General features: G+C 32.7%; 2 protein-coding genes across 3 annotated transcripts; one reads left to right on the top strand and one right to left on the bottom strand.

The window, feature by feature from the left end:
* The first annotated feature begins 1,516 nt into the window (after positions 1-1,516).
* LOC118193797 (uncharacterized) lies at positions 1,517-56,804 on the top strand. Its single transcript, XM_085825099.1, has 9 exons — positions 1,517-1,654; positions 8,518-8,699; positions 16,414-16,515; positions 22,416-22,535; positions 28,642-28,708; positions 42,686-42,809; positions 43,009-43,187; positions 46,609-46,694; positions 56,793-56,804. The coding sequence occupies exons 2-9, from the start codon at positions 8,571-8,573 to the stop codon at positions 56,802-56,804; spliced, it is 819 nt and encodes a 272-aa protein (XP_085681225.1). The 5' UTR covers positions 1,517-1,654; positions 8,518-8,570.
* Positions 54,656-112,698, bottom strand: LOC118193806 (negative elongation factor A-like). 2 transcript variants are annotated; one of them, XM_035364967.2, is made up of 11 exons: positions 112,403-112,698; positions 101,305-101,476; positions 99,313-99,474; positions 95,555-95,647; positions 90,364-90,503; positions 85,947-86,013; positions 85,660-85,766; positions 81,501-81,615; positions 78,929-79,278; positions 65,794-65,893; positions 54,656-62,385 (listed from the first exon to the last, which is right to left on the bottom strand). In XM_035364967.2, exons 1-11 carry the CDS (start codon positions 112,610-112,612, stop codon positions 62,210-62,212), a joined length of 1,692 nt encoding a protein of 563 aa, XP_035220858.1. In that variant the 5' UTR covers positions 112,613-112,698; the 3' UTR covers positions 54,656-62,209. The 2 variants fall into 2 exon arrangements, with proteins under 2 accessions (XP_035220858.1, XP_085680949.1); XM_085824823.1 differs by having other exon boundaries at positions 112,366-112,497.
* Positions 112,699-118,329: the final 5,631 nt, after the last annotated feature.

The raw sequence follows: 118,329 nt of genomic DNA, 5'->3' as shown, positions 1-118,329 counted from the left end.
TTTACTAGCAAGCTCTTCGAGATTGTAAATTGAAGTTTTCAAATTGAACCCTTTTTTTTAATGTTTTTAAATTATGCTATCTATTGTAGTAACAAAAATGTCGTTTTGCTAACACATTATGTTATTCAAATCAAAGTACTAACCAATGCGTACATACGAACATAAGTTGCATAAATAAAATGAAAACTTTTAATTTTTGAAATGAAATTAATGACAATTTTAATGCATGAATGGTTTTCGTTTACTGTTAAGTAAAATAGCTTAAAATAATTGGGAAAAGAAGTTATATTCATTTCATTCTCATATGCTAATGCGTTTACACAATAAATCAAAGGAGGATCTTGATCCCGCATTGGGAGCAATCGAATCTATCGACAGGTTCCCATTTCTGAAACATACGTTGAAGATAGACAGTCAAGCAAAAAAGAAAAAAAAATTGAGCATGTAACTCCGACTCTTAAAAATCTCTTGCTTAACGGGATAGTTAATAAAAATGTCTGTTTCATTCATATATTAAATCAGAATCTACATACAAAAATCGAAACTGCACTTTTTTATTTTCGCATTTATTAGCCCAAAGGACCCGTAGCCCAGAAGGGCTATTAGTCCCGACGCGGCATTTTGTATTGAAAAGTCTGAATCACTTTTCAAAAATGTTACTACCAAATATTATCTTCTCGTATTATATTTAAAGAAATTAAAAAATGAAGACTCTGCATGAATCTATGTATGTTTTTCGCATTGTGAAAAAAAAATTGAATTGCGTAATCCTCCGCCCGAATATGAGCACCTGGAAGACTGAATTTTGAATTTATTTTATTACCTGTTTTATAAACTGTAAAACTTTAACGAATTTTTGATTAACAGACTCAACGATTTCAAAGCGAACAATGGCAATACTGTACGGGGAAAAAAAAAAGAAACATTTTTATCCTTAGCGCGCGAGACTGTGCATCAGAAATTCTAAAGATATGCTCATGCAATATTTCTGTTGAATCGAATTGTATGGTTTAAGTGCGAAGAACATGATATTTAATAAATAAAGGTAGCACACAAAACGTTAAAAAAACGCCCCTTTGAGTGTAATGTAAAATCTGAAAGCTTCCAGATTTTTGTTTTGTTCTTTTATTATCCTCATTATTTATTATACTATTTTTATTTTAATAAATTTTGAAAATTTATTCGTATATTATAATGATTGTTGGTTCTATTATGAAAAATAAAAACGTAAATATACTAAAAAATTTCCATAAAATACTTCAATGAATACGCTTATTTAAAATTTTTTGCACGTTATTCGCGTATTACGATGGTAAAGTTACAAAATACAGTGATACTATGAAATTCATCACTGCTATAAAAAACTACGTACGTGATATCAGTTTATTGTGAGAACATTTATATTTATTTCATTTATCAAATTCTCTAAACACTTCAACTTCCTTCTTATATATTTTCAGATCATAACTTATTCCTCGTGAACTGAATATTAAAAATGTGCGATTTTTTAATATAATAATGATATAGTCACTTAAAATATTCAATCAGAGTTTAAATCATACAGAAAAGGAATATTTGATGGTGATTTTTTATTGGAACCAAAGGAGAAAATTTGGACATGAACTGAGCTTTTTAGAATATTTACTAATACGTAGTAAGTTTATATTAAAATTACTTTTAATCATCTCTGACTTCCGAATCAAGTATCTAAATTATCATTTTGATTATTTAAATAAATCTATGAACTTGCTGGTTGCTTCTGTTATCTAAGCTGCTAATAGTAGACGGATGCAATCATTAATGCTGTTAGAAATTGCTTAAAAATAGATCCTCTTTTATCAAATGAAATGTTTTGTAATTTTTTTATCTGCATAACTTTAGGATAGTAATTACACTGAAAGCGAAAGTAGGCAAACTATTTATAAGAAAATGGGTACTTTTCTATTATCGGGATCGGATTCAGAAATGTATGTATGTATGTAATAATAAAAGCAAAGGAAATGACGGAACACTGTAGATGCGGGATTAGACCCATATTGAAGAAGATTTTTGATTGCGTAGTATGCTAGTAATGCTAACTTGGTAACATCTAAAGAAATTGGCAGTCGAGGCAGTTTTAATTCCATTTTTATTTCCAATTGATATTTGTGGCCACAATCTCTTGGCACTAGTCGTGCATTTCCACACAAGATTTACATTTTTATATATTGTTAAGATAGAAAGCAAGCCAGCGAAATTACATCTTAGCAGAGTAGAGGGCAAAAGCTGAAGTGCGTAGTTATGAAAGATGGAAGTACGTGAAGAGAAAAGTTTTGGTTTACAAGGCCAGTTTCAGTTCTTAATTATTACGTCATCAGAGTTGCGCGGGCCATAGAGTGATCTAGAAATGACGCAATGCAGAGAAGTTATTACGATTTTAGAATAAAGAGGAAGAATTAATGTTTTTAGTTATTCTGATTCATATAATTTTATCTTACATATTCCCCCCTTCAAAAAGAAAAAGGTGTAGCGACAGAGAAGCCTTTTGAAAGAGAAAGAGTTAAAGCACTAGCAAATGTAAAAAAAAAAAACATAAATCATAAGATTTTTGTCCTGTAAAGTATAATTTATAAATATCAATTTTTTTTAATAAATTTTTAATTTTTAGAGTCCTATTGAATTTTTCAGCATTTCAGTCCAAAAGTCTTTTTGTTTGAGAATTCACATAATCATAATTCTTCAGGGAAGGTTCTTGTTATTACAGAATATCACAAAATAAACTTTTACACAATCATTACTTATAATTAAATGTAATGCACATAAATATTTATGATACTTATTTCTATACTGATACATTATATTTTAATACCATATAATAATAGGAGTAAGCTTCTGAAATTATGGTTTCACCGTTATCATCTTTCATTTACAATTCCTGATTTTACCAAACTGGAAGCCTCGCAATACTTCTAAACAAACATATCCATCAATAGGGCTCTCCTCTTGAGCTAACCAGCGTGTTCTCTGCACTGGTGGCCCAGGGTGCCTAGGCAGTTACTTGAAAAGGCCTCCGTTCCTTGCATTAAGGTAACTGGCCTTTGAGAACTGCACTAATACATTCCATAATAAAAAAATATAATAATAATAATAATAATAATAATATAAAAATTTTACATGCATTCATAAAATGAGAGCCTCCAACATTATCTTGCATGAAGAGGGTAAAAGGAACAACTGTACAGAGGTAATTACAAGCCTCTGTTGAAGGCACCAGTACACCCTCATCATACTATACTTAACATACAATAAACCATAAATTTTAACATGCATTTACCATAATTTCATATTACTTATCTGTACTAATTTCACTTATTTTTTACACCTACTTCATTTTTAGAATAATTATAAAATTCGTATTCAAAATTCTCAACAAAATTTCAAAAACTTATCTTAATATCCTTCCCTATGAATAATTTAAATAGCTGAAAATTCGTTACTTAATTTGCTCACGCATAATTATGAAAAATTAAATTTGCTCACGCATAATTATGAAAAATTAGAAAAATTTATGAACAAGAATTTCAGATTTTCTCAAAACAAATTGCAGAAAATTTTAACCAAAGTTGAGAGGAAAACTATAGAATCCTCAGCATATTAAATAATTTAGTTCCTGAGCTAAATTCACACGAATGTAATACACTTTGAGCTGTTGAAAAAGCAGAAGTGCAAATAATTTTCTGTCGCACATACTTGCAAACACATAACTCAGATCGACCTTGAAAATGCTGTAATGCTGAATTCCTAAACGGTAATTCACTGATGATTTCCTTTTCACTAGGCATTCGAACTTCTCAATTTATCGAGAGATTACTTTCAATCTGTAAACACTACGCGTGATTATTTTTTTGAAGCACTTGCAAAACACCACAGCAGAAGAATGATCTGTTATCTTTTTACACACTGAAAAAACAAACTTGATGATTCACTTCTTTCACATTATCTTGGATTTATCACAAAACGATGATTTGAAGAGCTGAATTAAATTTTCCATTGAGGTTTCAGGCTGCAGGAAACTATCCTTACCGGCTTTATTGTCATAATAAGAGCACAAAGAAAAATGAGACGGAGCAGTGTCGATGCTTGCTTAGATCCATATTGAAGAAGAATTTTGATTGCGTAGTATTTAAAGAACTTGGCAGTTGAGGCAGTTTTAATTCCATTTTTATTTCCAATTGATATTTGTGGCCACAATCACTTGGCACTAGTCGTGCCTTTCCACACAAGATTTACATTTTTATATATTGTTAAGATAGAAAGCAAGCCAGCGAAATTACATCTTAGCAGAGTAAAGAGCAAAGCTGAAGTGCGTAGTTATGCAAGATGGAGGCACGCGAAGAGAAAAGTTTTGGTTTACAAGGACAGTTTCAGTTCCCAATGATTACGTCATCAGAGCTGCGCCGATCATAGAGTGATCTAGAAATGACGCAATGCAGAGAAGTTATTACGATTTTAGAATAGAGAGGAAGAATTTATGTTTATAGTTATATTATAATTTTGATTCATATATTTTTATCTTACATGTATGTATGTATGTATGTGTACAGACACATATACGCATAAATATGTGCGCCTCTGAATCTGGTCTGATAACAAGAAACAGCCTGAAAATGTTATCACATATTTACATCAGCTTGAAAATTACGAAAAATTATCGATAAGCTAGCGAAATAACCTTAGATGAGTTACGTTAAAAGGTAGTTCTCTTATTGGGATCGGATTCAGAAATGTTTCAATGCATGCCCGTGTGTATGTATGTATGTGGATATTGTGTGCATGTAGTATATACATTTGGCTAAAATTTCATAAGCGGGGTAAGTTGGCGCCAAATTATTTTGGCCTTCAAAATTTGGCGAATTTTTTAGGCGGCAATGAAAGCACCAAAATGGGAATTTTAAACGTAAACAGAATAGTAACTTTTAAGTTTTGCAGTAGTGAAACGCCGTTATTTTATGTAAACAGAATAGTAAAATGAGATGATAAAATATTAGATGAGTAAAACAATGTCCAACAACTTTGCAAGTAAAAACATAGTCCTATATATGTAATTCATCATAAAATAGTAGAATAAACAATTCTTGTAAATAATTATTGAGTTAATAAATATATACACTTATCAGATCAGAAGTGAGTTTTAAACGTAAACAGAATAGCAAATTATGCGTATTCAGCATCATAAACTAACTAAAATATTCAAGTTACTATCGTCGTGGAATTCAACATACTAAACAACTTTCGTTCAAAACTTTAAATATTCCACATCTTTCGATTGCCACATACAAGAAACAAAACTTTAAAAAAATAACTAAATAAAATTAAATGAAAACATTCATAAATTATAAACTACACGTCATATGAAATCCAACATTCTCCCACCAACAACAGCTTAACCTTCTGCAAATATTTATATAAATATAATATTAAACATACATATAACAATAATATTAAACAGTAAAACTTTTAAAAACAAACACAGCATTTCAAAATTAAATTTTTAAAAAAATCTTTTGACTACACTAAATTCGCGCTCTTACAGTTACCGAAATAAAGCTCTAGGTTTGCCATAACAAACCATACAGCCGGAAACCACAACCAAATCAAAATCGCGCCCACTAAAAAAACTCTCGCCAAGCTTGGCGCTCACCCTGATTATAGAATTTTAACCATACATACATATACATTTGCTTACATATATACATACCTACATAAATTCGTAGATCCATACATACATGCATGCATACATACATTTCTGGATCTGGTCGTGATAACAGAACAGTACCCGTTAACATTAACATTAGTTTTGTTAAGTTTCAATTGAAGAAGCAAATTTTGTAAGAATAAACACATTACTCGTAATGTACAAATATCAGCAGCAATCACTAAAGCCAATTTCTTCCTTCCAGTTGAACATTAGTCATTACGTAATTGGAAGAGAAATACGCTAGTATGAAATTTAAAGGTAAGCAAAAAAGAAACCTTATATTTCCAAAGATTCTGAAAAAAAAAAAAAAAAAAAAAAAAAAATGATTTCGAGAAATGTCTAGCATAGGTCTCTCTTTTTTATACTGAAGAAGAAAGATCTATATTCGATCCTCTTCCAAATCAACAGAATTCTATTCAAAATCTACGACAGTTTAAGATTTTGTTTATTTGTGCCTTATTGCCTTATTTTAGTGCCTTAGTGCCTTATTTTAGTGCCTTAGTGCCTTATTTTAATTATTTAATAATCGTTAAATTTGAAAGAAAGGTTATATTTCGAAAGAATCTGACACAAATCTTTCTTACAACAGCCAAATTCTGCTAATCTTTGAAATGAGATTACTGGGTCAGATTCTCGCAAAATGCATGCAACGTTTCTCTAAAACTATTCATAATCGAAGATTGAATTTTATTTAATTTTAAAGAACTATATAACTTTAATGTTACAAGCACTTTAATTCCCATTTTAATAAATTGATAATAAATTTCAATATGGGTCTACATCAGCTATACATTTTGCTTAAGAATGTACCAAAATTTCTTGAGAATGTACAAAATAATTTTTTTGGGTACTATTCCGTTTTGAGGACCGTAAAAAATCGCCAAACTATTGGTGATGCCAGTGCTGCCAAAAATAATTCCAGTAACCCTAACGCAAGAAAAGAAGTATAATGGCAAATAAATATCTAAGATTATGGTTTTAATTTAGATGAAAGGTTAATTTCATATAATACTTTTTTATTATTATAATTTATGTAAAAAAAGGCTAAACATAACTGAATGGAAGTATAAGAGCAAATAACTACTTCAGATCATTATTACAATTTATATAAAAAAGGCTAAACATTGTACATCGCTATTACGATACCGAGTTATCGCTAAAAAACATAATTTCATCTTGTTGGTTGTTCAAACATAATCTTCTATAATGAATGATTCCTTTTCTTTGAAAAAAATTCTATTGCAGACTTTATGTCATAGACAATTCTCAAATTGTTAAATCCATAGGATATCTGAAAAGGATTTAAAATCAAAAAAGGATTTAAAAATTAAACTAGTATTTCAATGGAGTCTAAAGAAATAAACTATCTAAATTTACGCAATTTGAAATCATAGCGTGCGCTAGATTTGGCGCTCTGTTAAATGGGCGCGTTTGCTAGATTCGGCGCTTTTGTGCATACATTTTCGTTGTCATTTTTTTATGGTCCTCAAAATGGAATAGTACCATTTTTTGTTCGTATCTCATATTAAATAACTAAGAATAAAACTAACAAATAAAAGACGAATTATGCTACAAAAATATCATGCTACATATTTCATAAAGAAATGGTTTGGCTTTTTTTACGTGGAAATATTTTAGTTAATCAGAGCACAGTAACGAAATATGGGGAAAGTGCAGAATCGCCCACTGCTTGGCGCGTTTTTAAGAATTGCACTAACTCGGTATCCATGTGCCCATCGACCTGTTTTCACTTGAAAAAACATCCCAGAATTGCACAAAAATGGCATTGCGCATTTACTTTACAATCCCTTAACTTTTACATATTCCACATCTTTAACTTTATCCATGTACACATCGACAATTTAGAATTTTACAATCCCTTAACTTTATCCATGTACACATCGACCTATTTTCACTTAAAAAGGTCAAAGAAAATTGACAAAAATCCAATTCGTCTTACTCTTGTGAAAAGCGCCAAACAAAGAAATGGACGATTCTGCACTTTAGCCACGAATATTTCTAAGGAAATGCCGATTACATCATTAACTCTAAGCTGAGCAATAATTTAAAAATTTAAACAACGGAAAATCCTATTAATTATGATAGATTTCTAAAAGTTAATATTTTAAATATGATTTCTCTATCAGTTCTTCTTATTACATCACTTGTGTTTATCAGCTGTTTGCATTATCATTATCATCAATTTTAACACTTTAGACTCTAGAAAATTTTATTTACCTAGAAACTTTGACAGCCAATCAAATGCTTTTAATTTTGTTGAGTTGAAACTAATACTTTCGAGTTTCGAACCGAAATGATTGATTTTTAATTCCAGTTCTGTTACACCTAACGTTAGAGCTCTAATCTCACCATTCTTTTCAACGTTCTCTTTGCTCTTTATTTAACAGATGGCTGTACAATCCTAGTGTCCTTTAATTATTTATTTATTTTTATTTCCTCAAAATAAAGGATACGTTTCTTCAAAATGGCGTCGAATACTTATTCTTTTTGGAAGAAAAGAGACTTGAACTGCACACAGCTTTTCTGCAAAACCAACCCCTCTAAGATTTAAATTTACCTAATTTTATATTTATGTTGCCATGCTTTTCTTTCACTATTAACTGTTAATAAATATTATAGTCTGGTAGTTTATTTTTTTCTACTTCTCATATATAATCATGAGGGAAAATGATTCCTTTTTTAGAAAGAAACAAGCTAATTTTATGTTCGCTTAATACCTACGCCTTTATGACTAACTCATCTACTGCTACCACTTTCAGAGTTTTAAAGCTACTATAAATACCCTAATGTCAACATGGCAGGGGAAAATTAAATGCCAATAAAGAAAGACTTCTGCCAGTCGTCTGTTTCTGACAATATAAAAGAAGAAAGTGATGAACATACTCAAGGATTTTGTCGAAATTGTTGTTCTTCAGTTTCACCGATTATTTCGCAGTCTGTTGTAAGTAAAATCCTTTATATTGAAAATGGAAAATTACTCATAGCTTTTGAAGCAAAGTGAAAAATACTGTAATGATCAATTAATAAATTCGATATCAAGTTAATTTTTTGAGAAAAATTTTTAATTTTCATTTGAACCACTTCAGAGAGGAGAGAAAGTCTTTGTTACGAGACCGTGAATATTCAAAGTACATTGTTGCTATTCAGAAAGAAAAAGGTTATTGAATATTTCCGTAAAACCAATAATTGTACGATACCGCTTTTTAATCGGTAATGAGGACATTTGGCATGAATGAGAACTTTAAAGTTATTAACAAATTAAGGTTTTAAAACACACAAGCATAACAACAATTTAGAGGGGCATTTCGAAGAATGAGATAAATTTATATATTTCGAGTACTGAATTCAATTTCTGCATGCTTTAATACAAAATACACATGTTTTAATACAAAAGTTAATAAAGTTAAATATATTCAAAATATGTTTATATATAAAGATGATTAAAATGCATAGAATACACCAAAAATAAGTGCAAGTTTAAAGAAAATACATTTCTCTGAAACCTTACTTACGCCGAAACGACATAAAAAGAAGATTATTTACACTATAAAGCTTATTAGGGCTACCTGTCTAGATACTTTCGTGGAGGACGTTTAAAGAAGAAACTTTCTGGTATTCACGTTACATTCGAGGGGGGAGATTCGCGGGAGTCTGTCTGTTATATTTGTTCCAAACGGGCGATGGGTTTAGATGTGTAGGATTTCTAGGTTTTTAATTTGTTGCCGACTGGTGTTACGCTTTTCATAAACCTCAAGCTGTCACAAACACAGCAAACATGCCCGAATTCATTATCTTCGAAGTTTCTGACAAAATATTGTGTACGCAACTGATCAATCTTTTTTGTTTGACAACAGACCCCGTTGAAGAAACTCTCTACTATAATTTGGTAAAAGTACACCCAAATTTTAGAATTTATTACTGGCAGGTACAGGTAAAAGCTAGGCCAGCACCTTCGTAGTACCACAGGTTTAGGTATTGTTGAATCTAGCTAACTGTTAAACATTCCATCCCAATTTTGAGGAAGAACATCCCGGGGGGGGGGTCCGAGGATCTCCCATCCCTCTTCCTTTACCTTCAACCCTTTGAGAGGACTTTCTGAGATCTTTGATTTTATTAGTATGGACAAATCATACTGAGAAAAGACTATTCTTGAAAAGTTGAACAACTGATACTTCTAAAAGTTTAAATGTATGTACAAGTGTCCTTTCTAAGGTGGAAGGTGTCATAAGCAAGTCTTTGGAACTCCGGTCCTTCGGCATTGCGTATATAAAAATGAAATTGTTGAGACATTAAATTAAACAAATTAAATAAATATATTTTAGTAATATATGGAGATGCATAAGCATTAGATATGACAAATATCAAGTCCGAGTCTTTGGATATAAGAATGTCTCTGATTTTGCCCTAAGGTGTCTGTTCTTTATTGTGTATTTCTTAAATGGTGTTAGGTTGTTGTTAGGCTTAATCAGATGTTTACCGTCTGTTAGATTACAGTAAAAAATGTAATGATCAAGTCATCCCTTTCGCCATATATGCAGAGATCCATCGAGAACATGCTTCTGTCATGGAAATAGGTGGGGAAAGGACCGTGCTCTGTGATATACTGATACAGAACATGGTCATAGTGCAGTGCCTTGTTGGGAAACAATCGTGGACTCTTCTGCCTTGCAATGCAGAGTCCCATTCTTCTTGCCACTTTGAGTCGACAATTCGACAATTGTATTCAGTGTGAATTTTATATGGGACTTGGGCCACGGGACTTCTGTTGATGTTAGTCGTTGCATCCTTTGCAAGGAGGTCAGCCGCCTCGTTGCCGTTTTCCGTTGTAAGCTTTCACCCAACTGAGGAAAAACTGGATTTCTGGGTGTGTGCTTATTGTGTTTTGAATATCCTGAATCAGTTGGTTCTTATTATTTCTGTCCTTCAGGGCATATAATGCAGATTGACTATCTGAATAGATTGCCATTGTCCTGAAATTATTTTATATGGCTTTATTTACTGCAGACTGAATTGCTGACAGCTCAGCTTGATAAACAGAATTTTCTGGAGTTAATTTTCCTTGCCGTATTATTGAAATAGAGGAAAATGAATAGATTATTGGCGCTGCGCCCACTTCTACATGAATTTTAGAGCCGTCCGTAAATGCTCTCAGACATTCTTGACTACAGATTGCTGATACGTCCGTATTGATTATTAAATTACAATAATTTGCAGAATGGTTAAGTCAGTGGTATGGCTGAAGACTAATATTTTGAGGCATAAAAGGCGGTGCCATATTTTTTATTGGCAACAGTAGAAGAAGTTGAAACACTTTGATTTATCTGGAAACTAACAATTTTATTTCCTTCTTCTTATTTTCATACTATTATTTCATACTATATTTCATATTATTATTGCGCTCTTTCCTTTTTACAACGAAACGTTCTTCAATAAACCTTTGTTTAATTTTCTGCTTGTCTCTTGTGCTGTATTTTTAGTGCATCTTTTTTTTTTTATATTTTTCATATTTATTTATTTATTTATTTATTTATTTTTGAAACAAAATTCGCTTTCACAACCGCTCACCGTCGATCTCAATATAGAAGTGGACGTGTTATGTCCCAAGTTTTGCGGTTACATCTATGACGTCATCAAAATTTTGTATATTTTTGTCTAACTTTGAGAGTACTGTGTTTCAACCACAATGCCAATTTTCAAAATTCTTTTGTGTTTTGTAATGGTCTCCTTTAACTATCAAACAAAATATAAATGAAAACTGCAGTTTTGGGGTTATTAAGATATAAGTGTTCTACTAAGACACATGTTTTGTGTCTTAATTTTTTTCCCCTGGAACCATCATAAAGCAAAGTAGTCCTACTTTAACATAAAAATTTTCATGCGCCAATCCGTTCCTCTGGATTTAAACTCGCTTCGAACTGCAGTGGTCTGTGATCTTATATACTCGACTGCTGATGAGCCATGTGAAGAGGAGAAGCAGTTGCCCTTAATTTATAGGGAAAGAGTTTTAAACGTTCCGAATTCTGCACATAAACGCAAGGGGGATATATTAAATCATATAAAGTAACATTTAATTATAAAAATGGTATTAAAATGATGCATGATTTACAGTCCATAATAAATAGAAATAGCATATGTAGGTACCATTTCACTTTCCAAAGCTAGGAAAACTGCTCACGCTGGAAAAATTGTGACTGTCATGATCATGACTTAAGCTGAGTCGTGAAAGATTTGACAGAGAATTAGAGAGAGTAAGATTTTGCTGAAAGACAATGAACATGTCCTTTATATCTTTCAAGTTTCTTTATACTGTTGTCTATCATCACCTCTGTAGATTCTAGGCTCGCCTTTGTCAGTTTTCAGAGCCAAGATTTGCTGTGTGCATACCGGCAAGGGCATATTTGCTACAGTCAACTCCCGATTTATCGTGGGGAATATATACCAGATTCAGACTTAACCAAACTCTGACATAAAAAAAGTACTTTCTTGTTAAAGTGTTTGCAACATAAACCTTTGGGGATACTAAAAACCTGTAAGTCGTACGATTAAATTTGCCAATATTGGCAACTGTAACAGTTAAGCTATTGATTGCGAAACGCTATTACAAGCCATCAGCGTTAAACGAAACTGTTTTTGGAGAATACTCGTGGGTAGAATAAAACCAGTTATTGCCTCTACTCCGAATCCTGTATTAGGAAGAATTTTTCTCCCTTTTTTCTCCCTGGTCGAACTTGCGCATGTTTGTTTTTACACACTGTCGTGCATAGCTTTCAGTGCGCGTGCTTAGGCACCGCTACACAGAGACAGTGCGCATACGGATAGTCGAAATTACATTATCTTTATTTTGATTTTTAATAAGAGAAAATAAAAAGAATTAAAAAATGATACTAACTATTTAAGAGATATTTTCATCCGAAACAATACGTAATTTAATTGTAAGTATTCCGAAATAGATAACCATTGTACAATTAAAACTAAAATATCTAACTAACCTTTCCAATGGAGTTTAAATTCAGTGACATTGTGCTAACTATCCTGTAAATAGTTTTTAATGCCTTTTAAACTTAGCTCCTTAATTTCTGGTGATATTTGTTCAATAATTGTTTTCTGTTAATTTTAAAATTATTAATTTAATTTAATTTTTCTGTTAATTTTAAAATGAGTCAATTACTTTTTTCTGCGTTTTTGTAATTAATCTCGGATTAATTACAGTTTTAAGTTAGTCATGATCAATGTTCCCAGTATTGCCCTGGCTAATTGGAAGTTGACTGCAGTGCCTGCAATAAGTAAACTGGGTCTCGTACCACTCTCTAGACACCTTTTAGTTGAGGGGAGAACGTACGAAATTTTCGCATTCTTCTGTGCGTTCTCTCGCGATATTTCTTTGAAATTTCTGTAATACCTGATATTAAAGAGAACTTATGATAACCTCTCCTTATGTCGCGTATTTTCTTAAAAGGAGCTGTGAATGATAATTCAGTGTATTGAATGCTCATGCGTAATTACCCGCTACACAGAGAATCCGGACCCGGATAATCGAAAGTATACTGTACTTATTTTGATTTCTAATAAAATAACTATCTATTATTGTTTTCATCTGTACCTTTTATAAATATTTGCACATTTGATTGAATCAATAAATGACACTTCAAAATTTCGTATTTTTAACTGAGCTGCAATATCGTCTACTGTCACTTTGGAAACAATTCCTTTTATGCTTTTAACATTTGATCTTGATGTATGTCATATCTTATATGCATTAAAATTCTGTTACAGATTTTGTACTTAGATAAGTAACTTTAGTAGAATTATAATTAAACTGGTTGTATTTTTCTGCGTAATGTAGTGCGAGACAAATTTTAATAGAATGCTATGCCGCAAAACTAAGAATGCAGGGGCACGGGCATTTAACATTGAATAAATGGGTATATCAATAATTTGTATTGAAACTGAACAAATGTAATTAACTACTATATTAGCTGTAGCCGTAATTCCATCCTCGTATTGCTTTACAGTAATTTCAAGAAGCAGAAAGTACTAGAAATATCTCGCGGCCGGTTGAAAACTATTTAAGTCCGAAGATCTTCGCTCAGTTATTTAGTTAGCTACTATTGTTATTGTTGCGAGTTTAGCGTGAGATTGGATTAGCTTTCTCTTTAGATGCGCTTTGCATTGCATTGTATTTAACGTTCTTAGTAGTTTGAAATGTAACTACTGATTATACTGTGTGGTACTGTGAACACTTGTACGAATATTTCTGTGGAAAATTTCAGAGTTCTGAAATATTTCTTTTGATAAAAATAAATTTATTTAACCTGAATGCATTCCTATTTGCAACTTGTGCATTCAAACTACTACGAGCCGGTACGCACGTAATAATACATTAGTGTGCAAAATTAACAGACTTTGCAAATTATGTCTATTTTTAGGAAATTTATGGAACCAAAGGTATTGTAATATTTTTATTTAATAAATAATTATATTTATTGTCCTTGACATTAGAGTGGTAACGCCATATTTATGTCGCGTAACTGTTGCTGAGCAACGTCAGAGATGGAATCAAATTTATGTTTTACTAAGAAGCTCATCCGTTATTTCGATAAAAACTGCAAAATACGTTACAGTCCTAATTATGCTGCCGGAAAATGATGAAAATATTGAAATTCAAATACTTATGTCTACACGTATGTATCTGTGGAGCTGTAAGTGCTGAAGGGATATAAGCACACGAGAGGTTTTCGGCTATTTGCGTGCCCGTACGCCTTCACGATATTTGTCTTGTTTCTTGCAAGAATTGGATACATTTTATAAGATATGAAATAAAGTGAATAGCCACAAACGAATGACGAAATTGTCAGTAGATTGGAGGTAGACCAATCATAAGTGCAGGTGACTACAGAGCTCAATGTAACGCCCAGTGTTGTCAGCATTTTGTGACTGCTGTTTCAAGTTTGAAACAGTTTCAAGACGCTAAATTTGTAATCGAAAAGACCTGGACAAGGTCAACTAAGGTCCGCAATAGCAAACGAGGATCATTATTTGGCCCTTTCAGTGCAGCGACACAGGACTATTACAGCTTCACATCTCTTATGCGAGCTATATGCTGTCACTGGAGTTTCATGTTTACTATCGTCCAAAGGCTTCACGAAATAAAGTCGTACCCCAGAAGATCCGCTTTTGCGTCTTGCTTATAACAGCACACAATAGAGAACTTTTAGCATTGTGCAGACAACACGCGCCTTGGCTCAGACGTCAGTGCAGTACCGTGCTTTTCATAGATGAATCGAGATTCAACCTAGGCACAGAATTTCGGCGTACCTGTATCTAAAGAGAACGTGGTACGATACGATCCCTCCCTCGCCTGGGAAAAAAGATCATTGCGGTGGTGGAGGCCTAATGATTTGGGCAGTCTTTACTTTGGACTGCCGCACACCCCTGAATTTGTTTGACAAAGGCTCTGTGACTGTTATGAAGTATACAGAGAACCGTATGCTCGATTTTTCAAATCAGTTTTTCCGAGTTCCTGTTAATGGACGCTAAATATCTTGACTTGGCCCTATAGAGCATATCTAGGACACTCCTAAGAGGGCAATTTTTTCTCGTCATTCCCATCCGAGAGCCATCCTGGAATTAAAAACTACCTTGCTGCAGGAATAGGATAGGCTGCCGCAGGAACTTCTTAACTGCTTCCTGTCCAATATGCCATCACACTGCGCGACCTGTCTGGCTATGAGAGTGGATCATACTCCATATTCGACTCATTTCAAAATCATAACGTGGAATTTGGATATTCCTGCATTATGAGCTTTACTGATAATCATGCGTACATAAAATGATTTTTGAATGGCTCATCTCTTTCTTTGTTATAAGTGCGTATTGATGCCAAATTTCACCAAAATCTGTTGATTACTTTCTCAGAAAGTCCACATAAAGTACAAATTCTCTTAATTTTGCAAACGAGTGTAATGTGACGAATTACAATCCTTTTTTCCCCTTCATGAATGCCAGTATGTTCTTTTGTTTACAATTAACAGCGTTGGCTTAAATCATTTTGACTGTGCACGAAGGTACTGAAAACATTTGGTGACTTACTTGTCAACATACTCATACTTGGTAACAAAGCATTTTCTCGCCATTGTATGTGTTGTGTATTTAAAGTATCTTTGCTTTAAACAAATAGCTTTCGTTAATTTTTTCAGTGAGGAACTTTATTCATAAAAATTACTCTCATTATTGTAAATTTTTACTTTTCGCAAGACCATCAGTAGCCGAGCGGTAGACTATAAAGCTCCCGAGAAGTAAAGTCGCAAAATGTTGGTAGTTCGACTTTGATTCAATTCCAGGCGAACGAGCTGTCTGCATATAGATTTCGTGGTTCTCCTCATGTGTAACGGGGATACGAACCAATTTCACTTAGAAAAACATGCACAAAGGCTCAGCTTTCCTTAGGCAGAAAGCCTTCGATTTCTTTGCCACAATCAAATAAATCAAGTCAAACCAACCAATATTTCTCAAGCAAATGGTATTTGCTAAAATTTGGTGAAAGAGATTATAACACTTATGAAAAAGAATTGTAAAAAAAAAAAAAAAAAAAAAAAAAAAAAATTCTTGAATCTGCTAAATTACGAGTAAAGTTTTAATAAAAGAATGATTAATAGGTGACTGTCTATGAAGAAAAAGAATCAATACAAGATGAATTACAAAGTTCCCAGTCATCAGATAGAAAAAACGAAATCAAAAGGAAAGTACAAGATAAAAAGGTCAGTTATTTTGCTTCAAAACTGTAATGTAATTTATTCAACAAATGCTAGGTTTTAGAATTTTTAGTTTAACACTTTTGACATCAGAAACATTCTTAACGGACCTTTTTCCAAGCAATTTGGGGTAATTTAGGTTAAAACAACACTCCGAATAATCATTATTGGAGAAGTTAAACAACAAGAATCAGCGTTATATTTGTAAACTTTCCAGGACTAGTTTCGATGGTTCAACTACCGAAACTAGTCCTAGAAAGTTTACAAATATAACGCTGATTCTTATTATATGACTCCTTCAGTAATTAATTTGGGGTAGTTTCAATATGTTACACTGTTATATTCTTTAACAAAAGATAACCTAATAAATGCTGCCATTACACGGGCCATGAGATCTCTTTAACTTATTTTCCTAGTAAACGCTCATGTTTCAGAATGCTGCGAGTCGACATGCTTAAAGTATTAGTTTATTTCTTAAATTGCATCGTTTTAACAAACTGGACGATTTAAAAGTAACGAGCGCAATTTCGAATTTAAAGAATACTTAAATTTTATTTTACTTTTAATAGCATTTTAAATTGGTATAACTTACAAAGTTAATTTGTAATATGACCAGCTGATAATTATAAGCATCTTTCAAACTGAATCTGCCTGTTGTGGATTGACAAACTAAGCTGTTTGAAAGCAATAGATGAGTTAAGAATATTCGTTTCCTGCTTTTGAATAGGATTGATTTAAATAATAAAAACATATTAAGTTCATAATTTATCCAATTAAAAATTTTCAGTATTTTCATAGAATATTATATATTTTTTATTATTTATCTCATTGCTTTGTAAAATCTTAATGAATTTTTGATTAACAATCTCAACGACTTTAATTCAAGCAGTAGTAACACTGTATGAAATAAAACATTTTTAGCTCAAGCTCAAGAGATTGTCTATTTGAAATTCTAAAAATATGTTGTATTTAAATATTTTCAGATTTTGCTGAATACAACTTAATTTTATGGGGCATAAGTACAAAGAACGTGATATCTTAAAGATATGCTGCTATGTTCCTTTTAAAATTTTTAATAAACGACGCTTTTCATAATAAAACTAAAAAGACAAATAAAAGTGTGGTTAGAAGGAGTGAGTGCAAGAGCAGATTGGTGGACTGTGTGCTCAACAAGAGCTTAAAAAACCTTCCTTTTGGGTAACCATTAAATCTGAAATCTTTCAGATTTTTTATTTTTTGGCACTGTGACAAGTAAGCGGACGTCATCAGCCGGCGGAAGTGACGTCACAGAAAAGGGGCATAGTTTGCGCCATCTGGGATCACCTGACAACCTGAAGTGACGCGGAATGACGACATATATAGTTTCGTTTTTACTGTGTAGCAACGATCCTATGCTTGCTAAGTTTTTATTTTTTGTGGCAACGACCGTATTTTTTCAGTTTTTTTGTGGCAACACCATTTTTTTTATTTTTGTGGTAGCGGTATCTTGAACCACGTATTTGGGATCACATCGTTTTTAATTTATTATTTTCAATTATTTAATATTGATATTAATGCAATAACAATGTTTAATATGCAATTATTTTCCTTTGTTATTTTAATTAATTAATGCGCCTTTATTTTTTATTATTTAATCTATAATTATTTTTAAATAATTTCTATATTTAATTCAACTTAATAGTTTTTAAATGAATAACATTTATGTAATTGCACAATTTTTAAAAGTAGCCGCACAACTTAGATTCGAACCCGCAACCTTTCGCACGGGAGGCAAATGCCCAAATCATTACGCCAGCAAGACCTTTCAAACGAAATCAGATTATTGCAATGAAATAGAAGAACAACCATGACGTCACTAGGCTGGGGGGAATCATGCAAAGGACATCTTTTTTCAAGCCCCTGCTTCCCTAAATCGTTTCACACTTTAAATTTTTCTTTTATTACGATATTTTTAATTGTTTTCTTTCTTCTTCGCGTTTTTACCAAATTTCATTTATTAATTTTTTTCCTATAATTATTGCAATTTGCAATTTTGCTTTTAATTTTCGCAAATTAATGTTTCCACAATTTTATTTCCACAGAAGAAAATTTATTTTTACATTTCTTTTCACTTAATTTATTTTACGAAAGTTTTCTTTCAAATTTATTCCTATTCACATTTTTACTTAATTTTTTTTTTTTTTTTTTTTACTTTTAACTTTATTCTTTGGTTTTACAAAAGTAATATTTATTTTTACAAGTTTAATCTTTTCTTTTCGCCTTTTATTTAAAAAAAAGAACAGTTACTACATTTTTCACTTTATTTATTTTACAGAAGTAATATTTATTACATTCAGAAGTTTAATATTTTCTGTTTTTTTGTTTTCACAACACAGTTTTTGTTTCTTATTTTTTTTTTCCTTCCTATTTTACTTCCAAAAGTAAATTTTTTTCCTTCCTATTTTACTTCCAAAAGTAAATTTTAATTTTTTCTTTTCACTTTTATCGTTTTTTCAGTTTTATAAATGTAAATTCTTTCTATTTCTTAAAAAAATTTTTGTTATATTTTTATTTTACGTTTAACTTTTCCCCTTGTTTTAAATACAACATGATGTTACATCTCCATTTCACCAAAAATAAAATTACATATATTTCTCTGTTTACGAAATTTAAGCTGGAATTTACGTGCATATAACTTCACTCTGCAGGTTTTCATGGATAATATTTTCTGTAACATTAAACCAATACGTACAGGGTTCATTCTATACAGTTTAATTGCAATACTATATTTCTTACTTTTTTACAACTAAATTGGAGATACTCAGAACTTTCTCTTGTAATGTATTGCCGTAATTACTAATGACTGTACGAACGTTATGAAATACTATGCAAAACAATACAAATTCTCTTTTACACATCTTACTTTGATGCAAAGGATTCATCAAACGGCGTCAAAGAAATGTAAATTTTATACTTTCTATTTATACATTTTGCCTTATGTTATGTTACTTTTATCCTGCTTTTAAACATATTCATACCGCGCTTCTGATTCCTTTTTTCAAAAGTGAATACAAAGTTTCTTTATTGCAAGATCTACTGACTTTGAACAAATCTTATAAGGAGTAATACATTTTCATGGTATAAGGTACACGCAAACCAATATATGGGCATTTCTAGCCTGTTTATTTCAAACATTACACATGTTTATTTATTGTCAAACATTACACATGTTTATTTCAAAATATTTATTTTAAAGTGACTCAGCCTAAGAAAGACCGCACTTTCAAAAATAAAAAAAATTTTAATTGAACATTGGAGCCATACAATTCTTCGCACATTATTATTATTATTATAAGAGCGCAGTCCAGATCCTCTTAGCCGGCGCAAGCCGGCCGTATGATTAAAAAAAAAAAAAAAAAAAAAAAAAAAAAAAAAAAGGGGGGGGGGACTGGCCAGGGGGGGAAAAAGTCCAAAATCTGAGTTTCACTGCCGAATTCAGATTCTATCTTTATTCGTATTTATAATATTCATTATTGTTTCTACAACGTCTTTCAAATTTGAATAGTTCCTTTTAAAATCTTCCTTAAAATTCTTTGTACATTTCTTTCTATAGTCTATATTTCTTTCCATATTTCTCTATATATTCTTCACACATATATAACATTTCATTTTTCATAACTATCACACATAATACGTAAATAAACTACATTTCAAAAATTACCAAACACATTTCTCTTTAAACCAGCTGTATTCTTAAGAAGAGATGCAATATGAATATTTAGAACCACTCGGTGCCACTGTTCCTCATTTCCCCACACATTGATCAAAATACGCATGTACTTTAAAATCAATTTTAAAAACTCAAATACAAGTATTCAAACAGAAATACTTCAAAAGATAGGGAGAAAATAGGAACACAATTAACTTAAGTGATAAATATTGAAAAGCATGTAAACGGTCAAGGAAAGAAATGCATTCGTGGAGGGCTTTCTAAGGTACACTTGCTCTATTTTTGCACATGGGCTGCATCTCTTCGCTTCATATAAAGTGAACGTTCAAGATAATTCCTGTGTAACTATTTTATTCACACTAATTGGTAATACAATTTATTAGATCAGCCGCAGACTTAAAGGAGAGGTATGCAATATCCAGGAAAACATTTGCTCTCAAGCCAAACAGTAGTATAATGAAATATAAAATGGAATAAGAAAATATCAGATTTCCAACAAAAATTAGTATCCGAGTATGCAAAACATGAACAAGAAATGAATACTGAAAATGTTCCAAATGTGATGAGTCAGGATTAAGAACCTTAACTAGTTTCACGAACTGGGCATGAAAAATAATGAAGTATTTTAAATTTTATTTTGTCTGCAGTACATTAACGTATACTAAAACCTTCCGTTTTGACAGCTATATTCTATATTTAGGCACAAGTTGATAAATCAGACTGATTTTGTGCTCTGAATCTTCAAATTCATAAATAATACAACTTCAGAAATAATACAACTCAAAAACAAAAGATTAGAATGGCAAGCGAATATACCGTAAGCAAGCGAACGCGTTATTTCACTTTTTCCTCTAATTTTCATGAATTCATAGATAGGTAGAAAAATTATAATGCCCTGTATTTGAACTATGCTTTCAAATATACTACGATCACCGCTTTCCATTTACTTAGATCAATGCGTGGGAAAATGAGGAACAGTGGCACCGAGTGGTTCTAAGTATTCTTACTGCATCTCTTCTTAAGAATACAGCTGTTTGAAAGAGAAATGTGTTTCGTACTTTGTGAAATGTAGCTTATTTACGTATTATGTGTGATAATTATGAAAAATGAAATGTTATATATGTGCGAAAAATATATAGAGAAATATAGAAAGAAATATAGAATATAGAGAGAAATATGGAAAGAATTTTAAGGAAGATTTTAAATAGAACTATTCAAATTTGAAAGATTTTGCAGAAACAATAATGAATATTATAAATACGAGAAAAGATAGAATTGGAATTCGGCAGTGAGACTCGGATTTTGGACTTTATTTTTTTTTATTTTTTTTTTTTCCTGGCCGGTTTATTTTTTTTTATCATACCCTGGCTTGTAATAATGTAAGAGTTCTTTGGGGGAGCGGGCGGTGCATAATGCTTTTGAAATAACCAGGGAAACACTTGATTTTGCCTTTTTGAGTGACATATTTAAATAAAAATTTATTCTTTTGAATCAAATACCTGATGTTAAATGTTTTACTGTAAAACAATTAAAATAGAATTGGAAAAAAAAATAGGTGAGATTCCCTGCCCTGGTTTTTCTAATGTGTTGCTTCGGCTTCGGATTTTAATTTTAATGAACTTAAATTTTTTTATTTTTAAAAGAGATAGTAGGTTATTTCTCTTTCTTTTTCATAATTAGCTTATTTTAACGTAATTATTAAGCTTTATTTTAACGTAATTATCAATTAAAATCTATTTTCTCTATAAATATTTTAGAGTCAAGCATGTTTGTGAGTGAAAGAATGTTTACAAAAATGTGAGAACATATTAAGGAAATCTAATAATAAGCTAAATAACGTTTTAGAATGTCTTGTAGCTGAATAAGTGTTTTCAGCGTTAATTGAAAGGGGAAAAAAGATTTAGTTGTAGATTCATTAGGGTTTTTTTTTTTTTTTTTTTTTTTTTTTTTTTTTTTTAATATATGCTGGAGACATGAAAAATGAGCAATGTCCTCGCCAGAACTCGAACCTGGACCTCTCGAATACGCGCCGAATGTGCTACCGTTACACTACGAAGGCATTCTGGAAGGAAGAAGAAACCTATTACAAGTTTCCCCCCCTCCTTCTCTCAAAATATTTTGGGTGTGGTTGATGCTTGGGTAAAAGGATATATATGCTTATACAGTTAATAAAAATACCATACATTTCTCCTTTCAGATTATCAAGAAAAAGAATGATAGAAAGTTTTATGCGAATATCTTGCCAAAAACAAACCAAATACCAAATGTTTCTCGTCTTAATATGCGAAACGTAGTGGAGAAAAGAAACATAAAAAGCGTATGATTTTTATTATTACTTGTTAAATTCTTGTTTGATAACCCAAATATATATTATGACTAAAATGCTATTCGAATTAATCACGTTCACTAAAGGCACTAAAGTTGGGGTGAATACTCATAAAATTCAAAAATTGTTTATGGCATTATAGTGAGTAATATTTAAATATTCATGAAAATTCTATGATAAGAATTAATCCTCTTTTCAAGGCTACAGACCTACACGTGCATAAAACCCCTGAACATTAATAATTGATCAAAATTAGAAGCCCATTAAATGGCTTAGTTAACATGGGATTTTTCGTCGTTTAGCTCATAACGTAAATATAAGCCAGTTCGCTCAGAACGCCCTTTACGAAAGTAACTCTGTCCTTAAGTGGGCAGCCCTTTTGCGTTTTGCAGTATTTAACCAAGCAAACAACCTTCAAAGCCACAAGCTGCTGAGTAGATAAGACGGCTGAAGGCGAATACGAGCAAATTTCTCTTAGAAGGTCCTTTATAAAGGCATTCCTTGGGCTCTGTTAGGCTACTCCCCTTTCCGGAATCCAAAAGGACTTCTGACGTTTCCCTCTCGGAAGCGTTACAATTCTTTGATTTGGCTTAAATGTCTTGCTAAAATATGCAACCGACTATCCATGTGGCATAAGCACTGCTCCTACCGCAAAATCTGGTGCATTTGCGGAGAATTTTAATTTGGAGTCCGCATCAGGAAATTTCAAGGCAAGAGTCGGAATTAATGCCACTTTATGTTTCTGCCTACAAGGTAACCTTGCCTCTGGCTTTTTTTCTCTTTAAGTTTACTAGTGGATCTGCTGTATGAGCAAATTCTTTTTGGAAAGTCCTATAATAGGAGCAGAAACCCAAATTTGAGACCAATATTTTTCCTCTATTTGGCGGTGGATAATTTTTTATCGTTATGATTTTAGAATCTTCCGTTTCGATTATCCTTTGTGATATCTTATAGCGCATCTAACGAAGTTTCTTGGCCGCAATTTACAATCAAATTTTCATTTTTCGCATTTACTTTTAAACCTCCTTTTTTTAAAAGCGAAAACATTTCGTGCAAATCCTAAATATATCCATCAATTGTCTCGTTAGTATATCATCTGAGTAAATAAACTCGGTGGAGTATCGATATCGTCTGAGTCGGTAGAGTTTCCAAGGGCAGTTTTTAGATTAATATCCATAGTTCTTTGAAACGTGGCGAGTGCTCCGCATAATCCAAATGGCATTCTAAGAAAATCATAACGTCCTGATTTGTTATTAAAAGCTGTTTATAGCACAATCTGTGGTTTCACACATGTCTGAAAGTATCCAGAGATATGATCTAGCTAGCCATGCATTTAGTGGATTTTATTTTTTTAATTATTTCCTCTATTATTGGCAATGGGTAAACTAGGCATTTCATTATGTTATATAGCCTTCTATAGTCGACAGCAAAACGCCATGCTTTACAATCCGTACGTGGGAGATTATTTTTCTTCCGACACAGTAATGTAGGGTACTTATTTGGCTTGGGCTACTTATTTGGTATTATAATTGTATTCTTTAGAATTTTTCCAATATACCGATCTATTATTTCTTCTTTGGCCTGTCATAGAGTATAGAGGTAGGGTTTTGCTCGGCAGAGCGATGCGGGGTAATTTCCAGTTTCTATTGCGTGATTTACTACCTGAGTTCACATTGGGGTCAATCGCTGCTACACGCTCCTCGCAATAGGTGAAAGAGGCTTTGGATGCGTTGTTGGAGAATGGGCGCCCATACTGCCTCCACATGTAACCAAAGTTCATCTGATGTGATAGCAGGTGTGGCAAGCCGGGCTAGGCATTCTCCAGTAGTTGACCAGACATCCTCAACGGGTGATAGATCTGGTCAACAGGCTGGCTACGGTAACACTGCAATATGGTGTGCCAAGAAGAAAGCTTAAACATTGCGTGCAACGTCTCGTTGCGCATTATCCTGTTGAAATGTGGCAGAAAGTAAGCTCTGAAGGTAAGGAAGGAGAACAGGCTGAAAAATATCAGAGATATAGCTTTGGTTGGTAAGTGTACCCCTAATACGCATTAGAGGGCGCTGGAGTGGAATTCAATACTGTCTCATGTCATAGCACCGGTTGAAGTACCAGTATAACAAGGCACAACACAACAATCGAGCAGCTTCTTCCCACGGTATCTTCAAATTCTAATTTGACCATCGTGGTACTGCACGCAGAAGTGTGTTTCACCGATAAGCACAATGTCATGCCATTAGGATGGCCATCTCTGCCGTTCAGTGGACCGTTTCGAACAGTGGTTTAATGTTAAAGGTAAGCAAAGCAACGAGCACTCCAATGTACTGTAAATGAAGTCAACTTGTTCCTGCACATATCGTTTTTTGTGTGATAGACTGCATTAGTTGTGATATGGTTGCGGATGTGGCAGTGCGCTCCATCAGTGCTATGTACACAATATGCCAATTCCCTGGAGTGGTACGACAAGACTGTTGCTATTGCTCCTGTCCATCAGTCGTTTCCTTCTGCATTTACTCACAAGAGAACAATTAAGAGTATTTAGAACGACAATCTTTCCTTCCTTTATATGCGGACTGTAAGAAGCGCTTGCAGTCACCCATGATGTTGCGTATGCACTGAAATCGTAATGATTTGTATATTCCCCATCGCGGTATACACATGATGCAAGTGTCATGCTGTTTGGATGCTTTCCTTCATGGTGTTGCATTTTGGATCAGTTTATTTTCTTTTGTACAAATTTAACCTACTAACTTTAAATTCGCTTGAATCTTTTTGTTAATTTTTCGACTCAACACTGAATAAGAGGAAGTAGCAATCATTTTTAAATTATTTTAATACTGGTGAAAAAAATTTAAGCTTCAATTCGAAGCAGATAGTGTACATTAAATAACAGAGAAGAAGTAGAAAATTACATATTTGAATAGAAAACGGAAATGCAAGTACGAAGCTCAAGAATTCACTTTTCATCAGAAATTGCCCAAACCGATATAAAAACGGCGTCACAATTTGAAAACCATGACATATCGAATTACAAGAATGGTAAACTAACTGACAAAGTTAAAATTGTTATCTATGGAAAATTTTGGATGTCATCAGCCGCATCAGTGTTTCCGAACTTTTCATTTAGCAATGAAAGAGCGAAGGGGAAATATCGATTTAAATTGCTGTGTTAGAATGAATACTCATGCCAAATTTATTCCAAAATTGAAGAGGTAATTTACTTTACTAAATATTATGTAGTTTTTGCCGAGGAATATGCTGGCAAAATCAAACAATTAAATTATTTAAATCAAACAGGGACCATCAGTCAATCACCTCATTTGTTACTGGCGCAAATTGACAGAAAACTTCGTGAGCATCAAGAAAAAATATATTAAGCACATACTTTGCTAACTGCTGACAATTTAAGGAGAACTGTACAAGAGCATAAGTTAACAGAAATAGACATTATTAATACTCCTAAACTTCGGAAGGCAAAAGAAAATAGAAAAAAAAAAAAAAAAAAAAAAAACTTATTATAAAAATTATTTTATTCCTATTATAAAAACAATAATTTTCTGTGGCAGAAATAGATTTCCTTTAAGAGCAAACACAATTTTAAAGCTTTAAAACCCTTAGGTTTAGTATTAAGGTATATAAAAGGTCACGAATATAATGGTGCTGCTGCCATGTTTGAAGCATTCAGCGGTGTACAAGCCAAAATAAGAGAAATATTCCCATCAGTAAGATATGTAGTGATATGTACTGATCAGTAAGACATGTATGATACTGATGTATGTACGCTATTGTATGTTCTGAATTTTGCTATTTCAGACGCATGCCAAATTAAAGATATTCGTAATTGTATCGGAGTTGTTAATGTTATTTCATGTATACTTCTATTGTGTTTCGGAGGATAGTATATTAGAATTGTACCCTTCTTCTAAGATACAAGTATTGAAAAAACTATCTAGAACTGTGCTCATCCTCCAAGAAAGAAGCACTGAAAAACTATCCAGAATTTCTCTCTTCTTCCAAGAAAGAAACATTAAAACTATCTCCTACGGATTGGATACAGCGATATGAATCCGTACGGTGATGTTGCTCCATACTTTGATTCATGCTTTTGAATTATTTGGAAATTGGCATGATAGGGCTTTGCCTGTTGGGACCTACATTCTTTTAAATTCATTGAGAATTTCCAATTTTATCATTACTTTGTTTTCGATGGAAAAAACATTTTCTCTTACTTTACCCTTATCTAGGAACTTGCAATCTAAGGCAGTGGACCTCATTGTTTCACTTTAACTATGCGACGATATTGTAAAAGAACTTGAAATAATTCACAGTCAAATACAGACCAATTCAATTTTCCTAAAATAGGAATCTATTTTACAACAAATAACAGATAAGGAATGTATAAATGTTCTTCAACGACGAGCACAAAACAAATTCATCATTTTAATATTCCAGTAGAATCATCCGAATTAGTTAAGGAGAACAACTTTTAAACAGTTTTTGAATGCTGTAATTTTACATCTTAAATAAAGACAAAAAACAGTTGAGTTCATTAAATATTTTAATCATACCGAAGATTGACCTCATATCCGCAGATGAAAACAAATTAGAAATACTAAAAGAAACGTTGTCTTCGGATCTGTCAGATTGTAGTACTAGTAGTTTTAATGCATAATATCAGCTATGAAAAAAGAAATTACTGGTACAACAGCTCTTTAGATTAGCTGCTAAAGAAGCTTTACAAGAATGCAAAGTAGATATTTTCTCGAATATCCATAAACTTAAAAACTTTTAAGTTATTTTGGCTGTTACAACATTTACTACTGAAAAATAATTTTTCAACTATGAAATACTTAAAAAACTGCTTGAAACAGTACATCTGAAATGCGTTTAAGTGGACTCTGTTATACATATATATAAATATATCTGTAAGTGAAGAAGTCTTCAATATTTTGCAAAAACAAGACTAAAAATAAATATAACTTTTCAAAGCTGATATATATATATAGTATTTTTTCCTTTCCATATACTCGAGCCTTTTAAACCACTTTCAAAATCGTGACAATTTTTTCAGTCATTAAATGATTTTTATCAATTTTTTAATGATGCTAAATCCCACCGATTCTGATAAATAAGAATTTTTGTTTTCGTGGTATCTTTATTATTTTCCTTAAATGTTCTTCTATTTTTATAATTTTTATAACGTGATAAAAATTATATCAATCCTCGAACAGTTTTAATTAGGAGAAATAAGACTAATATATCTTATTTAGTTTTTACCAAATGATATAATTGCTTCTTTCATGGTAATGACTATATGCAACCCCCCAAAATTAATTTCTGGGTATTCCGCTGATTAGAACCTACTCACAGAAAGGACATGATTAGTGAGGCTAGTTAATACTCAACAAGTATTCGATCACGCCAATGCAAGGCCCCACTCATCTGCTCAGAGGAAGTTACAGGGAGACCTTCCGCTGCAGGTCTTGAAATTCACTGGATATTGCTTAAACAGACTATTGTAATTTTCAGGTATGAAGCCACAATTTTCTTTAGGAGTATAAACTGCTCTCTCTCCACCAAAATTTCTCTGGTATGAAAGAAGACGAATAATACAGGAGAGAGATATGAAAATTATCCAGAATGAGGCAGAAGCTTACATAGAATAATTCAGAATATATTGTAGAATAAAAAAAATAAAGAAATATATTTTGCAACGTAAAAGAATTTTTCTGTGAAAAACGAAGTGGTTAAGCCGATATAAATTTCTCCTCCAGGAATAGGATATCTTAAGTGGCGTTATTACAGCTATTCGTAACTACACCAGCGAATCATTTTAAATGATTATGGGAAAGTTAAGCAGTTTTTTCGGTATCTGCCACAGAGTGATAATCTGAGATGATCGAAAAGAATATGCGCTTTCGCATGGTTTCAAAAAGATTTCGTTACCAGAAAAAGTATATTGCCGCAAATTTGTAATATTGAAAGAGAAATGCGTTTTTCATTTTATTCATTTTTATTTCATGTTTGCGTCGGAAATTAAAAGTGTAACCGAAATATACTAATAAATGCTAATTCAGGGTTTGGTTTTGACTTTCAGATTGATGAAAACACTTCAAAGGAAAATGATATTGAGGACGAAAGGATTTGGATTCAGCATTCCAAATGTAAGTTTCACACATTTACTTAAAGGAAAAAAATGTTTCATTTTAATTAAGCTGTAGAAATTAGAATCCTGTAAACGATGAAATCTAAAAGATAAGGCGAGAAGCAGACATTTTCGTAAACAATGAATTCCAAAAGACAGAACAGGCTACAGACATTTTTCTAAACAATGAATTCTGAAAGACAGAACAGGCTATAGACATTTTTCTAAACAATGAATTCTGAAAGGCAAGACAGGAAACACATGTTTCTACGCCCCCGAGAAGAAGGCATTTTAAAAGCACTACAATAATCTCCTGAAAAACGACTTATTTAATTTTGCTCCCTATAATTTACATCTCATTCAATTTAGCGCCCCAAGTGACAACCAAGCTTGTCGTTTAATCCAGTATTACCAAATAAAACCTTAATTTCTTAAACAAACATAGCTGTTTTTGCAAATTATTTCCTGCTAAAAGAAAAATACATAAATTAATTAATAAATACTCTTAATAATAAAACGGAGTATACTAGGAGATAATGTTATAAAAAATTGCAGTTTTGGAGAAGAAAAAATTTGCATGATTAGGCTCTAACCGTTAGTACTTTGCTGACAATTCTCTCATCTTAAGTGTACGTAAAAGAAGTAGCTAAGGTTTGAGATCAGGAAAAGTTCAGATGGTATTTATTTTAGAGAAGTGTTTTATAAATTTTTGCAGATTCGAATAACAGTAACTGTGATGAATTTCTGCAGACATTAATAACAATCTTTTCCCTTAGAGAAACAAAGAAAGCTCTCTCAAAATTCATACAATTTTTCTTAAAAAATTAAAAGTAAGCTAAAGAATGTTTTGCCTAAATTAGATACACATTTACATACATTAAAAATTTCACTCAATTTGCATAGTTTTAAACATATTATTAGCCTAAAGGGCGTAAGCCCAGAAACATATTATTAGCCTAAACATATTATTATTATTTTAAACATATTATTAGCCTAAAGGGCGTAAGCCCAGAAAGGCTATTAATTTCGGTTTGGCATTTTGCGTTGAATACTTTAAATGTCCGTTTCACTTTTCAAACTATTACCACCAAATATTATCGCCCTATGTTATATATAAAGAAATTAAATTATGAAGAACCTGCATAAATGTATGTATGTTTCTCGCATTGCGATAAAACAATGGTACCTAGAGCCATCAAATTTTAAATAACGCAATCCTCCACCGAATATGAATTAGCTTTAATTAGACCAAATGGCATTAACCCAGAAGGGCATAATTTCGTTTTGGCATTTTGCGTCGAAAACTTTAAATATCCGTTTCACTTTTCAAATTGTTGCCACCAACTATTATCGCCCTGTGTTCTTTTTAAAGAAATTATGCAATGAAGAATCTGCATAAATGTATGTATGTTTCTCGTATTGTGATAAAACAACGGTACCTACAGCCATCAAATTTGGAATATCGTAATCCTACCCCGAATATCGGCATCTGAAAGGCCCTAATTTGGAATTTGTTTTATTATCGATTTCATACTTTGTCAAACATTAAAGAATTTTTTATTAACAAGTTCAACGATTTCAAAGCCAGCAATGGCAACACTATACGGAAAAAAAAAAATATTTTTTTAATTTCCAGCGCGCAAGACTGCAGAAATTCTAAATATATGCTCTTTTAAAATTATTTTATGATATTGCTGTTGAATTGAATTTTATGGTTTAAGTGCGAAGAACATGATATTTAATAAATAAAGGTAACAAACAAAACGTTAAAAAAAAAAAGCCCGGTTTTGCAGCTCTGAGGATGGTGGTTCGGTAAAACCATCGAAACTAGTCCTGTGGAAATTTTGTAAATATAACGCTGATTTTTGTTGTTTGTCTTCTGAATCAGTATTTATTCGGCGTGTTATTGTGTCTTAATCCAGTTAGTAATTTGTAAAGTAATAAGTTCAAATAACAAAAATAATTCGAAATAGCGAATAGACTTTAAAAAGACGCCCCTCTTGGGCGTAATGTAAAATTTGAAAGCTTTCAGATTCTTTTTTTTTCTTTTTTTGTAATTTAATTGTTTAATTATCTTATTATTATTACTTCTTTTTGCTTGTTTACTTCCTCAGCACACATTTGTGCTTGTTTATTAAATTCTTTATCATCTAACTTGCTAGTCGTGTAATATTTAAATTTGTTTTCATTTAATTTTAGGATAAACTTTATTTGTAGTAACTGTTCTTCAAAATGCTATTTAAAGTAATAATTTATTTTTAGTAAATTAACTTAATCTGCGATTTTGAATAGAAGATAGAAGAGAGCTAAACCGTCTCGGATCTTTGTTTGTGTTAGCAAAAGAACAAATAAGTGAGTGAGTGAGTGACGGAGGACGTGGGCACCATCCCTCTACCGTTACGGTTAATTGGTATGAGCACCACGCCCGCCCTTATCTAGAATGACATAATTAGGTACTTAGGTTATCGCTACCCATTCAGACTTGCATGGTACATATTGCCATTCTCTGACTTGCACGCCTATTACACATGCCGTACCATATTCGGACTTGCTTATTCATACTTGCATGGTGCATTTACATTCATATTGCATGGTACATATTTCACACATTTCATATTACACATTACATTTACTGGGAAATTGAATATGACTTATGTTTAAGGTTCTTTGCATCCGTAAGGTTCAATATTTACGTTAATTATACATGATTAGATACTTAGGTTAACTCTATGCATTCATTATTATTTACAGACTTGCATGGTACATATTACACACAGAGAGATTGATTAATACTTATGTTAAAGGTACTTTACATCTTAGGTATTTAGGTTAACACACAGTTTAACACTACGCATTCATTATTGTTTACAGGTTTGCATGGTGCATATTATATACATTACATAGTACAGCTTATATTTACTGAGAAGACTTGCATTGTACATAGTTCACGCGTTACATAATACAAATTACATTTCTAAGAATTTAATTATTAATTAATAATATTAATTAATACTTGCATGGTACATATCATACATATCATACACATTTCATAGTGCAGTTTACATTTACTGACAGATTGATTAATACTTTTGTTTAGGGTACTTAATATTTATGTTTAAGGTACTTTACACCTGTTTGATTCAATTCTTACTATAAGTATGTATAGTTGGGTTCTTAGGTTAGCACACTTTACGCATTAATTATTATTTACAGTTTGCATAGTACATATTACACACATTAAATAGTGCATGCTAATTAATTAGAATGGTACATATTATACACATTAAATAGTACTGTGAATATTGACATGGTACATATTACACACAATTACTGAGACATGGGGTATATTTGCATGGTACATATTACACACATTTACAATTTACAGTTAAAAAAAAAAATACAATTGCTGAGAAAATTAGCATGTTACATATTACAATAATATTAACATGGTACATGTTGCACACATTAAATAGTACAGATTACAATTATTGAGAAACTTAATAGTACTTAATTTCGTTATGTTCAGACTTGCAGAATTGCATTTACCTATTACCATATTCTGACTTGCATGACTATTATATGTTCTATACCCTATTCAAACTTGCTTGATGCATATACATTCATATTGCATGGTACATATTCTCACACGTTACATACTATATATTGCATTTACTCAGAAATTGTTTTTACTTATGTTTAAGGTACGTTGCATCCGCAAGGTTCAATATTTTAATATTAATTAAACATAATTATGCATTCATTATTGTTTACAGACTTGCATGGTACATAGTACACACATTACATAATATTGATTACATTTACTAAGAAATTAATTAATAGTTTATGATATTAATTAATACTTGCATGGTGCATATTACTTGCTTATTATAGTACAGTTTACATTTATTGAGTGATTGATGAATACTTGTCTTTAAAGTACTTAATACGTTCAGACTTGCAAATCCAGGCCTGTATGATACATAAACATTCATATTGCAAGGTATGTATTTTACACATTACATACTATATATTGCGTTTACCTGGAAATTGAATATAACTTATGTTTAAGGTACGTTGCATCCGTTGAGTTCATATTTACGTAATCATACTTAATTAGGTACTTAGGTTTACATTATGCATTCATTATTATTTACAGACTTGCATGATAGATAGTACATACATTACATAAGACTGATTATATTTACTAAGAAGTTCATTAATAGTTAATAATATTAATTGATACTTGCATGGTACATATAACACACATTTCATAGTACATTAAACATTTAGTGAGAGATTGCATAGTGCTTAAGTTTAAGTGCTGAGAGTGTTAGCATGGTACATATTACACACAATTACTGAGACATGGTACATATTACACATAATTACTGAGACATGGTACATATTACACACATTTACAGATTACAATTACTTAGAATATTAGCATGGTACATATTACACGCATTTACAGTTTACAATTACTTAGTATATTAGCATGGTACATAATATAATAATATTAGCATGGTACATATTACTACAATATTAGCATGGTACATATTACACACATTAAATAGTACAGTTTACAATTACTGAAGGATACATTAAGCAGTTTCTTACAATTCTGTGCCAAGTTTTACATAGTGCATATTACAAACCTGCATTTCACATACTACACACATTATTATATAATGCAGGTTATATTAATTTGCATGTAATATACATGCAGAAAAGGTCACTATGTTGAAATATTGTAACATTACTAATTGCACAAGGAAAGGTAATCTGCAGATTGGGTTGCAGTCTGTATATAAATAGTCTGATGTGAAAAATAGGCATAGTACATGCATAAATTTGTGATTCCTATGTAGTAGTCACTATGCTGCTTGACACCATAAGTTACATTAAGCAGTTTGACACAATTCTGTGCCAAGTGTCATTAGCTTTGACATGACGGCAGTGATTTGGCGTATTGTTGGCTTATGCTTAACGAGGAACCTGCAGAAGGCCTGCCTATCCGTTATAGGAATGGCAATATGGTGGTCCTCTGTAAGGGGACATGCAGTGATGTAATGGTCTGCTGTGCCCTCTTCGCCACAGATGCATTCGTCAGTGCTGGTGATAGCGTGTCGATGATAGTACTGTGGGAAGGGGCCATGACCGGATATGTAACGTACCAAGAGGGGACTGGCGATAAGTCTTTGTAAATCTACTTTTGGCTTGAAGTAAAAAGTTCTTCTGCCAGTTAAGCTGTTCGTCCACTCCTGCTGCCATTTATTGCAAACAATTTGCCGTAAGGTCTTTTTTAGATATGAGGTAGGCCATGGGATCTGTACTGTAGTAATGTTGTTCCCAGTAGCGGCGTCTTTTGCCAGGCCGTCTGCAAGTTCATTGCCATAAATACCTGTGTGCGCTTTAATCCATTTTATGACGTAATGATTGTGAGCATTTTCACGTAGACTTTTTTGAATGCCTGCTATTTGCGGGGAGGTATGTTCTGAATTGGCAATTGCTTGCATAGAAGACAGGCTATCTGTATGTATTAAGGCTTTGGAGATTTTATTATTCGTTAGATAGCGTATGGCCTCGTGAATGGCGAGTGCTTCACTCTGGAAAACGCTGTTTTCAGTGCTGAGCTGCATCTGCCATTGGTGAAGGGGTTGTTGTTGTTCACTGAGCACGACAAAGGCGCTGCCTACCTTTTCGTCAATACGAGAACCATCTGTGTAGATGGAGATGTAGCCGGATGGTGCCACATATGCTGGGTTCTTCGTGAGGTGAATTCCAATACCCTTGATTGCTGGGTGTATATGAAGTTGTGAGGTCTTATTCTGAAACTGTTCTTGAGAGAAGGTAACGTAATCATAAGTAAGTGAAAGTCTTAACTGATGAACCTGTTGTGTCACCGCTTCTTCTTCTATGCGTAGATGAAGTGGTAGCACTCCTGCCAAGATGTTTAGTGCATCAGTAGATGTTGTCCTGAAGGCTCTTGTAATTGAGAGTAGGAAGGGCCTCTGTAGTGCAGACAGGTGCCGGATTTTCCTTCCCTGCATAGGGAAGGCCCAAATGGCCGCTCCATAGGACACCATCTTCTCGACGACAGTAAGATATAACGTTTTTTGTATGTGAGAATTAATCCCCCAATGAAATCCGCGTTGCATTCTGAAATGCTGTGCTATGATTGCTGTACGCTTCCTTAAATTAAGTATGTGCGGCATCCATGTCAGTTTTTCATCTATGTATAGACCGAGGTAACTCAGGACACGGAGAATTTTAATTCGACGATTGTTGATGCGGATTGTCGGTCTTCTAATCAGTGATCCTCCCTTCTTTGCGATTAGTAGAATTTGACATTTGTGCTCTGCTACTTGGAGTTTTTGTCTGTTGCATTGCTGGTAGAATAGATTGCAAACTTCGTTTGAGTTGGCCTCCAATTCTGCTCTAGTACGTCCTCGGACAAGTAGACCAACATCGTCTGCATATGCGAATATGGAGGAATGCGTTGGCAGTGTGAATTTTAGGACTGAGTTGAAGGTTGCGTTCCACAAATGGGGGCCTGCACAGGACCCCTGTGGACATCCTCTGGTTTGGGTACGCTTGATAATCCCACTGTCGTGCACTATTAGAAGGCAACGGTCCGTTAGGTAATGTCGCAAAGTAAGGAAAATATTGCGTGGACATTGAACTGTTCTGAGTGCTTCTAAAATTGAGGGCCACCACAGCATATCAAATGCACTTTTCAGGTCTATACTGATTAGAGCAGTATGATAGCCGTGGTTGCGATTATCGTGTATAGCTGAATGTATATCGTGGAGTGCATGCAGTGTTGATGACCCTGTTCGAAATCCATATTGCTTGGGGTGTAGATATTGGCCTCTTTCTAAGTGGTGTCGTAAGCGATTCATTAGAAGCTTCTCATATACTTTTCCGAGAGCCGAAAGTAAGCAGATCGGTCGGTACGAGGATGGATCTGAAGGATCGCGATCCCTTTTTAGGAATAATACGACCTGGCCGACCTTGAATGCTTTTGGGAACGTACCTGTTTGTAGCAGCTTATTAAAGAAGGCTATAAAAAGTGGCAAAGATGCTCTTATTGCTGTTTTGATGATTTGATAGCTTATCCCGTCTGGTCCCGGTGCCTTGTTATTGGGAAGGAGTTTCAGGACTTGTAAAACTTCCTGCATGGTGAAGTCTGGATCGTCTGCAGTAGACGGAGTAGATTTGTTACTGCGTAGAGATTTGTGATATTCCGAGTCGTCAGAATTGTCATCTTGACTAAAGACATGGTCCAGGATATTTTCTAGCGTATTTTTGGTGGATTCTTCCGTAATTAGTGATTGCTCTGATGGTATGAATTGAAGACGCACGGGTTTAAAGAGCTTGTTAGTGGCTATTTTGTGGTGCAGCCGGTCATATCCGGTCATGGCCCCTTCCCAAAGTACTATCATCGACACGCTATCACCAGCACTGACGAATGCATCTGTGGCGAAGAGGGCACAGCAGACCATTACATCACTGCATGTCCCCTTACAGAGGACCACCATATTGCCATTCCTATAACGGATAGGCAGGCCTTCTGCAGGTTCCTCGTTAAGCATAAGCCAACAATACGCCAAATCACTGCCGTCATGTCAAAGCTAATGACACTTGGCACAGAATTGTGTCAAACTGCTTAATGTAACTTATGGTGTCAAGCAGCATAGTGACTACTACATAGGAATCACAAATTTATGCATGTACTATGCCTATTTTTCACATCAGACTATTTATATACAGACTGCAACCCAATCTGCAGATTACCTTTCCTTGTGCAATTAGTAATGTTACAATATTTCAACATAGTGACCTTTTCTGCATGTATATTACATGCAAATTAATATAATCTGCATTATATAATAATGTGTGTAGTATGTGAAATGCAGGTTTGTAATATGCACTATGTAAAACTTGGCACAGAATTGTAAGAAACTGCTTAATGTATCCTTCAGTAATTGTAAACTGTACTATTTAATGTGTGTAATATGTACCATGCTAATATTGTAGTAATATGTACCATGCTAATATTATTATATTATGTACCATTCCTTCCGTTTCAGTACAAAAGTTTTGCCAGGAATGGATCTTGGCCTTGATTATTAGCCGTTTATATAATGCTCGCTCTCTTTGAAAGATAGGTAGGGTAGTGCTCTGGATTTCATTACGCCGTTCGTGCTTTAATCTGCGTCTGAGCGCACGGCATTTTTTCCGTTGGATGGTGAGCTCTGTGTTCCACCAGTTAGTGGCGTTTAATTTCTTTTTGGATCTTGTTGGTAAGAGCTCTTCGCAGGTGTCATGAAGAATTTTCATGATGTCGTCGGTTAGCGATTCCATATCACTTTGTGTATTGGCATTTTTTAGGACTGGGGTTAGATTGCTTAATCTTTGGTCAATTTTCCGAGAGAACTGTCGCTTCTTATTTGATGGCATGTTATAACGTTTAATAATTTCTATTTGTGGTAGGCTATTGAGTTTGAAGGTGATAAATTTGTGGTCTGATAAGCTATCAGCTTCTTCTACATTCCAGTCCTGCACATGCTGTGCTATCGGCACCGTAGAGAGGGTCAAATCCGGCCAGCCAACAGCAAAAATTCTGTCAAAGGTTGGTGGAGAATCTATGGAATTATGGAGAATGAGATTATGTGTTGATATGAAATCCTCAAGTTGTCTTCCTCTGGTGTCGGTACTGTTGTAGCCCCAGTTGGTATGATGAGCGTTGTAATCTCCAGCTATGATGACGTTTGACAGCTTGGTTCGTTGGAGAACTGACTGTGCTAGTTCAATCGTGGTTTCTAAATCCTCAGCTGGGGAAGCATATTGCGAAATGAGAAGAAGTGATAAGTTGCTGGCTTGAAGAAGGACTGCACTTAAGTCTCTTTGCTGCTCAATAATCAGAGGAGTCCAGTTAGGTTGACAACATACTAGGATAGCGCGGGGCGGTTGCGTCTTCTCTTGCTGCTGATATATCGTCCATTTAAGTGGGAATCCCACTGCTTGGCCATTTCGTGTGTACGGTTCTTGTGCTAGAATGAAGTCGATACTGTGCTCGATGGCAAATGCTACTGCTCTATTTGTCGCTGCTTGTGCCCTCTGTAAATTTATCTGTAGGAATGCAATTGGGCTCTGTGCTATATTAGCCGTGTTTAATATTTGGAAACTTTCGTCGGGACGTGAGGTTGCTGTTGAGCGCATTAAAGGCGCTGTCAGGCTTCTAGTACTCTGTACTGTCTTTGATGGTCTGCACTCTTCGCTGGTACTGCGGACAGTTGGGGTGGTAGGCTGGGTGGGTAAAATTATGTCTTGATCCATAGCGTGAGTTTGCGTCCCCGAAGTTAATGCACTGCGGTTGATGTGCATTGCATTCCCAAACCCCATGTTCTCCAGCGCAGAATGAACAGTATTGCTTTTGGCTTTTGCAGTCTGCCTAGCAATCACACAGTGTTTTCCTTTTGTCAAGTTAAACTGCATCAGAAACTTCAAATCACATGGTAGCCTGCAGTGGCGTAACTAAAGGAGGTGGTCAGTTTCAATTTGGTATATTTTTGCGATAAAATAATGTTTATAGGATTAGTTATACTTTACACGCAGCAGTGCTTAAATTGCGCCGGTGTCCACCGGAGGCCGGCTCTGGTACTTCTCAATTTTTAAGATAAGTTACAATTCTAGCCGGAGCGCATCGGAACCCTTAAATAAGATGAGCTCCGGTACTTCTTTTTATAAAACTGAGCCACAATTTCAACAAAAAATTTTAGAATTTCTAACATTTTAGTTTAACAATAAGCAGATCTTGCAATACTCCATTTCCCTAGATGTACGAGCTCATGAGAACATGAGACGTTCAACTAAAGTCTCCTCACTCACATGCGGAAACCTTTCCCTTTAAAAGTGAGTTTAATTTTTATCATTTTCCAAGTATGAAAAATTTTTATTCTAGAATTTTTTGTTAGTGCTGCGTAGAAAGAATGTTTTTTAGAAATATCAGAACTACTGAAAGAAATCAGTCCAAGGACGTAAATTAGCGTTTGCTGCAGTTGAATTTTCCGATCTCACGGTTCGTTTGATACTTTTCGCTCTTCGTTCCAGCCTCGTTAATCGGTCCCAGTCCCACAGCTATTTCATTTCTTTCCTCTCTTCGCTTCATTCTCGTTAGGTACTCTTGGTTTATTCCTCCTTCTGAATATTTTTAATCAAGATTATTGCTAGTGAGGGGTAATTATGAAAAAAAGACAGATTCATTTCATTGAGCTATCGGCTTTGATCCGATCCCATAAAATAGCGGTTTTGTCAGGACTGGATTAACCTTTTTGGAGGCCGTAAGAACTTGAAAGATTTTGGTGTCCCACACCAGTTTTTTCTTTATGTCTTCTCTTTCTGGGTTTTGATTTAGCTGCATCATGCGTTCCATGGTAAAATCGGTAACAGGAAAATTTTGGTGCTCCTTTTTTCTGAATATGTAAGGACAATTTTGTTTGAGGCCTCTTTTCTTTATGCCCTAACCATGTGCTTCTGCTGCTTAATGATAAATCCAACTCTGAATTTTGTCTGTCGTTAGCATACCGTGTGCTCTTTGAGTGCAAAAATAACTGTCGAGTTGTCGTTTCTGAGAACTCACGTTTAACTCCGATCTAGAGTATATTTTAATTTATAATTGTTTAAAGTTGCTCAAGGATTTTATAAATGTTTTTTACGGCTTATGGCATTCATAATATTAGTTCTGATTTTAACGGACAGAGAACATCACTTGTCACCTAAACCCCAGTGAAAAAGCTTCAAGTTTCAATTCCAACCTCATGAATCACCTGGGAATATTTTAAAACTAGTTCCACAGTCAAGATCTGTAGAATATATTTCTCTTCTAAACCAGGGCTCAATTTTTAATATTAGAAGTGCAGGGGCCCTATGGCTAGAACGTAGTAAGAAATTATGAATATTCAAATAAAATAAAATATATAGAGATAAATAAAAGGTATTAATAGATTAAATTAAATTAATGACAAAGAGGTAAATATCAAATAAAAATATCTCAGAAATTAAATGAAATAATAAAACAAATAGAAAGTTAATAATAAATTAAAATACAGATATACAATATTTAAAAAAATAAAATATAAAATCAAATGAAATGTCATAAAAATAAAATGAAAGGATAAAACAAATGAAAAGTGATTAAATTAATAGTGATATGACATGGTACGGAAAACAAAATAAAAATTTTGAACAGCATTCTTCGCAGTCAGATAAAATTGCATCTTTATATAGACTTAACTTTCTGAACCACCCTTGGTGTAGCCTATAAAGTTCTTCTTCCCAGAGGGATCGCATTTTGTAAGACTTTTTCAGATCACTGGTTAGACTTATGTGTCTAAACAGCTCTGAACTAAAGAGTAAAGTAACATTCTTCACAGCGAAAGACTAGAGCTATTGATTATTCGATGGTCGTTCAGGCTTGACAGGGACTGTTGGTATTGTCTTGTCTGCGACCAAAGCTGTGGGGAGCTACATAGTGGATGGTAGTTGCTGGTCTGAGAGGATATGATTCCTTCTGGTCGGTGTGGAGAGACGTATGAACTCTGTTTTTGGCTTTAACTTAGAATTGAGTACCTCGTGACGGAGTGGTGCCCCGATCGAGGTAATTTAACTTTGGATTCCACTTTGACTGTGTAGCTAGTCAGTGCAGGAGCTGACCCTGTGGATCTCTTCGTGACGGTCGCCTGCCAGACACGGCACTGACGACCAAATCTGTGAGGGAAATTTACCCTCTGCATCGATCGGGAGGGGTGGCTCCCTACCAGATCGGTTCTGGAGTTGCAGCTCATTTAAACCTTGAAAGGAGAGCTCCGCTCTCCAGGGCAGGGGCTGTCTTTCTGGTGTTAATGATTTCCAGCTTTAGCTATACCTATTGCTGAATGATATATATATGCTTTGATGATGTTACATTTCTTCTATAATAATAATTTTGTAGTTTATTTATTATGCTAAATCAAATAGTCAAATTTGTACCCGATGTGATTTGAATACTCAGCCCTCTGATGTTTCTTCTAAAATAATCGCTGTTCCCGGTTTATTAGATTATTATGCTAAGCCACACAGCTAAAAGTATAAAAATGCATTTCTTTCTGATTTGGAATTTTGCATTCCTACACCTTGTAAACTGCTTAGTCTCACTGGTGGAGGTATTACCTAATGCTCTTAACTTTATATTATATATTTAAATATTTATTGTGTGCTGTACCTTTATTTCTTATTTGCTTATGATGTGTAACTTGCCACTTTCTGCTGTATCCTTAATTATTCAAGTAATGTATCTTTGATATTGTACGTGCAGTTTTTGCAAATATTATCCCCCCCCTCTGGCATTCAAATATCATAAAATTTGAATCCGTCTTATTTTTAACTTCACGAAATGTTCAATCTCATCCCTGTTCAGATTTTACATGGTTATAATATTGCTTTGAATTCATTCGCTCAAAACTTCTGAGATTCGTGTATTTCACATTTTCCAACGTTCTTCCGTCATCCCATTTGGAAACCCCACCTTATGACTACAACATGTGATGCCGTCAAAAGGCATCCATCACATTGCACTCAGCGCAATATCCTCGGCAAAACCTCATAGGCTGGTTAACTCTCTCTTATTCATATGTATCCATAAATTTGGTACGAGTTACTTTCGGAATCAAAGATTGCTTTGATTTGGACTCAGACTTCGGAAGTTTCAAAGAAATAAACCATAATTACATAGATTAAAATTAGGCAAAATTCAAATTTGATAGAAATTTTGAAATCGTTCTGTGCAAATAACCAGATGAGCTAACGTAAATAAGCTTTGATGCAAAATTAATATTATTTTTATTTTCAGAAATGCTTATGTGATGCACTTAATCCCCCACTCCACAATACTTTCTTCTGTTTTTTCTGCAAAATAAATTGAATAATAAAAGGTTTCTCCTTTTAATTATATATTAATCATTCATTTATTTATTGACGTTAAAAATAGTCTTAGCATAACCTTTCCAAAATGTTTGGACCACTACGTTTGTTACATTACGTTACATTACGCTATCATACATAAATCATCCACGCTTCATTAAAAGTGTTCCTAATGCATGAAATACAGTGTATTTAATTTATCTTTTAACCATCTTCTCCATAACTAATTTATCGCTCGGCTGCAAATGTCGAGGTAAGTTGTTGCCAGGCGGAATAACTTTAATTTATCTTTCAAATTTAATCAGTCTATGCATTGCTATTCAAACGGAGGAGTTTAAAAGCAATAAATGCATTTCTTTAATAATTTAAATCTTTATTTTACCTTTTTCTATTAATGCATCTAATTGCTGCATACTAAAATACATACAGTTATAAGGCATTTCTCCTGCCTTCTTAGCATGCCTTCGTGGTGTAATGGTCAGCACGTTCGGCGCGTATTCGGGAGGTCCGTAGCTCGAGCTCCGATGAGGACATTGCTTATTTTTCTTATACTCCTGGTTACAAGTAACTTAATAAATCTGCAGTGGCGCCAGAACTAAAAAAGAGGGTGGGTGATGATTCTCCACCACCAGGATTTGGCGATTGGGTTCCCTAACCCGCCTTCGTGATATAGTGGTCAGCTCACTCGACGCGTATTCGACAGGTCCGTGGGTTACCGGCGAGGGCATTGCACATTTTTCATATTTCCTGTTTCGAAATATCCTAATGCCTCTACACAATATTATTTCAAATATTGACAGATATCCCTATGCCATATATTACGTACATGTTGCAATATCATTCAGTTTTATCTTATTAAAAGTTTTTCAAATTTTTAATTTTTTAAATAATCTTTTTTGTAATTTACACGAAAATTAGCCATTTTTTATTTATAACTATTGTTCATAATATTATATAATGCATAAAGTTAACAATTTTTTGCTTTAGATAAAGAACGAATAACTTAATATTTCTATTTGTATATTTCCTTCAGGTCAAACTATCGAGATTCCCATTCTGACTCTCTACGAAGCTTTTGGAACCGTACATGCAGAAACATTTACATACATTGGTCATGTCAGAGTCGTTGTCGAAATTATGCGAAACGGACTTCTGAAGTAAGAGCTTGAAAATTTCAATAATGTTAAACTAAAGCATGTTTTAAACATCGTGTTTAATTTAAAGCATCGTGTTTATTTTTGAGATCAGCATATGAATAGGGAGCTCATTTTTATAAGGAATATGAATTTTTGCATAACTTCTTCTTTAGAACTTAACTTTTCAGTTGCTGAATTCACTATCATACGTTACTTACAGACGGTTCCTTGTTCCACATGAGCGCTCATTTGAAGGAAGATGGCAGTTATATGGAAAACATGTTTATATTTTCATGGGTCATTCTTTCATACAACAGAAACCAAGAGCATCTGTTTTCTCCTGTTTCGTTCTACTAAATAAAAGTTTTCGAATAGCAGAGGAATGGTATAAATGTCGAGGTAAGCTTAAATGAGATTTGCAAATTAAATTGCACATTCATACTTCGTTTTATAGCGATTTGCAGATACTGCTGTTTCAACAAATCAAAAGTTTATAGCAGACTGCTTCGGGCAAATTTCGGTGTGAATAAAAAACTGTGTCGAATCGGCGGTTATGAGTTTTTGTCCCTGTATAGTAATCATTATTCACCATCAAAATAATAAATAAACAAATAATAGCTCAGCTATGAAAATCAATTTCCTTTCACCTATTAATTTAGCATTCTCATAGGATCTGATTACTGTATAACACCACAATGCCGCCGAGTAGGACCCTATACAACCCTTATGTCATCCTATAATTCTTCCAAATCTTGTTTCTGCCGTATGAAGTCATAACTGGGGAATCCTGAATGAACGACTTTGCTTATTTTATATTATTCTAATTAAAGCACTCGAGGGTTATCTACCTAAGGGGAGGAATGTCTTCGTTGAGGAATTTCTAAAGGAAATTGATTCGTATACACGTTTCACATGGAGAGAACCACGAAAACATCTATGAATATAGCCCGTTCGTCGGGATTCAAACCCCGAACCGAGCTTAATCGCTCAGCAACTTAATCGCTCGGCTGCAAAGGAACGCTTTGTCCAAATTCCCAGTGTTTCATAATGGAGCCTCTATTCTCCTTTTCATTAGGCTAATATTTTTAAGCGAAATTTTCGATATTTACAACAGAACTGTGTTAACAACATTAGCGGCCCCTAATTCGACTCCTAAACCACTCACAAAAAGGAAATGTAAGTGGGGGTGGATTACCATGCTAGTAGGGCCCCGGGCAAGTATCCTGCGGGCACATGTGTTAAGACGGCCCTAACTAACATTAATGCGTTAATTAACATTTCTAACTGCATATTAGCAATAAACATTAAAATTAAGATCCTCGCGGCAGTTTCCTAACAAAGGAATGCAAGTAAAAGTTGTCCCATTTTTATGTAAATCTGTATGCTGCATGATGTGATACCATCGTTCTTTTCACTTTCGCTTTCCATATTTTCTTTTAGATTCATAATGAATAATAAGTCAGCAAGATATGAAAAAAGGATTTTTAGCTTAAATTCTTTTATATTTACTACTTATATTTCTTTTATATTTACTACTTAAATTCTTTTATATTTACTTATTCTTTTATATTATATGTACTGCTCAACACTTGTTTCACGCTTTTACAGCCACTGAGATTGTTATAACTTGGAGAATTATGCACGACACTGGAAACTATGATTTTCTCGCACTATGAACCTTCCCGTAATAGTTCCCTTCATAATGATAGATGGCAATTTGGTTTTGTTCTAGCGGTAATGCATATTTTTTAAAACCTTGCTCAAAGTTTCTCAGGTTATACAAGAATAAACCTTGTAGCTGGTGAGATACAGTACTGAAAGTATAAGGACCTATACCCTATGAAGAAGGGGTAGGAATCAGAAATTAATAAAGTTATATTAAGATTTTTCATTCTAAAGTCAGTTCAGGCATTCTTATTCTCATTAATGTTATCGATACATAGGATATGCAGTCATATACAGTTGATCCCCCAGTGTAACAAAAAGAAGAAGGGATTTAATTTCCTAAATTGTTATGGGAACCTTATAAAGAACTTCTTTCTGTTCACGTTTTCAGCTTCATTTTTTAAAAATTAGTGAAGTTTTGGGCGAAATATAAATGGCAATCCGAAATTTCAGAACATGCTCTATAATAACTTAAATCTATCGATCAAATTTTAATAATCTTGTAGTGTTCCTTCCTTTTATATATTAGTGTCGAGGAACCTAGTGAATTACGAAGCGAATAATCGCTTAAGTCCAGAAACAGAAATGTAACGCTCAAGAAGTGTTAATTACCCTTTATTATACAAAATAAGAGTTTAACAGTTGGCTCCTTTTTCAGAGCGTACAGTAAAACCTCCACTCGAGCTTGAACTCAAAGTAACCAGAAATAAAACTTATCTAATGCTTAACTAAAAAGATATAGCCGAAGCTATCAAATTTCTATGTACTCGGCCCCTAAATATCGAATAAGCTAGCAAAGCTATCAAGGGCCTGAAATACGGCCGAGCCTAGTAATAGCTTAGAGAGGGACGTAGCCAAAAGGCGAACGCGCGCTAGTCAGAAACTCTGAGTGCTCTATCTCAAGTCATCGGACATCGCTGGTGGTTCTCGAGGCATCAAACGCTAGAAGTTTTGACCTCTAGAGTTGGCGCTGTGCTCTGAGGCCTATGGCTGGAATTAGAGGAATAAGTGCTTTTGCGCAACTTAGATTAGTATCTAAGTAAAACAAACATGAAAATGTTATTTGCTATATGGAAAATGCTTAATAAAGTTGAAACTTAATAAACATAGATGAAGTAAAATATATATCAAGGAATTGTATTCTTGCGATGAGGTCTTGAAAATTTGTTGCCAAGTTTAAATATGCTAATGTCTTTTTAAGTCAGTGGAACTTCGACTTAAAATACCACTCTTACTCATTTGCATTAATCGCGATTTTAAAAACACATTTTGGTAGGAAATTGTGAGCTGAAATTAGGAGAGACAGGAAAGGAGCTTTAACTTAAAAATAACTGTTATAAACTTGGGATAAACCTTACAGTTTATTAACATGCAACGCAAAATAATCGGGAGATTTATTTATCAGTTCTTTTTTATTTTATTATTAAAATAAAGTTTTTAGTGAATTATTCCTTTTTGTTGAATGAAAATAAATTTAGTTTTTATTTTTACGCGATTGTAAGTTCTCTATTTTTTTTAAAAATTTATTTCCATTACTATTTTTTTTTTTTTCTAAGCAGCAATCATTCTACACGACTTCATATCTAACTAAGCATTTGAAAGAACTATAACAGAAATTCCAATATATAAAATAATATTTATATTTTTAAAGTTAAATGTAAATACTTCCATACCTTTAAATTCAAAATTCATCAGAAGTATATGCAATCAGTATTCCCATAGAATATGCTAACAGATTCAATAGGAAGCAATATTTTATACAGTGCGACCCATTTGTCGCTGAAGCAGCCAATTTTTATTTCATGTTTTCTCCCTATATTTGATTATAAAATAGCAGATTTTTATGAGTTATATTTTGCAATCTAATCTATAAACAGAACACAAACGATTAAGATAGTTAGTTTGTAAAGAAAACTAAGAAATCCAGTTCTAATCAAAATGCATTATAACTCATATCAGTGTTCTATTAGCTATAAAAATAGAATCAGTGTTGAAATTAACTAAATCGACAGCGAACAGAAATTAGGGAACTGCTTTTGAATTACTAGTTCATAACTCTTGCCTATTTTTTCCAAATTCTGAGTATTAATAATATTAGAGTATTTTTGAATATGTGTAGACTGAACATTCACACATGCCTTTACTTCTGTTATAGATTGTAGCTATAGCTGTCATAGTTTAACCAGAAATGCAGTACCAAAAGACTGTCCTTTGGCGAAGATATATAGTCTGGAAATGCAAGTATTCATTTCTTTCTTAACTTGTATTAAACAAAATTCGTGAAGTGGACATAAAACAGTGGAAATAGTATCTTCAATATACGATAGAATATTAAGGCTGTTTCAAAAGTTTAGAAACTTGTATTCGAAGGGCTTTATAAAGAAAGTACACATAAAAATTTTAGTTACGTGTAGTCTTACTGAAAAGCGTCTTGTAATGGAAAATGCTGTCGTCTGGGGAACTATCTTCTTTGACTCACTTTTTAAATCATGTTAATCACTAACATTTCAAATGATATCTAGCTGTGTAACAATTCTGGAAAACCCTGTTTCGGACAAAGCAAGTTTATTACATCCTGTGTGATAATACGAAGGCTGTTCCAAAAGTTTGTGGAAAAATATCTGGGTCATTAGAAGGTTTGGTTCTCCCCTCTTTCCAAAGAAGTTGGCGAGCACATTTTATGTAGTACCATTTCCAGTGATGCTGTAGATTCTGGAGCACCTTTGCAAATTACTTTCTGAGGAGCTGGTAGAAGTTAATGATTGTGTAGGCTTTCAAGTTTCCTCGCCATGCCTTCGTCGGGACTCGAACCACCGGCCTCTCGAATACGCGCGAGCGTGCTGATCGCTACACTACGAAGGCGAGAGAAATACCTTATATACTCCTCTTTTTAAAGTGCGACTGGGGTTTTAGAGGACCCAATCGCCAAATCCTGGTGGTTAAGTGTCATCTTTCACCGCCTTTTTTAGTTCGGGCGTCACTGTAGAGACATTAGCTTATTTCGAAGTTGGAGAGATGAAAAATGAGCAACGCCTTCGTCGGGACTCGAACCACGGGCCTCTCGAATACGTGTCGAGCGTGCTGACTACTACACTACGAAGGCGGGAGAAATACCATATAACCTTCTTTACAAGGCCCTTCGAATGTTTGATGATTCGCAAGATGTAAAAACAGTATTACAGGCCTTTTTTTTTTATTCTGTTATCGACGAGGGATGTATAAGATTTCAATTAATAAATTATTCCTACTAAAGTTATCGTAGTGCACTTATTTAATATATAGCACGTATTTAATATATCAAGCCCATCCCGAAGGGAATTTTCAGAATTACATGACATAAATCATTTTCACCCATTGAAAACAGAAATTTTGGTTTTAGGTGCTGAATAGATAAAATTTTGGTAGTTAAAAAGTTTTAAATTTTAGAGTTTCTGCGAATATATATTGAAGCCCATGCTTCTGCATTCATATCTTTGTAGCACATACATTATTTCTCAAAACATTGCATTTGAAAATCAATGTGCACAGAAATTATTAACTAAATTATGCACAGCAAGCACAAAATTTTAATTTATATTTTGGATAATTTTAATCACTTGAAGATAGTTAGGTATACATACTTTTTTTATTTGATAACTTTTGGTTGTATTGATAATTTTTCTCCATCTATGAGGCTCCTGTATAAAATTTAAACTTCGTATCATGTTAATTAAAATGGTACCATCTCATTGTTGCAGTCTGGTATTTGATTTCACTTATTTTTTATATTGGATTAGATTAGTGTTTTTGAATATAGAAAATTATACGAAGGATATTTCCTTAAGAGGGAAAGGTGCATTCACAGAGGATTTTCTAAGGGAATTCTCGTATTCACATTACGCACAGAGAAAACCACGAAAACTAAACCGTGTAGATAGCTCGTTCGCCTGGGCTCGAGTCTAGGTCAACCTACCAGCATTCAGCAGTCTTAACCAGTTTTTAAGACCGTTGAATATCGGTAGTTCGACCTTTTCATATTGGAACCATAAGTGTAAGACAAATCATAGAGAAAATAGTTGTGTAATACTCATAATCGTGTGAATTGAATTATACTATGGAAGAATTTAAGTTATCAGAACTTAAAGCGAAAATTAATTTAAATCTTTACACTTTCAATATTAAGATGCAATGAAACTTCATTTTTTAATTAAGATATTTATCTACTAAAAATGAATTTTGATATAATATAAAAATATTTGCTTGTGAATGGCTAATTATTTCTGCATTACTTATACATTTTAGGGAATTTCCGTATGATCCTCAAGATTAAGAATTTCTCAAGAAATTCAGCAACACTGAAGAGAAAAGTCAACTCTTCAGTCTGGCTCATAAATCCTACAGAGTTTGCTTGTGACCATAAATGTTATCCATAAAAGTGAAAGAACTTTTATAAGATAGGAATCTGAAATCGGGGAGCCTATTGCGCAAGCATGGAATAACAGAATTCATCATCTTCTTTTGCTTACTGATGGAAATATTTATTGCATAATAAGTATAATCTTTTCCGCAACAGGGTAATAGAGAAGAATGTGAGTACAATGTATTTTATTTCAATATTAATTAATAAAATATTGATATCCATATATGCAACTTTAACAGACTTCTATCTGCGCTCTTCATCAAAAATGCATTCTGTTATGCTAATAAAATGTTGCATTTCTATACTTCATTTATTTATTTATTTTAAAATCAAAATCTTTAGTATCGTGGCGATATCATTCCTCACTAAAGACATGGAAATTTCTTCACGTTTAAAAAAATATTAACTTTTAATGCTTTTATCCAATTTATCCAAACTGCTTATCTACTACACATGGGCTCCAGTGTTGGTATTTCTGCATTCATAACTTTGTTCCTCGTTAAAAGACAGAACGGCCAATAAGCACCATATTGATGGCTCCATTTCTGGGAAAACGATGACAAAATGTATTCGCTACAAAATCAAATTATTCTCTTCACCAAACAGAGCTGCGCCACCAGATAAACAAGCAGAGAGCATTTGACCTGTTCCGTGATGCAGATAAATAACCAAGTTAAAAGAACTGAGAAAATGAAGACAAATTTCTGTTTCCTAGCGTCTTTTTAAGAGGGAAATAAAAATTAATAAAAGCAGTTTAAAAGCAACCAAAGCAAATACCTACAATAATTTTCCAATTTTAAAAGAAATTAATTCAGATGAATGTGCAGCAGCAAGAAAAATTAATTAGATCTAATCCTAGATGAATCGAATGCAAAGAATTTATCTTCTGAATCCCTTAATTGCTGTAGGCAATTTTGTCAGCTATTAAAGAATTCAGACAATGCATTTTGCATTTTTAAGACTAATCTCTTATCGCAGAAGATTTAAGATACCCATTTCAACATGACTAAATAATAGATACATCGTGCGATATTATAATCAGATCTAACCCATTTCAACAAAAAAATATGAAAAACTTATTGAATTGCTCTTTGATGAAATTCTCATATCCGATTTTAAGACAACTTTGTCAAACATTTTATTGCAACTGAAATACTGAAATACTGATATACTGAAAGACTTCCTTCATATTGTTGACAACCTTTTGGTCCTCGAGGGCACAAAATCAAATTTAAAATTTTTAGCGAGCGCCGCCCATTCATATTTCATAATCAAACATCAAACGTCATATTGCAAACTAGCTTTGTTTAAAAAATAAAACTTTATTGAACAAAATAACAAATATTTATAATTTATATTCTTAAATATTTTTTGGTATGTAAATGTTAAATTTGTGCTTGTAAGTCGTCTGCTAACTTATTATAATCGACAATATAATTCGAGTTGCATGTTCTTAAAAATTATCTGAGTGTTAATCAGTAAGTTTTGAACGGTACTTTCACTTCAAATAAGCCATATTCGAAAACAACGTCTCACAATTACAGGACTTGGAGCAATAAGAATTAAATGTTTACTGCACATGACTCTAAAACAGAATACTGGTTTCTCTTTACCAAGCTCCAAAATATTTTGCTAGTTCCGAAAGATTTTAAAATAACATCATTTTGCAAGTTTACTATTTCTAAGTTTTCTATATTGTTACGATGAAAATGTAGCTGTTTTCTCCATCAGAAATATTAGAGATTTATGAAGAATTTTAAAATAGTTTCTAAATTCGCATAGCCAACAAACCTAGAATCAAATTCAGTTTGCAATACAGACACAATTTGAAGATATGAATCTGTATTAATATTATGCCCTTTCAGACTTTCTGCCATTTTTTGATATTGGAGAAATTCTTTAACAATTTTCTTAAGAGATGAGATTTATACAATTCCAAATTGACTTGAAGCTATAACGCTGATCATATCAGCAGCGTGATTATTCCTGCCCTGTAATTTCAAATTTAGCTCATTAAGTTTCAATGTTAAATCGGCCGAAAAGGAAAAATTTATTAAACGGTTTTTGTCTTTCAGTTTTTTTTTACGTTGAGATGTTAGAAACTCTTTTATTTGTAGTAAGAAACTACTAAATCACTCAAGCAAATTTCCCTTGCTCAGCCAGCGAACCTCAGAGTTCAAAAGATGATCGGTAAAATGTATATCTTCGTCATTTTCCAAAAGCATTTTAAGTAATCTAGTGCACTCCGTTTGTCTTCATTATTGAATTCATTATTTTTATAACAACAGCGATTACATCTTGGAACTCAAAAATTTTTGCACACAGTGATTGCTGCTGTATAATGCAATGATATGCGATAAATTTTGGGAAAAAAAGGATATTGTTGGTATAAAGCAATGAATCCGATATTCTTCTCTGTCATAACTTGCACACTCCCAGTTGTTATTGAAGATAATTTCTCAATCGGTATTTCCGCATCAATCAAAAACGCTTTTATTGCATAAAATAAATGTTTTCTTAGTAGGTAGGATTTTTTAGAAACTAAAATTTTTTATAGTGAAATTTTCTAAGGCCAACTTGACACTTATTGCCAGTTGAGCTGTATCTGTTACATCTTTCGATTCGTCTAGTTGTAAGGGGGAAAATGCACATTTATTCATATCGTTTATCAATTGTGTTTCTAAGTGGCCTGCAATTGTTTCAGTTTTAGCAGACAACTGCATGGCTAATAATTTTGCACGGCACAAATAATTTCGGCCTTCTTCAAAAAAGTACGTCTACAAATTTCAATACTGCTTCTTTTATTGCTCTTCCATCTGTATATGGCCTTTTTTTATTAGCAAGTATATGTGAAACTTTAATCGATGCTATTGAAACGCGGGTGCAGTGGGACGAGCGCTCCGCTGCCAACCATGCCGTCAATTTTATAACCTTAATAATGTACTTGCAGGGGTGTAGCTAGAGTTTCCAGCACCCGGGGACAACTGAAGAATTTGCGCCCCTTTCTATGTGCCCCCATAAGATACTGGAGGTTTCATCCATATTTCCAATATGTGACAATAAATAATTTTTTTGCCTTTGTAGGTCAATAACACACTTCTAGAAACTCTTCAAGTAGCCTTTGCAAAACTTTTGTTTTTTTCTTATACAATTAAATTATTCCATGCCATGCAACAACTCAAAACTGCTTTAAAGTTTTCACTCCCCCCCACTTTAAAGCAAATAAATGTACTACGTTGTTTCTTGCTACAATTAATCCATTCTGGTGATTGTCTAGTTAGTACACAGTTCGCAACACTTCCTTCTAGGATAGGCCATTTCATTACTCCATTACACAAAGCACACTTATTCCTTAGCATATTAATTATTATGATTTCATTTTTTTCCACTCTGGTATGGAGCTTTCACCAACACCAAACATCCGTGCTGCAGCATGATTTCCATTTTCTTTCACAAATTGAATGACTCTGCACGTGTATTTGTTTCACTTGGCAGGAGCCATATTTACTACTAAAAAGAACACTAGACCAATCATATTTCAACTAATGCATATGAAATTTACTAAAGCCTTCGATGTTCACTTCAGTCGACTACGGAAAGAGAAACATCCAACTTCTAATCCTGGGAATTCATTCGGAACAAAAGTGCGTTCTTATCCCAAATTATATCTCTCTTTTTCTCGAAAATCTAAAATAACTTTCTTGTGCACATGTTTGTAGAATTATTTACTTCCCACACCCATTTCCCTTACCACTAGTCAATTCAGTATACCATTATTTGAAAGCCTGGAAAAATTCTTGGAATGAATGACTTTAAAAGATAAAAGCATCACATGTCTATATTTCAGGTTTCTTCACAAAGGGTGCGCGTTATACAGCGAATACAACTAAAAACTAAATAATGTAATTTGAAAATACAGATGCGTTATAAAGCCATAATATAAGGTAATATTTTATGATTTAAAAAATTGAATAAAAATAATGCAGATTGGGAGAATAATATAGGTGGATTTGGAAGCTTTGCCGTTATGTCTTCAATAATATTATGAGACTGCAAAATTTATTGTTATTAACAAAGCAATTTAAAAGCAATAAAGGAATATTTATTTCAATTATTAACTGGGCCCATGAAATACGGTAGCTGGATTAATTAAAAATTCTCTCTCTATATCTATAAAGAAGAACGTCCCTATAGTACCTGGTCCTCCGAAACTGTAACCCTGAAAATAGGTGAGTTAGGGACTGGCTTTCGGTGGGAGAGACCGAATGCTCAATGTGGTAATTTTATAAGTTTAACAATTCTACTAACTTATATATTCCTATTTGTACAAAGTGTATATAATTTATGTTGAGTGTGTTAATAAATTAAAAGATAAATCTGAGTCCATTAATTACGGCACTGGCCATGGTTGGATCTTAGTCCCTTTGTGCATATATAATTCACACGGATCAGTTTTTGTCTCAAACTTGATGAAATTTTGTACCTTTGACCTTCTAAACAACAGGAAGGTCACTGTCCACGTAAAAAAAAACATTCCACAGGATCCATTTCAGGCCATTTTTATTAGAACATTACACTCACCCCCCCTCTTAGATACATGTTGCTATTGCTGCATTCCCACTATAAGTAGAAATGATACATGCTAAATAAGGAATTTATAATTGTTTTTTAATAAAATAAATGCTAATATTTCTACATGAAAACATGTTACTAATCTTAGGTTCACGCACCATCGCTGCATTCCCGCTATTAGTTTTTCACCAAAATCGTCAGACTGTCACACACTTATGTGTTTAAAGAAATGTAGAACCTTTAGAGCAAAATTTAAGTGTGCTCTCTATCAGTTTTTTGCGAATATTTCAAAAATGCTGTAAAAACTGGCCAATGTCAATGTTGATTTTCTGAAAGCTTATTTCTAAGACATAACTATTAACAAAGCAAGTAGTAGTTTTTATTAAAACCGCTACATGGTATTGCACATATTTTCACTCAATTTCAGTTTTGAAATCATGTTTATATTAGGTTCACATCGCCGTCGTTGCATTTCTGATATCAGTTTTTTACTAAAGCTATTAGATGCTACCATATTCACTCACACTTTAGAACAGTGTAGAACCCTTAGAGCAGAATTTCACTCGATCAGTTTTTTGAAAATATTTCAAAAATGATGTAGAAATCAGCTAAACTGGATCATGATTTTCTGAAAGTTTATTGCCAAAAATGACATAACTGGTAACAAAGCAAGTATTAGTTCTTACTAAAACAATTACATGACACCATATTAATTCTAGTTTCACAGGATTTCGCACAATTCATCTTGGATTAAAATACAAGGGAGATCACAGTCTACTTAAGACTTTATCATTCAGCTAGGAAAAAATACTCCCATTTCTGTAAATGAAGCCTTCAGCTAGGATGGTATACTATAACGTGATATATATACTGCGTCATTGGTATAGGAAATTGCAACAACGGGGAAGTGAGAAGAAAGAGTGGCTGAGAAGAAGTGTGGGGTGTGTTCGAGGAGAAGCCAATAAATACTCCCCATTCAGGTGTTGGGGTGCACACGAAAAGGGGCAACAGGAAATAACAGTACGCCTTATTACTTTCTGAGTTTAGGATGTGCTTTTTTCACTGAGAATAAGCTTTTAACACGTACTTAATACACATACTGAATACTTAAAGTAACTATGCTTTATACAAACACCCTGTACAATAAAAAATGGCAATGTTAAAGAGGAATAATAATTTTACAAAACTATGAGAAAAGATATTTTTGAGAGGCTAATATAATACACAAAACACCATATTTTAAACATAACATTTATTATGTCTAGAAAGTGATTAAGTATAACCTTATTGCAAAACATTTCTTGCATAGTTTAAATGTACAGGCATCTTTTATTTTACATAAATTACAATTTATTATTACAATTACAGCAAATACCTAGCATGGAAATTACCATTCATCACCTCAAATTTGCGTCATACAAACATCACAGACATTTGATTTACCAGAGTTCCTGAGTTTCACACTTTTTGAGTATGAGAAGGAATCCATCAAATGCATCAAGCTGCATGATATGGGAAAACTTTAACAGGACTGGCCAGTGCTGGATTACTTTAGCATGGGGCTTCTAATATTGCAAAACAATGAAACAGTATTTGTTTACTGGAACAGCAACAACTACATTAAAGCAGCTTTAGTCCAAAATTCCTTTTGTGCAAAATAAAGTTATTTTATGAATGCAATTACTACTATCTGCCACCATAATGCAAATAAAAAAAGAATGAAGTTTTAAACAACAATATTACTAAAATCCACATTTTATAATACATTTATGAAGCAAAATATCACTAATATAATTACAAAAGTTCAATCCAAAAAAACTAGGTCTAAAATTAACAGAAGATACATGACAATGTATTAGACAGAAGAAAGTTCAAGAAATGAGATGATTAAAAATATTATTACATAAATAATTCTGAACATTAAAAGCTAACTTTATCAAAATGAAGAAGAAAAATTGCTGAATGCAATAAGGTATACAAAAATAAGAGTTAGAAATAATATTAACATATCTTGTTTTTGTCACAGTGTACAAAATCCATTAAACATCAGTTTGAATATCAACATCTAAACTGCTAATGATAATGACCAAAGTAAAAGTACTTTTGAATAACCTTTTTTCGGTACTGAATCCATATTCATTAAAATGTTTTATTTTACCATAAAAGTATCTACTATATTATTTGAATAGCTTTCTATTTCCTTACATGCATTAACACAAAATTATCGTTTGATTTAGTTTACTCAAGAATCGATAAGAAATATTCTGTCACATTTTTCAAATATGTACTACTCCTGTCTTCAAAGAATTTGGAAAAGGCTTGCTGAGAAGATCTGTTTAAAAGATTTAGTTAGAATATTATACATTATTATAAAGATAGCTATAATAAAATATTATTCATTAGAACAAACACAGTTGGTCCAGTACTGCTGGAAGCATTGGCAGATTGCCTCTTTGGGATCCTCTTTATATTCTTTACCTCTTTACAATGTGCCACATTGTTTTGGATGTCCATGTTGAAAAGCATAATTTTGGTTAGTTTGAACTGTTGCAAACACTCAACCCATTAAACCATCTTAATAAGAGAAAACAACAGATCTCTACAGTGGCATAACTACTCATTTATCAGATTTCTTACCCTCTTGTCAAACAAATAAGTAATATGGTTGTGGCAAGACAACCCCCCTCAACGGAAACAGATCCCTGTCATGTCACAACAATAATATTTGTCAGACTTAGATGTATTTATGATTAAAAAAAAAAAGCTTAATTACCTAGCTGAGCTAAATGCAAGCTCAAACATATTTTCTTAAAAATGAATTTATTAAGGTGAGGTTCTTTCCTTCCAATATCCATTACATCAAACCACTAATCAAGAGACTGCATTGAACTTTGAAAAGCTTTATACTGTTGCACTTCAGCGATGCTACAAGGTGACAGAAGGAACAAACCTTACTATCTGAAAGTTTCAGATTAATTATTTCCACAACTTCCTTCACAACACTGAAAAAGCTTATCATGCTGTCACCAAAAGAATGCTTAATTTTGCTTGGAGAAAATTATGGTCTAACAGCAGTCTTGAAGATGACTCTGAGGGGTTATCACTATCAATGAAACTGCTTGGGGGAAATGTTTGCAAATAAAACTGGAGGTAAATAAGGATGACATTTAAGAATTGGTGGAAGAATACATCAGGAACTGAACAATGACAAACTGATATATGTGCATCACAAACAGCAAGGAAAAAACACCACTTGGATATAACTATAGCAGTATGATCAATAAATCTGTTTAATGACAGCATTATGGAGAAGGTTAATGTTCTCTACACATTACTTTATATTCTTTATAATTAATTTTTATTTTTAGGTTGTGGAATGAAACAATCATCTGAGTTTCTATTATTTCTTAGGGGATAATCGTTTTGATATACATGTGTTTTAGATTACAAGCATGCTTTTAAAATGCATTATGCTTGTAAACCAAGAAATCATTGTACATTTCTTCTATAATGAGTATGTAAATGTCCTCTACCAGCCAAATTCAATTATTGCAACTTTCAGGTACATGACACTTTTTCATAAATTTCTTGAACAGAAGGATATTTTCACAATTTTGATATTTTAAACATAAAAACAATATATATTTAGCAATTTACATTTCCTTTGAGCTCATATTAGTGTATTATTCTTTGAACACAGAAATGGTAATAACAACGAATTAAAATCATACACGCTTTAGATTTAGCTTAGAACTATATCAGCATATTAATGAATATGTGCATAACTATTAAAAAATATGTTCTATACGTTTAAAATTTCACTTCTTAAAATATCCAAATATCAAAAAATCAGAAAACTCACAGCATTTAAAAAATTTCTGAGAATTAAATAAACTATATGCATGTAAGAAAAAGAATGTTGAGAAAGATAACAGTGATACCATCACACACAGTAAAAATATTAAATACCCATAAGTCAAACAACCACATATTAATATAATTAATATTGTGTTGAAATCAATTTATTTTCAAATAATGAATTAAAAATGATGTAATGACACAGTCAATATTTTCCATTATATGGCATAATATTTCCATTATATATTTCATAGTATTTATGAATGAATCATTAGACAGAAAATGTTACTTAAGTTTAATATTATGATTGCAGTCAATGACTAGAGTCACACAAGATAACAATAAATTATCCTTATAATCTTTATAGAATTAATTATATCACAACATATAAAAATCCTCATTTCAAATTTGTCATTATACTCACATACTGAAACATATATAAATAATAGAATTAAATAAAAGATAAAGTGCATTCTGCACTTGCATATTAAATTAATCAGAGACATACATACTGAATTATAAAAAAATTGATTTACTGAAATGAAGTTCATCTGAATTTATTAACATTATACGTGTATGCAAAAAACTTCTCAAATTCTCACTTCATGATCTTTTTTCAAACAAGTTTATTTAATGCAAATAATTACCTAAAATATGATATCTAGCAATATGCCTTAAAATACAAATTGCATTAATTATTACCTCTGATGTACAGATACAATTACACAATGAATTGTGGAGGGAAAAATGACAGATAAATGAAAAAACTGTATACTTCTGAAGATGTAGTGTTCAGCAGAAATTGTGTACGTGGATATACAAATATATAGAATGAAATAAAAAAGCAAATTAAATAAATATAAAAGGAAAGCACTAAAATCTGAAGTAATATCTGAAATGTTTTATATTGAAAATATTAATGGCACTCTGAAATAAATTGGAAAAATTAAAAATCAGATGAATTTCATTACCTGTACGCTTGTCTCAAAAATTTATATGGCACATTTTAAAAACACCTTTTTTTGTAAAAGGCTGAATAATGAAAGAAAATGTATGATTGCTGTGAAAGAGGGTAATAAGTTTTCACTTAACTTTTAAAAGAAGTAGCATACGTCAATTTCATTATAAGGAGTGAAGATTAAAATTTTCTTAAAGTAATACATTCACATAATGAAATTTCTTTAAAATATAAGAAAAGGATCATCAGTTCAAAAAATGATTTTGCAATATATTAGTATTTAAAGTAAGATTTCAAAAATTATTAACACACCACTTTTGTAACTTCATTTACGAAAGTGATGCGTTAATTGTTTATTTACGCACATTGTTATAAGATAAATAAAAATGCATGTCTAATATTAACAGAATGCACTTACCAGAAAAAATGTAGCCATTTCATTAAAAACAACTATAAAATTTGTACTTAGTTTACAGTTTTCTTAGTTTTATTAACATTAACAGGATTTCAGCATATAAATATACATTAACAATATGTGAAAGCTGAACAAAATCCATATTAATTGTAAATAATATAAAACATGCTGCCTGCAGTAATTTCATGTCCAAAGCAGGAAATAAATGGCTAATTATTCACTTTAGCAAACAAAACAATGTTTCTAGTATTTTCAATGATTATTCATCATGTCGCTCTTAACCCTTTCAAGACGGGTGTCCCATATACGCATTCCCTAAGAACGTCTCTTACAGCCGGGTGTCCCATCCACGCATTACTAGAGATTGCATTCAGAGGAAGGGTGATGCGTATATGCATTTTAAGCTGGAAAGTTTTTCTGAAGACCAATAGATGGCATCCTATGTCCATTACTTTTGAAATGAACACAGTTCTAGGTTCCTGACCTTGAGTTTGATATATTCTGCCAGACTTTGGTATTTTACTCAACAACTGTAGCAAGGGTGTGGGGGGGGGAGGGAAAGCATAAACAGAAGTGGGCTCTTCTGCTAATACAGTCAAAAGTCGTTAATTCGGACACCCATAATCCGGACCTCAAAGCTACAAACTTTCTACGCATGCGCGCAAGACCTTTACGGCTGCGAATATGCTTGTGCGTGTGCAAAAAATACGTTTACGAGTGCACGTTTAATGTATAACGGATGGCATAAGCTAAGCTAAAATTATCTAATTATCTATTTCAGTTAATGTTGCAGATTGCATTGTTCCCTAATCTTCGAATTGGATCCGGCTTATTATTTTTTTTCAGACTGTTAGAGCAATTTTATAAAAGTAAGCTTGAACTTTCGATTATGTCAAATAGAATTTCTGATATATATTTATTAATATGTAAAGGATCTACAAAGTGAAAGTATGTTTCAAAGTTCATTAAACAAAAAGTGGAATTGCTGCAAAAAATGGATAAAGGCTATGTTTATCTAAACTTTTGCGTTTGTTTAACTAATCTTTGTTTATCTTTAACGCTGCGGCGCGCAATGAATTGGAAGTTGATCTGTCAGCACTATCCTTATCTTCAGGGCAGATGTTTTTATTTTATTTGGCTTATAATTCCTTAATAAATGTAGTATTTCATCTCGATGTACTCCGTCTTTGATATGATTTAAATCAAATTCCTCATCATTGTAATTCGTTTCCGATAGCGAAGAAATTAACAGAGGTTATTGAAAACGAAAAAATTTCGATTGACAAATTAGTCGGTAGACACAGCAATTATAGGACTTGAACAGCGGAACTTTGTAACTGAACAAGAAATTATGTCTGTTTATAGAATTAAAGAGAATGTATTATCACATAAAAAACGAAGCAACTTAAACAACTTACATTGAAAGAAATGTTTAATAAAGTAAACAAATAAATATTAAGCTTTTTTTTTGTAAATTTTGATACCCTTTAGATCATAATTGTTCTTTATTTCATAAATTACGGTTTCATATTTTTAATTTTATAATTACTGCATGCCATCTTACCAGATTTAAACTGATGATCTATAATCCGGAAAAATCGATGATCCGGAATCGCTGAAGTCCCGAGGAGTCCGGATTAACGACTTTTGACTGTATAAACATTTGCGAGTTTGATTTATATACAATTCCCCCCTTTTTTTTTAATTCTATTTTTCCTCCTCTCCTGTGTACGGTCTTTAAGGGTTACTATGTGGATTTCTGTTACGTTTTGCATTGCCTTCAGATATATTTCCGTTTCTTCTCTTTTTATTTCGAAAAGCCTCACCTTTAGTCTGTTATGGTGGGAAGGCGCTATTTATCAGAGGAAGATTACCCTCGTATGGTTAATAAACCATTTACTACCACAGATGAGAGTGATGATTTATTTTCTAAAGAGTTGGAAAGTGATACTTCTCCGTGTTTCACGATTTACCACAATCAGTCTTCATTTTAAATTTTGTTACTTTTCACTGTAGTCTTTATTGTGTTGTTTGATTAATTTTAAACTTTATTAATGGATTTTTATCAATTAAAACTTTGGAATAATTTGAATAACGCTTCTGAAAATTATGTTACAAGATAAGCAATTTTTAAGTATATTTTCTAGTAAAATAAAGAAAAAAAGGTTATTAAGTGCTAATTTTAACATATATAAGAGCTCAAGTAATAATCTAAAATATACCAAAAATTACGATGCTAGAAGTAAAACATTTTTCCTGCTTTTTTTAAAAATAAAATTAGGCTTATTGGTGCAAAATCTCCATCCTGTACAATGACTGCCTTCGATTCCCTTCTGTCCCGCACGAGCATCTTAAACAAAGGTGCGCCGTCGCAAAAGGGTTAATACTGACAATAAAAATTTTAGATTTATTTTTATATATACATTTATATGGGAGAAATAATAATAAAAACCTCTGTATTTTTTAAAAATATATTTTAAAGTTTAATGCATTTTTATTGGAACAGTAATGGCTTATCAAAATTACATAAAACTAAAATAAGTGAATCAATAGAATTTATTTATTTTATAGCATTCAAATAAGTAAATCAATGAAACTTATTTCAACAATGCTTGTTTATTGCACATAGTAAGCCATTTTCTGGTATGAGTACACATATCAATACTTTATAGTTAGGTTAAAAAAAAAAAATCAGATATTTATATAAGATATGGAATCAATCTAACTTCTGGAGCTCAACTTTACTAAGAAATTATTTGTTTCTCAGATAAATGTAGTATGCATATTTCCCCTCAATTCAGCAAACATAATGTTGATTAAATCATTTTACATTTTATTAAAACCAATTTGGTTAAATCTCTTCTAATGCCCTTTTTTGCTTTCAAAAGAATTCATTAAATATATATATATATATATATAAAAGAAATACCTCAAAAACAGTTGCAAAACTCCATTGCATTACTGTATGCCTTTTCAGAATGATAACCATTCAGATAAACTGAAACAGCGAAGGGAAGATTTCAAAGAATAATGTTTTCATCTCCCATAAATGAGAAATAAAGTAAAATAATTTGGGCATATCAGAATTCATATTTATACACAATGTATGCTATACATGATGTCAAAACATTACTTTGTAAGTCTAACTTAATAGTCAAATTTTTTCTAGTAAGACCTCTGAAATTCAGATAACCAAGACAATTTTTAATGCAATGAATTTTTATACAAATGATTAGGGGAAAAAAAAAAAAAAATCACAGAAGCAATGGAGTTAGTGCAATAGGTACACGTACAAAAATTAAAAATTTAATTTCATTACGAGTACACAGACAAAGCAATGTTTTCAACATAACTCAAAATTAATGGTAACAGATGCTTCATTTTTACATTTTCACAACCGTAGAAATGTAACCATAAAAATTACCTAGGTATGTACAAAACAAAGAAGCAGCTTACTAACTGCAGACAAACCCCTTAAATAATTTCGCTACATATATTTAGTGATCCAGCACTGGTTTGATCTCCTAATAACCACAGTACTAATATGGAAGACATTATCGTTCAATATTTCTATATTTTTTAACTCGCTTCCACTCTCCAGTGCTGTAATTCATTTGAAAATGAGTTTCTACCATCATAGTTTGCACTGTTCCATCACTTTGCTGAACTTTCTCTTCATTTTCACTCAGCATTATAGTAACAATTTGGCCCAGATGTGGACATGGGTTATCTGAATAAAAGGATATCTAATTAATTTTTAAACAAATAAATACATATAAAATACATTTTTCAAAATAAATTCAATTACAATCAAATCCTGCAATAATGTACCTTCAAGAAACCAAATTTATAGTTTACTGCATTTGATTCAATGAATATGAATACTATCATATGATTGTATGAAGGAAGTGAACACACACACAAAAAGCTAATCAATAAAATTAAAGTAAATTCTGAAAGATTTCAGATTTTACATTACGTCCAAAGGGGCTTTTTTTAAAGCATTTTGTGTGTTACCTTTATTTATTAAATATCATGCACTTCACAATTAAACCATAAAATTCAGTTCAACAGCAATATGATAGAATAATTTTAAAATGAGCATATCATTAGAATTTCTGATACAAAGTCTCATGCGCTGGAGATAAAAATGTTTTTTTCCTCTATACAGTGTTGTTATTCCTCACTTTGAAATTGTTGAGTTTCTTACTAAAAAATTCTTTAATGCTGACAAAATATGAAATAGATAATAAATTTCAAATCAGGGCTTCCAGATGCACATATTTTTTATGTAGATTCTTCATTACTTAATTTCTTTAAATACTATATAGGGCTGTAATAGTTGGTGGCAACAGTTTGAAAAGTGAATCAATGCAGAAAGTGAATTGACGCAAAATGCCAAAACAAAATTAATAACCCTTTTGGGTTAACACTCTTTAGGCTAAAAAAATACCACTATTCAAACACTTATCCAATAATTACATCAATAATAATTCTAATTAAAAAATTCAATTCTAACTAAATAATAACTAAATATGTATTATAAATTATTTATCATGATAGCATAGACATTTCCCTTTAAAATGTTATGCATAAATAAATATTATGAGTATGAACACAAAAATAAATAACAACAAAAAATTAATTAAAAAAAATTATTGAATTCATCTTCAATTTTTACTTTACGCACACAACCCCTCAAAAAATATCACCAATTTTTACATATAAAACATAATCTCAAATTACATTTATACATATGAGCACAAACATAATCTCAAATTTATTTTTATGCAGGCTGCACGAAATGTTATACATATTTTTGCCTCAAATTTGAAGTTACCTCTATCATGCTCAATTCTTAAGTCTGCATTGAAACATACATTGTTCCTTTGACATACGCAACTGGTGCTTCCATCCCATATACTGCATTTCTTCTAATTCTTCATCAATACTGTATGGATAACGTTGTTTCAATATCATTATCATCCGAAGTCTAAGCTGTCAGCATTTTTTCACTTAATTTCTATCATAACATTTTTTCATGAAACAATATTATCATGCACTTATAACAAAATACTTCTCATTCTAAAATTATTACAATGCCTTTTTTCCTTAACACTTCATGAAAGTTAAATCTTTATTTTTATCACCTTTCTCTTTAAAAGCATGTGAAAAAACAATTTCAAAACATGAAACTTGTAATAAATCACCAAGACTTTGCTAGCATTACCATCACATCAAGCAAGAAAAGAAATAATCTACAACTTTATCTTACATCATTAATATATACAAAATAAGCTTCTTTCTGCAATGACGCTTTCAGCTCATAGTCACTTCCGGGCCCAAGAATTTTAGGGGGAGGGGAAAAAGTTACATTTGCGAGGGAGTGAAACAGTGAATTATGAGTTTAGACAAAACTTTTTATTGTGTTTGTATTATGAGTTACATGCAATACATAATCAATTAACACTCTGAGCGGCACAGGTTTTTGGATCTGTCATGAAGACTTGCATTTATGCAAGAATTATTAGCTAAATTTATATATTTACTTACATTAGCCTCTATTTTCATAAACTTATATTCATTAAGATTACATATACATTATTAAAAAAAGTAAGAAAGCAAAATATCTTAAGTTATAAGCTAATATGTACCAAGTAACAAAAAATCTCATGACTGGATAAAGCTGGTCATGCTGCTTACAGGGTTAAATACTGAATACTCTGCTTTTGACCAAAAGCTCTTTATTCTATTTCTGTAGTTTTTATTAAACAGTTTTCTTCAGATCATCTTATTTTACTTTAACTAACTAGAAACATACTGGCAGACACAAGAACTATGATTTGCACTTTTGACAATTTCTTGTCAACAGACTTCTTTAAATTTTAATGTTTTATACGGCATCAACTGGCAAAACAGTCCAGCTTCATCAGAATTTAAAATCTTTATCACTGTAGAGATGATAAATATCATTTCAAACACTTTTCCTTGCTTGAAAATCAGATGCTGAAAACACACCATGATTCTTTCCTTGAAGAAATGTTTTACTTTTTAAACTTATCAATCAACCATTTAATAACAAAAAGTATAGTACCCCCAAATTACTTGGAAAGTTCATTAGCAAGAAATGTTTGTCCACAAAATGTCAGATTGCAATTTTTGAACAGTACGCCATTTCAGCAATGTTTCTTTAATACTTATTATGATCTGTCTTTGTTACCTTTTTCTCACATTCAAATTACTTTTCACGCATAAATAATCAAGTTCTGATTTTTCAAAATGATGCTAAATAGATTTGTATAAATTGTATTCTCAGCAGAAACATCTTGGCTATATACATTCTGTAATTTTCTAATAATAATTTATTTTCAATGCAGAATGCTGTACGTTTATAGCTTACCATATCATTAACTTCTGATACAATTTTCAACAACAAAGATTGAAAATGCATAGTTCACAGAGAAAATTTGACATCCGGAAAAGATAAAAAGGAAAATAATTTCACCATCACGTTGTCTTGTCTAAAGTGAATGCAGCCCTCCTCCCTAAAACATGCTCATTGTGTAATCGTTTCTCAAGAACTGAGGTCGGACCAGCCTCACACAGATTTATATGTCAACAGAAGCAGAGATGAAGATAAAAATCCCAAATACATATTTCTAATTACATGTTCCTTAAAGTGAGAAGCCTTGTTAGGCATTTCTGATTTGCTACAGTTCTCTCTGACTGCAAGTTGGAATTCTTTACAGAATCCTTCTTAAGTTAACAATATTACTCAGACAGACATGAAATTTCACCTTATCTTAAGAAACTTTGTAACTGGCAGTATATATCTGTGATAAGTTTTTATGGAATTAGCCCACTGGCAATTTCACTGAATACATTAATGGATAAAAAGCATGAATTTCTTTCAAATGACAACATAGCAAATTTAGAAAAAATAAACTTCATCAATGCATAATAAGGTTCTATTTGTATAGTAATGTCTTTTAATATGCCCCCTAATTTTACACATGTCATTGCTTTTTGCATGACCATACATAGCATAATTTAAAAATTTAAATGTTCAACTTTTAGAAACTATAGTTCAACTATATAAGAAACATACTGAAACATATAACAGCAATACACCACTTACCTCGAGACCCTGCGATAAATCCCAGTATAAGGGCTTTCTCAGGTCTTGTAACTTTATTGGATTTGTTAAACATATCTTGAGCTTCTTGCATCTGCTCTTTCTATTTAAAATATCAAAAAGCCAAATTAAGAACTGAAATATAGTAGAATACTTAATAAGCTTTTTGTGCATACATCAATAAAATTTCGTCAAATATATTCATTACTTAAAAGGCAAAAATGATACACAAATTAATAAGCAAGCTTTTCAGATGATGCATTTTATCTATTTCAGTATGAGCTGAAAGTGCTTGATCTGGAACACATAAAGATACTGGAAAATAATTTTTCCATATTCATTGAATCAAAAAATGCTAAAAATAACTTTCCGATATCAACCAAATTAAAAAAAAAGTAACAAAACTTCCATCACAAGCTCTAAGAAACTTGATTTTCAAAGTTCCAAAATAAATGTAACAATTTTCTTAAGATAAGTAATTTTCATATCTTGGAAAAGACTTATTTTCTTAAGTTTACTGACCTAAAACAATCTAACTCCATAGCATAAACAAAACATATATTTGTACTATATTTTAGTAGTGTAATAATTTTTAAAGACAGTTATATAAAAATTTCATTTTAGAAGGTTTATTTTCTTAACCAAATAAAATCAAATTTTAATCAACTAAACTATTTTTTTGTCCAATTATAGAATTATTTACGCATGCCATGATGTAATCAGTACATAATACTTGGTCCTCAAAAGTGTTTCATTGAAATGTATGTAGCATCCTCTATATGAATGAAAGACAGACTGTCTTTTAGGGTGAGAGGCTGGAGGTTCAGTATGATTAACTATAAATTCTGCATTTTTTTAATAATCATATTACAAAATTACATTAGAAAATGTGATTTGTCCAAGCTACAGATTACATATTTGTATTGTGTCTGGGACACATTGAGCGGATCCCGAAAAATAAAAGCTTTTTTTGGGGGGTCAAAAATGAAGACGAAGCAACTCAAGCAGTTTATTAGATCTCTGTAACTACTATACAGATTATATTCCAAAATATTCGGAATTAGTATAGCAACTTACTGAATTTAAAAAGAAAATACCTGATGAAATCCATGAAAAGAGGAGCAAGACATAGATTTTGAGAAACTTAAAAGATGCTTTAATTAAATCTTCATTGTTGTACACTCATGTCTACAATTATCTTTACATACCCAAAAATGATGATATTCAATGAAATATCGAATCAATGTGATCCGTATTTGCAGGGAATGTGTGAAAACCAAGCCTAATTAGCATTATTCAATCAAAAGTAATCAAACGGTTTGTGATATGCAAATCTAGGCGTTACGTCATCCAAGGGTGAATCAAGCGCTTTGCGCAAACTGAATATTTGAGTGAATTTCTGCAACATAGTGTTTGATTTCAGTGTGTAGGGACTCAAAGCGGTTTGTTATGGCTTCGAAGTATCATTTGGAAGAATCTGTAAAGTGGTGAATTATCGGCCGTTTAGAAGCAGGGCAGTCAATCATGGAAACAGCCACATGTCTGAATATTTCAAGACAGACAGTCTCTAAGCTATGGAAACAGTTTCAAAATGATGGAAGTGTTGTAAGGAGCCCTGGACAAGGTCGGAAACGAATGACAACTGCTTCTGAAGATCGGTATTTGGCATTAACTGCCCGTCATAACAGAAAGGCTACTGCTCGCCAGTTAAGTTCAGATCTTGCAGCCGCCACTGGAACTGTTGCATCACGGCAAACAATATACAGAAGGCTTAATGAAAAAGGCCTTTATGCCAGAAAGCCAAGGGTATGTGTTTTACTGTCTTCAGAGAAAAAGAGGGATCGCTTTAATTGGTGTAAAGAACATCAAAACTGGACAAAACTGGAACATCAAAACTGGACCTGGACTGAACATCAATGGTCCCATGTTCTCTTTACTGATGAGTCGCGGTTTAGTTTAACTGGTGATTCTAAACGTGTTGGAACTTATGGGACTACCTTGGAAGAGCAATTGCACGTATACATCCTCCTCCTAGAGATGTAAATGCTCTGAAGACGGCATTGCTGGAAGAGTGGAGATTAATTCCCCAAACTGTGGTTAACAACGTTATTTCCAGCCTTAAAACACGTTGTGATATGTGTGTACAAGTCAGGGGAGATCATATTCCATATTAAATTCGTGAGAATCATTCCTTTTTTTCTTAACTCTCTTTGTCACACTTTATTACCATTTTTATTGTTTCATGCTACAATTTTATATCATATGAGGTGATCTTCAATTTTTTCTTTTGCATTTATGTGTCATCATGTTATGTATGATTCCACGAAAATTCATTAAATTATAAGTCATAGTCTCTGAGAAATCCGTGAATTTATGCATGTAAACATAATTTTGGACATGAGTGTATACAATACTTTTGGAACAGCCATGCATTTATACCTTGTGATGCCTCTCAAACAGAATTTGCAGCACATTTAACAAAAAAAATTATTCAGGAACGCATTTATCCCATAACCTATGCAAGTCAAAAGTGAACTTTAACTCAGAGGTCATGGTTTAGTGTTGAGAGAGAATTATTTGCTATTGTATGAAGTTCAAAGAAATTTGAAGCAAGGATTTCTGTATCCACAGTTGAATTACACCACCAATCATAATCCTTTACCTTATTTGATCAAATGTGCGCAACAATCATCTTCGATACAAAAGTACAATATGGCCATGAAACAATGTCCAGAAATCAAAACAGGTAATGCCTTATCAACACTGGTAGAAGAATGGCTATCCTTTGTTATACATGGACAGAAAGCCTTTTTATTGGTGTGATCATATGGACAATTTATGAAGACTTTAGTTTTAATGATTTAGTTAATTTTAGCAATTTAGATTGATTTGTTAATTTTTTATTTTCCTTAATGCTTATATACTGCAATATATTTCTCTACTTTGTTAAATATTTTTAATGGTATAGAACCTAGATAGTTAAAAAAAAAAGGGTGCTTAATTTTTTTTTTTTTTTTTTTTAAAGTTCTGCTTTAAGAATATTTCCTTTAGAGTTAATTGTTTTGCTATGCAAATACTGTAATGCTTCTATAATTTTTGTTTTGTTAAATAAATGTCAGATTAATCAATATGATGATGAAATGGAGCACTAGGCCTTATGTTATCAGAATCATAGAAGAATGTGTAGCGCTTGGTCCTTATAAGAGTTAACTTTTTCACGACGGCACACCTTTGTTTAAGATGCTCATGCGGGACGGAAGAGAATCAAAGGCAGTCACCGTACAGGACGGAGGTTTTGCATCGCTAAGCCTAATTTTATAACAAAAATTAGAAAAACAAAAGTTTCGCTTCTAGCATCGTAATTTTTGGTATCCTTTTAGATTATTACTTGAGCTCTTATATGTCTTAAAATTAGCCCTTGAAACATTTTTTTCTTTATTTTACACGAAAATATACTTAAAAAATTGTTTATCTTCTAAAATAATTTTCGGAAGAGCTATTCAAATTATTCCGAAGTTTTAATTGATAAAATCCATCAATAAAGTTTAAAATTATTAAAAAGAACACAATAAAGACTATTTACAGTAAGAAGTAACAAAATTTAAAATGAAAACGAGCGTGGTAAATCTCGAAGCACAGAGAAGTATCACTTTGTAACTCTTAGAAAAAGTATCACTTTTTAACTCTTTAGAAAATGAATCAGTACTCTTATTTGTGTTAGTAAATGGTTCACTAACCATACTAGGGTATTCTTCCTCTGATAAATAGCGCCTTCCCGCCATAATAGACTGGAGGTGAGGCTTTCCTAAATAAAAAAGGAAGAAACGAAAATATATCTGAAGGCAATGCAAAACGTAAAAGAACTCCGCACAGTAACCCTTAAAGAAGTAGTAGGGTGAAAAAATATAATAAAAAAAGGAAATGGATATAAATCAGATACGAGAATGTTTTCATTAGCACGCAGCGATTTAAAGAGCCCACCTCTGTTTACGCTTTCCCTCCGCCCCCACCACCCTCGAACAGCTGATGAATAAAATACCAAACTCAAGTAGAATACATCAAACTGTGTTCATTTCAAAAGTAATGGACACAGGATGCCAGCTAGTGGCCTTCAGAAAAACATTCCACCTTAAAATGCGTATACGCATCACCCGTTCTCTGAATGCGATCTTTACTGATGCGTGGATGGGACGCCCGCCTGTAAGAGATGTTCTTAGGGAATGCATATATGGGACGCCCGTCCTGAAAGGGTTAAACTGAAATGTAAGTAGCATTCTCTGTATGAATGAAAGCTAGTTAAACACTGGCTTCAGCGAGAGAGGCTTGGGGTTCAGTGTGAACAGCTATAAAATCAACAGTTTTTTTACAATAAACTTTATAATTCATAAATAATATAAATATCCTCTTCATGTTGTGGTGAATAAACAAAAAAGATTAATTTGAATATCATTATTGTGAAGAAAAGAGAGAGAGTCTGGCAATGAATTGGATGCTACACAATCTGTAATCATGGAAAGTGAATAACTTGCCATGAAGATGTAAGTTTTGAAAGAGTATTTCAGATCATGTTCAGTTCATACAGCCCAGTAATTTTTAGCTTTTCACTTTATTCTTCCTTTTTCACTACATATTAGAATGACTTTATATTTTTCTTTTTGATTCAAGTAGTACATAATAAACAGTATGTAAACTAAGTGGTGTAACAGCCTAATGGGACCAAGGCCTGCAGTGCCCGAAATCTGTTTCTTGACCGTGGGCCTCGGGGTGCGTAAGCATATGGCCTGAACAAGTGATCAGCTTGTCGCAGGACCCCCAGTGTTTAGTCTCCAAGCGAACTTGGTACTCATTTTATCGACCCAAGTGATGGAAATCAAGGGATGAAAGGTTGAGTCGACCTTGTCCAGCTCGGGAATCGAACCCCGGACCTGTGGTGCTGCTACAGGGTGTGTTAGCCACTGCACCACCGGGCCTAATAAACAGTATGTAAATATGAAAATATTTTACATCTATGTATTATACATTTATTAATATATATAATACCGCTAAAGTTCAAAAGTCGTGAAAGTGCACATTACCTAGCTAATCTGCAGAATAACTGATTTGCTCCATTAAAGTGTGGAATCAAGAGTTTTACCTATGTAACGTGAACATTAATGGCTTTCCTATCAGTAAAGTTCAAAAGTTTGTTTCTCTTCTTTTCTTTTCCTCTCCCTCCACTTTGCACATTACCTACTAGGCGCTCTTTAAATTGAAAATAAGATTTTTGCTGGAACAACAGCAGCATTTCTGTATGCTTATATGTGGGAACTGTAACTGTAACTAAGATTATGTAAGAGCACCATCTAGATTAGGGTGTGGTCAGATGAGATGAGACGTGAATGATAGTGAGGACAGACGTGTCCAAAATGTTTTGACGATTATTCTTTTTACTTTTCTTTTCATTCTAATGTAAATAAATAAATCTTAGTTTAACTTCATGAGTTGTAGTTATGTTTATCATCAATCCTTCCCCATATATTGGTGTCAGAAGTTTCGATTCCGTGCTCATAGTTGGATTGTGCCATTTGGATTACTAACGTTCACCCAAATGGATTACAGGTGAGCAATTAACATTTATCCATTTCATTTTGACTGTATAATTGTTTCAAGTAATAAACATGTCTTCAGAAGAAAATTTTGAAAAGTTAAAACGAAAGCGTAGTATTGAAAGAAGCAGTACTACTAAACTAATTTCAAGAATCGATGAACATGTTACATGTGATATCTTAGATGAACATCTAGAAGTTTTAATAGAGAAAATGAATAAACTAAAGTGCTTAGATAGTCAAATTGAACATTTCATTGATGTAAACTTAATTGAGAAAGAAGTAAACACTAGTATTGATTACCAAGAAAAATGTCTTAGGTATACTAACAAACTTAAACGTTTATTGAAACAGAAAGATAGTTTTACTAACTCATCAACATCTGACAAACTGTTAAGTACTCCGAATGATAGTTTAAATTTACCCTCTTCAGTTAAACTTCCTAAATTAACAATCACACCGTATTCAGGAGACCCAAATATTTGGAATGAATTCTGGAATTCGTTCGAAACCACTATCGATCGAAATGATTCCCTTACGAAAATTGAAAAGTTTGCCTATTTAAAAACATATTTGACTGGAGGAGCTTTAAGTGTAGTATCTGGTTTTCAGTTAACTGACAAAAATTACGACAACTGTGTAAAGTTGCTTAAAGATCGTTTTGGTCGAAAAGATAATATAATTGATTCTTTTATGAGTAAACTTTTAAACTTGCAAAGTGTTAAAAACTCTTCAAATGTTCCAGCTTTGAGAAAGTTATATGATGAGCTCGATATAGCTATACGAAATTTAGATTCACTGCAAGAGGATTCAAAATCCTATGGTCCACTTTTGATTTCAATTGTTCTAAATTTATTGCCAGAAAATCTTGTTTTAGATTTTAAGTGAAACACATATTCAAAATGCGATGTAACAATTTCTGACCTTCTTTCTTTTTTAAAGTGCGAAATTCAGTCTCGTGAATCTACATTTATAGCTTTACGCGATAGAAAAGGTTTCTCAGCAAATTCCAGTAATTACCAGTCATCTAAATGTTATAATTGTAATGGATTTGGTCATTTATCTAAGTTTTGTCCCGACAAACATCGCGGACCCAAATGTTTATCTTGTGGAAATTTCGGTCATAAATTCTTTACCTGTATTAAGAAAACTCCGAAGCAAATTGACAAAAACAACAGTCCAATATCTGAAAAAAAAAACAAATGCTGTCACATCAATCAACTTTCATGCCCCGAACCTACTCCATAAAGTAATCAAAATTAATGATATATCACTCACCGCTATCATTGATACCCGCCGATTCTGTCTAACGACATTTATAAACAAATCGGGAATTACGCTTTAAGCGTGTTTCCTAATATGTTAACTGGCTTTGGTAATGACAAAATTAAACCATTGGGTTATTTTACAGCTGACATTTTAATAGATACGGAATTATTTACGACTAATGTTTATGTTGTCGACAGTAATGTAATGCCATTTGACGCTATAATTGGCATGGACATTCTTAAACAGGGTGAAGTTAACATAAACAAAGATGGTGTTCATATTTCTAAACATGTTGTTAAACAAAATGATCCGGAAGATGTGTACATCAATAATATTTCCCTTAATCAAACATTTGAATTAGAAATAGGTCCTACTGCTACAAAAGAACAAGTTAGAATTATTGAAAATCTTGTCTCCGATTACAGACCCCTTAAAACCAAAACTACGAACATTGAGATGACTATTCAAGTAAAAGATAAAACACCTATTTTTCACAGACCTCGACGATTGCCTTTCGTCGAAAGAGACATTGTAGACAAGCAAGTTCAAACTTGGTTAGCCGACAGCATAAATGAACCTTGTTCTTCCGAATATTCTAGTCAAGTTGTAGTAGTATGCAAAAAAAAAAAAAAAAAAAAAAAAAAAAAAAAAAAAAAGGCAACCCTACAGTTTGTATTGACTATCAGAAATTAAACAAGAAAATAGTTAAAGATCGGTATCCCTTACCCTTAATAGAAGACTTATTGGATAAACTACAAGATGCTCGTACATTCACTACAATCGATTTAAAAAATGCTTTCTTCCATGTTAGTGTCGACAAAAACAGCCGACATTACACTTCATTTGTCACACATAATGGACAATATCAGTTTCTATGTGTACTTTTCGGTCTCAGTACTTCTCCTTTTGTATTTCAATGATTTGTAAATTCTGTTTTCAAGGATTTAATCTTGCAAGGTCATGTTTTATTGTATCTTGATGATATCATAATTCCTGCTAAAGATGAAGATGAAGGGATTCAGCGTTTGAAATCTGTTTTCTCAGTTGCATCTGCTTATGGACTCAAAATTAATTTTAACAAAATCTAAATTTTTAAGTCCTAGAATTGAATTTCTTGGTCATGTCATCGAAAATGGTCAACTGTTCCTATCTCCTCTTAAAACAGCCGCTGTTATTAATTATCCTGAACCTAAAAGTCACAAAGACTTGCAAAGTTTCCTTGGTCTTGCCGGATATTTCCGTAAATTTATTCTCAATTTTTCCATAATTGCTCAACCATTAACTGATCTCCTTAAGAAAGGTAACGACTTCCACTTTGGTGACAATGAAAGAAAAGCTTTCAATCTTTTGAAACAACGTTTATGTGAAAAACCCGTACTCAACATCTATAATCAACACCGCGATACCGAAATACACACTGATGCCAGTATCCATGGTTATGGTTGTATACTCATTGAAAGGTCTATGATAGATAATTGCCTACATCCTGTTTATTACATGAGTAAAAAGACATCTGATGCAGAAAAGAAATTCACCAGTTACGAACTTGAAGTATTAGCTGTAATTCAAGCTTTGAAAAAATTTAGAGTTTATCTTTTAGGAAAACACTTCAAGATTATTACTGACTGTAATGCGTTCAAAATGACGATGAACAAGAAAGACTTAAATACACGAATAGCACATTGGGCATTGATGTTAGAAGATTTCGACTACGAAATAGAACACGGAACTGGAACACGAATGACACACGTTGATGCATTCAGCAGCTCCCTTGTTATGATCATCACTCAGGATAGCCTCATTTTGAAAATATGAAACTCTCAAGAGCAAGATGATCACATCTGAGCTATCAAAGAAGTCTTAAAAGTTAAACCTTATGATGACTATTGTGTTAAAGCTGATATACTTTATAAATTTCTAGACGGTAAGGAATTACTTGTTATTCCACAATCAATGCAGTGTGACATAATTAAGGACGCACATCTTCGTGGACATTTCGCTTCTAAACGAACAGAACTCATCAAACAAGAATTTTATATTCCTAAACTTAAAGATAAAATTGACAACTATATTGCTAATTGTGTTCCTTGCATACTAATTAATCGTAAATGTGGTAAACAAGAAGGTATGTTGCATTCTATACCTAAACAAGATGCACCACTTCACACATATCATATTGATCATTTAGGGCCACTCCACAGTACTCATAAAAATTACAAGTATATATTTGCTGTTATTGACTCTTTCACAAAGTTTGTATGGCTTTACCCGACAAAATCTACTGATAGCACTGAAGTAATATCTAAATTGGAAAATAAAAAATTTGTCTTTGGAAATCCTTCGCATATAATTTCAGATAAAGGATCAGCATTTACTTCAAAAGATTTTCAAGATTATTGTTCAACCAACAATATACAGCACATTCTAATTACTACAGGACTTCCTCGTGCCAATGGACAAATTGAAAGATTGAATTCTGTCATAATTTCTGTTCTTTCCAAATTATCGATTCAAAATCCGTCAAAATTGTATACACACGTTGGTGAAGTTCAGCAAGTGATCAATTCAACATACCAACGGAGTATCAATACAACCCCATTCCAACTCATGTTTGGAACTAAAATGAAATCTGCTAATCATGATAAAATTACAGAGTTGTTAAATGCAGAGATCCAGTCAGATTTCGTCAACACTCGTGAGGATCTTCACAAGGAAGCTAAATGACAAATTTTGAAAGTCCAGGCTGAAAATCGTCAAACTTACAATCTGCGATGTAAACCATCCCATAAATTCCAGCTTCATGATCTAGTAGCAATCAAGCGTACACAATATGGACCTGGTCTTAAACTGAAACCCAAGTTTCTCGGACCATATAAAATCGTGAAAATCAAACAAAATGATACTTATGATGTTAAAAAATGTGGTTTCTTCGATGGACCTATGCAAACAAGTACTTGCGCCGAATTTATGAAACCTTGGACTTCATCAGAACATATTACCTGAACTTATGTTTTATGGACCTGAACTGTGTTTTATGGACAGTTACTCATATGAACTGCTCTACACTTTTGGACTTTAAATCCTATCCATCTTTTCTATGATTAAGATTACTTATTTCTATGATTATTATGATTATGATTATTTTTTTTTTATTTTTCTAGGTGCTGTTATTAGAAGATCCAGACAGAATATTATTTTCTTTTATCTCTTTAACTTAGTATTTCCATTTTATCTGTATTAATTTAGTATTTTCATTTATAGTTTAATAGTATTAGTAGTTTTTCTTTTTTCCTTATTTTATATGTTAAATTTCACTGTTTGCTCTTGTCATCTGAGGGCAGATGACTATGTCGGATGGCCGAATTATGTGGGAACTGTAACTAAGATTATGTAAGAGCGCCATCTAGATTAGGGTGTGGTCAGATGAGATGAGACGTGAACGATAGTGAGGACAGACGTATCCAAAATGTTTTGACGATTATTCTTTTTACTTTTCTTTTTCATTCTAATGTAAATAAATAAATCTTAGTTTAACTTCATGAGTTGTAGTTATGCTTATCATCAATCCTTCCCCATATATATTAACACGTTATTTATTTATCAATATCTAAAAAATCAAGTTAATAAAATGAAACAACCAACAAATTAGTTGATAGAATCAATCATCAATCAATTAATTAAATGTGATCAAATGTTATCGAATTGTGATGTTTAATCAAAGTAAGAATCTATGTGGAGGAAATTTTTAAACTAAAACAAAAAACAAAATTTTATGAGTATCATCTACAGTAGAATTCCTGCTATCCATACTTTGTATATCTGCAACTTCAATTACTTGGATTACTTACTCCACTTTCTATAATAAGTAAAATTATACTAGCATTTAATTTATTTAAGTGTTTCATTAGTTTGAGCAAAAAGCTATTAAAATCTACAATCTACATTTTTAAAAATAAAACTATTAAACTAATTTAGATTAATTGATACTCTACTGTTTGACATATATGCAGGGCTGGCACCCAAGCATGTACAACACATGCAGCCACATCAGACGGCAGAATTTAAGGGTGGCAAAATTTGTAAAATTTAGGGAGCTATTGGGCAGCAGATTTTAGAAATTGAAGAGATTGCACTGGGCAGTGAAAAGAGTAACACCAGTACTATAAACATAAATGCATTGGAGGGAAAGCTTAAAGAAACAATTATAAAAACCCAGGTAGCTTGAATGATTTTGCCCCTAATGCTACGGATTGCACAAAACTATTACGTTATGCCTAAAAGATACGTTAGATGTCCAAAATGTAATAGTCTTATCCAAAATGCAGAACTGTCTATTTCTGGGGGGGGGAAATTAAATAAGCACATAGGAAACATAATATAAAATGGAGTATGGGAAAGCTGGTGTTAGCAGTTTTTCAGAGACACATTGTAAAAAATTAATAAGGTATGTGGTCACTCCTGATGAAAATGCAAGCTTAACAGTGATTTTTCATTTTGCTGGTATTCTCTCCTCTCAACATAGTCAGTCACTACTGTAATGTGATATGGATGAGCATTACTGTCATAAGGATGAAGTTATTACCAACTGAATCTCTAAACAACTTCACATGCAAATTGAGAAACTCATCTCTCTATATTTCAGCATTCATAACTGAACAGGTAAAATTTACTAGGTCTCAACATGGCCATTTAAAATACCTGCAAATATCATGATTCTACCACCTTTGTACCTATGCTTTTTACCCAATGTTTTCAAACCTATTGCATATGTTTTGCTTATTCCAGAATTCCAGATTGTTGCACATCAGAAGTCCTTCTCTCCCTCTCTCTCTCAGAAAAAAAAAAAAAAAAAAAAAAAAAAAAAAAAGGGGGGGGGGGTCACCCAGTAAAGAGAATTTAAGGCCTCGTTGAATTAAAAAAAATTAGTGATTGTTAGTCATAATAAGTCATCAGTTGCGACTAGTTTTGCTGTTTGGGTATTCAATTGAAACACAACGATCACTCTGAGCTCGCAAACACTCAAAACCCACCATTCTGCGGGGGAAAATGTTCAAATCAATATGCTGGCTGCATTGTTTGTGCTTTCACGAAGACACAAGTTAAGTAGAATTTAAGGGCAATCCTTTAGATCTACTGGATGGGCAGCAATTTATATCAAAGTATAGGGTGTAAATTTTTGGCTTCTCCGCCTCGTGAACTAGCACACTACGGGTCTACTCTCCCTTTGGGCACTTCGTGGAGCAACCTCCACTATTACCCTTCCAGGGGAGCAGCGCACCACCTGGATACGACACCAGGCAGCACTGGTCGTCAATTGCTCCTGCCAGTCGCATGGACCGTTTCCCAGCAAACCGAGGGGAACTAGCCGTCCGGCTATGGTTCCACACCGCTCAGAACATGCCAGACCCTGAGGCCGGCCAATAAATGATCTTTCCCAGGGTCTTCAGAACCACCAAGTTCATAAATTTTATACCCTCGAGGCCGAGACTGCCTAGGTACAGATCCTAGCCAGTAGTTTTTCAAAGTTCTCTACGTTGACCCCGGGGGGGGGGGGTATATAATTCATAGCAAGGAACCTTTTTGCCTCAGGTGAAAAAATATCCTGGCACGGCTCTGTGAACGGCTAAAGTTTAAAGAATTAGATCAGGCATTTGATTTCAATTTTGTGCATGATTATAACTATGAAGTGTGCTTTTTATTTAAATTTTAATGCAGGATTTATGGTTTAAAATCGTATGTTATTTTTTTACCCTGTTACATTGTCGCCAAATCTGTCAGTTTTTCCTAAAGTAAAAAAAAAAATATATATATATATATATAAATATCAGATACTATGATTAAAATTATGCATTATATAATGTTTCCTTTAAAGTAACATAAATATATCATATTTATATTTATTTAAGAATGTAAGCATCAATTTAAGTATTTAACGAAAAATTTTGACTGCATTTCCAGCTCTTTCATTAAACTGCAATTCCTGTCAACTTATTTCCAATGTATGAACATGAAATATGTTTTAAAATGCTGTACAAGCTAAGTCATTCATTCTTAATTTAACTCAGTTTTCATACCAGAATTAAAATTTATCGGACAATTGCTTTCTTAACGTAAAATTAAATTAATTTAATAATATATGCTACTGTATTAATATTTTTGATTTTTACATTTTTAGAAATTTGTAGAAAATAATTAAATTTTACTGACAATTTTTAAACACTTGATTGGGCTATAAATTAAAACTTTGTATGGATATCTCGAAATCTAAATATAAATAATCTTACTGTCAATGAAAGGTTTGCTTTTTTTGTTGGTTGGGTAGGTTGAACTATGGTATGCATTTGCACTTGCTGCTGGGGCTGTATACTTGGAGGAGGCTGCAAGATTTGAGTAGGTAATTGTTGCTGTGATTGAACAGGCATATGCTGCAACTGTAAGGATGATCCACCTAAAGTAGTTAGATTTCCAATTGTAGCAGCATGGATGATTTGGGGTTTTGATGGCTCTTGATGAGTCTGAACAGTATTTACAGTGGGAACAGGAGTTTGTACTTGATTTTGTGCTTCAGCCGCAGGAACAGCTTGAGTTAAGTTTTCTCTAGGCTTGACAACAGTAGGAGTTGAAGTTGTAGTAGCTAAAAAAATAAAGTATTAAAGTGAGTGAGTATGTTTACATAAAATGTATCTCAGCATAACTTACACGAAAAAGCATTATATCTAGCAATTAATCGTAATGACCAATGTCAAATATTTTTTTAAAATCCAGTACACTTTCAGCTGCACTGGATGGCAAGTTCTCATAAAAATGCTAAATTTTACTTTTAGTATTAACCTTTAACTGCTGTGAGCGGTCTGAGAGACTGCTGAAGATTTTCTAACCTTTGTTTCCACCCCTAAAAATGGAGAATGGTCCCTGTCTATCCTTCTACCTTCTCAAACCCATCCCACAAGGTCACATATCCAGTTTCACACTTCTAGCTTTATTATGGTTTCAGTTACCACGTTTTTTACTTTTCAAGTGTTCTAGGAGACCGCTCACAGCAGATGCGTACCAGTTTTAGTGGATGATAGACATTATTTATCGGATGCTTGTTTTTCGTAAAATTGATAAATATGGCTTCATATTTCACAAGAAAACATTCCATATTTCTATCACTCAAAAAGAAATTGAATATCTTGTCAACAATATTTTTTATGTAGAATACTCTGATTCTGAAGAATCATGCAGTAATCATGGCAAAAGCAAAAGTGAATCTGAGCTTTCTGCAGATGAATATCATAATTTTTCTAATGACTGTGAATAAAATTCTAATTTTTATGGAAAAAAGCACTTCAGGTGGTGCAAAAAAGAACCAAATCGAGCGGTACGAACACAATAATTCAGCTACTTGGTCTGAAACATCCTGCAAAAATAGACTCTAGAGCAGAGTCTATTTTTTGCAGGATGATCCCGAAGATACTTGGAATTTATGTTCATACATATTGGTCCAGTCATATCCTGATGCTACAAAACCGAAAAGAAAAATGTTATGCTTTTATTAGCTAATCAACTTATTAAACCACATCTGAAAGTTGGAAATAACTTCCGTTTTTTTGCCAAGGCAACTGAAGGTAACTATTAGATAAATCCTTGCAAATTCAGAGAATAGATTTATCAAATCAAAAAGAAAAATTAGAAGAAAGAAAACACGTAGTCTGTGCCCACCTTGTAAGAAGAGAAAAACAGCATACAAATGCTTGGAATGCAAGGAACCAGTGTCTTAAGTGCTCTCAAAAAATGTGTTTTGACTGTGTATCATCTTACAATTCATCCTTATAAACAAAGATATATTAATATATTATTTTTTAATAATTAAATTCATTGTTGTAGAATTATGACTTTATTGGCAGTAATGCTTAATAAAGTCACATATTTTCATGCATGTTTAGTAAAATATTTTGTTCTTTAAAAGCTTTGTTCCTTAAAAAAAGAAGAAAGTTGTCATTTTTTAAAAGAATTTAACTGCATAAAATCTTTAAAATATATTGATTTAAATTAATTAGAATTCCATAAACATGCATAAAGTATCTATAACATTCTTTAAAAAGGCATAAAAGTCTATATTTTTACATGTTTCTTTAAAGCAGTCTGTGAGACTGCTCACAGTAATTATGCCGAAAAAATTCTCACAGCAATTAAAGGTTAAATAAATTATACAAGATATTTAGCTCTCTAATATGCAACTGTGCCAGATTAAATGCACATTATTACAAGTTTCCTGAGCACATTTTTAAGGTGGGCTTTTTTAAGCTATGATGTTGATTAGGTTAAATGTAATAAATGCACATTCAACCTACAATGGTTGATGAGGATATAATCTTAATAAGGAACATCTGTATTAAATTAATCACAGCAGTTTAGAAATAAAAATTGCATTAATGTGATCCAACATTATTTAAAATCTTAAAATTATAATAATTCTTCAATAAATATAGTAGAAATACTGCATTTATTTCATAAAAATGTCTAAAATTTCTTAATATTAAACAAAACTTAAACAAGTAATCATTCTGAGAAAATTTCATTTAAAAATATAATAGAAATAATGGAATGAGAGAAGAAAAGAAAAAAAAAAAAAAAAAAAAGAAGAAAGGATTACTTCTGCAAAATTAAAACACAGAAAATCCTCTCTGAAATGAGAAAGTCTGTTTGAAACAGAGCAGCATAGCATTGCATTAAAAAAAAATCCATGATAACACATTTTCATTCAAATTTTTGGAGAAAGTCAACTAGTTTCTTTAAATACCATTTTAGTCAAAATTATATTACCCGCTGATTGAGCTTTGACAAATACTATTTTAGTTACAACAGCTTTACCAGGTAAAGTCGGTGTTGCGTTGACTGGTGATGGAAGAGCATTACTAGGCTGAGGTGGTGCATAGCTTGGGGTCGTAGCAGTTGGAGCAATGACAGCAATATTTGGTCCAGATAACTAGAAAAAGTAGACATAAGTCAAATTTATATTCCTTATTTAAAGTAAAAAGAATACAGCTGACTCTTGTAGCATGCACGTTTAACTGCATTTTGCCACATTTGCATAAAATATTTCAAAACATTAATTTTAAAAAAAGAGGAGAGGGAGAGAGGAGATAAAACTTTTTAATTTTTTTTTAAAAATTTCATTGGCCACAAAACTGTTGCCAAAAAATGCTACTTAGCAGAAATTATGAACAAGCATGATGTTGCAATAAACTCATAACATCTGATATTTTATTTGATATAACCCAATTGACTCTCACTAAAATAGATTTTCTCTTTATGAATGAATAAGGATATTTATTAACTGTTATTGCTGTATTTTTCCCTTCCATCCCTGAAAGTAAATTAAACTAATAAATAAAAAGATTAAAATATAGGACATGCCCTTCTACAAAACAGCAAACAGTAGATTATTCTCAAATCTATGGGATCATACCATACAAAAAGGGCATATTAATAGACAACATGGTACTTAATTTGAAAATGGATAAACAGTGATGATGCAATGTGAAAAATTGTGACAAGAGAATATCCATACAACTAATCTCAAAATTGCACTGTTTCCATCATCAGATGGACCAGAAAATGTCTTCTAAAATAAGTTTATTATTCAGAATATCTAATGTGAATTACTTATTAATTAGGCAAATTTCTACATCTTCCACCATAATATTTAATGAATAATTTGGTTCTAACTGTTAATTTCTTTTGATTTTCATTTATTTTCCTCAGACTTCTACTCCTTTTTTAAGAAAACTTTACTTTTAATAGTTGACACTTTTTAGGGATTTACATATTTTAACCAATCTTTGATTCACTCTACAGAAAACATGAATAACAATTTTTTCATTAAATTTAATTGTTATTCATAATATTTCTTTCCCTTTTTTTAAACCTTCAAATGTAATTTAAAATTTAGAGTTCATTTGTTTAAAAAATATGTCTTTTTTTTCTATTGCATTTTTAATTTTGCATTAAGTGTACATAATGGAAGAAACTAAGAACTAGCAATAAGAATTATTTCATTTTAAAAAGAAATTGTCATTTGCATGCAAGCTTTAGGCGAATGGCATGCGTCTTTGGTCCCATGTGACACTGAGTTGAGATTAGAAGATGAGAATGTCATGATAAGGAAACATTATGGTATAAGCCATGCCACTGGAAATAATATATTAACTTTTATTCAAATTATAATAAAGTGTGTCTTATACCGCCTATGCATGCTATGTAAAAATGCCCACATCATGTCTCATCTATGTTAAATATATCCAGAACCCACATCGTAAACTGATACATCACAGTGGTGTCAGAGGAGATGGATGTATTTATAATGAATTATAAACATCCTAATGAAGTGCAAATGATTTGTCAAAAAAAGTAAGAAGTATTTTGTTCAATTTATTTTGCTGGAAATTGAACTATAATAGAAATGGCTGAAGCAGAATTTCAGAAACTTAAGAACAGAAAGTTATTTGTTCAGCCATAACTAAAATAACAGGTTCTATTGAATCTGTAATTGCTTCTGGTAATACTGAAGACACAGATAAAACAATTAGAAATTTTAAAAGCATTGCCTTTAAAAGCAGTTTTTGAAAGTGTAAATAAAAAAAATTAGAAATTTAATTGATGTAAATGACGTTGAAACTGAAATCGAAAGTGCCCTGGAATAGGAAGAAAAGATTACAAAATGAGATTTCAGAGGCACAAAATTATTAAAAGAAAAAGAAATGTTAACAATTCACTAGTTTCTAATTATTTTCCTCATGATAATAGAAATATATATATTATTTCTGGTATTGTTAATAAAAGCTCTGATCACAATGTTAAGTGGCTAAAAATTACGATTGATAAATTTTATGGAAATGCTGAAGTATGGCAAACTTTTTATAATACTTTTGGTACAGCAATAAATCAAAATGAAAAGTTATCTTAAGTTGATAAGTTCAATTATTTGCTTAGTTTATTAGATGGTGCAGCTTTAAAAGCTATCAAAGATTTTCATAACCCGCACAGAATTACGACAAAGAGCTTAAAACTCTCAAGAAAAGATCAAGCGGTTAAACTGATGACCTGTCCGAAGTCTGACTGATTATCTGAATAATTTGAAGATAAAGTCAGAAAAAGCTGCTAAATAGGCAGAACTTACGGCTGTTGGAAAGCAATAAGTTTATGTACTCTACCATACTCGGAATACCCGTCACAAAGAATTTAAGGAATTTTTCTAATGCCATGTAATATGATTAATATTTAGCTATGGTTTGGTAAAGTAAAATGTTTAATGTAAATGATTGATTTGCATTATTTTGTCTTATAATTATCTTGATCCCTGATAGCGAAAATAAAGTTTATGCAAATTGGACTGGACCTACTACAATCATCAAATGGCATACTGATTATAGTTACATAGTGCAAATGCCTGATGATACTTCAAAGCACATTCATGCAACCGAGATGTGGAAATCCAAACAGACTTTCATTTTGGAGAAGTTGAAAATATTCCAAAAATTGTTTCATTAAAAAGAGATGAACACTGTTTTGACGAAAAGTTTGGTCTTACACACCTTGAACCACATACGAAAAAAACTCATGGAAATTTTAAGAAAGCATGCCGTGTTCTAATATTCCAAAAATTGCCAATATTGGAGAATATAACATCAAATTAAAGTCTGAAAGTGTACCAAAGAAGCAAAAGCCATACCAGATACCCACAGTTCTAAAAAATAATGAAGTAGATGGATAAAAAGATGAGCTATTACAATTAGGACTAACTGTTGAATCAAAAAATGAATACATGCATCCAGTAGTTTGTATCGAAGAAAGACGGAACGATAAGATTATGTGTGGACTACCATTATCTGAACTCAAAAAGTGAAACTGATGCCTTTTCACTGAAAAACACTATAAACATAATTTACTAAGTGTCAAAATTCAACTACATTACTTTAATCAATCTTCTTTTAAAAGATACTGGCAAATACGACTAAACTCTGAGTGGCAAAAGTTGACTTTGTTTATAATGCACTGAGGACAATATGCTTTTGTAATTTTACCCTTTGAATTAAGTAATGCTACCGAACTTCCCATAGGACTATGAATAGACTTTTCACCAAACAAAGACTATGCTGGGTCTTATATTGCTGATGTGACTCAATGACATATTTTCCAGTGACTGAAATACGTCCAAAAGTCAATAACTTTTGAAATGTTATGAACATTTTGACTACTTTGTTTAAACATTTTTCTACAGCTAAAATGCTAGACATTGGAAATTTTCTAATGCCATGTAATATGATTAATATTTAGCTATGGTTTGGTAAAGTAAAATGTTTAATGTAAATGATTGATTTGCATTATTTTGTTTATATAATAACTGTTTATATAAAAATGATAATTTTAAAGATTTAGATTTAAGGAAAAATTAATTGAATACTACTTTTAATGATTAAGATTATTGGAATTATGTTGAAATAACTTTAATTAAAATTAGTAATAATTTATAAAAATTAAGTTCAAAAATTTCATTACTATTTGTTGTTTCCAGGAATGTTTACATGTAAATTCGACATGTATGAAATTGAAAGACACAATCAAATCTTTTAGAGATGAGGTGTTGTGACTAATGAACACAATGCATGTGCACTTTAGCCGAATGGCATGCATTTTCACCTCTCTCCCATATGACGTGAATCGAGATTAGAAGAGAATGTCACAATTGTTCGTGTTATAACAACGTGTTTATCTTACACCAGCTACATCAAAATGTATACGCTGTGAAAATGCCCACATGACAACACGCCTATGTTAAATATATCCAGAACATATCCCACAATGGATATATCACAGAAATTAAAACTTTTAAAATCTTCTTCTAAAATAGATAATTCACAAGAGGCGTTTTAGCTATAACCTTGGGAAAATTTCAGTATACATAATAAGAAGTGCTCTTAGATTAAAAAAAAAAGGGGGGGGGGACAAATTAAATAAAAGAAAAGCCTACCTGAGACGTAGTCAGCAGACCAGCTGCGTAGTCTGGTGTGGATGGTGATGAAGATACTGGAGGAGTTGCTCCATCTTTTTCCTTACGGACTTCAGGAACTTCAACTTCTGTAATGCAGGTATAAAAATATAAGCAACAGAAACAAATGTATATATACAAATAAATAACGATAATGTTAAAATACAATATATGAAATAAAACACTTGTCATGCAGTAAAATCTAGCAGTTAATACAAAATTTCGTTTTTCGAGAATGGCAATGTTTTCAATTTAAGGATTCATCCTACCTGGGAGTTTCTTCCTTCGCTTCGCATCTCTGCCATAGCCCATTGGTTGTTCATCTATTTCAAGAAGCTGCAGAAATTCAAAACAATTTTATTTTAATAAAGAAATTTAAAGATTTGCTTTAATAAAATAAATTTTATTTTTTAAGTAAGATTAACTTTATTTAATAATAAAGTTATTGCTTACAGTTCTCTCACAAACATAACTGCATAAAACTTTTCCACTGCTACAGAATTTACAATGAAATATTTTTTTTTCAATAATATTTGCTTACCTTACATTATGTTAAACTTTCAAAACAACTTTAAAGTAGTTAATAAAATATTCCTTTACATAGTTTTACATGAATTTCTTAGCCAAAATCACAAATCTAAAAAAAATAATTTTATGTAAAACATCTCTGAATATTTTATATTGGGACGGTGGTCAATTTTTTAAAAATAAATTATAAGACACAACAGCCTATAAGATGCACCCTCTTTTTTATACACATTTTCAAAGGATAAAACTTTATTACTGATCATTATAATGAATTTATAGTATTTTAAATATAAAGTAATACAAATACAAAATAATACTTTCTACAAATACCCAATCTATTTGGAAAAGAACACCTTTATTAATCTTCATCACAACCCAGACACTTATTTCCAGAGCTAAATGAAGTCACTTGAAACCTCTTTTAAATCAGGATTTGAGTTATCATAAAACAAATTGTCCTCTGTACCATCCAGTGCATTACTAAATCCGTCCAGCCTTTTGTGTGAACATGTATAAACACTCCTTTAGGCAATTTTTCTTTGGGTAGTGTCTTTCTTTTAAAAATTAATAGTGGGGGCAATTTTGTCTCATCAGCACAATAGCATAAAACAACCGTGTAGTGAGTTTTTTTGTGTCCTGAAGTTGTAACAGTAACACTTTTTGTACCTTTGGAATCTGCAGTTTTGTTTGTGGGCACATCAAAAGTCAGACGATCCTTGTCCATACTTCCTATTTGTGCAAGTTCAAAATTTTCTCATTTTCGTGCATTAATGACGAATCAATGAAATTCAACAATTTTTCCCTTCATGTTCAACTGGCATCTTTTGCACAAAGAAACAAGGGAAAAAAAATCGCATAACTCCAAATAGGGAAAATTTCTAAAAATGAATGTAATCAAAAACTGTATATCAATGTATAAGACGCACCAGGTTTATCAGACCTATTTTCAAAAGAAAAAAGTGTGTCTTATATGACGCAAATATCGTAATTAAAATTTAAACAGAAAAAATCCAATTAAAGTTGAAATCCAGCAAACTGAAAACTGGTAACATCCTTCAATGATCAGTTAGGACTGCAACAAACATAAAATAAGGAAAAATTGCCAGAGGGAGTATATTTCTTGCTAAATTGGTTTTAGTGTTCCCTGTAAAACAATTCTCAAAAATGAGAAGACACAGTGAAAGAAAGAAGTGGTTTCATACTTCAAGAACATGGTATGTTTGTTTCATTTTTACTTTACATTAGTTGTATTTAAGTAATCAAACTCATGTGACATTCAACTTTTGGTTGTGGCTATCTACAACACAAAAATGTGTTGTTGGTCAAACAAAATATATATAATGTCACAATTTAACACAATTGAAGGTTTTCCAAATTTTTCAGCATCACTTGCACTTTTTTGTATGCTTTAAATATACCATATAAAAATGCAAGTGGAAAATGATTTTCCATATTTCACTACGATTGATAGCCTCTTTTTATCTCACATCAATCTTGAAAAAGCTGAAAACTGTAACTTTTGCACCAAAAGTTTTATGCCACATATATCATATTGTAAACGCTCCTTTAAAATCTAAAAGAAACGGGAATATGGGAACCTTAGAATTCATTACTTCAAACACTTTTACTTAAAATTACGATGAAACTAGGATACTGTAAACAAAATGATCCACGAAATTTGTTCACACGATTAATGGCTAATGTGATGACTTGGTGTTAAGCAACAAGGATAAAATAGTCTCTCTCTTAAATGAATCTAAAAAATATTAGCATTATTAATACACAAACAGCCTGACACTTATATATTGGGAATATCTCTGCAGTAGAAATTTATCAAATTAACTGGAAAACACAGTAAGAAAATATTCACAGAAAATTTCACACACACTTTTCAGAGATATATATAAAATATATATAAAAGAGATCAACTTCCCCAAAAGAATTGTTTTTTTTTTAATAGCCTTCAAGGGGGGGATTAGTAAAAGCTATTGGTGCTTTTAGTATCTGAAGTAAAATCAAAAGAAAACTGCAGCACTTCATAATTACATAAAAGCCAGAAATTCTGAAATTTGAATTCTATTTAATTTTAAACTGAATCTCAAAATCACCATTGCAGTTTACACATAAACTGAAAATTTTTAATGCTTTTTCATAATAGGCCAAAATATTTATATCATATTTACACTGAAAATATGCCTTTTGAACAGATTTATTGAAGCACCTAGAAGCAGTATATACATTTATCTTTACATTGAAATAACGCATAACTTATGTATTAACACATCTCTATTCAACTTAATATGTTCAAAGATCATATTTATCAAAACTTAAGTTAGACAAGAATGATGTAGTTATATTTATACACTCATGTTTGTGAAAATTGCAACACCAAGAAGGAATCGTCATAATTGAATGCAATTTAATACACAGTTGAGTGGTAGTGGTACAAATAAATGATTAAATGTTCAAAGCAAACAAACAAGAACAAGAGATCAGAATCAGTATTTTGTGTGGCCACCACGCGCCGCAATAAGTGCTGCTACACGACGTGGCATGGAGTCAAACAAAGTTTGAATGTCTGACTGAGGAAGAGCATTCCATATCGTTTGTACGCGTACCCAAAGTTCGTCTGCAGACGCAACAGGACGAGGATCACGAGCAAGACGCCGACCAATGACATCCCACACATGTTCAATTGGCGACATATCCGGGGAACACGCAGGCCAAGGAAGAAGCTGTACCTGCTGCGCTGCAAAGAAGGATTTAACAATCTGAGCAGTATGAGGGCGGGCATTGTCCTGTTGAAATACAGCGCCTGGCAAGCTTTGAAGGAAGGGAACAGCTTCGGGCTGTAGAACTTCACGGATATACCGGTTACTGTTCAGATTGCCCACAATTCGTAGCAATTGAGATCGTCTATGATATGCTATGGCGCCCCAGACCATAACTCCGGGTGTTCGTCCACTGTGGCGTTCGATAATGTACTCCGGAAGGTGGCGTTCACCGGCATAGCGTCTGACACGAATGCGGCCATCATGGTACCACAAATTAAAGCGGGATTCGTCAGAAAACACGACATGCTGCCAATCAGCACGCCAGTCTCTATGCTGATTGGCCCATTGTAGCCGCAGGCGGCGATGGTCGTGCGTTAGGGGGATCCTGTATAAAGGAGTCCGTGCGCGCAGTCCACACTGCAGCAGACGTCTACGAATTGATGAAGCACACAATGAAACACCTGTAGCTATTGACCACAGTGCTGCCAATTGTCTAGAGGAAGCTGTACGGTCCGTCCGCGCCATGCGGACCAGGTGTCTATCATCGCGAGCTGACGTCACATTTCGGGGTCCACTCCCGGATTTCCGAGTTGTCCGACACTCATCCGTCCACTGCTTCCAAACGCACATCACTGTGCTGCTGTTACGCTGCACACGAGAGGCTACTGCACGATACGACAATCTAGCTTCACGAAGGCCGATGATTCTCCCTCGTTCAAACTCTGTAAGTTGTTCAAATCTCGCTCTCTTTCGTCGACGAGGCATAAGTACAGATTGAGTTAACGTTTACCACTAGCAGATAACCACCGATAACCATACATGCCTCGCTACAGCCATCTATTTATTCGGATGCATCAGCCGTTCAGAGGGCGATGCTCAGCATACGCATGCGCTACGGATTTGCAATTCTAATCATTTGCATATCATGCGCTACTTTGCATTTCCTGAAAATTTCAGCTCACTCGCATAAGTCCTTCATGGTGTTGCAATTTTCACAAACGTGAGTGTATTATGAAGAACCAAAACTAAACATACTCTTAGTATAGCATCATACAACTCTAAAAGTAATGACCTACTGTAATGCAGTCTTAAATGATATAACATTATGGGGCTGCTATGCTATGGCAGACCATGTAGAAGATGTGACATGGTAAAGACAAGTGGTTGATGGAAAGGTAACATAACATTATAAGAAAAATTAAACATTTGCTCAAGATATTTCAAATAACAGTATTGCACTATATTTAATAACATCATTTAACCTTAGACATGGTTCATTCACTAGATAAATATAATTCATTAATCAATAAAGGAAGTTCATTTCTCCTTCATATAATGTGATATAATATTAATATTAAATCATATTCAAATATAAATACACTACCTTAATACCACCATCTTTCCTACCAGCTGGTGTTCTGGCTGGAACTCTGTTAGGTGTAGTGGAATTTAGCCTTCCTAAAGGACTGGAACGAGACTTAAAACCACTTGGTGTAACTCTACTTGGAATACCTCTTAAAGGAGCTGAAAAATTGGTTTTGGAAAAAGAACATTTGTTTCTGATACAACATGCAGTAATTGTACATCACATCAAACACTCATAGTATTACATGTTATGCATAGGTGACAGTATGTTTTATAAACATATCTAAGTATTTAAATAATTACTCTTCCTCAATATGCCTAGGCAGAGGGAAGTAAAGAGGGACATCCAATAAGCTTTAAGCCTAAGAGATATGTGCAGGACAAAAGTTTAAAATTAATTTCTCACTTTTTAATATAATTTCTGTTAATTTCAATACACAGAGCTCCATTAAATATGAGTTTCAAAGAAAAAAGTATTTTGTTGCAGACTTTAAACCAATCCAGAATAGCATTCTTCAAATCATCATCATGCCATAACTCGAGCCATATAAATTCTACATTTGTTTTTGAAAAAAAAAAAAAAAAAAAAAAAAGAAACGGGGCCAGGTCTGATAAATATGATATATGGAGTAATGCAGATAGTCCCTCAAAGCTGAAGTAAGTACAACAGAATAATAAAATCTGTCTAGGAAAACTGAGCTTGTGAGCTGAAGCAGTCTAGCAACACTTTTCTGCTCAGAAAAGTGTTCCTAGACAATGCTTATAGCATTTTATGCTACATAGCCATAGCATTTTATTTTAATGACCGAGTCAACAAACTAGCATAATAAACACATGTTCTTGTGATATTATATTCATAAGTCAACATGCTGTCTTCATCCGGAAAAGTGTCTAAAATCTTCCTGACAAATTTTTGGTTCTGCATTCAAAGGGTCAATTAAGATCTACTGTAATTTCTACAGCATGTTCTTTTCTTTTGTTTCTTGGGTCTTAGCAGTAATGCCATGCTTTATCTACAACCACAAACCATGCGGGGAAGGAAAAAAAAAAAAAAAAAAAAATCAGCATTTATTTTCGGCACAAGGTCTTTAGAACATTTAGACTTTTATTTTTCGATTTCTGGTGTAATGATTTCAATAAATAGTCAAATCTCTCAGTTTTTAATTTATCTGACTTTAGAATCAACTCTTTTAAATGTAATCTTGGAAGAATTATTTAACACAAACCTTCAAAAGAAATGAAAAATAAAAAGTAAATTTTGATGATACAACAAGCTAAGGCAACAACTGTGTCACCTAAATGAAATTCAAATTGTGCACAATTTTTTTTCCCAAATTATTTTGTGTAACTTTTTTTATGAATGCTTATATAATCCAAACATTTTACAGAGTTTTGCAGAGTATTTAGTGAAGACTCGTCTGCTGTTTAAGTCATAGTCGTCCTACTATTCTACTCGGGCATGTTACCATTAATAGTAATGTTTAATAGGAAAATGTTTAATTTTACTTTAAATCTATAAGCTACACATTACTAAGTTTATCTATGTAATTATAAGCATATTAATTATTAATTTATCATGTTTAAAAATACTTAGCAGATAAAAGCTTTTCTCCAAACTCAGAAAAATTCAACACAAAATTTAAATTCATTAGTTTTTAAAATGTAATGCAGATAGTCCCCTCAAACAAAAAAGCATTATGTAAAATAAAATTTTAATTTGAAGGAATAAATATATTTCCTATAAAAAGTCTCTGCAGTTTTTTGCCACTAGATGGTGCTGATGCCTATACATCTGGCAAAACTCACCCGATTGTCTCAAACAAACATGTGCTTAAAAGGTGCCATTCAGCTTCCATTGTTTGTAAAAATAGTTTTCTAATTTGTTGCTCATCTAAAAAGTTATATTGATTTTAAAATGAGTGAAACAGCTGAAGAAATATGCTATGCAATACTTTTTTTACTATAAAAAAGGTAAAAAGACTGCAAAAACATGTCAAAAATTTTTGTGAGAATGCTGTGAGTGAACGAAGGACTCAGGAGTGGTTTGCTTGATTCCATTCCGGAAATTTCGATGTCAAAGATGCACCTTGCTCTGGTCGGCCAGTCACTGAAAAAGGTCGTTGAAATTTTGCAACAGGTGGAGCAAGACTGGCACACAAGCTGTCGGGAAACAGTGAAGGCACTAAAGATCAACCACATGACAGTTTGGATTCATTTGAAAAGAGCAGGCTACAAAAAGAAGCCTGATGCTTGGGTGCTACATGAATTAAAACCTGGTGCATCCTGGTGAAACCATTAATTTGGCCCAATCCAAGAAGTGACCAGAATTGGCTAACAGAAAGGATGTTGTGTTTCACATGACAATGCGCGGGCGTGGCCACACATATCAGCGATAACTCGGAAGAAACTTTGGTTGGGAAGTTTTGATGCATTCACCATATAGCCTTAACCTTGCACTGTCTGACTACCATTTTCTTCGGTCTCTACAAAACTCTCTTGACGGTAAAAATTGGCCGACAGAAGAGCCGCTGAAAATTACTCTGCCACATTTTTCGATGATAAACCACAGAAGTTCTAAACCGATGGAATTATGGAATTATGAAACCGATGGAATTATGCCATTATGAAAAAATGGCAAAAGGTCATAGATAAGAATGGTCAATCTGTACTTTATAAAAACTGACTTTCAATAAAGAAAATTTTTCTTCAAAAATGGACCAAGAAACCACGGCGACTTTTTATGTGACCCAATATGTAGCACAACTGACTTTATATTTAACTTGTTAATGAGTATTTCACACAATACGAAAATATCTTGGTTTTTTATTTCAAGGTTGGCAACTATGTTACAACCATCCATTTATAAGCATTTATCAATAGATGCCTTATCTTGTTGAAAATTCAATCAATGAATGATATTTCAGTACTTTCAATATCAACAGACATGATTGATCAACAGCATTCTACATCCTATAAAGAAATCAAACAGCAAATAATCTTCCCTTTCTAGACCATCAAAGGATAGCATAATCACTTCACTGCATTTCATCATCCCATAAGTCTTACATCATACTTAAATTCAGAGCTTACTGAATGATCCTTGTACTTAATCTAATCATACAATTACAGAATACATTTGTACAATTTGATTAAAAGTAATTAATCTGATTCAAATAATGAACATATAAATGACTATTTATTGGATGCTACGGTAAAATTTCTTGCTATGTTAATTCAGAAACTGGTTAAATAAACACATGTGAATGCAAGTTAGTGACATATACCTTATAAAAATATGATGCTCATTTGAACTTTAATATAATGTGATCATTTATTTGCAGCTATAGAAAATGATATATGAAAACAAAGCAGCATATGATATAGTATAATAATCTAATAATAAACATGTCAGCTAAAAATAATGGAAAAGTGTTCACATATCACATATTAGAAAAATGAAGTTGATGTTATATGTGAAACTGCATTTAAATTGGATCTAAGGATGCGTGTACTGCATATGAATTTTTAGATAGAATGCTTAATTAGTATCTTTTTTTTTTTTTTTTTTTTTTTTTTTGACACTAGATAGCTCTATGTTTGTTATGATGGAATGTTTTTAGACTGCAGAAGGCTGAGCTGATCTTTGTTTCATACTTTTTATTTTTGGTATTTTGTTTTGGAATCAAAGCAGAAATGGTGGGATGAGTAACATAAATAAACAGAAATGACTATTAACTGCATCAGCTGGTACAAACACTTGGGGATTATCTTGATGCTTCTGAATAATTTAATTTTTTTTCAATATGGAGATATATATCTTATTGTTTAAGTTTGGTTAGTGTTGAGGTGAACATTTTGCGTTTTATTTAGAGAAACATTTTTATACTTGAAATGACAAGGAAAATATAATGATAAAGTTTTCAAATTAATTTTGAAACTACCTGAGTCTTCCTCTCATAATATGCCCAAAACTGAAACAACTGGACCACAAATTTATTTTCCAAAGTTAGGCTCAGTAGTGCTAACTGTCCAAGAGAGTGGCCAATAAGAGAGTGCGTGCTGTTAACATGCCATCCCAAGACAGTGGTTTGGTGACTGAGGTGCATCTTATGAAAGAGTTAAAGCAATGTTTATCCCCTTTCCCTATATAACTGCCATATGCAACTTATGAATCAGGCCATTTTGGAAATAATAAAAACGAACTATGCAGGAAGTAACTGTCCACAACAGAAGAAACTAAAGAAAAAATTACATATAAATATATATGTATATAAAAAAGCATCAATGAAAAGGATGTTGCTTATCGGGCTGTACAGGCCTGGGCAGAATTAAGGCCTATAACAGTTGTCAAATCACGGAAGAAGCTGCTAGGCGATGATGAAACCATCAAAATGGAAAGTGCAGATGAAACAAAACAAAACAAAAAAATTACATTTAGTGCTACAGATGTGAAAATGTACATTGTGTCGTATCTACAGATGTGAAATCATCTACAGATGTGAAAATGTATGTTTGCACAAAGATGGAAAATGGAAAGCACAAATGAAACCGTAAAAAAAAAAAAAAAAAAAAAAAAAAAAAAAACCATTTAGTGCAACACATCTACAGATGTGAAAACGTATGTTTGCACAAAATTAAAAGATGGATGAAGAACAATGATCAGTATGAAATAACTGATCAAGAAATTGCTGTTCCCTTCAATTATGATGAAAACGAAATTGGAAGTTCAAGATCAAGCAGCAGTTGTTGAGCCTCATAGAATTTCACATAACAATGGAGAAAGAAACTCTAAAAACATCAATTAAACACAACAACAACAAGAAGTTGCAGGAATGGATATAGTGACGCTACAAAGATGGCAAGACTTGACAGTGAAGAAATAGCACTTTTCAAAAAAAAAGTAGACTATGATAAAAAATTTCTTTTAATCATTATAAGACTGAACTTTTGATGTACAGTATTTAACTTCACATAATTTTGTGACATACAAGTTTATTTTTTCAGTTAATCTTTCCTGTTTTGCTGTAAAAATCATTACTTACAAAATGTAAAATTGTACAATAGTTTGATATTTAATAAGTGTTTGCCTAACATATCCCTATATCTGACACTTTTGTTTATTCAATGCTCTGCCTATCCTTTTATACTGGACAAGTGACAGACTATTGTACACCCAAAATTCTATGACAGAACTGTTGCAGATATCTTACTTGCATCATTCATTGGTTTAATAAGGCCTCGACATCTTATAGGGACAGAAGGTGTAGTGGAGTTTTTCTTTGCATTTGAGGAAGCATCATTAGCTGAAAGACAATATACAATACATTTAAATTTTATACATAAAATTAGGAGTTAGTAAGTTTATTATAATTAAATACAAATACTATTAAAAAAAATTCAGATTAGAAACTATTTAGTAAAAGTACTTCGTATCTGGTAAAAGAAATAGAAGAAATCAAATTTTATTAGTTCAAACTAAATATTTCAGTACTTTACTTTTAGTTGGGTGCAAGTGATATATTAACAAACATTGTTTTAAAGTGTCATCATTGATACTGCAACCATTTTCCATACTTTTTTGCATGGATTTCTAACAACTTCACGTGATAATTTTACCAAAGTTTACAAACCCATAATTATGATGAAAATTTTGGAGTTATATCTATAACAGATGAAAAAGGGCATTTTATTTTTTTTCAAGAAAAAGGCATTCTGCCTACAAATGCAATACACGTGAAAAAAATGAAGTTGCATTCTGGAGACGGTGGTGCAATATTAACCAATCACAGCAGAAAGGATATTTATAAAGCAACATGGTTTGAATCATCAAATTTTCTGCGAGTTCATTTATAACTATAAGAAAATAAAAAGACTTCAGTGCAATAGCATAAAAACCTATAATTTTTATTTTCCCAGCTGGCTTATGCATTTTGATTCTTTAAGCAAAGATGGCGTAATGTGCTACTGCCAAAATGAAAAAAAATCTATAGTTGGCTATATCTCGTACCAATATTTAAATTAAAAATGATTGAAGTAACATAATTGCATTTTGATTCTTTAAGCAAAGATGGCGTAATGTGCTATTGCCAAAATGAAAAAAAATCTATAGTTGGCTATATCTTGTACCAATATTTAAATTAAAAATGATTAAAGTAACATAATTTTGAATTTCTAATAAAATACTAGGTCGTTAATATTTACTTAACCCCTGCTGGGAAATAAAAAGGGAAACGTCTGTTTTAAAGAATAATTTTACATCATATGAGCATGGAAATAAATTATATTTTCTATTTAACATGCGTTTTCAGAAATTAAATCCTAATTAAATGTGGCGCCTAACATTATCATATATTAATTCATCATTCTTCTCTTAAATGTTTGCTAAAGGAAAACATATTTAATTAGTTTTACCGTGTACAGTATTCAGACCATTTAGTTATCTTGTACAATACCTTCAACATATCAATCTTACATGCAACAATGCCATCGTATATGTAAATATCTCTCCTTTATAAAAGCCCTTCATTTATTCAGTGTCCTCTTACATTTGAAGGTGATATTATATTCATGTCAATATAATAATTTAACCCGTGAGAACTCGCACCGGGTATTACATGCCCAATCCATTTTCCTTCAAGTTTTATTATTTATTTCTTATTGGATTTAGCTAGAATTTTGTCGAGCTGTATTCAATGTCACATTCTTTAAGCAAGGGGAAAACTAGTTCACATCTAAAAATAGATTTTGAGAAACATCAGTCGGGGTATGTCATACCCATGCTAGTCCTAGCGTCAGTCAGATCTTTCCTTTTTTCTATCAGTTTAGTGAATTATGATGCAGTATTTGAATTATGACGAAGAAATGAATATTTTTGACACCTTATCGAGACTGTTTCTAGTGATGATGAACCTATATCTGATGATAGTGTTGCCTCTGAGGATGAAGAATACAGTAGCAATCACGATTCTTCTACTGAAATTGAGACAGAAACAGAAGAAAGTTCACTGTCAACAACCAATTTTTATACTGGTATAGATAAAGTTACAAAATGACAGACAAAAAAATACCGGCAAAATGTTAGAAAGCCTTCACAGAACATAATTAACAAGCTTCCAGGTAATACAGCTTATTCAAGAGATGTCACTTCTCCCGTAGATGCATGGAATGTTTTCTTCAATAGCAACATGCAAAATGTGATGGTGCAGTGAACATACATTTATATTCAACAGATTCAGGAATGTTTTACTCGAGAGCGAGATGCAAAGCAGACAGATGTAATCAAAACAAAAACATTTCTTGGGCTGTTATATTTATGAGGAACTCATAAATCATCGCACACTAATTTCAAGGATTTGTATGCCACGGATGGAACCGGGATTGAACACTTTGATAATATCAATGATTGTCAAAGCAGAAAAGAGATAAATTGGTTCCTATCAGAGAGATTTTTTTAAAACTTTTGTTACAAGTAAAAATGCATATACTGTTGGAGAATTCATCACAATTGATGAAAAACTAGAATGTTTTCAAAGGCGGTGCGGATTTAGGCAGCATACACCGAAAAAGGCCTGCTAAGTATGGTATTGAGGTTTTTGCACTAGTAGATTCTGGAGTATTTTATACCCGGAATATAGAGATTTATGCAGGTCAACAACCCGATGGATACTTCAAAATATACTGTAGTTCGAAAGACATTATTATGCAGTTGATGACACAGCTTTTCAATTCTGTACGCAACTTGAGAACTGACAACTGGTATACGGGATATGAGATAGCACAAGAACGTTTGAAAAATAAAATTACAATGGTTGGAACACTTAGACAAAATAAAAGAGAAATACTGTTTGAATTTTTGGTGATAAAGGAGCTGTACTCTTCAGTCTTTGAATTGAAACAATTGTTTTGTATTCTGCAAAAAAGAAAAAATGTATTTATGCTATCCACAATGCACACTGATGATAAAAACAGATAAAACCACCACGGAATTGAAAAAAAAAAAGAAGATATCATCACGTTTTATGATCTTACGAAAGGAGCTATGGACGTTGCCGACGAAATGGCTGCAGCAAGGATATCAAAATCGCTGGCCAATGGTTATTTTATTTTCCACGTTGAATGTGGCTGCTATGTCAGGATTTTGTTGATGTCGACGAAACATCCTCCTACACAGTTTAGAAACAGACATTTCTTTTTGAAAACACTGGGATTTGTTTTTTCAGAGCAAAACAGAAAACTAAGTCTGAAAGACACTTATCCAAGCACTTCTTAGAGACTGGAAAACACTAATAGTGAACTGCCTGTAAAAAAACTCAAAGCAAATTATAAATGATGTGCATTTTGTCCATGTAATAAGGACAGAAAATCAAGTTTATATGACAAAAATGTGAAAAAAAAGTCTCTGTGTTGAACATCAGTATGCAGTTTGTCAAAATTGTCTTTAAACGTGTAAATATGCATATTTAAATTCACTAAAATTATTTAATGTATTATTTTGTAATATTTCATTACGTAAGGTTTGCTTATAAACAGTATTAATTGATATTTAAATAGCAGAAACGAACTAGGGTAAAAGATACCCAGCGCAAGTTCTCGTGTTCAAAAATTGGTGCATGTTCTTGCAGGTTAATCACAGGCAAGTTCCAATAATTTTCGATATGAACAGCAGCTTTGCAACACTAATTGTATTCATTTATACAGAAGACCTACAATCTGTAAAGAAAATTGGTTGATGCAACAAAATAAATTAGTAAGTATTACTGAGGCAGTTCCCTACTTATGTTGCAGTGCAACATAACAACATAACAATGCAACATAAGTAGGGAACAATCAGATTAAACATGTAATTATAGGTTAGCCAATGATAGTGACAAACATTTTAGTTGATAATACTTCTAATCTTGCTTTTGCAGCAGAATTGCAAGACAATCAGATAAATCCTATACTTACAAAAAAATCTTTTATTACTTACACTTTTGCACTAATTCTGCTCGAAGGGTTGCAGACTTTGGTTTCTGTTTCAGTGCAAAATGCTTCGTTGGTTGAGGAAGCTGACCAACAACTGAAGTTAATGCAGTACGATTCAGGTACAAGCATTCCAAAGGCAACATTGCCTGATCACTATGTTTTCTCACTGAAGAAAAGAGCATTAAATTTTAGATCCAAACTAATATTCACATTAATTAAACAATTTGAATGAATATTCTACTATATTTAAATACCTATCAACTTAGAAAAATGATATTAGTAAAATTTAACTTAAAAATGAATACTAGGGATGTGATCTTTCTCACAATATGTACTTAATTAATAAAATAATTTGAGAAACTAAATTTAAACAAAAACTTATATTTTCTACTATATTACTTTTGAAATTTCCCTTCTGTCTTATGTTTTTTCCATAAGGGAAACTTCAGAAGTTTTTTATCATTCTTATGGACTTTCAATAGCAGAATTATGAAAATATGAAGTTGATGATTACGATAGTTACTTTCTCTTTTTCCTTCTGTAAACTGACTAAAAAAAACTAAAAATATAGGAGGGGGGAAAAAAAGCTTTTCAATTTGCCAGAAATTTCAGAACTACGTAAAACATATTTTGATATAATAGTAGGTGTTGTGACTGCTGATTTGGCTGTTAGGCAGAGCTGAAGTGCATTATTGATCTCGGACTTTTTTTGTGGCAACCCTGTTGCAATTTGTTTTTAGAACCGACTGAGTCGGTGATAACAATTCTGAACTCTCGTTTTGAGAGTCATTTAAAATAGCTAATAAGTTGTAAATAAACTTAGTAAATAGTTAGTTCATGTGTTGATTTATTCACATATTGAAGCACACATAAATTTCATATATTTTTCTTTTAAATACAATTGAACCCCATTATAATGAATATGAAGGAACTGATCAGCTTATTATATGCAATTTGACAAGAAAACGGATTATCTCACAAAAACATGTAAAAACTCAATAATGAATAAAGAAAAGTTATTCAGATTATTACAATGATTCACACTGTCTCATTTAGCAAAATGACATTTAAGGTTAGTAAATTTTTTGGATAATTAAAGGTTAGTATTTCGTTAAAACTTGCATAAGTTCTGAAAAAATACGAGACATACAAAAAAGTTTAAAATGAAGAGATATTTATGTTACATTAAATTTTCGTACTCTTGGAGGTTTGTTATAACATTACGTTGTCATAAATTTCATTTGTTAAAAGCTGGTTTCATTATAGGGGAGTTTAACTGTACTATTACTTTTTAACAAACTTAAATGTCCTTTAATTTGTTTCATTAATAGAACTTGTTTTCCATGAACTCAAATAATAAATAAAGCATTTCTTTCATGAAATTTTTTTAAAATTTGAGATTTCTAATAATTATTCACATTTATTTACATGTAAACATTAACCACTTGCGCTAAAAAGACGTGCCACGCACGTCGAGATGCTTTTGTCTCAAACCGCGAGCGACGTGAACACCACGTCGACAGGCATTTATTGCAAAAATGAAAATAATGTGGTGCATAGGTCGCCTAACAACGAGACTGTTTATTTCTTGAGTTACAGCTCTGGATTGCACTTGCAGATGCGGAGCGGCGTAAATGAGACACTTTACCGCTTGTTATATTGCAGCACGCGGCACCGCAACCATGAAGTTTAGTTGTAGCGCAAGTGGTTAATGTATGCGTGCAGAGCAGGCACGAATACGAATTCAAAACTGAAGTCATAAAAACCCTTCACACTTCAGTCTGTTCAAAAATAATCACAAACATGAAGAAATTGAACATAGTGGATACTTACTTTCTGCTGTACTTTAAGGGTATTTCTAAAAGTAAAGCAGACAGTATGTATTAAATGCCAATACAAACATAACAATGAGTGTTTTGATGAAATTCAATTCAATTAATTTTAGATAATTTTTAAATATGGGGGAAAAAATCACTACAGATCTTATTCTACTCACCTAATTTTTTCAGATCGTTCACAACATCAGTAAATACAGATGCATTTTCTTCAATCTGGAAATTTAAAAGTCCAGTACTGGGGTAAGACTTCAGAAGCTCGGCCAGCATTGAAACCCATTGATCACTATCAACAAGTGCTACTTCAAGGATTTCTTCAAGTTCAACTTTCCACTAAAAATTTGACATAAACTTATTTTCATTCACACAATCTAATTTCATTATATTTTTCAAAACTGAAATGTACAACACTGATTACAAGCAACACAGTTTACCAAAAGTCTTAAACAGAATATAATGTGATGACATAGTTTTTTTGAAAGATATTTTCGTTTAATTAAAAATATGAAACCGTAATTTATGAAATAAAGAACAATTATGATCTAAAGGGTACCAAAATTTACAAAAAAAAAAGCTTAATATTTATTTGTTTACTTTATTAAACATTTCTTTCAATGTAAATTGTTTAAGTTGCTTCGTTTTTCATGTGATAATACATTCTCTTTAATTCTATAAATAGACATAATTTCTTGTTCAGTTACAAAGTTCCGCTGTTCAAGTCCTGTAATTGCTGTGTCGAGAATACCGACTAATTTGTCAATCAAAATTTTTTCGTTTTCAATAACCTCTGTCACTTTCTTCGCCATCGGAAGCGAATTATAATGACGAGGAATTTGATTTAAATCATATCAAAGACGGAGTACATCGAGATGAAATTTACTTTTTAGTCATGGCCGAGAAAATCTTGCATAGATCTGGCTGGAGCAAAAATCATAACTGCCTTGATGGTTAAAACATCATTTTTATTTTCAACAGAAAAAATTATACAGAAATACATTTTTGCTTAAATTGGTAAAACACTGGGGTTGCTAAACGCACACCACAATTTCTATACATGCAGTTTACATTTTTGATAATAGAAAGAGAAGCTTAGAAAACAGACATGACTTTTCTAGGCAGAACAAGCAGCTGAAAAAGTCATGCATACTAGTTGCAGTAGTAATTATAAGCTCAGAAAGTTTTTGTTTTAATCTTGAGCAGCGACTGGGCAAAAGATTTCATGTTGCGGTTACAGCAGGTAAAGCATAATCAAAACAGTGCAATATGCAGCCCTGAAGAGGGGATGTATGAAATTAGGAATTTAAAGGAGTTTTTTATTATTCTAAAACTGATTCCAAAAAACTTAAGGACTCTTAAGGACCGCAAGAACCCTGGTTCCAATGCTGTACGGATGCTGAGTTTGTACAACGTCTTTGATCTTTTTTGAAGTGAAAACAAATTGCTGCATATACAGGAAGAATAGCAGTACAAAAAAACTAAAGAAGGACTTATTAAAAAAGGTATTTTATTACCAATGTTTCCTGCTTTTTAAAATTCATTGACTAATTGCTTTTCTGTGAAATTCTTTTTGCACTGCCATTTTAGAAATGGCTCTGCTTTTGGTAAAATATTTAGTTGACAACAAGTTCTCAATTGCCCTCCAAAGTCACCAATGTACAAATTTTTGTTGGAGGTGAAAATAATCAGAAAGTACAGAGGTAAGCTTTTTAATGAATGAAAAAAAAAAATATATATATATATAGGCGGCACTGGATGCATTATTTAAACACATGCAAAGATAATCAAAAAACATTTCTCTCCAAAAACACCAATACATTTACAGCTTTTTAATAAGCATGAGGAAAATTAAAATTTCCCTTTTTCTTCTTAACAATGAAAAATCACGATTTAAAATATACTTTAAAAGAGTTATATTTTTAGATATCTTTTATAATGTTTCACAACAGATTAATTTTATAAAGTGATAAAAATATAGATGAGTTATCTTGAGAAGACCTACAAATTATAAATAATTATTTACAAAGTACAAGATGATACATTTTATATTGTTCAAAAATGACAATTTTTAAACTAGGCACAACATAAATATTATGGAATAACCCCCCCCCCCCAATACGAATTTTGCTATGGTCATCAGTCAAATTACAAATACATATTCAACAGCAAACTATAGTGAATTCGAGATACCTGTTTCAGAAAATTCATGTGGTGCACCAACGGTAATGTAACCACACGTCCCGCTTTTTGGAGGACTGTTCCGCCGATTTTTTAAAAATTTCCCACTTTTTAGAAAACATCTGCATTTTTTATTTTAAATGTACTGTAAAAATATATTACCTATTATTTATTATTATAGTAAATATAAATAAAAAAACACATAAAATGCATACAGAGTAAACTAAATTAAGCGATGTAACGAGTTAGATTTACTCAGTGGTGTTCGATCATTGTCCCTACGTCTCCTCAAGGAATATGTATTGTTAACAGAGGAACAGCTAGCATTAGCTCAAGAGCTATTTGTTTTCCACACCATATACCACGATCAAAGTTTCAAATCAATTGATTGTACATCGCAAATGATTAAAACACTGTACGACAAAAAATTTGCACGTGCAAGGAGAAAAACCGAAGCAATTATTTGTAATATTTTTTCACCATATTCATTTTCATAATTGCAGAAAGAATTAGGTAAATGCACATTATTATTATTATCATATACAGTCAAAAGTCTTTAATCCGGACTCGTCGGGACTTCGGCGATTCCGGATTATAGATCATCACTTTAAATCTGGTAAGATGGCATGCAGAAATTACAAAATTAAAAATATGAAACCGTAATTTATGAAATAAAGAACAATTATGATCTAAAGGGTACCAAAATTTACAAAAAAAAAAGCTTAATATTTATTTGTTTACTTTATTAAACATTTCTTTCAATGTAAATTGTTTAAGTTGCTTCGTTTTTCATGTGATAATACATTCTCTTTAATTCTATAAATAGACATAATTTCTTGTTCAGTTACAAAGTTCCGCTGTTCAAGTCCTGTAATTGCTGTGTCGAGAATACCGACTAATTTGTCAATCAAAATTTTTTCGTTTTCAATAACCTCTGTCACTTTCTTCGCCATCGGAAGCGAATTATAATGACGAGGAATTTGATTTAAATCATATCAAAGACGGAGTACATCGAGATGAAATACTACATTTAGTAAGGAATTATAAGCCAAATAAAATAAAAACATCTGCCCTGAAGATAAGGATAGTGCTGACAGATCAACTTCCAATTCATTGCGCGCAGCGGCGTTAAAGATAAACAAAGGATATGCCTTTATCCATTTTTTGCAGCAATTCCACTTTTTGTTTAATGGACTTCGAAACATACTTTCGCTTTGTAGATCCTTTACATATTAGTAAATATATATCAGAAATTCTATTTGACATAATCGAAAGTTCAAACTTACTTTTATAAAATTGCTCTAACAGTCTGCAAAAAATAATAAGCCAAATCCAATTCGAAGATTAAGGAACAACGCAATCTGCAACATTAAGCTGAATTAGATAATTTTAGCTTAGCATATACCAACCGTTATACATTAAACGGGCATTCGTAAACGTATTTTGCGCATGCGCACATGCATATTCGCAGCCGTAAAGGTCTTACGCGCATGCATCAACGCGACATGTGCGCAGAAAGTTTGTAGCTTTGAGGTCCAGATTATAGATCATTCTGGATTATGGGTGTCCGATTTAACGACTTTTGACTGTATTAGATTTTGTTTCAATGCCGGAGAAACGTTTTTTGGTCCAATGGCAGATTGTGAACAGTTACAGTTTTGTAACAGAGTCCATTAATCTGTACTAAGGCCAGATGTGGTGGTCTCTTTTATTATGGAGACACCTAATAGGTGGGCAATCATTCCCTCCTATGAAGGGACAGACAGTTACAACCATGCCTTCTCCGGGATTCGAACTCAGACCCTTCAATATCGCAGTCACGCTCCCCTAACCACTATTCTGTCTCGGTGGCTGCTGTGTGAAACTTCACAAATAATTTTTGATTCTATAAGTACTATTTAACCTGATTTTCTGAAAGAAGTCAGAAATTTTTATAATAACTGCTTGGAATATCTTGAAGAACAGACAGTTCAATTAGAAGATATTAAAAACTTTTATTGGGTGACATTAAAAAAGGAGATTTTATGGGAATATGTGGGAAAAACTTTTCAATATATTAGTAACCATTTTCCAAAAAATAATATTATTGAAAATGATCTTTTTGATGTCATAGGTAAAAAAAATACGGGCTGATCTTTGGAATATGGTAACTGGTAGTTTGGCGACATTTTGGAGGCGATAAAGGTTACTACCTAGGACTTTGGTAATAATGTGAGAAGTACTCAGTTCCGATTACGCATTATTTTGTGTGAGGGAACTGAGAGATCACGAGATATGTCATGTGACATTAATGGACGAATTGCAGTTCTTTAATCGGAAAAGGGGGGGGGGGGAATTTGGAAAACTGTAGTACTATATTATTTTGTATTAAGCTTCATTGTGTATTGTGTGAAATAGTGGAAGTGTGCGTGCCACGTACTGAAGATTAGGTAAGTTAGTATTTTTAATCATTTGAGGATATTATTTTTATGCATTGTTCTAAATGTAAGGAGTAAATAAATTAATATATTATTGGAAAATTGTTATTAGCAATGATTTAGTTTAAAGTAATTAGGATTGTAATCTAATTTTTATTAATTTAATGTGCTTATTTATATTTTAAGTAGTGTTTTTTAATTTAATTATATTTTAATTTAATGATCGTGATTTTGCGAGTTATATGTTTGTAGTATTTTGGAATACGTTTGAGTAGAATACGTTGAGTATTTTCATGCATTTTCGTGAAATTTTTCTAATTTATGAGAAAAAAGCAGTGTACATGGATATAGTGAAGAGTGTGCGCAATGCCATTTCTGTGCAATTCTGGAACGTTTTTTCAAGTAAATATAAGTCGGCGTGTACATGGTTTAGTGATATTTTAATTAAATGATAGTTATTTTGTGAATTTTATGTTTGTAGGAATTTGGTATACGTTTCAGTTGAAGTAAGCATGCATGGAAGTAATTTAAATATTTGACACTAAGCATTTGTAACCATTTGTAATGTTTGCAGTATGAATTCGTTGGTGACGTTTATAATATAATAGATAATTTAGAGGTAAAAGTTTTTGGATATTTTATTTATTTTATACGTGGAAATGTTCATCCTTGGAAAGGGTATGTACTTTTTTGCGATCAGGTAATTTCATATATGTGCTTTTTACTGAGTTTAAAGATTCACAGAATTTTTTTGCATTTTCGTGCAAATTTTTGTAATTTATGAGAAAATAGCAATGTAGATGGATAAAGTTAAGAGTGTGTGCAATGCAATTTTTGTGCAATTCTGGGATTTTTTTTAAGTAAAAATAAGTTGACGTGTAAATGGTTTATGTGTATGTGCTATTCTGAGAAACGCGCAAGGAGTTTGCGATTGTGCACTTTTTCCCAATTTTGCAGTTAATATTTGTCATGATTAAGCAGTTTTATAAAATTTCTAGCATAAGTGTAATTCGGCGAGTAGATTGTTGGAAAAAGTGTTCAGTAAATAAAAAGAAAAGAAACATGTCTTTACTTCGTGAAGACAAAATGGCGGTGAAAAAAAATAGAGGGTTGCTGTAGCAGAGTTGGTCGCCAAAAAATCGCCAAGTTACCATAATCCAAAGATCAACCAAAATAAGTTACTGATAAATGTTGGTTGTCTGCAAATGTGGAAACAGACAAAGAATGGACGGAGTTATTCCTTCATTTTAAACAGAATAATATTCCTTATGAAAATATTTTGAAAATTGTGGAACACACGCTCTACCTTCCAGGAACAATTGCAGCAACAGAAAATGTTAAAATAAGTTTGTAATTTCTACTTGAACTATATTTCATAGTTCTAAGAATAGATAGTGAAATTAAATCAGATATAGAATTTTAAATGAATCACTCTGAAGAAATATTATACAACTGAAATGAGGAAAGAAAGCTCAACTTCTGCAAGAAAACAGGCTGATCTTTAGAATATGGTAACTGGTAGTTTGGCGACATTTTGGAAGCAATAAAGGTTACTACCTGGGACTTTGGTAATAATGTGAGCAGTACTCAGTTCCGATTACGCATTATTTTGTGTGAGGGAAATGAGAGATCATGGGATATGTCATGTGATATTAATGGACGAATTACGGTTCTTTAATCGGAAAAAGGGGGAAATCGGGAAAAAATCTGGAAATTTTGTATTTGGCTTTATTCTGTGTTGTGTGAAACAGTGTTCGTTAATTTTTGGATCCCATAACCCTAACTAAAGTGAATTCGAAATGGGTATTTAGTGGGATTGAAAGGGGTAGTAATAAGTGTTTCTTTAAGGTTGTGCGAGATAGAAGTAAAGATGTTTTATTAAGTTATTTGGGTTGATCTTTACATTATGGTAACTTGGCGTTTTTTTGGCGAAAATTTGGCGACTAACTCTCCTACAGCAACCCTCTATTTTTTTTTCCCGCCGACATTTTGTCTTCACGAAGTAAAGACATGTTTCTTTTCTTTTTATCTACTGAACACTTCTTCCAACAATCTACTAGCCGAATTACACTTATGCTAGAAATTTTATCTAACAAAACTGCTTAATCATGACAAATATTCACTTCAAAATTGGGAAAAAGTGCACAATACCATACTCCTTACGCGTTTTTCAAAATAACACATACACATAAACCATGTACACGCCGACTTATTTTTACTTAAAAAAACATCCCAGAATTGCACAAAAATGGCATTGCGCACACTCTTCACTATATCCATGTACACTGCTTTTTTCTCATAAATTAGAAAAATTTCACGAAAATACATGACAATTTTTTCAATCTTTAAACCCGGTAAAAAGAACATATATGAAGTTACCTGATCGCAAAAAAGTAATGAACATTTCCACATATAAAATATCCAAAAACTTTTACCTCTAAATCATCTATTACATTATACACGTCACCAACGAATTCATACCGCAACCATTACAAATACTTAGTGTCAGATATTTAAATTATTTCCATGCACGTTTACTTCAACTAAAACGTATACCAAATTCCTACAAACATAAAATTCACAAAATAACTATCATTTAATTAATTAAAATATAATTAAATTCAAAAACACTACTTAAAATATAAATGAGCACATACATTAAATTAATACATACATAAATACCCATTTCGAATTCACTTTAGTTAGGGTTATGGGATCCAAAAATTAACGAACACTGTTTCACACAACACAGAATAAAGAACCGTAATTCGTCCATTAATATCACATGACATATCCCATGATCTCTCATTTCCCTCACACAAAATAATGCGTAATCGGAACTGAGTACTGCTCACATTATTACCAAAGTCCCAGGTAGTAACCTTTATCGCCTCCAAACTACGAGTTACCATATTGTAAAGATCAACCGTTATTTATTTTACCTGGTACCTTGCTGTGAACTATAAGTATGATTTTAAAGATCCTGAAACAGAAATAAGAAAAGTTTATCGGACACATAATCAAGATTTTGAAGAAGAATAGGTAAGTTAGTATTTTTAATTATTTGAGAATATTATTTTTATGCATTGTTCTAAATGTAAGGTGGAAGTAAAGTAATTTGATATTATTGGGAAAATTGTTATTAGCAATGATTTAGTTTAAAGTAATTAGGATTGTAAGCTAATTTTTATTAATTTAATGTATGTGCTTATTTATATTTTAAGTAGTGTTTTTGAATTTAATTATATTTTAATTAAATGATAGTTATTTTGCGAATTTTATGTTTGTGGGAATTTGGTATATGTTTTAGTTGAAGTAAACGTGCATGGAAATAATTTAAATGACACTAAGTATTTGTAATGTTTGCGGTATGAATTCGTTGGTGACGTTTATAATATAATAGATGATTTAGAGGTAAAAGTTTTTGGATATTTTATTTATTTTATATGTGGAAATGTTCATATTTGGAAAGGGTATATACTTTTTTGCGATCAGGTAATTTCATATATGTTCTTTTTACCGGGTTTAAAGATTCAGAAAATTGTCATGCATTTTCGTGAAATTTTTCTAATTTATGAGAAAAAAAAAGAAGTGTACATGGATATAGCGAAGAGTGTGCGCAATGCCATTTTTGTGTAATTCTGGGATGTTTTTTAAGTAAAAATAAGTCGACGTGTACATGGTTTATGTGTATGTGTTATTTTGAAAAACGCGTAAGGAGTATGGTATTGTGCACTTTTTCCCAATTTTGCAGTGAATATTTGTCATGATTAAGCAGTTTTGTTAGATAAAATTTCTAACATAAGTGTAATTCGGCTAGTAGATTGTTGGAAGAAGTGTTCAGTAGATAAAAAGAAAAGAAACATAATGGCGGCGGGAAAAAAAAAATGGGGGGTTGCTGTAAGAGAGTTGGTCGCCAAATTTTCGTCAAAAAATAGCCAAGTTACCATAATGTAAAGATCAACCAGAAAACATTTTGATGAAGAATTATAGAATAAAATTATTCAATAAAATACTACATTTAGAAAGATGTATAACAATTAAGAAATTAAGCAATATTCCATTAACCCTCTGGGTGGCCAGGGTTTTCGCTACGAAAGCAAAAATTTCCCAAAATTACTATGAGAACAAATTATTGTTTTGATTTTAATGCAAAACTGCTCCTGGTATTTCATACCCGGATTTGTTTTCTTTTGATATATTGCCTTAATTTTGTTGACAAATTTTAATATGCACGTACAGGGGTTGGACAAAAATATGGAAACACCTTTAAAAAACATGTTTCTTTGCTTAATATGGTGTAGGAAACCCAATGGCATCCAAAACAGCTTGCAGTCTTCTCGGAATGGATAAATACAGTTCCTGTATGTTTGCCAAGGGAATATTATACCATTCTTCCTGCAAAACGGTGGCAAGTTCAGATAACGAGAATGCACTTTCCGTTCCAACGTGGACCACAAAGGTTCGATAATATTCAGGTCTGGTGACTGTGGTGGCCAGGAGAAATGGAACAACTCATCCTCGTGCTCAGAAAACCAGTCCTGGACAATGTGAGGCTGTGTGAACAGGGGCTTTGTCGTCTTGGAAAACACCATCACCATCGGGGAACAAAGTTTGTACCATGGGATGAACTTGGTCGGCCAAAATGTTCACATAACTCTTGGCAGTCATGTGCCCTGACACAGTTATCATGGGGCTAGCAGAGAACCACGATATGGCTGCCCAAACCATAACAGAACCCCCGCCATGTTTCATTCTTGGCAACAAGCAGTCTGTATTACAGGCTTGAGATGGCATTCTCCAGACGTAAACTCGGCCAGAAGTGGGAAACAATGTGAAAGAAGACTCGTCAGACCATATTACTCGCTTCCACTGCTCTATAGTCCAGGCTTTATGACTTAAACACCACCTTTTCCTGTTACGGGCATTAGCATCACTGATGAGTGGCTTCTCAATTGCAGCACGGCCAGCAATTCCCTGTTTATGTTATTCCCTTCTAATTGTTTTGGTACTCACAGGGTTCAGTAACACAACATTCATTTCAGCAGTAACTTTTGCAGCTGTGGTCTTATTTTTCGTCACAACTGCCCTTAATGATCGTCTGTCACGATCACTCAGGACACACTTTCGTCCGCGCTGTGATTTAGCAGATGATGTTTTTCCGCTTTTCAAATATGCGGAATAAATCTTCGATACAGTACCTCTAGTAAGTCTTAACACCTCGGCTACCTTGCTTACGGAAGCACCTACCATACGTGCTCCAACAATTTGCCCACGTTCGAAGTCTGTTAACTCTGACATAATGCAATGACAACCTCACATAACAGTACTCCGACAACAACTGAACTGTTTAGCACATTTACGAAGTTGTATAGGTGGCGTCAGTAGTCAAAAACGCCAGCGCCACCTAAATATTTCATTAAAATCAATCTTTCTTTTCAAACATGCATTTCAGAAGGTGTTTCCATATTTTTGTCCATCCACTGTATATATACGTTCTTACAGATATCACAATAAATATTCTAGGTCGTATATATACGGCCTTGCCGCTTAGAGGGTTAAAACAAACTATAGTAGAAAGGAATATGATTTTTGTCATTTCCAGAAGAATTGATTTTTTTTTTTAAATTTGTAATTAATAACTTCAACAAGAATCACTGAAAATTAATGCAGCAACATCAAAGTGCATATTTCAATAATAAATGAAAAACTAGAGTAAATCAACTGATGATATGATAACTGTTAATTATTACTAAACCATGCAAAACAAGGAAGTTTTGAAAGAAATATCCAGAAATTACTACAAAGCAAAATCTTCCAGATTGCAGCATGTTTTGAGTATCTGGTTTTATGTCGTCTAGCATTATGAAATGTTAATGCGATAAAAAATTGTTCAATAAAAATATGCTTCAATTCATTTCTCAGTTGACAAATATATAGCGTCTGCCAGTTTAAGACTTGTAGCCATGTCAACACTGACTGCTAGTTATACTAATACAAATTAGATTTGCAGTTTTCACTACTTTAATTTAAGCACAAAATTAAAATTTCGTTTGACTGATAATGGAGAGTATTTACAAAAGCAATGATTCTGTTTCGCTAAAATTATACGGTAAAAAGTAATAAGCTTCAATTGAGATAATATGCACTCGTAACAAAATTTTTCACAAACACCGGCATGAAAAATAACACGGATCAATATTAAGATATTGATGCATATTAACGATTTCAATAAGAAGGAGCGCAGGAATTGTCACAAAAAAACTATTAGATAAACATACAACTATCAGATAAAAACTGAAGACAACATTCTGTAAGTAGCGAAATCTGTGAATTTGAATGAAAGGAACATATGCGCCACTGGAAGGAAAAAAAAAAAAAAAAAAAAAAGCAACAGCAGACAATGTTTACATTCCACCTCAGAATTAGTATTCTGAACTACATCGACTCGAAAGTGGGCCACATAGTAAATGGCACTCGGCCAATCAATCGTCAATCCTGTTCAAATGTAAACATCCCTTTCTCTTTCGCTTTTGAATAGGAACCTTGACATTCGGTGTTATTCTTGATTTTTAGCAATTCACAACAATTCAAATTTTTGTAGGAAATAAATATGAAACTCTAACTTACTACATCTTTTGAACTAATTATTGCAACATATGTTTACCTCTTCGACGTTCCGCCTTGGAATGTGAAGAAATGACAACAGTAATTTTAACTTAACTTGAGACTGTAGCTCTATAAAACATTCTCTAATGTTTCTCAAAACGTCTTGATTTAATTGAGAACATATAGAACCACCCGACCAGAGGTCATTACTTGTTCCAAGTTTGTTATGGAGCCAGAGAGATGTGTCACTATCCCTCACGTGCGCCATATTGGAAGGTCTTAAAGGCCAGCGCCATTTTGTTCCGCCATTATAACATGCTGCCAATCCGATTTTTAAAATAATTTGTATTCAGGCGGTTTGTTGACAAATATCTGCCTATTTGTTCAACATAAGCAAATTTAGCCCAGTATTATCTCAAAAAAAAAAAAAAAAAAAAAAAAAAAAATGCAGTGCCTTACTGAAAAAGTCTGCTGCTACATAGAATACATCCTCAAAATTATGCTGAATTAAAAAAATATCATACTTTATCATGTTATTAATATTTACCGAATATAATTTTTTTTAAAGTTTTTTTTGGATTAGTATCAATATTGAAAAATAGAGGGCGCCACAACTCCATTTGGGAAGATATTGAATTTTCATTTTGGGGAAATATTTAATTTTTCTGCATTAAAATGTTTAATTTTTAATCTTAGGAAACGAAGTAACATTTATAGATTCACCATGACATAATTCATTCATCAAAATGTTATTTCTACAGCACAAAATGGATTCTGTTCAAATGTGTTGCAAACCTAAAGGTTTCGATAACGTCATTGCATCTTTCGCCAAATAGGAAATTTGGCGAATTTTTTCACGCCTGTGTTGTAGATCGTCTGCAAAGCAGAACAGGTTTTGAGTGTATATATTCCCTGCCTCAAGCAATTTAGAAAGACAAAATGTTGAAAGCTTTCAATAGCCAATCAAGCGAACAAAACGTTGAACGCTTTCAATATCCCTCAATAGCCATCTGCAGAATCTGGAAACCATAACAAGTGAGTGCATTCAACGAAAAATTTCTCAAGAGCAATGTTTGGTTTTCCGCTAAATGTAATTCAAATGATAAATTATTTGACTAATACTATTAATAAATATTCAGCTAAGGGTGATGCGAGAACGTGAAAAGATCATTCAATATTATTTCAGAGAGACTTCAGGGATCTTTAACACTTCGATGCGCGGTCGTCGCGCCCTGAAACCACCAAATTTCGAATTTTTTTCTCCTCTTCTTTCCGAAATTTTTGAGTGAAAAACGATTGACTACCGATCTTTTACCTCTAAATAACACAAAATGACTGCAGAATCATACATGCCTTAGGTCTTAGTGCTTCAAATCGGATGCCTTTTAAAATTCGTGTTCAATGAAACAAAATAACAGCTTATTACTAATATAAAAAATTTTAAATTTCAAATGTTATTCATCGCACATCATGATTTCGATCATAAACAATAAAAAATTGCAGTAATTAAACTGCATGTGTAAAAAAAACCGTATCTTTATTTATGGCATTTGCTTTGTGGTTCCAGGGCGCGACCCTACACAACTAGGCACGATGTCACAATGCTCACAATCCGCTAGAGGCTTTGTGGTCGCGCTTTGAAACCACTGCTCTTCACAATGGCGTTTGCTTTCTTCTCAAATAGGAATGTTTATTTTTATCCGGATATAGATAAAGGGTTTTGAAACCACAGCGTTATTTATTAGTAAACAATACATGCACCTGCCCAGTAAAAAGATCTTCTTTTCCAGAGATTTTTCTCTGACCTCAACACGTTTGCTCCCCAAGCTAGTATTGTGATTTTATAAAATTATTTTCTGTGGTTTAATTTAATGTAAATATACTTTGCTATAATTAAAAATAGAAATCGCTTAAGTTTCATTTAAATTAAAAATATTTTCTGAATATTTTGGGACAAAATACGAGTAAAATAAGTATGAATGGGAAACAAATGATCCGTACCAAAGCCAAAAAGACCAAGCCCCTCCCCCGATTAACATAAAAAACCACAAATTTCGTGTGCCAGATGAAAAGAAAGTAAATAACGCTGGACATATACCAGTGAAATTTAGATCCAGGCAGTGTACATTTTGTAGCACAAGGAAGAAACCTCATAGAAGATACATGTGCGAAAACGTGCAATGCGGATCTATTCATGTACCAAAAAGACAAAACATGCTTTGAAGTGTCACAAAAAAAATTGTTCTTTGATATTTGTAGAAAAAAGAGATAGAGGGCGCTGCGCCGCCCGTATGTTTAGCTAATTAAGAGTTTTCGGCAGAGTGGGTTGAGAGGTTGATGAGAGTGGTTGAGAGTGGCATAAACTAGATACTCTGTAATCTGTACTATATAATATTTGTACATAGTCTTCTCTTCATTAAATAGATTTAGTTAAAGGAAAGTGTCTTTGTTTGGCTAATAGAATACAAGAACCACCGAAAAAAGACGATGTAAGTAAGTTATTACATACATCAAGTTTTTGGTATCAGGCCGAAAGGTGAGTCATTTCATTTATCTGCATGCAATTTATCTTTGATAATGAGTTCTGAAGAAACCGTCGAGAGAAATAGAAAAATTAGAGGTTCGGTTCGTACCAGTGTAACAAAATTAATAAGGAAATTGGATGAGGAATTGCAAAGCGAGAATCCGAACCTAGAAGTGTTGCAGGAATCGCTTTCAGTGTTAATCGAGAGAGAAACTAGCTTGTTAAAATATGATGAAGTTATTAATGCTCAAAGCACTGTTCAGGAATTAGAGACAGAAATAGAACTTTGTTTAGAATACAGCGAATCCATCATTAGATGTAAATCGAAAGTCAATAGATATATTCAAATTGAGGGTAAAACCGGAACAACTTCACAAGTTTCGGAAATCAAAACTAATTATAATACTAAATTGCCTCGCATTACCTTAGAAACTTTCAGCGGCGATTTATGTAAATTTACTGAATTTTGGGCTCAGTATAAAGCTGCCATTCACGAAAACAATACGCTTCAAGATGTTGAGAAGTTTAACTATTTAAGATCTTTACTCACCGGTTCAGCTGCAAAAGCTATAAGCGGATTGCCATTAATAGGAGAAAACTATAAAAAGGCCATCGAAATCTTAACTGACAGATTTGGGAAAAAAGAAATATTAGTTAGCGCTCATATGAACGTTCTCCTAGCTTGGAGCCAGTACGCCGATCAAGTGATGTATCCAGTTTAAGAGAACTATATGATAAAATAACAGTTCAAACAAATTAAAATAACAGTTCAAAAAAAGTTTAGAGACATTAGATATTAATTTTAATTCTTACGGCAATCTATTCCTATTTTATATAAGTGTGTACTGCAAGATTTAGTGTTACAGTTTAGTAGGGAGCAAAAGGTCGAGTCAACAGTGTCAGATTTATTGTTCTTTCTAAAGAGAGAAGTAGAAGCGCTCGAAAAGTCATTAACTCTGGGTCTTAAACAACAAACACTTTCGATAACCAGTGAAAGAAATACAGACAACTATCGTAAGAGTGTTGCTCCAATTCAAAAGAAAATGGTATCAGCGGCGACGCTTAATACATCAGTCGAAAATTATATGTGCGACTTTTGTCTTAAATCTCACCTCTCAAAAGACTGCGACTTAAGTATTTCAGAGAAACGCAAAGCACTATACGATCAATTTAAGTGCAAGCGCTGTTTAAAAAAGGGTCACAAAATACCATTTTGTAAGGCAAAATGGGTTAAATGTAATATTTGCAAATCTTTGTCGCATTTAGAGAGCCTGTGTGATGAAGATGGGCAAGAAAATAAATCCATTAAAAATACTGCGAGCGCAGCAAAAGAGACAAACGTTGGTTCACTATTCCTCGAAACACTGAGCAAACAAATTCCTAATGACGTGATTTATTATCAAACACTGAGAGGTCAACTGGTAGGAAATAATTCTCCATTTAACGTTAGGTTGTTATGCGATTCTGCTTCCGAAGGATCTTATGTTTGTTAGTCTATTTCCAGAAAAGCAAGTTTACCAACTATTGGAACAGAAAGGTTAAGAATTCATACATTTGCATCTTCGAATCCTCCAGTGAGAGAATTTAAAAGAAAAAGACTTTCTTTAAAAAATAAGACCGGGTTCACTCTAATCATCGAAGCACTCGAAGTAAAAACCATATGTTCCAATGCTTTACCCAGGCCATCTGCAGAAATTATAAACAATCTTCGCCAACAAGGATTTCACTTATCTGACAGCTGCGATAGTGAAGTGGCAGAGGTACAGATTTTAATAGGGAATGATTACTTGAACTGCATTGGAGAAAACACGTCGGTTAACAGACTATTTAGTACTGCATGAAAGCATATTTGGTTGGACGTTGAGTGGTAGAGTGGGGGGAGAGAGTAAGAAGTTCAGGGTCAGACTCCACCGGATTGTTTTTACATATCGATTCGGAAGAGGAATTAAAAATATCGGAACAGATTTGTCAGCTTTGGGAGATTGATAGTCTAGGAATCTCTGAGTGCGCGTCGGAGAGGAGTGCTGGCGATGAGCGAATAATTAAACAATAAGAGGATTTGAAATATGTAGACGGGAGGTATGAGGATCGCTTGTTGTGGAATAGGAGTCCAGAGCATTTGGAAAATAATTTTGGTTTAGCGAAAAGGCAGTTCGAAAGGGTGCAGCGAGAGTTAAAAGGTAACAGCTGTGTGAGGGAACAGTTTATGGAAATAATTAAATTTCAGACACAAAACAACATTATTCAAAAATGTGAGGATACGAGAGAGGGGTACTTTATGCCATTCCGAGCAGTGATCCGTAAAGATAAAAGAAGCACTCAAGTTAGAATGGTACTTAATTGCAGCAGTTGCGAAAGAGGAAAGCTATCGTTAAACGATTGCTTAGAAAAGGCCCAAACCTAAATCAGAATATTTTGGATATCATTCTTGCCTTTCGAAATTTTAAAATTGGATTCTGCGGTGACATAGAAAAGGCGTTTTTGATGATTGGGATAGCAAGGGAAGATAGGCAATATTTAAAATTTCTCTGGTATCCAGATAATGACAGTGAGGACTTTAAAATTATGCAAATGAACAAAGTATTATTTGGATGTAATTGTTCCCCTTTTTTATTGAGTGCAACGATCTAGCATCATTTAAAGAAATATGCGAAAACAAACAAAAACTGTGTCGAGATGTTAAATAGCTCACTGTATGCAGACGATTTGTGTTATGGAGGGGAAAGTGTAGAATCAGTTTTCAGTCTTTCATCAGAGGCGGTATCTATTTTGAGAGACACGAGTTTTAATTTGAGAAAGCTAAACACTAATTCTAAAGAGCTGTATGACTTGTGGGTTCAGAAAGGGTTGTGTGAAGAAAGTAGGTCTGAGAGAGATAGTAAGTTGAAAGTGTTAGGCTTGGTGTGGAACTTAGAAGAGGATGGTTTGAGAGTAGACGTTACATCATTGTTGAGTAGTTTGGAATCGTTGAGAAATAGCAAAAGATCGGTGTTAAACACAGCAGTTAAGGTGTTTGACCCAGTCGGATTTATTTCTCCATTTGTGGTGCGAGTTAAGAGACTGATGCAGGGAATATGGAACAGAGGTTTGGAGTGGGATGCAGAGTTGCCAAAGGAGTTACGGTTCAAATGGATAAAGCGGTGCGCTGAAATCGAGGAATTAAACGCGTTGAAAATAGAGAGGTACTACTTTCCAGAAGTTCTAAGTAAAGGTCAGTCGGTTGAAATTTATATTTTCAGTGATGCGTCAGTAGTGGCATATAGAGTGGTGGCATATTTTAGATATAAGAATGAGAGAGGAGAGGTATGTACGTCGTTTATAATGTCGAAGAGTAGGATAGCTCCGTTAAAAAAGTTGTCCCTCCCTAGGTTAGAATTGATGGGGGCTGTAGTTGCAGCTAGGTTAGGAAAATATTTATTGAAAATGTTTCAGGATTTGGTAGGTAGGTTAGTTCTGTGGAC

The sequence above is a fragment of the Stegodyphus dumicola genome, chromosome 10, assembly GCF_044657685.1.
Source record: "Stegodyphus dumicola isolate Sdum_Otavi_A_Nest chromosome 10, ASM4465768v1".
NCBI lineage: Eukaryota > Metazoa > Arthropoda > Arachnida > Araneae > Eresidae > Stegodyphus > Stegodyphus dumicola.
Note: the sequence above shows the minus strand (reverse complement) of the source record. Positions and strands in the feature narration are given on the sequence as shown.

Excerpts from the sequence above, each read along its gene's own strand:
- LOC118193806 (XM_035364967.2), bottom strand. The coding sequence starts at position 112,612 with ATGGCGCACGTGAGGGATAGTGACACATCTCTCTGGCTCCATAACAAA. Across the intron at positions 86,014-90,363 it reads GGAAAGATGGTGGTATTAAG|CTTCTTGAAATAGATGAACA; the intron begins GTAGTGTATTTA and ends GAATTTCTGCAG. Across the intron at positions 65,894-78,928 it reads AAGCAAACCTTTCATTGACA|AAAGAGCAGATGCAAGAAGC; the intron begins GTAAGATTATTT and ends TATTTTAAATAG.
- LOC118193797 (XM_085825099.1), top strand. The coding sequence starts at position 8,571 with ATGCCAATAAAGAAAGACTTCTGCCAGTCGTCTGTTTCTGACAATATA. Across the intron at positions 8,700-16,413 it reads CGATTATTTCGCAGTCTGTT|GTGACTGTCTATGAAGAAAA; the intron begins GTAAGTAAAATC and ends AATGATTAATAG. Across the intron at positions 42,810-43,008 it reads ATGCGAAACGGACTTCTGAA|ACGGTTCCTTGTTCCACATG; the intron begins GTAAGAGCTTGA and ends CGTTACTTACAG.